This window comes from Hyla sarda, chromosome 6 (genome assembly GCF_029499605.1).
Source record: "Hyla sarda isolate aHylSar1 chromosome 6, aHylSar1.hap1, whole genome shotgun sequence".
Taxonomy (NCBI): Eukaryota; Metazoa; Chordata; class Amphibia; order Anura; family Hylidae; genus Hyla; species Hyla sarda.
The window spans coordinates 176180158-176324336 of record NC_079194.1 but is presented as its reverse complement, the minus strand read 5'-3'; the positions used below and the strand labels follow the sequence as shown (position 1 = coordinate 176324336).

Sequence of the window (144179 nt, the reverse complement as noted above, 5' to 3'; positions counted from 1 at the left end):
GCGTTATGGTTTCTGCAGGAGTGCTGAAGGTAAGTTAAAGGGGTTATCCACCATAAGGTGATTTTAGTACGTACCTGGCAGACAGTAATGGACATGCTTAGGAAGGATCTGCGCTTGTCTTTGGGCTAAATGGCTATGTTGTGAGATTACCATAATACTGTGACTAGCTTTTTGTGAAGTGGTATTTCCTTTTTTGTCCTACAAATCCTATAATTCAATTTTCCTCCTTCCCCACATCAGCCACCCCACCCATTCAAACATAAATGAGCTGCATCCATTTAAATCAGTGTGGTGTTCAATCAGGGTGCCTACAGCTGTTGCATTAGTTGCAGTTGATCTCTCTCCCACCAAGCGATCGCTCCACCCATTGAAGCAGACAGGCTCCCTGTCATCAGCTGACTAGTGAGTCAGGTCTTGGCCGCATTGCAACCTGGGAAAAATCTGAGACAACAGTCATTTTGTATGCTGATAAAAATAAATATTGGAGTGAAAATCACAGAAAAATTGGGAGAAAAACGTCACACACAGGTACAGACACTATATTATGAACTATACTACCTTTACAGCCCCTGTAGCATAGTCAGATAAAAAAAATCCTGGAATACCCCTTTAAGTTTTTTTTTTTTTTTATAGCATGTGCAAAGGGTAAAGGTGTACAGTGATCCCTTAACTTACAATGACCTCAACATACATGTTACGCCGAGCGCTCCGGGTCCCCGCTCCTCCCCGGAGCGCTCGCAACATCCTCGCATTTGCAGCGCCCCGGTCAGACCTGCTGACCGGGTGCGCTGCAATACCTCTCTCAGCCGGGATGCGATTCGCGATGCGGGAGGCGCCCGCTCGCGATGCGCATCCCGGCTCCCGTACCTGACTCGCTCTCCGTCGGTCTTGTCCCGGCGCGCGCGGCCCCGCTCCTTAGGGCGCGCGCGCGCCGGGTCTCTGCAATTTAAAGGGCCACTGCGCCACTGATTGGCGCAGCTGGCTTAATTAGTGTGTTCACCTGTGCACTCCCTATTTATACCTCACTTCCCCTGCACTCCCTCGCCGGATCTTGTTGCCATTGTGCCAGTGAAAGCGTTTCCTTGTGTGTTCCTAGCCTGTGTTCCAGACCTCCTGCCGTTGCCCCTGACTACGATCCTTGCTGCCTGCCCTGACCTTCTGCTACGTCCGACCTTGCTCTTGTCTACTCCCTTGTACCGCGCCTATCTTCAGCAGTCAGAGAGGTTGAGCCGTTGCTGGTGGATACGACCTGGTTGCTACCGCCGCTGCAAGACCATCCCGCTTTGCGGCGGGCTCTGGTGAATACCAGTAGCAACTTAGAACCGGTCCACCAGCACGGTCCACGCCAATCCCTCTCTGGCACAGAGGATCCACCTCCAGCCAGCCGAATCGTGACAGTAGATCCGGCCATGGATCCCGCTGAAGTCCCACTGCCAGTTGTCGCCGACCTCACCACGGTGGTCGCCCAGCAGTCGCAACAGATAGCGCAACAAGGCCACCAGCTGACTCAACTGACCGTGATGCTACAGCAGCTACTACCACAGCTTCAGCAATCATCTCCTCCGCCAGCTCCTGCACCTCCTCTGCAGCGAGTGGCCGCTTCCGGCCTACGATTATCCTTGCCGGATAAATTTGATGGGGACTCTAAGTTTTGCCGTGGCTTTCTTTCGCAATGTTCCCTGCACTTGGAGATGATGTCGGACCAGTTTCCTACTGAAAGGTCTAAGGTGGCTTTCGTAGTCAGCCTTCTGTCTGGGAAAGCTCTGTCATGGGCCACACCGCTCTGGGACCGCAATGACTCCGTCACTGCCTCTGTACACTCCTTCTTCACGGAGATTCGAAGTGTCTTTGAGGAACCTGCCCGAGCCTCTTCTGCTGAGACTGCCCTGCTGAACCTGGTCCAGGGTAATTCTTCTGTTGGCGAGTACGCCATCCAATTCCGTACTCTTGCCTCCGAATTATCCTGGAATAATGAGGCCCTCTGCGCGACCTTTAAAAAAGGCCTATCCAGCAACATTAAAGATGTGCTGGCCACACGAGAAATTCCTGCTAACCTGCATGAACTTATTCATCTGGCCACCCGCATTGACATGCGTTTTTCCGAAAGGCGTCAGGAGCTCCGCCAGGATATGGACTTTGTTCACATGAGGCGTTTTTTCTCCCCGGCTCCTCTCTCCTCTGGTCCTCTGCAATCCGTTCCTGTGCCTCCTGCCGTGGAGGCTATGCAAGTTGACCGGTCTCGCTTGACACCTCAAGAGAGGACACGACGCCGCATGGAGAATCTGTGCCTGTACTGTGCCGGTACCGAACACTTCTTGAAGGATTGTCCTATCCGTCCTCCCCGCCTGGAAAGACGTACACTGACTCCGCACAAAGGTGAGACAGTTCTTGATGTCAACTCTGCTTCTCCACGCCTTACTGTGCCTGTGCGGATATCTTCCTCTACCTTCTCCTTCTCTACTATGGCCTTCTTGGATTCCGGATCTGCAGGAAATTTTATTTTGGCCTCCCTCATCAACAGGTTCAACATCCCGGTGACCAGTCTCGCCAGACCCCTCTACATCAATTCTGTTAACAATGAAAGATTGGACTGTACCGTGCGTTACCGCACGGAACCTCTCCTAATGTGCATCGGACCTCATCACGAAAAAATTGAATTTTTGGTCCTCTCCAACTGCACTTCCGAAATTCTTCTTGGATTACCGTGGCTTCAACGCCATTCCCCAACCCTTGATTGGTCCACAGGAGAAATCAAGAACTGGGGTACTTCTTGTTTCAAGGACTGTCTTAAACCGGTTCCCAGTACTCCCTGCCGTGACCCTTTGGTTCCCCCTGTAACCGGTCTTCCTAAGGCTTATATGGACTATGCTGACGTGTTTTGCAAAAAGCAAGCTGAGACTTTACCTCCTCACAGGCCTTATGACTGTCCTATTGACCTCCTCCCGGGTACTACTCCACCCCAGGGCAGAATTTATCCTCTGTCTGCTCCAGAGACTCTTGCCATGTCAGAGTACATCCAGGAAAATTTAAAAAAGGGGTTTATCCGCAAATCCTCCTCTCCTGCCGGAGCTGGATTTTTTTTTGTGTCCAAAAAAGATGGCTCCCTACGTCCTTGCATTGATTACCGCGGACTTAATAAAATCACGGTAAAGAACCGCTACCCCCTACCTCTTATCTCGGAACTCTTTGATCGCCTACAAGGTGCCCACATCTTTACCAAACTGGACTTAAGAGGTGCTTATAATCTCATCCGCATCAGGGAGGGGGACGAATGGAAGACTGCATTTAACACCAGAGATGGACACTTTGAGTATCTGGTCATGCCCTTTGGCCTTTGCAACGCCCCTGCTGTCTTCCAAGACTTTGTTAATGAAATTTTTCGGGATCTCTTATATTCCTGTGTTGTGGTTTATCTGGACGATATTCTGATTTTTTCTGCCAACTTAGAAGAACACCGCCAGCATGTCCGCATGGTTCTTCAGAGACTTCGAGACAATCAACTTTATGCCAAAATGGAGAAATGTCTGTTTGAATGTCAATCTCTTCCTTTCCTAGGATACTTGGTCTCTGGCCAGGGACTACAAATGGACCCAGATAAACTCTCTGCCGTCTTAGATTGGCCACACCCCTCCGGACTCCGTGCTATCCAACGTTTTTTGGGGTTCGCCAATTATTACAGACAATTTATTCCACACTTTTCCACTATTGTGGCTCCTATCGTGGCTTTAACCAAGAAAAATGCCAATCCCAAGTCCTGGTCTCCCCAAGCGGAAGACGCATTTAAACATCTCAAGTCTGCCTTTTCTTCTGCTCCCGTGCTCTCCAGACCTGACCCATCTAAACCCTTCCTATTGGAGGTAGATGCCTCCTCAGTGGGAGCTGGAGCTGTCCTTCTACAAAAAAATTCTTCCGGGCATGCTGTTACTTGTGGTTTTTTTTCTAGGACCTTCTCTCCGGCGGAGAGAAACTACTTCATCGGGGATCGAGAACTACTGGCCATTAAATTGGCGCTTGAGGAATGGAGGCATCCGCTGGAGGGATCAAAACTTCCAGTTATCATATACACTGATCACAAGAATCTCTCCTATCTCCAGTCTGCCCAACGGCTGAACCCTTGCCAGGCCAGGTGGTCGTTGTTCTTTGCCCGTTTTAACTTTGAAATTCATTTTCGCCCTGCCGACAAGAACATTAGGGCCGATGCCCTCTCTCGTTCCTCGGATGCCTCGGAAGTAGAGCTCTCTCCGCAACACATCATTCCTCCGGACTGTCTGATCTCCACTTCTCCAGCCTCCATCAGGCAAACTCCTCCAGGGAAGACCTTCGTTTCTCCACGCCAGCGTCTCGGGATTCTCAAATGGGGACACTCCTCCCACCTCGCAGGCCATGCGGGCATCAAAAAATCCTTGCAACTCATCTCTCGTTTCTATTGGTGGCCGACTCTGGAGACGGATGTTGTTGATTTTGTGCGGGCCTGTACTGTCTGTGCCCGGGATAAGACTCCTTGCCAGAAGCCTGCTGGTCTCCTTCATCCTCTGCCTGTCCCCGAACAGCCTTGGTCACTGATTGGTATGGACTTTATTACAGACTTACCCCCATCCCGTGGCAACACAGTTGTTTGGGTGGTCGTTGATCGATTTTCCAAGATGGCACATTTTATTCCTCTTCCTGGTCTTCCTTCAGCGCCTCAGTTGGCAAAAAATTTTTTGTACACATTTTTCGTCTTCACGGTTTGCCCACGCAGATCGTCTCGGATAGAGGCGTCCAATTCGTGTCTAAATTCTGGAGGGCCCTCTGTAAACAGCTCAAGATTAAATTAAACTTCTCTTCTTCTTATCATCCCCAATCCAATGGGCAAGTAGAAAGAATTAACCAGGTCCTGGGTGACTATTTACGGCATTTTGTTTCCTCCCGCCAGGATGACTGGGCAGATCTTCTACCATGGGCCGAATTCTCATACAACTTCAGAGTCTCCGAATCTTCTGCTAAGTCCCCATTTTTCGTGGTGTACGGCCGTCACCCTCTTCCCCCCCTCCCTACTCCCTTGCCCTCTGGTTTGCCCGCTGTGGATGAAGTGACTCGTGATCTTTCCACCATATGGAAAAAGACCCAAAATTCTCTTTTACAGGCTTCATCCCGCATGAAAAGGTTTGCCGATAAGAAAAGAAGAACTCCCCCCATTTTTGCTCCCGGAGACAAGGTATGGCTCTCCGCTAAATATGTCCGCTTTCGTGTCCCCAGTTACAAACTGGGACCACGCTATCTTGGTCCTTTCAAAGTCTTGTGCCAGATTAACCCTGTCTCTTACAAACTCCTTCTTCCTCCTTCTCTTCGTATTCCCAATGCCTTCCATGTCTCTCTCCTTAAACCACTCATCATTAACCGCTTCTCTCCCAAACTTGTTTCTCCCACTCCTGTTTCCGGTTCTTCTGACGTCTTCTCCGTGAAGGAGATTCTGGCCTCCAAGACGGTCAGAGGGAAAAAAAATTTTGGTGGATTGGGAAGGCTGTGGTCCAGAAGAGAGATCCTGGGAACCTGAGGACAACATCCTAGACAAAAGTCTTATCCTCAGGTTCTCAGGCTCCAAGAAGAGGGGGAGACCCAAGGAGGGGGGGTACTGTTACGCCGAGCGCTCCGGGTCCCCGCTCCTCCCCGGAGCGCTCGCAACATCCTCGCATTTGCAGCGCCCCGGTCAGACCTGCTGACCGGGTGCGCTGCAATACCTCTCTCAGCCGGGATGCGATTCGCGATGCGGGAGGCGCCCGCTCGCGATGCGCATCCCGGCTCCCGTACCTGACTCGCTCTCCGTCGGTCTTGTCCCGGCGCGCGCGGCCCCGCTCCTTAGGGCGCGCGCGCGCCTGGTCTCTGCAATTTAAAGGGCCACTGCGCCACTGATTGGCGCAGCTGGCTTAATTAGTGTGTTCACCTGTGCACTCCCTATTTATACCTCACTTCCCCTGCACTCCCTCGCCGGATCTTGTTGCCATTGTGCCAGTGAAAGCGTTTCCTTGTGTGTTCCTAGCCTGTGTTCCAGACCTCCTGCCGTTGCCCCTGACTACGATCCTTGCTGCCTGCCCTGACCTTCTGCTACGTCTGACCTTGCTCTTGTCTACTCCCTTGTACCGCGCCTATCTTCAGCAGTCAGAGAGGTTGAGCCGTTGCTGGTGGATACGACCTGGTTGCTACCGCCGCTGCAAGACCATCCCGCTTTGCGGCGGGCTCTGGTGAATACCAGTAGCAACTTAGAACCGGTCCACCAGCACGGTCCACGCCAATCCCTCTCTGGCACAGAGGATCCACCTCCAGCCAGCCGAATCGTGACAATACAATAGTTTCAACATATAATGGTCTTTTCTGGACCTTTGTAACTTGAAACCAGACTCAACATCCAATGTTACAGACAGTCCAGATCTGAGAAACATGTCAATGGCTGAAAGAACCGACCAATTAGAATGGGCATTCACTGGTAAAACCCCTGTATTACTGAAGTGTATGCACTGACTGGCTGTCTAGTAGCGCCCCCTACAGTACAGGGAGGTATTACATGTTCTGTACTACTCTTAACCAATGCCACAGTTAGCTGCTCCTTTGGAAACCAAGTAAGGGCGGCTCCATTTTACCTTTTAGGACATTGCGTGTACTGTACAGGACCCTGAAGAAGCTTCTGTCCTCTACATAGACAGTGATTTACAGCTCCCAGCAGGTCTTTCTTACTTTTATATGTAAAGATTTGCTTTATCTGTATTAGTTAACTACTTATTTTTGTTTAATCCTCACTTTTTCTATTTTTCGATGACATTTTGGTGGCTTCAGAACCAATCACCAGGTCTCCATAGAGTTATGGCCTCAACATACAATGGTTTCAACATACAATGATTTCAAAACGAGGCTGAAGTTGGTTCCTTATTCGCCAGCTTCTTATTCGCTGAAGTTGGTTCCTTATTCGCCAGCTTCTTATTCACTGAAGTTGGTTCCTTATTCGCCAGCTTCTTATTCACTGAAGTTGGTTTCTTATTCGAGCATTTTCTTATAAATGACTATGACAAATAAACTTTTTCTTATCTAATTTCTCTGGCTGCATTCAGATCACGATTTCTCCATCCGACCTGAGTACACGATTTTTATAATTTAAAATCGTATGAAATCATATATAAAGTCGGATCCATTGACCTCCATTAAATAATGGGATCCATTACACACATCCGATTTCACACGATTTTTGTTCAGGTCTGAAATCGTGGTCAACCCCGATTTCAGAGCCGAACAAAAATCGTGTGAAATCGGATACTGATCAAATCGGATGTGTGTAATGGATACGATTATTTAATGGAGGTCAATGGATCAGACTTTATATACGATTTCATACGATGTTAAGTTATAAAAATCGTGTACTCAGGTCAGATGGAGAAATCGTGATGTGAACGCAGCCTCTGCAGTAAACCTGTTTTTTTTATTCAAAAATGTTGAATATTATTTGGGAACAATCGAATTCAGAAAAAAAATCTAGATTGTTTGTGTTTTTTAGGGAAAAAAAATTGTAAAACAAAAAGTAAAAAATGGATGAAAAAATATTTTGCATAAGTAACTGATGATTTTAAGGGGTTAAACGCCATTGGGCCACTAACCTAGGGGTGGAAATATAAAGAGTAAAGGCTTCCACATAATACCCAATTGTATCCAGCCTGACCCAAACTGTGGGTAAATAATGATTGGGCCTCTAGTATATATACAGAAAATAGTGAGTTCACTAAAACCACTTCCTGTAATAACAAATAATTAACTTTATTGAATCAATTCTCATAAAAACATAAAAACCGTCATCAATATCTGGACAATTAAAATTAGCAGGTAAAGTCCGAGCGAAGCGGAGGAATCATACCGCCATATCCCTGCTGAGAGCGTCCTATACTGTATGCCCAGCCAGACCATATACTAGGAATCATACCGCCATATACCTGCTGAGAGCGTCCTATACTGTATGCCCAGCCAGACCATATACTAGGAATTATACTGCCATATCCCTGCTGGGAGGGTAATTTACTGTATGCCCAGCCAGACCATATACTAGGAATCATACCGCTATATCCCTGCTGAGAGTGTCATATATTGCATGCCCAGCCAGACCATATACTAGGAATCATACCGCTATATCCCTGCTGAGAGCGTCATATACTGTATGTCCAGCCAGACCATATACTAGGAATCATACCGCCATATCCCTGCTGAGAACGTCATATACTGTATGCCCAGACAGACCATATACTAGGAATCATACCGCCATATCCCTGCTGAGAGCGTCATATACTGCATGCCCAGCCAGACAACATACTAGGTATCATACTGCCATATCCCTGCTGAGAGCATCATATACTGTATGTCCAGACCATATACTAGGAGTCATACCGCCATATCCCTGCTGAGAGTGTAATATACTGTATGTCCAGCGAGACCATATACTAGGAATCATACCGCTATATCCCTGCTGAGAGCATCATATACTGCATGGCCAGCCAGACCATATACTAGGAGTCATACCGCCATATCCCTGCTGAGAGTGTAATATACTGTATGTCCAGCCAGACCATATACTAGGAATCATACTGCCATATCCCTGCTGAGAGCGTCATATACTGTATGCCCAGCCAGAACATATACTAAGAATCATACCGCCATATCCCTGCTGAGAGTGTCATATACTGTATGCCCAGCCAGAACATATACTAAGAATCATACCGCCATATCCCCGCTGAGAGCGTCATATACTGTATGCCCAGCCAGACCATATACTAGGAATCATACCGCAATATCCCTGCTGAGAGTGTCATATACTGTATGTCTAGCCAGACCATATACTAGGAATCATACCGCCATATCCCTGCTGAGAGCATCTTATACTGTATGCCCAGCCAGACCATATACTAGGAATCATACCGCCATATCCCTGCTGAGCATGTCATGCACTGTATGTCTAGCCAGACCATATACTAGGATTCATACCACCATATCCCTGCTGAGAGCGTCATATATTGTATGCCCAGCCAGACCATATACTAGGAATCATACCGCCATATCCCTGCTAAGAGCGTCATATACTGTACGCCCAGCCAGACCAGAATCATACCTCCATATCCCTGCTGGGAGCGTCATATACTGTATGCCTAGCCAGACTACATACTAGGAATCATACCGCCATATCCCTGCTGAGAGCGTCATATACTGTATGTCCAGCCAGACCATATACTAGGAATCATACTGCCATATCCCTGCTGAGAGGGTCATATACTGTATGTCCAGCCAGACCATATACTAGGAATCATACCGCCATATGTCTGGTGATAGCGTCATATACTGTATGCTCAGTCATACCATACACTAGGAATCATACCGCCATATCCCTGCTGAGCGCGTCATATACTGTATGTCCAGCCAGACCATATACTAGGAATCATATCGCCATATGTTTGCTGATAGCGTCATATACTGTATGCTCAGCCAAACCATACACTAGGAATCATACCGCCATATCCCTGCTGAGATTGTCATATACTGTATGCCCAGACCATACACTAGGAATCATACCGCCATATCCCTGCTGAGATTGTCATATACTGTATGTCCAGCCAGACCGTATACTAGGAATCATACCGCCATATCCCTGCTGAGAGCATCATATACTGTATGTCCAGCCAGACCATATACTAGGAATCATACCGCCATATGTCCGCTGAGAGCTTCATATACTGTATGCCCAGCCAGACCATATACTAGGAATCATACCGCCATATCCCTGCTGAGAGTGTCATATACTGTATGTCCAGCCAGACCATATACTAGGAATCATACCTCCATATCCCTGCTGAGAGCATCATGTACTGTATGTCCAGCCAGACCATATGCTAGGAATCATACCGCCATATCCCTGCTGAAAGCATCATATTCTGTATGTCCAGCCAGACCATATACTAGGAATCATACCGCCATATCCCTGTTGAGAGCATCATATACTGTATGTCCAGCCAGACCATATACTAGGAATCATACCACCATATCCCTGCTGAGAGCGTCATATACTGTATGCCCAGCCAGACCATATACTAGGAATCATACCGCCATATGTCTGCTGAGAACATCTTATACTGTATGCCCAGCCAGACCATTTACTAGGAATCATACCGCCATATCCCTGCTGAGAGCATCATATACTGTATGTCCAGCCAGACCATATACTAGGAATCATACCACCATATCCCTGCTGAGAGCGTCATATACTGTATGCCCAGCCAGACCATATACTAGGAATCATACCGCCATATGTCTGCTGAGAACATCTTATACTGTATGCCCAGCCAGACCATATACTAGGAATCATACCGCCATATCTCTGCTGAGAGCGTCATATACTGTATGCCCAGACAATATACTAGGAATCATACCGCCATATCCCTGCTGAGAGCATGATATACTGTATGTCCAACCAGACCATATACTAGGAATCATACCGCCAAATCCCTGCTGAGGGCGTCATATACTGTATGCCCAGCCAGACCATATACTAGGAATCATACCGCCATATCTCTGCTGAGAGCGTCATATACTGTATGCCCAGCCAGACCATATACTGGGAATCATACCACCATGTCCCTGCTGAGAGCATCATATACTGTATGTCCAGCCAGACCATATACTGGGAATCATACCGCCATATCCCTGCTGAGAGCATCATATACTGTATGTCCAGCCAGACCATATACTGGGAATCATACCACCATGTCCCTGCTGAGAGCGTCATATACTGTATGTCCAGCCAGACCATATACTAGGAATCATACCGCCATATCCCTGCTGAAAGCATCATATTCTGTATGTCCAGCCAGACCATATACTAGGAATCATACCGCCATATCCCTGCTGAGAGCATCTTATACTGTATGCCCAGCCAGACCATATACTAGGAATCATACCGCCATATCCCTGCTGAGAGCATCATATACTGTATGTCCAGCCAGACCATATACTAGGAATCATACCACCATATCCCTGCTGAGAGCGTCATATACTGTATGCCCAGCCAGACCATATACTAGGAATCATACCGCCATATGTCTGCTGAGAACATCTTATACTGTATGCCCAGCCAGACCATATACTAGGAATCATACCGCCATATCTCTGCTGAGAGCGTCATATACTGTATGCCCAGACAATATACTAGGAATCATACCGCCATATCCCTGCTGAGAGCATGATATACTGTATGTCCAACCAGACCATATACTAGGAATCATACCGCCAAATCCCTGCTGAGGGCGTCATATACTGTATGCCCAGCCAGACCATATACTAGGAATCATACCGCCATATCTCTGCTGAGAGCGTCATATACTGTATGCCCAGCCAGACCATATACTGGGAATCATACCACCATGTCCCTGCTGAGAGCATCATATACTGTATGTCCAGCCAGACCATATACTGGGAATCATACCGCCATATCCCTGCTGAGAGCATCATATACTGTATGTCCAGCCAGACCATATACTAGGAATCATACCGCCATATCCCTGCTGAGAGCGTCATATACTGTATGCCCAACCAGACCATATACTAGGAATCCTACCGCCATATGTCTGCTGAGAACATCTTATACTGTATGCCCAGCCAGACCATATACTAGGAATCATACCGCCATATCTCTGCTGAGAGCGTCATATACTGTATGCCCAGACAATATACTAGGAATCATACCGCCATATCTCTGCTGAGAGCATGATATACTGTATGTCCAACCAGACCATATACTAGGAATCATACCGCCAAATCCCTGCTGAGAGCGTCATATACTGTATGCCCAGCCAGACCATATACTAGGAATCATACCGCCATATCTCTGCTGAGAGCGTCATATACTGTATGCCCAGCCAGACCATATACTGGGAATCATACCACCATGTCCCTGCTGAGAGCATCATATACTGTATGTCCAGCCAGACCATATACTGGGAATCATACCGCTATATCCCTGCTGAGAGCATCATATACTGTATGTCCAGCCAGACCATATACTAGGAATCATACCGCCATATCCCTGCTGAGAGTGTCATATACTGTATGCCCAGCCAGACCATATACTAGGAATCATACCGCCATATGTCTGCTGAGAGCGTCATATACTGTATGCCCAGACAATATACTAGGAATCATACCGCCATATCCCTGCTGAGAGCATGATATACTGTATGTCCAACCAGACCATATACTAGGAATCATACTGCCAAATCCCTGCTGAGAGCGTCATATACTGTATGCCCAGCCAGACCATATACTAGGAATTATACCGCCATATCTCTGCTGAGAGCATAATATACTGTATGCCCAGCCAGACCATATACTAGGAATCATACCGCCATATGTCCGCTGAGAGCTTCATATACTGTATGCCCAGCCAGACCATATACTAGGAATCATACCGCCATATCCCTGCTGAGAGTGTCATATACTGTATGTCCAGCCAGACCATATACTAGGAATCATACCTCCATATCCCTGCTGAGAGCATCATGTACTGTATGTCCAGCCAGACCATATGCTAGGAATCATACCGCCATATCCCTGCTGAAAGCATCATATTCTGTATGTCCAGCCAGACCATATACTAGGAATCATACCGCCATATCCCTGCTGAGAGCATCTTATACTGTATGCCCAGCCAGACCATATACTAGGAATCATACCGCCATATCCCTGCTGAGAGCATCATATACTGTATGTCCAGCCAGACCATATACTAGGAATCATACCACCATATCCCTGCTGAGAGCGTCATATACTGTATGCCCAGCCAGACCATATACTAGGAATCATACCGCCATATGTCTGCTGAGAACATCTTATACTGTATGCCCAGCCAGACCATATACTAGGAATCATACCGCCATATGTCTGCTGAGAACATCTTATACTGTATGCCCAGCCAGACCATTTACTAGGAATCATACCGCCATATCCCTGCTGAGAGCATCATATACTGTATGTCCAGCCAGACCATATACTAGGAATCATACCACCATATCCCTGCTGAGAGCGTCATATACTGTATGCCCAGCCAGACCATATACTAGGAATCATACCGCCATATGTCTGCTGAGAACATCTTATACTGTATGCCCAGCCAGACCATATACTAGGAATCATACCGCCATATCTCTGCTGAGAGCGTCATATACTGTATGCCCAGACAATATACTAGGAATCATACCGCCATATCCCTGCTGAGAGCATGATATACTGTATGTCCAACCAGACCATATACTAGGAATCATACCGCCAAATCCCTGCTGAGGGCGTCATATACTGTATGCCCAGCCAGACCATATACTAGGAATCATACCGCCATATCTCTGCTGAGAGCGTCATATACTGTATGCCCAGCCAGACCATATACTGGGAATCATACCGCCATATCTCTGCTGAGAGCGTCATATACTGTATGCCCAGCCAGACCATATACTAGGAATCATACCACCATGTCCCTGCTGAGAGCATCATATACTGTATGTCCAGCCAGACCATATACTGGGAATCATACCGCCATATCCCTGCTGAGAGCATCATATACTGTATGTCCAGCCAGACCATATACTAGGAATCATACCGCCATATCCCTGCTGAGAGCGTCATATACTGTATGCCCAGCCAGACCATATACTAGGAATCCTACCGCCATATGTCTGCTGAGAACATCTTATACTGTATGCCCAGCCAGACCATATACTAGGAATCATACCGCCATATCTCTGCTGAGAGCGTCATATACTGTATGCCCAGACAATATACTAGGAATCATACCGCCATATCTCTGCTGAGAGCATGATATACTGTATGTCCAACCAGACCATATACTAGGAATCATACCGCCAAATCCCTGCTGAGAGCGTCATATACTGTATGCCCAGCCAGACCATATACTAGGAATCATACCGCCATATCTCTGCTGAGAGCGTCATATACTGTATGCCCAGCCAGACCATATACTGGGAATCATACCACCATGTCCCTGCTGAGAGCATCATATACTGTATGTCCAGCCAGACCATATACTGGGAATCATACCGCTATATCCCTGCTGAGAGCATCATATACTGTATGTCCAGCCAGACCATATACTAGGAATCATACCGCCATATCCCTGCTGAGAGTGTCATATACTGTATGCCCAGCCAGACCATATACTAGGAATCATACCGCCATATGTCTGCTGAGAGCGTCATATACTGTATGCCCAGACAATATACTAGGAATCATACCGCCATATCCCTGCTGAGAGCATGATATACTGTATGTCCAACCAGACCATATACTAGGAATCATACTGCCAAATCCCTGCTGAGAGCGTCATATACTGTATGCCCAGCCAGACCATATACTAGGAATCATACTGCCATATCTCTGCTGAGAGCGTCATATACTGTATGCCCAGCCAGACCATAAACTGGGAATCATACCACCATGTCCCTGCTGAGAGCTTCATATACTGTATGTCCAGCCAGACCATATACTGGGAATCATACCACCATGTCCCTGCTGAGAGCTTCATATACTGTATGTCCAGCCAGACCATAAACTGGGAATCATACCACCATGTCCCTGCTGAGAGCATCATATACTGTATGTCCAGCCAGACCATATACTGGGAATCATACCGCTATATCCCTGCTGAGAGCATCATATACTGTATGTCCAGCCAGACCATATACTAGGAATCATACCGCCATATCCCTGCTGAGAGTGTCATATACTGTATGCCCAGCCAGACCATATACTAGGAATCATACCGCCATATGTCTGCTGAGAGCGTCATATACTGTATGCCCAGACAATATACTAGGAATCATACCGCCATATCCCTGCTGAGAGCATGATATACTGTATGTCCAACCAGACAATATACTAGGAATCATACCGCCATATCTCTGCTGAGAGCGTCATATACTGTATGCCCAGCCAGACCATATACTAGGAATCATACCGCCATATCCCTGCTGAGAGTGTCATATACTGTATGCCCAGCCAGACCATATACTAGGAATCATACCGCCATATGTCTGCTGAGAACATCTTATACTGTATGCCCAGCCAGACCATATACTACTTAACATCCTTGGAGAGATAAGACTGTCAGAATGTTTGCGCACCATGTCTGTGTACAGTCCTTCTGCGCCTGCACATTGTTCCCCGGCCGCAACCCGGCTCCGTCCAGCAAAATATCTCGAGCCTGCGCACTGAGGACGGAATTTGGGCAGTGAGCAGCAGACGGGGCACTTTACAATGTCTTCCCTCTGACTGAACAAATGTTAAGTACAGTAGTATATGGTCTGGCTGGACATACAGTATATGACGCTCTCAGCAGGGATATGGCGGTATGATTCCTAGTATATGGTCTGGCTGGACATACAGTATATGACGCTCTCAGCAGGGATATGGCGGTATGATTCCTAGTATATGGTCTGGCTGGACATACAGTATATGACGCTCTCAGCAGGGATATGGCGGTATGATTCCTAGTGTATGGTCTGGCTGGACATACAGTATAAGATGCTCTCAGCAGGGATATGGCAGTATGATACCTAGTATATGGTCTGGCTGGACATACAGTATATGACGCTGTCAGCAGGGATATGGCGGTATGATTCCTAGTATATGGTCTGGCTGGGCATACAGTATAAGATGCTCTCAGCAGGGATATGGCGGTATGATTCCTAGTGTATGGTCTGGCTGGACATACAGTATAAGATGCTCTCAGCAGGGATATGGCAGTATGATACCTAGTATATGGTCTGGCTGGGCATACAGTATATGACGCTCTCAGCAGGGATATGGCGGTATGATTCCTAGTATATGGTCTGGCTGGACATACAGTATATGACTCTCTCAGCAGGGATATGGCGGTATGATTCCTAGTAAATGGTCTGGCTGAGCATACAGTACATGACGCTCTCAGCAGGGATATGGCGGTATGATTCCTGGTATATGGTCTGGCTGGACATACAGTATATGACGCTCTCAGCAGAGATATGGCGGTATGATTCCTAGTATATTGTCTGGACATACAGTATAAGATGCTCTCAGCAGGGATATGGCAGTATGATACCTAGTATATGGTCTGGCTGGGCATACAGTATATGACGCTCTCAGCAGGGATATGGCGGTATGATTCCTAGTATATGGTCTGGCTGGACATACAGTATATGACTCTCTCAGCAGGGATATGGCGGTATGATTCCTAGTAAATGGTCTGGCTGAGCATACAGTATATGACGCTCTCAGCAGGGATATGGCGGTATGATTCCTAGTATATGGTCTGGCTGGACATACAGTATATGACGCTCTCAGCAGGGATATGGCGGTATGATTCCTAGTATATGGTCTGGCTGGACATACAGTATATGACGCTCTCAGCAGGGATATGGCGGTATGATTCCTAGTATATGGTCTGGCTGGACATACAGTATATGACGCTCTCAGCAGGGATATGGCGGTATGATTCCTAGTATATGGTCTGGCTGGACATACAGTATATGACGCTCTCAGCAGAGATATGGCGGTATGATTCCTAGTATATTGTCTGGACATACAGTATAAGATGCTCTCAGCAGGGATATGGCAGTATGATACCTAGTATATGGTCTGGCTGGGCATACAGTATATGACGCTCTCAGCAGGGATATGGCGGTATGATTCCTAGTATATGGTCTGGCTGGACATACAGTATATGACTCTCTCAGCAGGGATATGGCGGTATGATTCCTAGTAAATGGTCTGGCTGAGCATACAGTATATGACGCTCTCAGCAGGGATATGGCGGTATGATTCCTAGTATATGGTCTGGCTGGACATACAGTATATGACGCTCTCAGCAGGGATATGGCGGTATGATTCCTAGTATATGGTCTGGCTGGACATACAGTATATGACTCTCTCAGCAGGGATATGGCGGTATGATTCCTAGTAAATGGTCTGGCTGAGCATACAGTATATGACGCTCTCAGCAGGGATATGGCGGTATGATTCCTAGTATATGGTCTGGCTGGACATACAGTATATGACGCTCTCAGCAGGGATATGGCGGTATGATTCCTAGTGTATGGTCTGGCTGGACATACAGTATAAGATGCTCTCAGCAGGGATATGGCAGTATGATACCTAGTATATGGTCTGGCTGGGCATACAGTATATGACGCTCTCAGCAGGGATATGGCGGTATGATTCCTAGTATATGGTCTGGCTGGACATACAGTATATGACTCTCTCAGCAGGGATATGGCGGTATGATTCCTAGTAAATGGTCTGGCTGAGCATACAGTATATGACGCTCTCAGCAGGGATATGGCGGTATGATTCCTAGTATATGGTCTGGCTGGACATACAGTATATGACGCTCTCAGCAGGGATATGGCGGTATGATTCCTAGTGTATGGTCTGGCTGGACATACAGTATAAGATGCTCTCAGCAGGGATATGGCAGTATGATACCTAGTATATGGTCTGGCTGGGCATACAGTATATGACGCTCTCAGCAGGGATATGGCGGTATGATTCCTAGTATATGGTCTGGCTGGACATACAGTATATGACTCTCTCAGCAGGGATATGGCGGTATGATTCCTAGTAAATGGTCTGGCTGAGCATACAGTATATGACGCTCTCAGCAGGGATATGGCGGTATGATTCCTAGTATATGGTCTGGCTGGACATACAGTATATGACGCTCTCAGCAGAGATATGGCGGTATGATTCCTAGTATATTGTCTGGACATACAGTATAAGATGCTCTCAGCAGGGATATGGCAGTATGATACCTAGTATATAATCTGGCTGGGCATACAGTATATGACGCTCTCAGCAGGGATATGGCGGTATGATTCCTAGTATATGGTCTGGCTGGACATACAGTATATGACTCTCTCAGCAGGGATATGGCGGTATGATTCCTAGTAAATGGTCTGGCTGAGCATACAGTATATGACGCTCTCAGCAGGGATATGGCGGTATGATTCCTAGTATATGGTCTGGCTGGACATACAGTATAAGATGCTCCCAGCAGGGATATGGCAGTATGATACCTAGTATATGGTCTGGCTGGGCATACAGTATATGACGCTCTCAGCAGGGATATGGCGGTATGATTCCTAGTATATGGTCTGGCTGGACATACAGTATATGACTCTCTCAGCAGGGATATGGCGGTATGATTCCTAGTAAATGGTCTGGCTGAGCATACAGTATATGACGCTCTCAGCAGGGATATGGCGGTATGATTCCTAGTATATGGTCTGGCTGGGCATACAGTATATGACGCTCTCAGCAGGGATATGGCGGTATGATTCCTAGTATATGGTCTGGCTGAGCATACAGTATATGACGCTCTCAGCAGGGATATGGCGGTATGATTCCTAGTATATGGTCTGGCTGGACATACAGTATATGACGCTCTCAGCAGAGATATGGCCGTATGATTCCTAGTATATGGTCTGGCTGGGCATACAGTATAAGATGCTCTCAGCAGGGATATGGCGGTATGATTCCTAGTATATGGTCTGGCTGGGCATACAGTATATTATGCTCTCAGCAGAGATATGGCGGTATGATTCCTCCGCTGCGCTTGGACTTTACCTGCAAATTTTAATTGTCCAGATATTGAGGACGGTTTTTATGAGAATTGATTCAATAAAGTTAATTATTTGTTATTACAGGAAGTGGTTTCCTGTAAACTCACTATTTTCTGTACATATACTAGAGGCCTAATGGTGTTTAACCCCTTAAAGTCATCAGTTACTTATTCGTAATACACATAAGCAACTGGCAAGGTTGGCACCTATTTTCCTACCAATCCACTGTTTGAGCCAGGCTGGATACAGTTGGGTATTATGGAGGGGCCCATACTCTTTAAATTTCCACCCCTAGGTTAGTGGCCCAATAGCGTTTAACCCCTTAAAATCATTGGTTACTTATTCAAAATGCTGAAAATGTACTTAACTGGCAAGGATTTTTGGGCCAGTCTGGAAGTAATTGGGTATTATAGAGGAGTCCTTTTTCTTTATATTTCCACCCCTTGGTTAGAGGCCCAATTGTTTTAACCCCTTAAATTCCTCAGTTACTTATTCAAAATGTAGAAAATGTATATAGTTGGCAAGGTTGGCACCTGCTTTCTTGCCAATCCACTGTTTGGGCCAGGCTGGATACAGTTGTATATTATGGAGGGGCCTTAACTCTTTATTTTTCAACCCTCGGGTCAGTGGCCTAACAGCGTTTAACCCCTTGAAATCACCAGATACTTATTCAAAATGCAGAAAATGTATATAGTTGGCAAGGTTGGCACCTGTTTTCTTGCCAATCCACAGTTTGGGCCAGGCTAGATACGGTTGGATATTATGGAGGGGCCCTTACCCTTTATATTCAAACCCTTAGGTCAGTGGCCCAACAGTGATTAACCCCTTGAAATCACCACTTACTCATTCAAAATGCAGAAAATGTATATAGTTGGCAAGGTTGGCACCTGTTTTAATGCCAATCCACTGTTTGGGCCAGGCTGGATACGGTTGGGTATTATGGAGGGGTCCTTACCCTTTATATTTCAATACAAGTCAGTGGTCCAACCGCATTTAACCCCTTGAAATCAGCAGTTACTTATTGAAAACACATATTTTTTCATCCATTTTTTACTATAGTTTTTTTCAGCAAAAACACAATCTAGATTTTTTTTTTCTGAATTCGATTGTTCCCAAATAATACTTAACATTTTTTGTATATAAAAAAAACTGGTTTACTGTAGAGAAATAAAATGAGAAAAGGATTATTTGTCATAGTCATCTATGAGAAAATGCTCGAATAAGAAACCAAATTCAGTGAATCAGAAGCTGCCGAATAAAAAACCAACTTCAGCCTCGTAACAGTGCAGGCATTTAGGATGCCCAGCGTCTTATAATCGGCAATCATTTCCGGTATGCTGCTTGTCAATGCCAAGTGTTTCCGGCTGATGGCGTCCGTTGCTATGGAGACATAGCAGTATGGAGACCGCGCGTTTAGAAGCTCCTAGGAGGTAAAGGCGGATTCCGGAGGTCACGTCTTATCCTCCGCTCATCTGAGAGGTCGGGTGAGATAACGGGGGAGCTCCGGGCACAAGGAGTGTAGACTGGGGGAGGGGTACGAGACTACATATATACACAGGAGGGAAAGTGCTCAAATAGAGGGGATAGAAAGAGCTACACAGGGACGAGTATATAGAGAGATACACAGGGACGAGTATATATAGAGATACACAGGAGGGTGTACAGAGCCACATAAATGTATAGGCAGGAGTGGTGCATTATATATATATATATATATATATATATATATATATATATATATATATATATATATATATATATATATATACAGGAGGGAAAGTGCTCCAATAGAGGGGATACAAAGAGCTACACAGGGACGAGTATATAGAGATACACAGGGACGAGTATATAGAGAGATACACAGGGATATATAGAGATACACAGGAGGGTGTACAGAGGCACATAAATGTATAGGCAGGAGTGGTGCATCATATATATATATATATATATATATATATATATATATATATATACACATACAGGAGGGAAAGTGCTCCAATAGAGGGGATACAAAGAGCTACACAGGGACGAGTATATAGAGATACACAGGGACGAGTATATAGAGAGATACACAGGGATATATAGAGATACACAGGAGGGTGTACAGAGCCACATAAATGTATAGGCAGGAGTGGTGCATTATATATACGATATATATATATATATATATATATATATATATATATATATATATATGAGAGAGAGGTATACAGGAGGGAAAGTGCTCCAATAGAGGGGATACAAAGAGCTACACAGGGACGAGTATATAGAGGTACACAGGGACGAGTATATAGAGGTACACAGGGACGAGTATATAGAGGTACACAGGGATATATAGAGGTACACAGGGATATATAGAGATACACAGGAGGGTGTATAGAGGCACATAATGTATAGGCTGGGGGAGTGCAATATATATATATATATATATTTATATTTATATATATATATAGATAGGGGATATGGGATTTATATAGGGGTACACAGGAGGGAGTATATAGAGACACACAGTATGAAGAGTCTATAGAGGTCCACAAATATACAGTGATCCCTCAAGTTACAATATTAATTGGTTCTATTAATTGGTTCCAGGATGACCATTGTATGTTGAAACCATAGTATGTTGAGACAAGAGATGAGCGAACTTACAGTAAAATCGATTCGTCACGAACTTCTCGGCTCGGCAGTTGATGACTTTTCCTGCATAAATTAGTTCAGCTTTCCGGTGCTCTGGTGGGCTGGAAAAGGTGGATACATTCCTAGGAGACTCTTTCCTAGGACTGTATCCACCTTTTCCAGCCCACCGGAAAGCTGAACTAATTTATGCAGGAAAAGTCAGCAACCGCCGAGCCGAGAAGTTCGTGACGAATCGAATTTACTGTAAGTTCGCTCATCTCTAGTTGAGACCATAACTCTATGGATACCTGGTAATTGGTTCTGAAGCCACCAAAATGTCATCCAAAAATAGGAAAAAGTGAGGATTAAAGATAAATAAGTAGATAACTAATACAGATAAAGAAAATCCTTACATATAAAAGTAAGAAAGAAAGAGCTGCTGGGAGCTGTAAATTACTGTCTATTTCAGTGTTTCCCAACTAGGGTGCCTTCAGCTGTTGCAAAACTACAACTCCCAGTATGCCCGGACAGCCAAAGGCTGCTGGGAGTTGTAGTTTTGCAACAGCTGGAGACAACCTCTTTGGGAAACACTGGTGTATGTAGAGGACAGAAGCTTCTTCAGGGTCCTGTACAGAACACGCAATGTCCTAAAAAAAAAATAAAATAAAAAAAAAAAAGGAAAATGGAGCCGCCCTCACCTGATGCCCAAAGGAGAAGCTAATCCTGGCACAGGTAAAGAGTACAGGACATGTAATACCTCCCTGTACTGTAGGGGGCGCTACCAGACACCAGTCAGTGCATACACTTTAGGAATACAGGGGTTTTACCAGTGAAATATCCATTCTGATTGGTCGGTTCTTCCAGCCATTGACACGTTTCGCAGATTCCATAGCATTGTATGTTGAGTCTGGTTTCAAGTTACAATGGTCCAGAAAAGAGACTATTGTATGTTGAGGCCATTGTAAGTTGAGGGATCACTGTGTGTGTGTGTGTGTGTGTATATATATATATATATATATATATATATATATATATATATATATATATATAATACGGTATATTACACATTGGGAGTAGCAACATGGGAGGGTTACATAGCAGTAGTAGGAGGGAGCATATAGAGATACACAGGGGGGATGTATATAGAGGTGCATGGGTGAAGTTTATGTTTTCCTCACTGAGTTTCACCATTATATTATTGTAGGAGGATCTAATTGAAAAGCATTGCCATAGAACGCATAACCAGGTGCGGACATCCCAGCGTCTCCACAATGGCGATCTATGAAGTTTACTCTCACCCGCTACTTGTTAGATACAGAACCAGTATCTGCTCCAAAGCCACGCTCTTCCTCTTAGTGGTGCTGGTATTGACCTATATTCCTCCACTGTTAGTTGCATATCGCAGCCAAGGTGAGACCCTTTCTCTCTTTTTTTCACATTCCAAATATTTTGGCACCAAAAATATTTAGAATCCATTTTCCATTTATTGCAGGATTCTGGTTGAAACAAAGCACTTATGAAGAACAGCCCAATGTTAAGTTCCGCTATGAGGCGTTACTCATTGCCCTTAATAGTAACAGTGGGGGTTATGTTGCTTGGAGCACATTTCAAGCATTTAACAGCTTAGTGGGGGACAGGCTTCGGATACCCAAAGTGTCGGTACGTAGCAATGTTCTGTATACTGATAATACTTGTTTTCCATAGTCTAAATGTTTTTGCTGCTCTTGTGGCCCTTGTATACCGAGGGGAGGAATCTAATGGTGACCATTCTGACAAACTCTTCTTTTGCACCTCTCCCAGACTGGGGTACATGATACTTAGACATTTTATAGCCAGATTTTTTTTATTTTTTATTTTATTTCTCTAGTGTATCTAAAATAGGCAAAACAGTATGAGATTTTTAGTCAAAACTGTTTGCAAGGTCACTATTTTTTTTATGCTTTGGAGAAATAAAAATTGACTGCAAAGATTGACATATCATATTCTTCATCTTTTTAGTGACCACTAATATGCCTTTATACAGCGGCTTGGTGGTCAGGAAATATACAGTGGACTCCATATGCAGCAGGTGCTGGCTGTATATTACAATCTGCACTTTCCAGCAGGTTATCCCTCTAGATGCCATGGGCAGTAGGGACCACAGCATACAGACAGTTATTTGACTGTTTGGGTTCTGATAGACAACCCTGGAGTGTAATTGCAGGATATCAGGGTTGGTTTCCATTGCTGCCATGTTAAATCTACTGTCAAAGCCTGCGACAGACACTTGAAGATCGCCAATTTGACATTTCGCTGAAGCAGTACAAGCAGTTGTAAGATTGCTTATAAAAGTTCCTTAGGCTGGGTTCACTGTGGAATTTCTGTGTAGAATTCCGCTCAGGAATTCTGCTTAGAAATTCTGATGCAGCAGCCTTTCATTGGTTTTCAGTGTCATTCTGCTGCACCGAGCACACAGCTGAATTTGAAATTGCAGACAGTTTTTTCTTTAGATCCGCTTAAAAATATATTGCTGTCAATAGTGACGAATGGTCCTAGCGTCGACACTGCCAATTTGCGAAAGAAAAAAAAGTAATAAAAAAAACATTAGAGTCCCATCTACCCCAAAATAGAACTGATAAAAACTACATATTACAGCGCTAAAAATAAATAAGCCTTCACACAGCCTGGTAGATGGAAAAATGAAAAAGATATATGGGTCAGAATATGGTCATGCAAAGTATTTCTATTTTTAAGGTTTTTAAAGTAGTACAAAAAAAAAATACACAAATTGGGTATTGCTGTAATTATAGTTATTCACAGAATAAAGATAATATGTTGGTTTTACCACACAGTAAATTACTTAAAAACTGAACATAATTTTTCCCTCAATTTCACCCCACAAATATATATTTTTTCAGTGTTGTAGTACATTTTATGGTAAAATCAAGGGTGTCATTACAAGGTATAAAAAACAAAAACAAACAAGCCCTCATATCACTCTTAGGTGAGGAGTTAAAAATGAAAATGTATTGGTCACTAAGGGGTTATCTCTAGCATGGAGACGCAAAACTAGTGTGAGAAGTTGTTTTGGAGAATGGCAAGGTGTTATAAAGGTAGCTGGCAGTCATGTTCCCACACTGGTTTTTAGTCCATCAGAAAAGTTTCACAAAATAATGTGACATTTTTACGTACATCTTGTAGGTACGAGAAGAAGATCAAAACCAAGATGGAAAGATGGATCAGTTGAACTTCAATTTGGAGCTTCCTATTTTAGCTGTGGAGAATGTGTATGGTGTGCAGCTTATTCTAACCTTCTCCTACCAGCTCTATGTAAGTCTAGAAAACATGTGCTGAACATCCAGGGTATATAAAAATATAAGAAACCATTTATAGAAAAGAAATTAATTACACAATGGAAGCAATACATATAGTAAAATAGAAATGATTTCCTAATGCTATGCTCACTATTGCAACCAGATATATAGCTCCCATTAAAGGGGTCCAAAGGATAGGGGATAAGGTGCCTGATCGCAGGGGGCCCGCCGCTATGGACATGAATGGAGGGAGCGTGGCATGGCGTGACATCACATCTCCAGTTCTGGAAACACAGAGACTGGAGCTGCAGCCCCGCATAGAATGCGGATGCTGCACGGAGATCGCAGGTGGTGGAAGCGGCAGGCCCCCCCATGATCAGACATCTTATCCATATCCTTTGGATAGGTGATAAGATGTCTTTGGCCGGAATACCTCTTTAGGGTATGTTCACACCTACAGGATCCTGCGCAGATTTGATGCACAGGATTTGTAACTGCAGATTTGAAGCTGTGCTCAGTCCTTTAGTTTACATTGAAATCTGCAGCAGAAAATCCTGTGCATCAAATGTGCATATGTGTGAACGTACCCTTAAGATATACTTGACTCTGTGGTTACAGAGTAGAAATGTTAAATGAAGTCTGACCCGACAGGCATTTGTTACTCTCTTTCCATCTCCTTACTCTTCTACTAAAGGGTTGTCTAGGAAACAAAGGTTGTAAGGCTATTTACAAAGTTGGTTTATTTGTTTGTTTTTTAGACTCACCAAAGCAGCAAAAATACTTGCAAATGTTAGTACACTCTTTAAGGATAGATGTACAAAAGGGGCGCGATTACTCACACCATATATCTATCTATCCGTCCTTGGATTTTTATGTGCTTGTTGTAGGCAGGGAGCCTGATACTTCCTGTTACAGCACTGTCAATCATTTTTCTTTGCATAGAAGCTTTTAGATGATAATTTCAGCCGAATATTACATGTTATACATTTTGTATGTGCAGCGGATGTCAACATTTGTCATGCAGAGCATGGCATTTATTCAGTATACCTCTGCTGTTCCGGGAGCCAAGCTTTATATCAATGGAGACCTGAGGCTTCAGCAGAGACAACCTCTAAGACACCAGGGTCTGGAAACCACCTACAATGTAAGAAGTCCATAACATTATAACTGTTTAGGATATAAACATATTAAGGTATCTGTGCTGTTAACAGGTTCTGTCTAGCATTCTGCAGAATTTACATTTAGGCCATGTTCACATGGCATAAAATGTGCAGAATGTACACATTAAAAACACGTACGGACATTCCACCCTTTTGAATAATCCGGCGGGTGCCAGGATTGTTCAGAGATGTACCCTCTCATAAATGGCAATGCATTTCCAAGTGAAATCCACACAAAGAAGTCTATTCTTTTTGTGAACACCAGAATCAGGATTTTGTGCAGCAGAAATTTCACCATGTGCACAGTGCAGCAGAATTCCATTGAAATCAATGGGACTCTGCTGCAGCAGAATGTCCGTACAGAATATTCCGGCAGAATTCACAGCGAACATTCAGTCGTGTGAACATACCCTTACAGGTGCAATAAAAATCTAGTTGTCTACATTTAACTAGTGCATAACATTTTTGGTTGCTGGATTATTATAATTCTGGATCTTTAGTAGAAAATGTAATAGCCCAGTATTGTCTTGCTTATGCAAATACATTTATGCAGCACACGTCTTTATTCTTGTGCAGATGTCTACTGTTTTGGATTCCGGATCAGGAATATGTAAATACACATTCATAGGACAGGAGGAGGCCAGATGTGGGACAGGAATAATTATGTTTTTTTCCTTTCATGGCAGATATCTGTAATCAATGGAACAAGCCCATTCGCAAGTTCTTATGATCTGACAAACATAATATCAGCTTATCAGGAGAGAAACGGTTAGTGGAAAATATCAAAGTTGGTTCCACAGTAAATTCATTGTATCTTTAATAGCAGAGGATCATAAATCATCAAATCTGTCCTGTCATGTAATTGACACATTGGTACATGTCTCCTGGTAAGATGCAGATCTCTGCAACAGTACCAAGCTATGCACATCTGTGGTCATCACATGACCAGGACAGATTTTTTTTTTTTTAAAGTATTTATTTAAATTTGCATTGTAACTGTACATACACCACCAACAAGGTGGAATAATAAACATGACCAACAACAGACTCCATTAGCCTCAAGAATTAGCTGTCAGGTGCAGACAGGGAATCAACCCTACAAAAGCTAGCGGCAGCAGGGCACATCTGAGACCAACGAGAGGAGGCCCAATAAAGACAAACACACATCCCGGCAACCCCAGCCCCTCCCAGCCCCATCCCCCAGAGGACATCAGTACACCAATAAAACTTACTGGGCAACACTAGCTGGAGGGTCGACCGACACATCCAGCAGAAGCCAAGGGGTCCATACAAATTTCTTAGGGCACTTGCGACTCACATATAGGGCTTGATACAACGGGACATATTTGTTGACCATATTTAGCCAACGGAACAGTGGGGGAGGAAAAGTATCCTTCCAGGACATCACTACCACATTACTAGTGCAGAATAGTAGGAAGCAAATCAGCAAATGTCTGTGTGAGCTAGAGACCACGTCATTAATAACTCACAGCAAGCAAACCACCGGAGTAAACAAAAACGGAAAGTCCAGATTATCAGCAAGAAATTTCATTACCTCCCTCCAGAAGACAGCGACAATAGGAAACTCCCACAGCGCATGCAGAAAAGTACCAACTTCCACTGAGCATCGAAAACATAAATCAGATTGAGATACACCAATGCGTTTAAGCTTAGCAGGGGTATAATATAACCTCAGAATGTATCTTGATTGTATCAGTATATTTCGACTACTGACCACCGTAGCGTAGTAAGAAAACTCAACCTCTTTCCATTGACTGTCAGACAAATCAGGGATATCTGCCACCCAGTTATGAAAGGCCTGTAAGAAAGGGTTAGGTCCCAGCGTCTGGAGGAGCGAGTAAGGGGTTTAGAAAGGTCCGTAATGCCATGGAGAAGCTCCACCTCAGAAAACACGGGTAAACGCCAGGGAGCCAAACTGCGCCTGAACCGTATGTCGGAGCTGAGGATGCCTAAAGAAGGCATGTCCAGGGATGCCATAACGTTCCTTCATATTTGAAAAGGACAAGAAAGCTTGGTCCTCCCCAAACAGGTGAAACACAAATTTGACTCCATGAGGTCCCCAAAAACCAGCCTCCTGTAACCCATGTTGGTGAGGTAAATGTACATTCCCCCACAAGGGTGCCCTAGGAGAAACCAGCGGTTGTGGAAATTTGCTTGACACCACGGACCACACTTTAGCAATAGTCAGAAGAACGAGCGTGATACCTGTAGAGCGTATTTGTGAGAGCTTCATAGGATACCATGAGCGTACCAGTCAGAGCCGTTGACGAGTTCGTCAGATCCAGATTGATCCACCACGCTGCATAGACTAGTTGGGAGGCAAGAAAATAATTATACAGATCAGGAGCCACCAGGCCACCATGCCTTTTAGGGGCCTGGAGAAAAGCCCGACCGAGTCTGGGAGACTTCCCCTGCCAGTAAAAGGATCCCAGAGCACCACACAAAGTATTAAAATATTTCCTGGGGGAATCACAGGCGCCAAGTGAAAGAGGTAGAGGAATTTAGGAAGGTATATCATTTTAAAAATATTGATCCTACCCGCTAAGGAGAAAAGAATTGTGGACCAGGTGTTCAACCGCTCCACGGGGAGCACGAGTGGATCTAAGTTCAACAACATATAATCTAGTAGGGACCTAGTCACCTCCACCCCCAAATATCTGAAACTGGAAACCATTTGTACCCTGGCCGGAGGATGGGAAGGAAGGGGAACTCCAGACGAGAGAGCCATCAATGAGGACTTGGCCCAGTTAACCCGCAAGTCTGATATGATACTAAACCGGTAGAGTAATAAGGCGAGAGAGAGCCCTCAGCATCCACCAAGTAAACCAGAGTGTCATCCGCATAAAGGGAAACCTCTACAATAGATCCCCTGGGGATACCACAACTATCAGGAGAGAATATTCAGCATGGGCAACCCCCCGAGCATCCGAAACTGCCTCCGCCTGTAACCACCCAGGATGCATGCGCCAGATACATGAAGAAGGGTAGGGGCCTAGATGAAGGACTACCAATTTAGCTGAGTGGTCTGAGATCCCCCTAGTGGTGTAGGAAACGTCTCTTACCGCCTGTGGAAGGTCCTCAGAAGCCAGAGCGAGGTCAATGCGAGAGAACGACCTATGGGCCGCTGAGTAAAAGGAGAAGGAAGACATATTCGGGTATTTCCACCTCCAGAGGTCGGTCAGGTGCCAGTTGTCAAAGGAGGAAGAGCCAGGGTCCGCAACAGTGCGATCAAGAGCTGGATCAGGAACCACATTGAAATCTCCTATGAAAAGAACAGGAGGGAAAAGCCAACAATTTATTAGTGATAGTTCAAACACAGAAACATGAAAAGGAGGGGGGACAGAGACCAAGACAAAGGAGAAAGAACCCAGAGAACAATGTAGAATCACAAACCTCCCAAAGTGGTCACATGCAGCCTGGGAAACCGCTAATGGCAGGGACTTAGTTATTAGGACAGAAACGCCCTAGCATAATTAGAATAAGAGGCATGATAACCCCGCGCTATCCAGGCCCTCTTCAGGGCTAGGACCTTCTGACCCTTTTAAACTTAAAGTTAGGCACCCGAACATTCCAGCTAATCACCTTCAGGGTACCCATCAGAAAAAAAAACATAAGCTAGAAACAGGAGAGACTCAAGGAGGGTTAGGACAGAGAAGGGCAGAGCACCGGGACCATACATACCGCACACAACCGACAACAAAACAGACAGGGCACAGACATACAACAAATACACAAAAAACATCATGGCATAACCAAAACCTCCCCAAGAAAACCCTGTCTAACACTAAATGGGACATAGCAACCTTCTATACCCTAACACAGTGCAGACCTAGACCCAAAACTACAACCAGTACGGAGCATCAAAAAAACGCCAAATTAGACTAAACCACCAAGACAAATACGTCCTCCCGCCAACCCATCATAGACTAAAAATGGCCAGCAACTAAATAACTACCCCATGATACCTAAGGGATACAGGAACCTAAGGAGGCCCTAAAAAGAAACTACCTCAGGGCACTGTGGGGCGTGTCTGGCCATGCTGCTAAGAAGCCATCTCTCTGAGCTCCGTCCCTGACCGTACTGTCCGTGGGGAAATCAGCACTCAAATGGGTGCCAAAAAGAACAAGAAAGTGCTCAAACCTGTGGGAACCCCTGCTGCCTCAGGGGTTCCCATCTTCAGTTACTTTGCCCCGCCAGCATTGGAGTTACAAGCGCTGCCTCCTGCTCTGGCCCCTGCACCGCCGGACTCGACCGCGGACCTCCCAGCATCCCTGACACGACCACCAGCACCTGCATGGGGTGCGTCCTTACCACACCGGCCACCTCAGGAGACACCACTGCTGGACCTGGCTTCCCCTGTGTGTTCGGCTCCGGTCCTCCCGTGCTGGCAGGCCGCATCCTTGCATATGCGAACCGCGAACGTGCTGGATGTGGACTCCGTCCCCACCTTATCCTCCTGCTTGGGCGCCATCACGCGAGTGAGCGCACACTGGGACTGTAGGGCACCTGAATCCTGCTGCCAGGCCCTTTACTGCCACTCCTGCAGGTCCCCTACTGCCCTGGGACATAGAGGACTGCCACATCACCACTCCAGCCACACACAAACTCTATAGCCTCCCTGCAGGGATCCCCCTCCTCTTTACCCCCATGGAGGACTCAGGGGGTTCGGGCCCTGACCCCCTGGACTCATCTGCTCCACATCTGCTACCTAGGGCCAGGACGGACCCAAGCCCCCCTCTGGACCCGGAACTGCCCCCCAAACTTCCCTGCCCTATGGGGGTGCGGCCTCACCAGCTCCATTGTGGGGGTCCTCCAGTTTGTCTTCCTGGCCTCTGACGGGTGGAGAGGGAGCGCCCGCACCTACACAACTCCCAGCCTCCATTTCTGCTAGGGGACTGGGCTCTGCCTCAGACCAGAGCTGATCTTCCACCTGTACATCAGCACTCTGCCCTCCCGACATTGCCTGCCTTGACTGCCCATCATATCCTGAGAGATCATCCGGAGCTGCAGGCTCTTCTCAATCTACTGCCTTAAAAACAGGACCTTTCCTCTCTAGCATCGGACCTGAAGCAGGCTTGGCGCTCTGATCTTCAAGTGGACCAGTGAGGACCCCCATTGAAATGGATAAGGCACATAGAGCTTTGCAGCCGCAAAGTGCCGAACCCCTTAAGCCACGTGATGTGATATGTCGCCTGCACTACTACACTGTCGAAGTCCATTCTACAAAAAGCCCGACAGATACAGGACCTGGTGTTTGATGGGACCCGCCTACTGCTTTTTACTGATCTATCTCGTCACACCCTGAGGCAACGGGCTGCCCTGAAACCACTTCTGACCATCCTGCAAAGCTGGAATATACCCTATAGATGGGGCTTCCCATCTGGACGACAAACTGGTGACACTTCGGTGTCCTGTGGACCTGCCCTTGTTCTTACAAACGCTGAACCTGCCCCCTATTGACTTGCCGCAATGGACTGAGCTCCTACAGAATCCCTACTTGCCATTTCAATCTGACCCACAGCCTGGGATAATCTCCTTCCTGAATCCTGACACTCCATGCCCGCAGAGATCCCAGAGGCGACCCCGAAGCTCCTATCACTACAGACGCGGCTCTCAATCCTCCCCGTGATCAACTGTTCCCAATATTGCTGTGTCTTCAGAGCCGATGCCCAGTCTCATCTCTTCATGTTATGATGCTCTGCTGTGCCTCACCATACCTTGATAACGGTACCGTTGAGTATATTTTTCTTAAGTACCCCTAGTTTTTTTTTATTTTTATGTAGCACTCTTATTCTATTCCCCTTTTTCCTCCTGTCAAAACTTGTAATTAAAGCGGTCATACGGATTGCTTCAACCTGTTGTTACTCTCTCGCCTTCTTTTTGCCTTGGCCCACGTTATCCGTATCCCTCTTTTTCTTGCTCCTACGCCCCACATAGGTAGTTTGGTAGCGATCCCCCGCTACTGTATTGTGCCTTTTGGCTATTCTCTGAGTTTTCTGTTGTGCGCCTTGTTTTTATTTTTTTGTTCGCTGTTGTACTGTTTCCCTTCTTCGGTCCCTGTCCTAACCCCTTCTTTCCTTCTTTTGTCCCTCTCCTAGTGCTTTGGTCACTTCTTTTGTGTTCCCTCCCCCTCCTCTCCCTGATCCTTGTCTAGGTACCTGGCCTTTTCCTCCCTTTTCCTCTTTTTATTTCCATACCCCACCCCGACTCCTTATTCCTTTCCCGATTCCTCCTTTTTGTGCCTGCTCCTTACTCTCCCTGTGCTCCTTCCCTTAGTGGCTGGACGGGAACCTAATTTGTACGCCCCTTTGCCAGGACCAGCTGTCGGGTTTCCGTAACCGGTATTACCCGATGTGGTTCCACAGTAGTTCCCCCTCCCAGAAAATCAGAGGAGTGGCGATTTTCTTTCATAAGTCCCTAGCAGTGCAAATACTAGACTCCCGCATTGATCAGGATGCCCGTTATGTGTTTGTGAAATGTACCATACAGGGTCGTGAATATACTGTGGCTTGTATTTACGCACCGAACCATGGACAACACACTTTCTTGGCGAGGACACTGGAGGACCTTAACACCTTCTCCCAGGGTACGTTGATTGTATGTGGTGACCTTATTGTTCCCCTCAACCCTACCACTGACACCTCCTCTAGTACACTCTCCTTTGCAGCATTGAATGGCATAAAAAGAGCCTTGCATATCCATCAGCTGTGTGATGCTTGGCGTCTCCTCCATCCCACTGATCGTGACTATACTTTTTTCTCGCACGCCAGGGCAGTGTACTCCAGACTCTATTATATCCTTGTCTCTCATGACCTCCTCCCCTCCCTGGATTCCTGCAACATCGGCCCGATGCTCCACTTGGACCACGCTCCGGTCTACTGTGTGCTCCAGCTTCCAGCTCTCCCCCAGAGGGAGATCTCCTGCCATCTCAACGAGTCACTCTTGTTGGACCCCCTCTGTTTGGCAGACCATAAGCAAGCGGTGGCGGGTTTTTGCGCTCACACATGCCTCCGACTCCACGATGCCCCAGACCCAATGGGAAGCACTTAAATGTGTTCTATGTGGGATTCTCATACAGCATGGAGCCAGACTCAAGAGAGAGGCCTCGATGTAACTCTCGTCCCTGTTAGCTCAGTTGCATTTCCTTGAGCTACGACATAAGACTACGCTCGCTGAGGACGACCTGTGGGACCTCCTCAGAGTGCGTAAGGACATCCAGGTCCTTATTGACAAGAAACCTAACCGCTTTCGCCAGATCTGTTCCGCCTCCCACTATGAGTGGGGTAATAAGGCAGGTCGGATGTTGGCACGGGCCTTAAGAGATAGACGTGCCGCCCTCTTTGTCCCCTTGGTTAAAAGCGCCTCCGGTCGCATGGAACACCATACTGCTGATATCCTTAACGCCTTTCACTCTTGCTACTCGGGTCTTTATGACCTTAAGGGTAAAGGGGAAGTCCCTCTCCCCAAGATATCCTCTTCTATCTACAATGGGCTGCCCTACCCCGCTTAATGCCCTCCGCCCTTGATGATCTGGAGCGCCCATTTACACCGGAGGAGTTAGAACTAGCTATCTCTTCATCCCCTTCTGGTAAATCCCTTGGCCCCGATGGCTACACCAGACCATTTTATAAAACGCTTCAGGTAGATTTATCCCCTTTTATTTTGGAAGCTTTTAATGCCATCTCCCCTTCCTTCCCGACTCATTCCTGACAGCCTTCCTCATGAGGATCCCAAAAGAGGGCAAGGACCCTAACCTTTGCCAAAGTTATCGTCCCATCTCCCTGCTGAATGTGGATGCTAAGCTATACGCAAAGTTGATCGCAGTGCGTCTGGCCCCTCTCTTGGAGTCCCTGATTCATCTCGATCAAGTGGGCTTTGTCCCCCCATCGGGAGGCCCGGGATAACACCCTAAAAACGTTCTCACTTATCCATCATGCTCAGGAGACCAAATTCCCTTGTATGGTCTTATCTCTTGATGCCGAAAAGGCTTTTGATTGGGTGAGTTGGGACTTCATGAGTGGTGCACTGGAGCATTGGGGCCTGGGCCCCATTACCCTCAGCTGAATCCTTGCCTTATATAGCCGACCCACCGCTAAAATACGCATTCTGTTCACTATCCGCCCCTCTGTCTATTCGTAATGGAAATAGACAGGGGTGCCCCCTCTCCCCCCCGGTCTATGTCCTAGTATGGAGCACTTGTTGCAGGCTATCCGCCTTAATGACAATATCAAAGGTATCCCAGTGTGGGGCCTCCACTTTAAGTGCTCTGCTTTTGCAGATGACCTTCTCCTCTATATCTCCTCCCCTGAGTCCTCGCTCCCTGCACTCCTTTCGGCCATTGCAGAGTTTGGAGCGGTGTGCAATTTATAAGATCAATTTTTCTAAATGTGTGGTGATGAATGTCTCTCTGGCCCTTAGGCTTCATGGGTTATTTCCCTTTTCTTGGCACCCTTCCTTGTTCCGCTATCTGGGGGTCCTCATCCCTAAATATCTCTCCCGCATAGTAGACTTGAATCTCACCCCGTTACTGACCTGGTTCAAAGGTGATCTGGCCAAATGGGACCGTAAGGACTTTTCGTGGATAGGACGTATCAACATACTTAAGATAAGCTTGTTTCCTCGCCTGCTATATCTGTTTCAGACCTTGCCAGTGATGCTTTCTAAGGCCTTCTTTCGACCTCTCACTGCACTGTTTACTAAATATGTGTGGTCAGATGGCCTCCACAGGCTCTCCAAGGACACTTTGGCTCAGCCTAAAACGGATGGTGGTTTAGCCTTCCTTGACCCGTACACTTACTGCTTGGCCGCTACAGCGGCCCGTATCCTAGACGGTTTTCACTCTGCCCCCATTAAGCTCCGGGTCCGCTTGGAAACTGAACTTTCTCCCTTCCCTCTCACCTCCCTACCCTGGATCCGCCCACCGTACTGGACGGCCAGTTCTAAAATCCCCCTCCCATTTATCTCTAGGGCTGTGTTGCATTCCTGCCTTTCTCATCTCACAAAGGCAGGTTTACTTCATCCGTTAGGCCCCCTGACCCCACTTACTGGAAACCCAGACTTCCTCCCGAGTTCTTCCCCGAGCGACTTCCTCACTATCCCGCCGTCGGGTCCCCTGCCCATAACTAAGGTTCTCCATTCCTCATCCTTGAAAGATCTCTCCGACATAGTGGGCGAACCTTCCCCCTCCGCCCTGTGTGTGCTCCAATATCATCAGCTTCGACATTTCTATGACACGTGGCGGGTTTCGGGTGAATTGCATAGAGAGATCCTACCCTTTGAACATCTTTGCTTGAGCACTACCAGACCCACACATACAATATCCCTACTCTATGCTATGCTCCGCAACAGGGACTCCCGCGCATTGCTACTTTATCAAAGGGGTTGGGTTAGAGCTCTGCTACACCCCCAGCACTGAGGAGTGGGCGACCTCATTCGTGCTGTGCCACAAGGCATCCAGAGCAGTAGCTCTACAAGAAATAAACTACAAAATACTCTAGATGGTACAGGGTCCCAGCCCTGCTTCATCGCTACTACCCATCAGTGCCTGCTCTCTGCTGGAGGTGTGGCCAGGATGTGGGCTCCCTGTCTCATCTGTGGTTAGCTTGTCCCCGGTTGGCTGGCTTCTGGCACACTGTACGGGCCCTGATTAGCAATATCACAGGCACCCAGGTTGAGAACACCCCTCAAGCCCTCCTCCTCTCCATGTTACCTGGCTCCTCCGACTTTCACAGGAAAAGCCTTGTTGGAGTATTCCTGGCAGCTGCTAGACGTGTCATACCCAGATGCTGGAAATCAACGTGTCTCCCCCCCCCCCCCCCCCTACTGCTTCTGATTGGCTTAGGGAAGTCCTTTATCTCCAGGGATTAGAGGGATTAGAGGAGTGCCTAGCTGACCTCCATGGTACTTCAGAGCAGTATATCAAGCGCTGGCATCTCTGGATGGACTTTGCTGCCTCCCCTCATTTCCTACAGTTTGGGCTCTCTACCTCCTCTTCCCTCGTGATCCCTCCTACATCCTCTGGCATCTAGTTCTCTGGTCTCTGGACCTTCTCCCTCTCTCCCCCCCTCTTCCTGACCCCTCGTCTACCCCTTTGTACCCTTTTTACTTTGTTACTTCTCTATATGTTTATGATGTTTGGCTCATCTAGAATTGTACTGTATTGCTCACCTATGTACCACCTCATATTGAGCCCTGTTGTGATATCTGTTCTTATTGACTTACGTTTTCAATAAACTCTTTTTGGAAGAAAAAAAAAATCCCTAATCTCTATCTAAAGACAATTATGGGGAACAGTCTTTAGCAATGAAGGTCAGGAAGGTTCAATCCGGAGGCCGGACAGGAGGGGCCGCATCCACCCAGTGAAGAGCTTTTGGTTGGAGAAGTGAAGAACTTGGCCGATGTGCCATCCACTACTCTCAGGCGAGCCGGATACAACATGGAGTAGCGGTAACCCTTGGCACATAGCTTCGCCCAGACCTCCGTGAACTGCACCCGCTGCTTGCGAAGCTCCACAGAAAAGTCTGGATAAAAGGACGCTCTGCTGCCATCACACATGACTTCTCCCTTAATACGTTCAGCCCAGAGAATAGCATCTCTGTCCTTGAAGTGGAGAAGTTTGGCAAGGAATGGGGCATCAGGAGGAGGAGGCTGAGCCGGAACGTGATGAGCTTGTTCAACCAAAAATTAGGGAGAGAAAGTATCCAAGGGAAGGATCTCCTTCAAATAATAACTTTTTGGTTGCGCCGTACATTTTATAGTAAAATGAAAGGTGTTATTACAAACATTAGCATGTTTAGTGAAAGCACATGGGAACACTGAAAAAAAAAAAAATCCTTCAACACTATTGCACTATGCGTGTATGAACTGCAGTCACACAGCCAAAAAATGCTTGATTGCCAATAAATCTGGCAAATAGGCAGGCCAGGGAAGTGTTGCAATTTGGCAGAGACATTCCTAGAAAACTCATGCTGTGTGTGGAGAAGCGTTATTCTGCTAAATATCAGTTGGAAGCCCTGCAATTAGAGGGAACTCATGTGGCTGCAGGATGTCCTGCATACATTGCTGAGCTGTTATTATACCTCATATCACTACTAGGTGTGACCAACTATCATATGTGATGGCTCCCCAGATCATCACACTAGCAGTTTGGGCAGTGTGTCTCTTCACAGCAAATACATTATTGAGGTGCTCTCCACCAGGCCTCCATCCAGAATTTGGATTAGTTGCAAAAGACAATACAGTTTCAGTCTGTAGCAGTCAAGATTGTTGTTCATGACACCACTAAAAATGAAGACGTCTGGTTGTAAATGGCAGGAAACGTAATGGGCTCCATGACACCAAATTTTCTTCTGCTAAGCGCCTGGAATAGTCCGGCAGAGAGCAAGAGGGGTGTGTGATTAAGGTGCCTTCTTCATTGTCTGATCAAACAATCCTCTCTACTGTGGTCTGACTGGGATGTCCAGAGTCTGTTTGCGGTGTATGTGTGTGTTTGCGCGCGCATGTGTGCCCTCGCGTAACTACTGCTCCCAACGTCTTTTAACAACTTGGTCAGAACAGCCCAGATTGCAAGCAGTTAATTAAACCAACCATCCTGCTTCTCTTAGTTAAATCACGCACCTCCTCTCAAAGTCTGTCAACTGTCTGAGGCTACTTTTTGGCAGTGTAGCTTTTAGTACAGAGAGCCTTTTTTAGGGCAGCAGTAGAAGCACTTTTGTGGCAAGACCCAGTGTCTAATCAGACCACACCTGTAATATTTTACATATCAACTTGTGACGTAACTGCATGCTGAGTTTTGCAGCAAACCAACTTTTCTCTCTGGGTGCATTATTTATTATATATATAATATAATATTATATAATATATTATATAATCTAATTATATAATATAATATATAATATAATATAAAGTTTTGTGAGTGTATTTGTTCCTTTTTTTTTTTTTTTCGCCAAAACAAGACGCAAAACAGACACAAAAAAGTATAATGGAAAGATATACTCCTTTTTGGAATTTTGGTGTTTTGGACTTTTGGTTTTGGCTTAAAATACTGACCAAATACTATGTAAAAACTCTGCCTTTAAAGGGATACTCCGCTGCTCCAACATTCGGTACATCTCGTTCCTAACACTCAGAGGGGGTGTACTGGGTCGTGACGTCACGGCCACACCACCCCGTGATGTGATGCCATGCCCCCTCAATGAAAAGGCTATGGAAGGGGGTGTGATGGCCGCCACACCCCCACCCTTAAGCTTGCATTGAGGGGGCGTGGTGTGATATTACGAGGGGCGTGGCAGTGACATCACAACCCTTGCCGCCCCCACCCAGCGTTCAAAATGAACACAGAGAGCGTCGCAGAGATCGGGATTTGGAGAGGGGATAAGATGTCTAGGGGCAGAGTAACCCTTTAAAGGGGCTGCTAATAGCTGGCATGCAACGAATGCCATAGATGTGATGGATCAATGCAGGATGTATGTCCTGCATTGATATGTAAAAATCATCAAGACATACAAGTCCCCTGGGGGGACTAATAAAGTGTAAAAAAAAAAAAAAAAAAAAAAACAACAAAAAACACAGTCAGTAAAGGTTGTACACATACACACACACGCTCCTATCTTTTCCCTTTTTTCACAAAAAAAACTAACTGTAAACTAAACAAAAATAAACATATTTGGCATTGTTGCATGTAGAATTATCAGAACTATTGAAATATAATATTATTAATCCTGCACAGTGAATATGAAGTAAACTGGAAAAAAAAGCTAGATTTGATCACATCACATCCTAGAAATAAATGGTGTAAAAAGCGATCAAAAAGCCCCTGTAAACAAACATGACAAACATTAAAAACTACAGATCATGATGCAAAAAATGACGCTTCATACATCCCAATATACAGAAAAATGAAAAAATGTTAAAGGGGTAAAAATAGGACAATTTTAACCCCTTAACAACCAAGGACTTAATTGTATGTCCTGGTGCGGAGGTACTTCGCGCACCAGGACGTACATGTAAGTCCTGTATATGACAGCAAGCATCGAAGGGGTGCTCGCGTCATGGACTGCAGGTCCCTGCTGCTATCAGCAGCCAGGGACCCACCAGTAATGGCGGACATCAACAATCGCGCTGATGTCCGCCATTAACCCCTCAGATGCCGTGATCAATACAGATGACGGCATCTGCGGCAATGCGCGTGTTGAAATGGTTGATCAGATCGGCTAGTGCCGTGGGGATCGATCATCTGAAATGGCGGATGGAGGTCCCCTCAGCTGCCTCTGTCTCCTGGGGTCTTCTGCTCTGGTTTGAGATCGAGCAGCAGACTAGAGCAGAAGATCGACGATAATACTGATCAGTCCTATGCCCTATGCATAGCACTGTTCAGTATATGCTATCTAATGATTGCTATAAATAGAGACATAAACATTTTAAAAATAAAAAATATTTTTAAAAAAGTAAAAAAAACTTAAAAATCCGCTCCCCCAATAAAAATGTAAATTGTTCCTTTTTCCCATTTTACCTCCAAAAAGCATAAAAAATTAATAAAAATAATAAAATGAATAAACATATTTGGTATTGCCGCATGCGTAAATGTCCGAACTATCACAATATAATGTTCCTGTATGGTGAACAGCGTAAACGTAAAAAAAAAAAAAAAAGTACAAAATTCACATTTTATTCCCCCAAAAAATATATACGCTAATGTGGTATCAATAAAAAGTATGGAGGAAAAAATTAGCCCTCATACAGCCGTGTATACAGAAAAAAAAGTTATAGGTGGTAAAAATAGGGCGATTTTTAAACATACTGATTTTGTAAAAAAAAGTTTGATATTTTTTAAAAGCAGTACAATCATAGAAAAGTATGTAAAGATGGGTATCCTTTTTAATTGTGTTGACCCACAAAAAAATAAAGTGTACAGTGTGAAAACGAAACCCTCCAAAACTTGCAAAATTGTGGTTTTCATTTAAATTTCCTCACGAAAAAATTTATTTTTTGGGTTTGCCGTACATTTTATGGTAAAATAAGAGGTGTCATTACAAAGCACAATTGGTCACGCAAAAAAGAAGCCCTCATATGGGTCTGTGGATGGAAATATAAAAGAGTTATGAAAATGTAAAAATAAAATTGGCCTGGTCCTTAAGAGGTTAAGCATACTTATTTTCTTACAAAAGTTAAGTTTTTAAAAGAAGTAAAATAAAACAAAATATATAGAAGTTGGGTATCCTTATAATTGTATGGACCCACATAATAAAAATAACATGTAATTTTTGCTGTTAATCAAATATAAATGTGTGTGTGTGTGTGTGTGTGTATATATGTATGTATGTGTATATATATATATATATATATATATATATATATATATATATATATATATATATTATAATAATAACATTTTAATTTTTTTTCAATTTCACCCCCCACATTTTTTGGGGTCTCGCCATAGATTTTGTGGTAAAATGAGTTATGTAATTACAAAGTACAATTGTTATTTGTGTTTCCTGTTTTTTTATTTTTTTATATATTTTTTTGCCCTCTTCTTTCTTCCCAGTCATCAGTTTAGAGATATTAGTATAAGACTTGACATGACGTGTATTTTTTTCAACTGTACTAACTATGTAACTGGGACTGTCTTATACTGTCACATTTGTTTGTGTTATTGCAGTGACTACATTCTTGAGCAATCCCAACCCAATATGGCTCGTGGGAAGAGGCACTTCTGATCCATTTGTGATAAATGCTGTTATCCGTTACCCTGTGGAGACTATTTCATATCCTTTTTTCTTGGAGCCTTCTAATTTTATCAAAGAAAAGTTAAACAAAATAAATAAAAAAAAAAAATAAAAGTAATTTGTTAGTTATGAAATCTAAAGGTTGAACCAAAATGAAAAATATTATTTTTTTTTAAGAAAGATAATGGAGACTGTATGTTTTGCAAAGTTCAGCAAAAAGTTATTATCATAAGGGCCTTTCTTTAGAAATTATTATTGTGTGCCATGTTCTGAGTTCAATTTATCCTTCTGAATATATTTGTATTGAACAAGGAACAAAATGTTGACCTTTAAAGAATAAGTAAAACGGGCAAAACAGATTATTATGGTAAGGATCACAATAAAATATTTACCAAGCAGGAAGGCTCCTTTTGTCAGAGAACCCTCTTTACTTGCATAGTATAGCTGCAGCACAGCCCTTTGTACGTCTGAAAAAGTGTATGCACTTTCTATATATATGTGTTCTTATCTTAGCAGTTGCACTCCATTTCAGTTTTACTTAAACTGGAATTGGCTGTGACTCTATTAAAGGGACCTTATCACTAATTTCATGCTGTCCGAACTAATTTCAACTGACAGGCTCCCTTTTCACTACTATATGATTTACTCTGACTGGCCAGTGTACCACTCTGATGACTCCAAGCCCCAGTTCCAGGTAAAGTTACAACTACGACAACTCTACAACAGCTTAGCCGTTCAGAGTGAATCATAGACCTTTGTGATAAGGAAGAGTGTTAATGCTTAAATGCTGCCTGTGGTTTGAAGCATAAAACTAGTAAGAAGTTCTCTGTAAATACTGACAAAATGCTGTAGACAGCTATGCATGGTGTAGCTACTGCTATACTAAAACTGCAACCCAGTCTCTTCCTACAGGCGTTTACCTAGGCCTTAAAAGCGTACCTGTACTTTCAATAGAATTCTAAAAACCTGCAGGATTACATTAACCCATCAGAATGGTGCCAAGGTGATTGCCAGCAGTACTCACCTGGACTTCCTTTCTTTTGCTTCTCTGGTCAATCACAGCACCAACCAGCAAGCCCTTCCCCTCTTTGCTATGCCATAGTTAGTAATAGTAAGAGGGCACTTGTCTTAATAGGCTGGCACTATGTTGGGAGATGATTTACAGTACTGTAGTATAGATGGCATGTAAGGGGAGAAGAGAGACATTCAGTGCCACACTGGACATTTTATAAAAGTTTCCTTTCACGGACAAATGATATATAGATATATACACACAACCAGGCATGGAACAGAGAGTTCAATGGCTATGTTACATGTCTAGATTCTTTGGTAAATATTTTTCAGTATATGGAAAGTTTTAGGGATTTCCACTGAGCTTTGTGTGAAGTTACTTGATACCATTCATTTTTGGTCGCTGTTATGGAGCCTAAAACTGTTTCTCTGCTATTTATCTATTTTAGTATGTCGTCTACATGAATAATATAGCTAACTGGTAGCAAGATAATCCATTGACCGATGCCTGCAACACATGCCTACCTGTTCTGGCTTGAAATTATGACCAGAATAATCTAAAATTAGTTGCTAGGGACTGTGTGACAACCATATTGAAAGTGTTTGTAGCAACCAGAAATGAGGGGTGGAGAAGTGTATGTGGTGCACTTCTTCTTTTAAGGAGTTCTCTGACATTGCGCTCATAGGGTTGCAGAAAATTCTCTGATATGTCAAAAGTTTTGATCAGTCGGACTCTAAGTGCAGAGACCTGTACCAATGGCTAGATACATTTGGGTTAAGTGCAAAACAGCTGTGTGCTCTTGTATGAGACACGCTTCATTATAGTCTGAGGAGCCAGTCACCTGCAACGTGACAATTGGGCAACAAGCTAGGGAGTGAAGCGCACTGCTGTGTTCTTCATCGGCTTTGTCTAGCACTCCTGGGGGTCTCAGAACTGAGACCCTCACCGATCAAACCTGTTGCTTGTTTTTAAAGGGGTACTCTGCCCCTAGACATCTTATCCCCTATCCAAAGAATAGGGGATAAGATGTCTGATCGTGGGGGTCCCGCCTTGGGGGAGCGTCGGGTGCAGCGTGAGAGGCTCGTGATGTCACGGCCATACCCCCTCAATGTAAATTTATGGGAGGGGGCATGACGCCCATCTCACCCCTTCCCATAGACTTACATTGAGGGGGCATGGCCGTGACGTTACGAGCCTCCGCCCCGCATCGCCAGTCATCTGGCACGGAGCGAAGTTCGGGTGCCGTAGTTCGCTGCAATTACCCCAGCAGCGGATATTGAAGGGTGTTAATTTTTTTTTTAAATATGAAGGCCTATGCAACATAAAATAGCTCCTGTCAAAACTGCCTCCCCCACCAATGACCCACCAATGACTAGTGAGCACCTCACTGTTTGAGAAATAGTGGTCTGAAACATCTACTATAATGAAGTGGCAATGCTTACGCAGAGAGTGGTAAAATACGGTATACTAGTGAAGGTCACAAGGTGTAGCCATAGAATGAGGTCAGTGGACCTTCAACTATCAGTTTGCATCTCCGGCGTTTGTTCACCAAATGTTTCATGAAACAAATGCTAATGTTTTGTTTTATTTCCTGCTGATTTCCTTGCTCTTTTCATCCCATTCCCACTCATTTCCTGCAGTTTATCATTTTTTGTGTTTTGTCCTTAATAGTAAGCAGCACATATCAGCCAGGCTTCTGGGAGATGATCAAATACGCCTGGATCCAGTATGTTAGCGTCCTGCTCATCTTCCTGTGGGTCTTTGAGAGAGTGAAAATCTTTGTCTTTCAGAACCAAGTATTCACTACAGTACCAGCGTCCCAATACTCTTCATTCAAACAGCACCAGAGCTGATGTCAGTTGGTGGCAGTTTTGGTAAATCCCTTGAGAATTTAGACATTTTCTCCACTTGTAATTGTGCACCTTGGATTTTTTTTCACTGTAATTTCACTGTAATTATTTTTTGTTTGTAATTTTTACTTTTTATTTTTAAACATTGTATTTTATTAATTGAGACTACCGTGACACATTGGGCCTCATATATTAACCTTTTAAAGGGGTACTCCCCTGGAAAACATTTTTTTTACAAGAAACTGGTACCAGAAAGTTAAAGGGGTATTCCAGGAAAAAAACTTTTTAATATATATCAACTGGCTCCAGAAAGATAAACAGATTTGTAAATTACTTCTATTAAAAAATCTTAATCCTTTCAGTACTTATGAGCTTCTGAAGTTAAGGTTGTTCTTTTCTGTCTAAGTGCTCTCTGATGACACCTGTCAGAAGCTCATAAGTACTGAAAGGATTAAAAAATTTTAATAGAAGTAATTTACAAATCTGTTTAACTTTCTGGAGCCAGTTGATATATATATATATATATATATATACATAAAACGTTTTTTCCTGGAATACCCCTTTAAACAGGTTTGTAAATTACTTCTATTTGTGAATTTCCTTTTCTGTCTGACCACAGTGCTCTCTGCTGACATCTCTGTTCATTTTAGGAACTTTCCAGAGTAGGAGCAAATCCCCATAGCAAACCTATCCTGCTCCAGACAGCTCCTAAAATGGACAGAGGTGTCAGCAGAGAGCACTGTGGTCAGACAGAAAAGGAAATTCAAAAAGAAAATAACTTCCTGTGGAGCAAATAGAAGCTGATAAGTACTAGAAGGATTAAGATTTTTAAATGGAAGACATTTACAAATCTGTTTTAACTTTCTGGCACCAGTTGATAAAAAAAAAAAAAAAAATTCCAGGGGAGTACCCCTTTAATGACGTTGGGTTGTTTTGCATTTAGTTTTTTCCTCATCACCCCTTAAAATCCATACCGCTAATTTTTTCACCCCTCCTACAGACCCATACAAGGGCTTGTTTTGTGCAGGACCAAGTGTACTTTGTAGTGACATCATTCATCTTATCAAACAATATGGTGGGGCTAGCCATTTTAAAACCTTTTAGGGGTTTATTTGCACTTTACAGTTAAAGTAACATGTTATCTTTATTCTGTTGGTCCATACAATCACTATGATACCCAATTTATATAGGTTTTGTTTTATTTTACTACTTCAACTACTTCAAAAAATGTTTAAAACTTTTTGTTAGATTTAAACTTTTATATGAGGGAGCGGGATTTATTTATTTTTACAGTTTTTAGTCCCCACAGGGGACTACTATGTGCAATCTTCCAATTGAATACACTGTTTAATGCTATGCTTTGGCATAGCATTCATTTGTGTTATCGGTGCTCCACTAATACAGGCTGCCATGGCTTCAGCATAGTGGAGGGTAAATGACCTCTAGCTGTCATTCTAGCTGTTCGGTACCCTGCAATTACCCTGCAAAAGACCTAATCAGCCTCCCCCCCCCCCCCCCCCCCCAATCCACCAGTCCCAGTAATTTTACCTTTTACGTCATTCTTGGCAGCTGATTGCAGCCTTCTTTCACCATCTATGAAGCAATTACAACTTCGTAGAATGTAAGAGCATAAATTTATGTTCTATTCTGTTAATGCATTCCTGCCCATGACATTATTATACAGTACACCCTTGGGCGGGAAGAGTTTAAGGTGTTGCCATATTTAAATTACTAAATCTATATGTTCTTTCCTCTGCTTGTCAGTCAGAGGAGACATTAGAAAGAGCATCTCTAACTTTGGTGAACCTGGCATATGTGCAGTTTTAATGGGTTTCATTCCTAAGTAGTGTTGCTGCAGGCAATGAGATCATTTTCCGAGCAGTTTTCTAAGTGATAACATCTCCTCACAGACATCTGAGCATTGAGGCCTTCCAAAATCCGATATTTGCCGATGGCCATGTTTAAATAAAGAAGTGAAGTAGCGAACTGGTGACTATCCAAGAAATTATTCCTCAAACCTGCTGATTATTTGGCTGCAACATAATAAGCCACGTATAACAATGAGCATACACCTACATGGCTGTATAATAGTGAGCATACACCTACGTGGCCATATAATAGTGACCATACATCTACATGCCCAAATAATACTGAGCATACACCTACATGGCCATATAATAATGAGCATACACCTACGTGGCCGTATAATAGTGAGCATAAACCTACATGGCCATATAATAGTGAGCATACACCTACATGGCCGTATAATAGTGAGCATACACCTACATGGCCACATAATAGTGAGCATACACCTACGTGGCCATATAATATTGAGCATACACCTACATGGCCATATAATAATGAGCATACACCTACGTGGCCATATAATAGTGAGCATACACCTATATGGCCACATAATAGTGAGCATACACCTACATGGCCGTATAATAGTGAGCATACACTTACATGGCCGTATAATAGTGAGCATACACCTACATGGCTGTATAATAGTGAGCATACACATACAAGGCCGTATAATAGTGAGCATACACATACATGGCCATATAATAGTGAGCATACACATACATGGCCATATAATAGTGAGCATACACCTACATGACCATATAATAGTGAGCATACACATACATGGCCATATAATAGTGAGCATACACCTACATGGCCATACAATAATGAGCACACACCTACATGGCCATATAATAGTGAGCATACACCTACATGGCCATACAATAATGAGCACACACCTACATGACCATATAATAGTGAGCATACACATACAAGACAGGCTTATTGATGTCTGGATTTCCGCGTCTTTTTTCCATTAACCGGATCTGTGCAGTGACCATGACTGCTTTCAGCATTGTATTCTACATTCTTAAGAAACTGAGGGAATGGAAAGCCCAATGTCTTGCAACAAGTTCTTGCCAGGTAACCTTTATTGGAGATGACCTGTCAATGTTAAAGTGTGAAGGGGAGATAATAAGGGGAGATTTTAGTGTTTAATACATGGCAGAAGGTTCATACATATCTAGGTATATGTATCCAGTATGATTAGTCCTTGATCCTGGAGATGGTTAGCACTGCATGACTATGAAGATGACTAATAAGAGCTATATTACACAGTCTGACTCCGGTCCAATATGAGCGCTGATCTCCTCTTGGATTGGAGCTTGGTGATTACATTGCTCAGTTATTAGGCAGTCAGGGATGCACGAACAGTTGCTGGATAGTTCATGGGGGCTCTTTACTTCTATCATTCATCGTCCACACTTCTCCTATTACACAGAGTGATTTGCGGCTGATAAACAAAATATTTTTTTTTGTAAACCATGTGATCAGTCAACAAACTAGTGAACTTTGCTTGTTCGAAAGCTGATTACTTCACCTATTATAGATAGTGATTATTGCCTTGTGTGACTGAGCCCTAACACTGGTTGGAGGGGTGCTACTAAGTCTCTGGACTCTCGATTTGGCAGCAACACCTCAACAGCTGTTGTTTTAACCTTCATGGTGCACTTATATAAAGCATATGTGAAATATCTGTATACCCCATAGTGTATTCCTGTAATGCTTTAACTGCAACTTTTATAGATCCTGTTTTTGTTTTTCCAAATTGGAAGTATTTTTGGTGATAATTTAATTTATTATTAATCATGACTGACTGTAAGGAAATATTTTGTACCATTTTTATATCCATTCAATAAAAAAATCTTCAAAAAATGTGTTGTCTTTTGTGAAGGATTTTGACTGTTAGAAAGTTATTTACTTTTTTTAAAGTTATAGCAACTGTATATGTGAATACATCTTGGACACTGTGAAAAGATGTTTGGTGTAAGGCAGGGGTGTCAAACTCAAATTCATCGGGGGCCGCATCAGCAGTTTGGTCACCCTCAAAGGGCCGGTTGTATCTGTAGGACTCCTCCCCCCCCCCCCACATACCGTATATGCCGGCGTATAAGACGACTGGGTGTATAAGACTACCCCCAACTTTTACAGTTAAAATGTAGAGTTTGGGATATACTCGCCATATAAGACTACCCCTCCTACCGCAATGTACAGTACCTTGTAGTTCCCCCCACATTAGGTAGGCAGCATGTTCCCCCCACATTAGGTTGGCAGTATAGTTCCCCCACATTAGGTTGGCAGTATAGTTCCTCCCACATTAGGTAGGCAGCATGTTCCCCCACATTAGGTTGGCAGTATAGTTCCCCCCCACATTAGGTAGGCAGTATAGTTCCCCCCACATTAGGTAGGCAGTGTAGTTCCCTCCCCCACATTAGGTAGGCAGCATGTTCCCCCACATTAGGTTGGCAGTATAGTTCCCCCCCACATTAGGTAGGCAGCATGTTACCCCACATTAGTTGGCAGCATGTTCCCCCACATTAGGTTGGCAGTATAGTCCCCCCCCCCCCCCACATTAGGTAGGCAGTATAGTTCCCCCACATTAGGTAGGCAGTATAGTTTCCCCACATTAGGTAGGCAGTATAGTTCCCCCCACATTAGTTGGCAGCATGTTCCCCCACATTAGGTTGGCAGTATAGTTCCCCCACATTAGGTTGGCAGTATAGTTCCCCCCCACATTAGGTAGGCAGCATGTTCCCCCACATTCGTTGGCAGCATGTTCCCCCACATTGGTTGGCAGCATATTCCCCCACATTAGGTTGGCAGTATAGTTCCCCCCACATTAGGTAGGCAGCATGTTCCCCCACATTAGTTGGCAGTGTAGTTCCCCCCACATTAGGTTTGCAGTATAGTTCCCCCCACATTAGGTAGGCAGTATAGTTCCTCCCACATTAGGTGTGCAGTATAGTTCCCCCCACATTAGGTAGGCAGCATGTTCCCCCACATTAGGTTGGCAGTATAGTTCCCCCCCCACATTAGGTAGGCAGTATAATTCCCCCCCCCCCCCACATTAGGTAGGCAGTATAGTTCCCCCCCCCCCCACATTAGGTAGGCAGTATAGTTCCCCCCACATTAGTTGGCAGTATAGTTCCCCCCCACATTAGGTAGGCAGTATAGTTCCCCCCCACATTAGGTAGGCAGTATAGTTCCCCCCACATTAGGTAGGCAGCATGTTCCCCCACATTAGTTGGCAGCATGTTCCCCCACATTAGGTTGGCAGTATAGTTCCCCCCCACATTAGGTAGGCAGCATGTTACCCCACATTAGTTGACAGCATGTTCCCCCACATTAGGTTGGCAGTATAGTTCCCCCCCACATTAGGTAGGCAGTATAGTTCCCCCACATTAGGTTGGCAGTATAGTTCCCCCCCACATTAGGTAGGCAGTATAGTTCCCCCACATTAGGTAGGCAGTGTAGTTCCCCCCCCCCCACATTAGGTAGGCAGCATGTTCCCCCACATTAGGTTGGCAGTATAGTTCCCCCCCACATTAGTTGGCAGCATGTTCCCCCACATTAGGTTGGCAGTATAGTTCCCCCCCCCACATTAGGTAGGCAGTATAGTTACCCCACATTAGGTAGGCAGTATAGTTCCCCCACATTAGGTAGGCAGTATAGTTCCCCCCACATTAGTTGGCAGCATGTTCCCCCACATTAGGTTGGCAGTATAGTTTCCCCCACATTAGGTAGGCAGCATGTTCCCCCACATTAGTTGGCAGTATAGTTCCCCCCACATTAGGTTGGCAGTATAGTTCCCCCCACATTAGGTAGGCAGTATAGTTCCCCCCACATTAGGTAGGCAGTATAGTTCCCCCCACATTAGGTAGGCAGCATGTTCCCCCACATTAGGTAGGCAGCATGTTCCCCCACATTAGGTTGGCAGTATTGTTCCCCCCCACATTAGGTAGGCAGTATAGTTCCCCCCCCCACATTAGGTAGGCAGTATAGTCCCCCCCCACATTAGGTAGGCAGTATAGTTCCCCCCACATTAGGTAGGCAGTGTAGTTCCCCCACATTAGGTAGGCAGCATGTTCCCCCACATTAGTTGGCAGCATGTTCCCCCACATTAGGTTGGCAGTATAGTTCCCCCCCACATTAGGTAGGCAGCATGTTACCCCACATTAGTTGGCAGCATGTTCCCCCACATTAGGTTGGCAGTATAGTTCCCCCCCCCCCACATTAGGTAGGCAGTATAGTTCCCCCACATTAGGTAGGCAGTATAGTTCCCCCCACATTAGGTAGGCAGTATAGTTCCCCCCCACATTAGGTAGGCAGCATGTTCCCCCACATTCGTTGGCAGCATGTTCCCCCACATTGGTTGGCAGCATATTCCCCCACATTAGGTTGGCAGTATAGTTTCCCCCACATTAGGCAGGCAGCATGTTCCCTCACACTAGTTGGCAGCATGTTCCCCCACATTAGGTTGGCAGTATAGTTTCCCCCACATTAGGTAGGCAGCATGTTCCCTCACACTAGTTGGCAGCATGTTCCCCCACATTAGTTGGCAGTGTAGTTCCCCCCACATTAGGTTGGCAGTATAGTTCCCCCCACATTAGGTAGGCAGTATAGTTCCTCCCACATTAGGTGTGCAGTATAGTTCCCCCCACATTAGGTAGGCAGCATGTTCCCCCACATTAGGTTGGCAGTATAGTTCCCCCCCACATTAGGTTGGCAGTATAGTTCCCCCCCACATTAGGTAGGCAGTATAGTTCCCCTCACATTAGGTAGGCAGCATGTTCCCCCACATTAGTTGGCAGTATAGTTCCCCCCACATTAGGTTGGCAGTATAGTTTCCCCCACATTAGGCAGGCAGCATGTTCCCTCACACTAGTTGGCAGCATGTTCCCCCACATTAGGTTGGCAGTATAGTTTCCCCCACATTAGGTAGGCAGCATGTTCCCTCACACTAGTTGGCAGCATGTTCCCCCACATTAGGTTGGCAGTATAGTTCCCCCCACATTAGGTAGGCAGTATAGTTCCTCCCACATTAGGTGTGCAGTATAGTTCCCCCCACATTAGGTAGGCAGCATGTTCCCTCACATTAGGTTGGCAGTATAGTTCCCCCCCACATTAGGTTGGCAGTATAGTTCCCCCCCACATTAGGTAGGCAGTATAGTTCCCCTCACATTAGGTAGGCAGCATGTTCCCCCACATTAGTTGGCAGTATAGTTCCCCCCACATTAGGTAGGCAGTGTAGTTCCCCCCACATTAGGTTGGCAGTGTAGTTCCCCCCCCCCACATTAGGTAGGCAGCATGTTCCCCCACATTAGTTGGCAGCATGTTCCCCCACAGGTTGGCAGTATAGTTCCCCCCACATTAGGTAGGCAGCATGTTCCCCCCACATTAGGTAGGCAGCATGTTCCCCCACATTAGTAGGCAGCATGTTCCCCCACATTAGGTTGGCAGTATAGTTCCCCCCACATTAGGTAGGCAGTATAGTTCCCCCACATTAGATAGGCAGTATAGTTCCCCCCCACATTAGGTAGGCAGCATGTTCCCCCACACTAGTTGGCAGTATAGTTCCCCCCACATTAGTTGGCAGTATAGTTCCCCCCCCCACATTAGGTAGGCAGTATAGTTCCCCCCACATTAGTTGGCAGCATGTTCCCCCACATTAGGTTGGCAGTATAGTTCCCCCCCCCCACATTAGTTGGCAGCATGTTCCCCCACATTAGTTGGCAGCATGTTCCCCCACATTAGGTTGGCAGTATAGTTCCCCCCACATTCGGTAGGCAGCATGTTCCCCCACATTAGTTGCCAGCATGTTCCCCCACATTAGGTTGGCAGTATAGTTCCCCCCCCCCCCCCCCACATTAGGTAGGCAGTATAGTTCCCCCCACATTAGGTAGGCAGTATAGTTTCCCCCCACATTAGGTAGGCAGCATGTTCCCCCACATTACTTGGCAGTATAGTTCCCCCCAACATTAGGTAGGCAGTATAGTTCCCCACACATTAGGTAGGCAGCATGTTCCCCCACATTAGTAGGCAGCATGTTCCCCCACATTAGGTTGGCAGTATAGTTCCCCCGACATTAGGTAGGCAGCATGTTCCCCCCCATTAGTTGACAGCATGTTTCCCCAAATTAGTTGGCAGTATATTTCCCCCCTGACTGTAAGGAAATAGTTTGTACCATTTTTATATCCATTTAATAAAAAAATCTTCAAAAAATGTGTTCTCTTTTGTGAAGGATTTTGACTGTTAGAAAGTTATTTACTTTTTTATTTTTATAAGTTATAGCAACTGTATATGTGAATACGTCTTGGACACTGTGAAAAAGATGTTTGGTGTAAGGCAGGGGTGTCAAACTCAAATTCATCGGGGGCCGCATCAGCAGTTTGGTCACCCTCAAAGGGCCGGTTGTATCTGTAGGACCCCTCCCCCCCCCCCCCACATACCGTATATGCCGGCGTATAAGACGACTGGGTGTATAAGACTACCCCCAACTTTTACAGTTAAAATGTAGAGTTTGGGATATACTCGCCATATAAGACTACCCCTCCTACAGCAATGTACAGTACCTTGTAGTTCCCCCCACATTATGTAGGCAGCATGTTCCCCCACATTAGTTGGCAGCATGTTCCCCCACATTAGATTGGCAGTATAGTTCCCCCCACATTAGGTTGGCGGTATAGTTCCCCCCACATTAGGTAGGCAGCATATTCCCCCACATTAGGTTGGCAGTATAGTTTCCCCCACATTAGGTAGGCAGCATGTTCCCCCACACTAGTTGGCAGCATGTTCTCCCCACATTAGTTGGCAGTGTAGTTCCCCCCACATTAGGTTGGCAGTATAGTTCCCCCCACATTAGGTAGGCAGTATAGTTCCTCCCACATTGGGTAGGCAGTATAGTTCCCCCCCCACATTAGGTGGGCAGTATAGTTCCCCTCACATTAGGTAGGCAGCATGTTCCCCCACATTAGTTGGCAGTATAGTTCCCCCCACATTAGGTTGGCAGTATAGTTCCCCCCCCCCACATTAGGTAGGCAGTATAGTTCCCCCCACATTAGGTTGGCAGTATAGTTCCCCCCACATTAGGTAGGCAGCATGTTCCCCCACATTACTTGGCAGTATAGTTCCCCCCAACATATAGTTCCCCCCAACATTAGGTTGGCAGTATAGTTCCCCCCACATTAGGTAGGCAGCATGCTCCCCCACATTAGTTGCCACCATGTTCCCCCACATTAGGTTGGCAGTATAGTTCCCCCCCCCACACACACATTAGGTAGGCAGTATAGTTCCCCCCACATTAGGTAGGCAGTATAGTTCCCCCCACATTAGGTTGGCAGTATAGTTCCCCCCACATTAGGTAGGCAGCATGTTCCCCCACATTACTTGGCAGTATAGTTCCCCCCAACATATAGTTCCCCCCAACATTAGGTAGGCAGTATAGTTCCCCACACATTAGGTAGGCAGCATGTTCCCCCACATTAGTAGGCAGCATGTTCCCCCACATTAGGTTGGCAGTATAGTTCCCCTGACATTAGGTAGGCAGCATGTTCCCCCCCATTAGTTTACAGCATGTTCCCCCACATTAGTTGGCAGTATAGTTCCCCCCCCCCCACATTAGGTAGGCAGCATATTCCCCCAAATTAGTTGGCAGCATGTTCCCCCACATTAGGTTGGCAGTATAGTTCCCCCACATTAGGTAGGCAGCATGCTCCCCCACATTAGTTGGCAGCATGTTCCCCCACATTAGTTGGCAGTATAGTTCCCCCCACATTAGGTTGGCAGTATAGTTTCCCCCACATTAGGTAGGCAGTATAGTTCCCCCCACATTAGGTAGGCAGTATAGTTCCCCCCACATTAGGTAGGCAGCATGTTCCCCCACATTAGGTTGGCAGTATAGTCACCCCCACATTAGGTAGGCAGCATATTCCCCCACATTAGTTGCCAGCATGTTCCCCACATTAGTTGGCAGTATAGTTCTCCCCACATTAGGTTGGCAGCACCCCCCCCCCTCCCTCCCTCCCCACAGACATACAGCCTCCAGCCATATACAGTGTATGGCTGGAGGCTGTATGTCTGTGTGCTGCCCCCACTGTGATCCGGTCACCGCTCCTCCGGCCCGGGGTCACATCTACTGCTATGGCCTATGGACCATAGTAGTAGGTGCCAGGACCGGTCGAGCGGTGACCGGAACGCTGAAGAAGATAACGCGCCGCCAGTCACTTACCAGGGCCTGCGCGCGTCCTCCTGCGATGATCCTGCCCTCCTCCTGTTCCTCCCGCGTCTCTATGGTTGTACGCACGGGACGTCACTGACGTCCCGTGCGTAGAACCATAGAGGCGGAGGACCGAAGGAGGATCGCCGCGCATGCGCTGAAGAGGCGGCTTTCTTTTTTTTTTTTTTTTTTACCGAGATTAAAGGTGTCGGCCCGCGGTCCGGGTGTTTGACACCCCTGTGTAAGGGTTCACTCACAAAAAAAATTGAGAAAATATTTCCAGCTCCCCAGAAAAAAATAGGATAAAATGCAGAATGTATTTATAACATGATTAAAATGGTAATAATTCAAAAGGGGAATTAAAAGCTAGGCAGAAATGCTGACACGTTTCAAACCGACCCGATCCCTAGTCATGGCATAACACTACCACATACTAAATGTCTGTTACGTTATGCCTCCGGCCGTACACGCTGGCCGTGAGCACGAGGTCACGTTACCTGCTGTTGCCGGCGGGGCTGGGACTCTCATTGCGGGACGTGCCTGCATGCGAGCCCCAGTCCGTCGCTCACCTGGTGCTTCTCCTGCCTCTGCCTCTCTGCTCCAGCACGTGTGCCCCCATCCCCTAGGGTGCATGCGCCGGAGCTTTAAGAATTAAAGGGCCAGTGCGCTCAATAGTGCAATTCATCTGTGGCTCATTGATAAATTCCTCCACCCTCCTCACTTCCCTGCCGGATCTTTGTTGCCTTGTCCCTGAGAGAAAGCATTCCTGAGAGTTGCCTTGCCGTGTATCTGATCCTTTGCTCTGTGACTTTACCTTGCTCCTCTGCTGTCTGCCTATTGACCTCCTGCTGCGTTCTGACTACGCTACTGTGCCGCCTGCCTGAACCTTCTGCTATCCTAACTACGAGCTACCTTATCACTCCTGTGCCTCGCATCTCCTCAGCCGCCTGTGTGGTCGAGTCTTGCCAGGGGTAGCAACCTGGGTGCCGCCTGCCGCAGTAAGTCCATTCCACTTTGCGGTGGGCTCTGGTGAAAACCAGCGGCACCTTAGACTCCGCTCCCTAGTACAGTCTGAGTCATCTGCCACACAGGTCCAGCGGATCCTGTCTACTGAAACGTGAGTGTTACAATGTTGTTATTTATCAAATGGCCATATTAGGATATGCCTACACCTGACGTGCTTCCTGGGAAGGGTTAACTTCTTGTTAGCTATGCTCAACCTGCAGGTATTTTGTGGCCTAATTCATAAATTCGAGGACTTTTCAATGGCATGATGCAAACAGATATATTGTGACAGTGCCAGCATTAGTTTTATTGAAATCCTAGTTGCTAGTGTTTTGAGAGATTTTTTTAGAAAGCGGAGGGAACTCTTGTGACATGTTAGACATGGGAGGGGCGGCAGAAGATTAGATATTTGACCCACTCAGTAAATACCTAAACTGCTAGCCCTGGTGTGTTCACTGTATAAACACACTGAACTTATAATAACTTACTGTTAGTTGTAGGTTTCTATAAAAGTCATTGGTTTCCGTCTGGTGTGGAATTTACTGTGCCGCTTCCTTTTTTTTTTAGATGTCAGACTACATCTTTAAAGAGGCACTGTCATTATAAAGAACCTTTTATATTTTATAGACCTAATGATAAAATAACTTTTTTAAATATATTGTTATGAAAAAAAGTAAATTTTAGCAAAAATTTTTATAAAAAAATTGCCGTCACTAGGGTCGTTTATCTTTCTCCAGACAGGCGGGTTTGTATTTTACAACATACTGAATACCGACCGGAAAGCACACCAGTATCCAGTATAGAAGATCACAACTGCACTGGCTGCTGTGTATGCGCGGGCAAAACCTGGCTGCGAGCGGGCGCAGGGAGTGCGCTCACACATGGTCAGTGCAGTGATATCCTGTCAGTGAAGACAGCGTTGCAGACTGTCAGAACGCCGGGTTAAAAGCCTTCCCACCCACGGCCCCCTACAGCAAATATCAGGCTGCCGTTCCCCTGTCTCCCTTTTCTGCTGCTCAGGCAGGGTCACACGGAACAGATCTGCAGCGTATTTTATGTCTGCGAGTACACTGCGCATGCACGCGGCCACTTGCAGATCGCTGTGTGCCTGCTAGTAGTGGCGGATTGCTGCTAGAAGCAGGCACAGCTGAAGGCAACATTGTAGGGTCCATCATCGGGGGATCCATAGCATAAAATACGCTGCGGATCTGTTCCGTGTGACCCTACCCTTAAAGGGGTTATCCAGGATAAGAAAAACAGCTGGTTTCTTAAAAAGAAAAAAAAATTCACCACACCTGTGAGGTGTGTGTGTGTGTGTGTGTGGTATTGCAGCTCAGTTCCAGGTGACAGGTGTGGTGCTGCTTTTGGAAGAAATTAGCATTGTTTTTCTGTTGTCCCACCTCATCAATTGGATTTTTCCATCCATCTTCGACCTCCTTGCAGATGCCGGAGGTAGTTAAGAAAGCTGAAAGCAGCCATAGCAAGGAAGTTACACAATTTGTGTAACTCCCATGGACTTAAATGCTGGCTACTCAATTTACGTAATTTCGCGAGTTACATAAACAGCGTGGCTCGCGGGGCCACACTAATTTTGCAACTCCTATTAAAGTCAATGGGAATTCAGCAAATTGCGTAACTTCTCCACTTAGGCTGCTTTAGGCTTTTAGCTGAAAAAGAGGAAAGAGAGTTTGCAGGAATCTATGACCTGTAAACTACATTTCCTCTTGGGGAAGTCCAGCCATAAGCAATATCTGATGGGTACAGGTGATGTCTTCTCAGTGTTGTCTGACTGCATTACTGTGCGTCAGGTGATGTCCTGATTGTGGGCGGGGCTTCCTCTCAGGGCCTCAGAATTTTCCAGATGCAATATCTTATGCTTCTAGATTGTATACAAAACAAAAAATTTAATAATTCCTAAAGGACATAGTCCATTTTGGCCTTGAGGACACAGGAAACTTTAATTTTTGCATTTTAGTTTTTTTCTCCTTGCCGCCTAAGAGACATAACTCTTTTGTTGTTCTATCCACAGAGCCATATGAGGGCTTGTTTTTTGCACAACCAACTGTGTTTTGTAATGACAGCTTTTATTTTACCATGCAAGGTGCGGTGTAGCCCAAAAAAATATTACTTAAGGTGAGAAATTGAAATTTTTTTTTTTTTTAATTAGCAATTTTTGTTTTGTTTTACGCAGTATACTTTACAGTAAAACTACCATGTTATCTTTAATCTGTGCATCAATACGATTAAAATGATACCCCTCTTTACACACTTTTCTATTACTGTACAAATTTTTTAAGCAAAATAAGAATGTTTAAAATTGCTGTATTCTGACCACCTATAACTTTCTTATTTTTCCATATACAGGGGTGTATGTGGGCTCATGTTTTGCGCCATGATCTGTAGTTTTTATCAATATCACTTTTGAATATATGTGACTTTTTGATACTTTGTATTCCTTTTATTCTGGCATGTGAGGTGACTGAAAATCAGCAATTATGGACTTTTATTTATTTATTTACTTTTTTAGTTTCATGTTCACCTTACAGGACTATTAACATTATATTTTAATAGAAAGGACATTTGCACACTATGATAACAGATATCTTATTTTATCTTTTTACATTTTTGGGGAGCTAAAATGGCTAAAATTCACATTTATTAAAACTTTATTTAACTCCTGCGCCAGTTACCAGGAGGCCAGGACGTACACTAGAAACAAGTTTACAATATGATTATTGTGATTAGCATTCTGTTACACATATGATGCCATATAGCAGCCATATCTATTGCAGCAGACATTTGCAGGTCCTTCCATAAATATACTTCTGTTCACTGGGGAACATTTATCAATATCAACAATCGTAGTGTATTCTTATTCTTGGAACACAGTACTCTCTGCTGACATCTCTGTCTATTTTAGGAACTGACCAGAGCAGCATATGTTTGCTATGGGGATTTTCTCCTACTCTGGACAGTTCTTAAAATGGACAGAGATGTCAGCTGAGAGCACTGTGGTCAAGATGTCAGCAGAGAGCTCTGTGTTCCAAAAAGAAAATTATTTCTTCTGTAGTATTGAGCAGCTAATAAGTACTGGAAGGATTAAGGTTTTTTTTAATAAAAGTAATTTACAAATCTGTTTAACTTTCTGGTACCAGTTGATTTAAAAAAAAAAAAAAAGTTTTCCACTAGAGTACCCCTTTAACCCCTTAACAACAATGGACGTAAATGTACGTCATGGTGATGTGGTACTTAACGCACCATGACGTACATTTACGCACCGCCATGCCCGGCAGGTCCCAGCCAGGGACCCGCCGGTAATGGCGGACATCCGCAATCGCGCAGATGTCCGCCATTAACTCCTCAGATGCCGTGATCAATACAGATCACGGCATCTGCGGCAGCGATCCGATCATCCAGCATGGCGGCCGGAAGTCCCCTCACCTGGCTCAGGCCATCTCCCGGGGTCTTCTGCTCTGGTCTGAGATCGAGCAGACCAGAGCAGAAGATGACCGATAATACTGAGCAGTGCTGTGTCCTACACATAGCACTGAACAGTATTAGCAATCAACTTTTAATGGGGACATAAAAAGTGTAAAAGAAAAAAAAAAAAGGAAAATAATGTAAAATAAATACCGTATTTATCGGCGTATAACACGCACTTTTTAGGCTAAAATTTTTAGCCTAAAGTCTACCTGCGTGGGACGCACACCGGAGGCCTGAAGAAGCGCAGACCCGACCCCGGCAACAGGTAATTATGCAACCGGGGATGGGGGGAGGCAACGGGGCAGCGGCGCCGGCAATGGGTGCCGCTGCCCCTTCTCTCCCCCTGGCTATCGGCGCCGCTGCCCCATTGGCAATGGGGCAGCGGCGCCGCTTCTCTCCCCCTGGCTATCGGCGCCGGCAATGGGGCGGCGGCACCGATAGTCAGGGGGAGAGAACGGGCAGCGGCGCCGATAGCCAGCGGGAGAGAAGCGGCAGCAGCAGGGCTCTAGACCCCAGGAAAGGCAGGGGGAGAGAAGCGGGCAGCGACGGCCTCTCTCCCGCTGCCTTTCCTGGGGGTGTATCGGGGTATACGCATGCACACACACGCACTCTCATTTTACCATGGATATTTGGGTAAAAAACTTTTTTTACCCAAATATCCTTGGTAAAATGAGGGTGCGTGTTATAGGCCGGTGCGTGGTATAACCCGATAAATACGGTAAGTAAAAAAAATGTGAAAAATCCCCTCCCCCAATAAAAAAAGTAAAACGTCCATATTTCCCATTTTACCCCCAAAAAAGCGTAAAAAACATAATTAATACACATATTTGGTATCACCACATGCGTAAAAGTTTGATCTATTAAAATATATTGTTAATTATCCCCTACAGTGAACGGCGTAAACGTAAAAAAATTTACAAAAGTCAAAAATTGCTGCTTTTTTGTCACATTTTATTAAAAAAAAAAATTAATAAAAAGTAAAACCTAACCAAAAGTGGTACTGATAAAAACTACTGATCATGGCGCAAAAAATGAGCCCTCATACCGCCCCATTTACGGAAAAATTAGAAAGTTATACCTGGTCAAAATAGGGCAATTTCAAACATACTAATTTTGTTAAAATGGTTTGAGATTTTTTTTAAGCGGTAAAATTATAGAAAAGCATATAACATTGGAATCATTTTAATCGTATTGACCTACAGAATAAAGAAAACATGTCATTTTAACCGGAAAGTGTACAGCGTGAAAACAAAACCTTCCAAAATTTGCGGTTTTCTTTTCAATTTTCCAACATAAATAATATTTGTTTGGTTGCGCCTTACATTTTATGGTAAAATAAGTGATGTCATTACAAAGTACAATTGGTGACGCAAAACACAAGCCCTCATATGGGTCTGTGGATGGAAATATGATTTTTAGAAGGCGAGGATGAAAAAACGAAAATGCAAAAATAAAATTGGTCTGGTCCTTAAGGCAAAAATGGGCCTGGTCCTTAAGGGGTTAATGGTGGGCATTAGCGTGACTGATAATGTCCGCCATTACCTGCAAGTCCCCAACTGCTAGTAGCAAGCCGAGACCTGCCGCGCATGAAGTGATTGCAGCTCCTGCGGTCGCTTCATGTACAGGAAGTAAATGTACATTCTGCTGCCTTAAGTACCAGGGCACCAGGACATACATTTTATGTCCATTCTCCTTCAAGGGGTTCTCCGGAGGGAAAAAAATAACATTTTCAAATCAACTAGTGCTAGAAAGTTATTTAGATTTGTAAATTACTTCTATGTAAAAATCTTAATCCTTCCAGTACTTATCAGTTGCTGTATGCTAGAAGAGGAAGTTGTGTAGTTCTTTCCAGTCTTACCACAGTGCTCTCTGCTGCCACCTCTGTCCATGTTAGGGCAGGAGAGGTATCCTGTGGGGGATTTGCTCCTGCTTTGGGCAGTTCCTGGCAGGGACAGAATGTTCCTAAATAATATTACCAAAGAAAATGCCCACACTGGGAAAGCATTATGAAAACTGTCTATAGGAAGAACTGCCTTTGTTGTCCATAGTGGCCACTCACTGCAGAGTTTCCAGTTTTCAAGAACATAATAAGAAGAAAAAGCCACACTGTCACAGATTGCTATGGCTAACAAAGACAGTTTGCATATATCTACCTCATACTTTTGATAATTACTGTCAGATGTGAGTCAGTAGGGAAATAGGAAATGCTGTACCACATACACGTCTTTATTTATTTTTTTGGTGTTTATTTTTTTTTTATTTTTTTTACCCTTTAGAAGCATTTCTAGGCTCAGTGGCAGTTTTTCTAAAAAAAAAACAGTGTGATCTGGGTATGACATTTTCTTCAAGAGTTTCTCCTCCCATAGACTTCTATAGTTGGACATGGTCAGACACAATACTCAGGTAGGCTGTGTCATTTAACAATGCTCAACTAGGTGCCGAGTAAATACCCCCCCCCCCCTCCCCCCAATTACACTACCACCACCACCACACCATCAGCCTGAACCGTTGATACAAGGCAGGATGAATCCATGCTTTCATGTTGTCCATGGCAAATTCTAAGTCTGAATGTTGCTGCTGAAATCGGGACTCGTTAAAACATGTAGCCCATATATCTGTTAAAATAAATGTTTGTTATTTCATAATCCTACATAGTTACCTAATTTATAGGCAAAAAAAAAAAAAACATGAGACTGATGTCAACTGCCCCATAATTCTTTCTTGATGACAATCAGAGAAAGTCCCTGGGTCAACGCTCTAGCCCCATAAATCTAGTATACATATCTTGTAATGTTATATTTTTCAAGAAAAACATCCAGGCCTCCCTTGAACTTCATATGCGCATTCTCCGAACCCCTCTTAATTGGAAAAATAAAATATGATTTTTTCAAATTCAAAACATAGGATGTATATATTTAAGTATATGTTCATACATAGGTGCACAAAATGAACAAAACGATGAAGAACAAAGAACAAAACCATGAAAACACGATTTTCACACAAAAACATAATGAATATTTATTGCAAATCAGTGTGACTTCTGCTGTTGTCTTTCAGAGACCAGTTCAGAAAGGAGCAGCTTTACCTTGGCAAGTGCCACTCTCATGTCATTTTCGCAACAATGGCAGTGTTCCCCCACAATAGGCAGGCAGTGTTCCCCCACATTAGGCAGTCAATGTTTCCCCACATTAGGCAGACAGTGTTCCCCACATTAGGCAGACAGAGTTCCCCCTCATTAGGCAGGCAGTGTTCCCCCACATTATGTAGGCCAGTGGTCTTCAACCTGCGGACCTCCAGATGTTGAAAAACTACAACTCCAAGCATGCCTGGACAGCCGTTGGCTGTCCGGGCATGCTGGGAGTTGTAGTTTTACAACATCTTGGGGGTCCACAGGTTTAAGACCACTGATGTAGGCAGTGTTCCCCCACAGACATACAGCCTCCAGCCATATACAGTGTATGGCTGGAGGCTGCATGCCTGTGTACTGCCCACTTCAGCGCTTCGACCACTGCTCCGACTATAGCAGTAGGTCTCGGGACCGGTGGTCGGAGCACCGAACATGACGTGCTGCTGTGGTCACTTACCAAGCTGACCAGTGCACGTCTTCCTCCTTCTCTATCCTCCGGTCATCGGCGCCTTCGTTTCCATGGACGCATGCACGGGACGTCAGTGCTGTCCCGGCGACCCTGCGTTTTTAAACTTAACGCGGGGCCGCAGGGAGTTAATAGTGAAGGGGGGGAATTGCCCCATCGCTACAGGACGGCAAACACTGGCTCTGCTCGGGGCCCCGGGCCCGCTAGGGGCCCCAAGCAATTGCTTGGTTTGCCTGTCCTGTTGCGACCTCCCCTGCCAAACCCCCGGGACTGACTCACCGAACCCCTGGGGTTTGAACCCAGGTTAAGAACCACTGCTCTAGACGAAAAGGATGCCTCTTAGTTTTTCATATGCAATATTTCGTTTTTCTTTCTTCAAGTAAGACAAACAGTCAAGTAGTACAAAAGATACAAAAATGAATTCACTCGTAGTGCAAAGCTAGTAGAGCTCACAGTCTATTCCCTCTATTCAGGTTTACATTCACTCACATTGGAGCATCCCGTAGTTGAGGTTTCTTCCTCTCACGAAGGAGACAGCAACTGAGCAATACCAATCCCTGAACACAGATGACGTTTCTGAGGTGCTTCCATCACCACATTACATAGAACATCTAGTCTCAGAAGACCTCATTTCTGAAACAAGAGATGGCATATTAAAACCAATATACAAATATTGAATACATTCTTTAAAAACTGCAAAGTCCTATATAATGTAATCTACCACAAAATAACAAGATGGTAACCTATTTCTCACAAGAATACACTAAAGTTACACACCTCATTGAGTCCTTCTGGACTCAATGAGTTCAATATTTCTATCCAATAGACTTCCCTCTGCAGAAGTCTTCTCTTAACCCTTTCTTCTGTTACTCCCCAAACCTCCTCAATCAACGTCCAACGTAATTCTCTCACCTGGTGGCCATATTCAGCAAAATGTTTGGCTACTCCTATTTCCTAGTATTTATCCAAAGTTACCACTTTTTCTATTTTTGAAACAGATTTAGCAAGCAAATCCCAGATTGGCGCAATGGTGTTCAACTTTCACATCGTCTGTCCTACATGGATCCTTCCACAGAGAAATTTAAGTAAATAAATGACTTGTTTGGTGTTACAACTAAACCATCATAAACTGGGAATTTAGTTCCCCGCAATGGATGAGAAATAAAATCACTTTATATGATACTATGGAACAGTACCTTTTCTTTTAGATTTCAAAAAACTCTGTTTGGACACTTTTTTTCTTCTGTGTATCAGCTCTTACTAGATGATTAGCTAAAGACGTTCCTTTCCAGTTGCTCATTCAAACAACTTTCCATACTTACGATCTGTACAGCAATGGAGTATCCAGCTCACCAATCTGTCTCGTGTGCACGGATGCGTGGGGACCACACGCACAAGAAAACTGAACAAGGAATATCCAGCACCACGGTATCGGATGTAGCTCTTTATTGTAGAATCATCGACAGGAACATTTAAACACAGAAGGCACGGACCAAGGAGTGACTCGTTTCAGCAGACGTAGCCGCCTTAGTCGTACTACACAATCCCATGAATCCATCCCCCCTATATAGGGGGAGGGCTCCACTCACCGCCAGGTGCAACACCTGTGCCGGTAAGGGTGGAACACTCCCACAACACAGATGGGGATTACACTATACAATATATTATATATTGTATAGTATAGTGTACAATGTGGCATTGCAGGTTTTTATTAATGTGAATCCTCATGGACATTAACACATCTATGCCACAAGGACTCTATATCCAATTGCACTAATGTTGAATAAAATGTTTTCATTTATTTCAATCCATTAAAAATTTCATATAGAGGGCAGAATAGAAACACATCCAGACAGAAATTTGCAGGTACAGCATAGGAGTTTCCCCCAACACACCGACACGTTTCTGGTATAAAAACCTTTCGTCATGGCATATCTAAAGGTTTTATACCTGAAATGCGTTGGTGTGTTGGGGGAAACTCCTATGCTGTACCTGCAAATTTCTGTCTGATGTTTCTGTTCTGCCTCCTGTATGGAATTTTAAATGGATTGAAATAAACAAAGATATTTTATACAGTGCTGGTGAAACTATTTCTTCTTCCCTGCTTTGCTCTGAGGATTGCCGTGTACTTTGTACTCAGGTAAGCTAAAACCATTCACCGATTCTCCCTATTGCACTAATGTTTTATTGCACTTATGTCGTTTGCAGTACTGACAACTGCATTATTATTGTTATTGTTGTTTACTGTATATTTCTTAGGTGAAATGTTCAATCCTGCCTTTGAGGAAGCTAAATTTGTTATATTACATTAATATTATTTTTATAGAACCTGTTTATAACAATTCAATATCCGGTTCCTGAGCAAAATTCCTAATTTATCACTAGTGCTTAAGCACAAACCATATATTTAAATATATCAAGTTTTTGCAATGAAGAAATCTTCTATATCCATCCTGTTCATGCTAATCTTTTGTCTTTCAGCCACTTCCACCCTCCAGTGCAACGCTGAGGACGGCTTTCCTCAAGAGGGAGAATTTGAGGTATTCCAGGTCACCTGTTGCTACCCTGAACACTTTTTGGGTGACTGTGGTCACAAAGGTTACTGCTCTATCTAAAGTCTGTCTCTTAAAGGCTAAAGCCTATTCCCCTGAAGTGTCTTAGTTTATAAATGTATTATTCTGTGTCACAATTACAACATATTGCATGAGACATAAATAGAGTGTAAGGAGTTAACAATTCCTACTCAAAAATCCTGTCCCCACCCCAATCCCAGGGATCCTAAAAGCACATGTTTAGTCTAGTTCTGGCCTAACCAGATAGGTGACGGGACTTGCATGCAGCTTCACTCACCTTTATAGGCTTCTCTCACTTATGTAGTATAGAGGTACTACAAGAGGTAGCATTCAGGAGCAGGGCCAGACTGACCTACCGGGATTATGGGAAAAAACACTAGCATACCAGGTCCTGACACGATTATCAGGAAAATGTATGAAAGGCTGCAGAGTGGCGTAGCTAAAATAAGCTATAAGCTACCAGCCCGGGAACATACAAGCTAGATTAAAATACACACTATACATTCTGTTCACTGTTTATCACAAAAGTGGAATTTTTTTTTTTTTTGCCACATTTCACCTTCACAGTGAGAATCCTTGTTCAGTTAGCTTAAGTAATTAGGACATAAAGCTAGTGCAACAGAGAGCCACCTATATCTGTCTACATCTGCATCAGACAGTCTTAAGTTCAAGTGCGGAAGCACAAAATCAAACTGCTGTCAATAAGCATAGCCTACTACTTAAAGGGGCAGTAATTACAATCTCCTCCTCCTGAAATTAAAGTTGCACTCTATGTACCAATTCAAGCAACATTCCATGTATGACAGCCCAGTCACCACTGTTGTTACCCCTCTGTCCCTCTCATGATTAAATTCTCGTGCAGGTTTAGAAGCTGTGCTATCCCTATTACTATAAGGTGCATTTTCAAGCTTCATTTTCTGCAAGGAGGACATCAGGACCTGGTGAAAAAAATCTTATTTTACCCTATAAAATGTGTTGTCAGCAGTTATCAGCTCCAGAAAAAGTGCAGTTTGCTTTTATACCCTAAAAACTATCCAACGGTGTCTGCAGCTGTTAGTAGCAAATATAGGTGACATTCCTTTTAAGATGTTATCATATGGCATTACAATTTCATCATTTATAAGGTAGAAACTATTGATTTTCAGTTTTGTTATAGTGTCCATAGGCATTAAAATAGATTTCGATCACTGATCCTAAATATTTCCATCTTTACCACTATAGGATATGCCTCGTTTCCCTTTCTTCTGCTGTCAGGGGGATAAAGGATTTGACTGTTTGCATTATTGCTTGTCAACTGTTTTTCACTTTCCTTACTGAAGTATTATATGCATTTTGCATGGTGTGTGTGTGTGTGGGGGGGGGGGGGGGGTCATTTTTGGCTAAATGACAGCAATGTGCTGTGTATTGCAGGCTTCAGTAGCCTAGAGCTTCTTCAGGTTTCTAGGAAAATCCTGCCACTCAGCTTCTTAAGCCTCCTCCACTTAATGTTAAGTTGCTAACAACAGGTTGGGAATTCCAAGGTTAACTAAAGGTTCTTTAATAAGAACAAATATCTTTTATTTTAATCTTTTAGTTTTAATCTTTTAATCTTTTTATTGAAAATACATTAAGAACATAGTACAAAAGGGAGACACTCAGGTCCCACTGATATAAAAAATTGAATAACAAAACCCTAAAACAGGCCAGAAATAAATTTTAATCTAATTAATAAATCTTAATTAGGAGCATTGATCTGAAGAAGGGGGTGCTGTCCCCCGAAATGCGTTATCTTGTTTATACTTGATCACCTGCCTAATAAATTGATCCAGTGTTGTTTTACACTATATTCTCCCGCTTGATCATTTCACTTTTACTCTGGACGTCTCCTTCACTGGCCCTCAGCAGCTTCTACCTTGAAAGTTTTTTTTCCCATGTTTCCTTGCTACATTCTCATCCGGACGGGCTACGCCTCTCCTGCAACCTGGGCCAAGCAGCTGTTTCCAGTCACTAACCCCGCTGTGGGTTGACATGCAAGTACTGTACTCGCTTCTGGTGAGTACCCACTACCTACGGGCTCCACAGGCCCACATACGCCTTGTTTGTTTCTAGTCCATCTACTCTTATGGTATCACACAAGGCGCCTCTTGCCGGTCTTCCGTTTTTTCTCCTTCCTAGCTTTTAGGTACTTAAACCTTCATAGTGCAGATATGTTTAAGGGAAAGTACTATCTCAGTCACTGTGGGGATATCAGGAGATTTCTAACATCTTACCAATGCTAAGCACGTGAAAAACAATAATAAGGTAAATTCATTGTGCGACAAAATTGAAGAAAAAATTTCATTTTGTAACTTTTGGGGGCTTCCGTTTCTACGCAGTGCATTTTTCGGAAACAAAATCATAACTGCATGCAAGAAAATATATACGTTAAAAAATTCTCATCTTCTAACCCTTATAACTTTTTTATTTTTCCACGTACGGGCCGGTATGAGGACTAATTTTTTGCGCCGTGTTCTGAAGGTTTTATCGGTACCATATTTGTATTGATCGGACTATTTGATCGCCTTTTATTCATTTTTTTATGATATAAAAAGTGACCAAAAATAAGCTATTTTGGACTTTGGAATTTTTTTGCGCGTACGCCATTGACCGTGCGACTTAATTAACGATATATTTTTATAATTCGGACATTTCCGCACGCAGCGATACCACATATGTTTATTTTTATTTTTGTGGGAAAAGGGGGGTGATTCAAACTTTTATTAGGGAAGGGGTTCAATGACCTTAGTTAACTTTTTTTTTCACTTTTTTTTTGCAGTGCTATAGCTCCCATAGATCCACACACTGATCTCTTATGCTGATCCCTGCAAAGCCATAGCTTTGCGTGGATCAGCGAGATAGGGGCTCGATTGCTCAAGCCTGTAGCAAAGGCTTGGAGCAATCAAACCCAGAGCGGACGTGGCGGAGACAGGTAAATGGGACCTCCGCTCGCGTCCTAGCTGATCGGGACATCGCGATTTTATCGCGATGTCCCGATCAGCCCGATTGAGCTCCCGGGAATCGTTTACATTCACACGCGGCGGTCAACTTTGATCGCCGCGTCTGAAGGGTTAATAGGGCGAGGCACAACAATCGGTGCCGCGCGCTGTTAGCCCAGGGTGCCGGCTATGAATAGCAGCCGGGAACGTCCCGATGTGATGCGGGGTCACGGTGTGACCCCGTTTTAAACACCGGGACCGGGTGTACAGGTACTTAAGAGGTTAAGTGGATATACAGTGGGGCAAAAAAGTATTTAGTCAGCCACCAATTGTGCAAGTTCTCCCACTTAAAAAGATGAGAGAGGCCTGTAATTTGCATCATAGGTATACCTCAACTATGAAAGACATGAGAAAAAAAAATCCATAAAATCACATTGCTTGATTTTTTAAAGAATTAATTTGCAAATTATGGTGGAAAATAAGTATTTGGTCAATAACAAAAGTCAAGCTCAATACTTTGTTATATACCCTTTGTTGGGAATGAGAGAGGTCAAATGTTTTCTGTAAGTCTTCACAAGGTTTTTACACACTGTTGCTGATATTTTTGGTCCATTCCTCCATGCAGATCTCCTCTAGAGCAGTGATGTTTTGGGGCTGTCACTGGGCAACACGAACTTCCCTCCAAAGGTTTTCTATGGAGTTGAGATCTGGATACAAATATGGAAGAAAGCAAGGAGTCAGCACACCATGTGTTGTAATCAAGTCCGTCTTGGAGTCTGTTTTCCAGAAAGCATGGAGATAAGAATGGGCCAGGTCCCAAGCAATGGATCTAAGCAGAAAAAAATTGTGAAATCCAGCTTCCTAAAACTTTAATGTTTTATTTAATCCATTAAAATTTAACAAAAATTGCAAGTTAAAAGCCAAATGAAACGCAGATGCGTTTCGGTTTAAAGAAAAACCTTATTCATAGCGATGTTCAACATGAACATCAATATAAATAAGAAAGTACACGCAACTCACCACGTTGTTGTAACTTCGTGTTTATTGCTGGGACAGGCAGGCAAAGCGGCTCCACGCCACACCGGGATGCCGAACACCGGCATCCCGGTGTGGCGTGGAGCCGCTTTGCCTGCATGTCCCAGCAATAAACACGAAGTTACAACAACGTGGTGAGTTGCCTGTACTTTCTTCTCTAACATATGGATTCGTACATATCTTGACACTACTATAGTACATGAGCACCACCACATGAAGATACACTGCTAGCTAGATTGCAGACATAGACCATCCAAGGGAGAGCTAACAGAGGGAGAGCAGTGCCAGCACTTCACTTTCTGTTTTGAAGCCTTGTGATCAATATAAATAAGGTTTTTCTTTAAACCGAAATGCGTCGGCGTTTCATTTGGCTTTTAACTTGCACTTTTTTTGTTCAATTTTAATGGATTAAATAAAACTTTGAAGTTTTAGGAAGCTGGATTTCAAAATTTTTTTCTGTTGAGATCTGGAGACTGGCTAGGCCACCCCAGGACCTTGAAATGCTTTTTACAAAGCCACTCCTTTGTTGCCCAGGCAGTGTGTTTGGGATCATTGTCATACTGAAAGACCCAGCCACATTTCATCTTCAATGCCCTGCTGATGGAAGGAGGTTTTCACTCAAAATTTCACGATACATGGCCCCATTCATTCTTTCCTTTACACAAATCAGTCGTCCTGGTCCCTTTGCAGAAAAACAGCCCCAAAGCACGATGTTTCCACCCCCATGCTTCACAGTAGGTATGGTGTTCTTTGGATGCAACTCAGCATTCTTTCTCCTCCAAACACAATGAGTTGAGTTTTTACTAAAAAGTTCTACTTTGGTTTCATCTGACATTCTCCAAATCCTCTTTTGGATCATCCAAATGCTCTCTAGCAAACTTCAGACGGGCCCAGACATGAACTGGCTTAAGCAGGGGGACACGTCTGGCACTGAATGATTTGAGCCCCTGGTGGCATAGTGTGCTACTAATGGTAGCATTTGTTACTTTGGTCTTAGCTCTCTACAGGTCATTCACTAGGTCCCCCCAGTGTGGTTCTGGGATTTTTGCTCACCGTTCTTGGGATCATTTTGACACCACAGGGTGAGATCTTGCGTGGAGCCCCAGATCGAGGGAGATTATCAGTGGTCTTGAATGTGGTCTTGATTTCTTCATACTAAGCTGCTTGCCTATTGCAGATTCAGTCTTTCCAGCCTGGTGCAGGTCTACAATTTTGTTTCTGGTGTCCTTCGACATCTCTTTGGTCTTGGCCATAGTGGAGTTTGGAGTGTGACCGTTTGGGGCTGTGGACAGGTGTCTTTTATACTGATAACAAGGTGCCATTAATACAGGTAATGAGTGGAGGACAGAGGAGACTCTTAAAGAAGAAGTTACAGTTACATCTCATCATTTGTGTTGTGTTGAATAGGAGAGATTGCAGATTGCAGATGCCTAAAGACCGACACTGGAAACCTGATGGGTAAATTGCAGAATACATACAGTATGGGAGTAGGTACATTTTGGAAACAACAATATGCCCCAGCAAGGAGATACAGAGTTATGAGAATGCTGTGATATCATCACATAATTGGTGGATAATAGCGTCCAAGTTCGAAGTGAGAAGATGAGAAAGTGAAGAGGTCAGCTGAATACCTGTAATGCCGCTGGTTGGTAACCACCAGTGTACTAGGTGTCCTGGTCCTTCCTAGCGTCTGGTGACATCCTCTGTGCCATGTTTCTTCTGTGCACCCTGGACTCCCTCCTCTGGACTCTCTCCTGCTGCTACAGCCATTACTGCAGTTTCTACTCTGCCCTCTAGTGGCTGTGCCCGAACACTGGCTGAGACTTATATGGCCAGTGTGCACTCTCTATTGAATCCCCCTCCAATCCATGCCAGGCACCACCCTTTTTGTGGTGCCTGTGCAATATTGTAGTTTTCCACAGCTAAGGTCCCAGTCTGTTGTGTACCAGTGTTCTGTTATCCTGTCTATGTCAGTCTATGCCTAATTCCTCTGCTCCTGCCTGCTGTCCTAGCTTCTACTGTGGTAACTGAGGGTGGTGTGTATGATGTACTGATGAGGTGTTGTGACTGAGATTAGAGTTTGTGGTGCCAGGAATGTTAACCACCACACTACCAAGGATAAGCGGTTGCCTGTGCCAGACGCCCATCAATAAACACATCAAATGCCAGGATAGGGAAACCCCTTTTACTTCACTTCAGGAACTTGCAGTATAAACAGGAACAGTTTACTTTTGTGCAATATTGACTGAAGGATGCTTTTGGGAAACACAGTTGCTTCTAGGCACTATGGGTATTGCTGCTTAACTTACATAGTGTAGATTGGTCTAAGCTTTAATTGGACAGACTGACTGAATGGCTGGGACTGAACTTTAGTAACTTGAATGAAACTCTGGAGCTAACAATCACTGAATCTGCACTTCATTTGTGTAATCCTGTGTTAGGGGTTACCTCCATGGTGTACATGTATGGACCAGAGTTGCCTGAGGCTTTTACTCTCATTATCATCTTCTTTTGCTAATGGGGCCTGTCGGCTCCCTGGCTTTTCTCCCCACAACAGACTGGATGGACGACCTGGTCAGTGGGATCCTGTGAACGGTGATGTCGCTCAGGAACAGATTGTGGCAGCAACTGGGTCTCTTAGGTCTGTTCTCATGTGATGAGGCACAGGCCAGGTCCACAGCAGAGGTCTGGAGTTGAACTCTCCTTAACTCATTCTCTGAACTGACTCTATTCTGACTGACTAGCTCCTCCCTGTCTAGACCCTGTCTATGAGCCCTGATTGGCTGAAGCAGTCATTTGATGCCTTAAGCACCCTATTGCACAGACAGTTGTAACTCTTGAAGAGACAATAAGGCATACAAGAGAATTTAACAACGGATATCACAGTGCAATAAATTATAAATCACAATACATATAAACCTGAGCAGATGTGTTCTGCACCGGGGCACCGCACTACCATCTAGCTGCGCCTGAGCTATACAGCTCATTCTGGCTCTGCTGATATCATCATAATTCCAGCATCAGCACCAGGGCGTTCTGGCTAGGCAGGCCAGCAGCCACTTACCAGGACCACTCTAGTGGCCCAGTGGGTTCACATCCATTGTGGTGTTCCAATACCTAAATATGGGATACAATTGTCTACCCATATAAACGGGTAAGCCGCTGATATCGTTGATTTAACAGAAGCATCAAGGAAATTGGCCAAAACCATAGATTTGGCGCTGTTAAGCTTATAATAATTAGCTTCACTGAATGAATGTTAGCTGGGAGCGATATATGAGATAGGTAGGTGGGGGTGATCTACCTTTCTACGGATGTATTTACCTATCTGCCTTTATACCTGTCCTTGGGGGGACTTCTTAAAGGGGTACATCTTAAGATGTCTGAACGTGGGATCGGCAGCAGCGGCGTCTGGAACACAGAAGCTTGGAGCTTCCTCATTTCTGACATCATGCCACACCCCCTCCATTCATGTCTATGGGAGGAGACATCAATAGAGGGGGTGTGGCGGCTGTAGTCGCCAGTCATCTGGCATGGAGCGTAGTTCGCTCCATGCACAGATGACTGGGCTGCCATGCCAGAGATTGCGGGGGTCCCCAGTGGCTGGACCCCAGCGATCAAACATCTTATCTCCTATCTTTTGGATAGGGAATAAGATGTTTTTTGCCGGAGTACCCCTTTGATAAGGGAACTAACTGCTGGGTGACATACTACCTGCAGGGACCTACTGTTCTACCCACTTTTACTTTGTAGGGGTAAGGGTGCACTTAAAAGGGGCACGAGGTACGCCTCTGATTGTACCACATAGAAAGAGCTTGAGTATGTGAGAAACAACATCAAACAAAAAACGGGGAAAAAGCAAAGACAAAAGGTCTGTGCAGAACACATACGAAAGGAAAGAGCAAGAAAAAAAAGTCAGTCACATGGAGTGTGCCCAGAGGGGGATATATTTGAAGATAAGCAACATACATATGTGGTGTCCCACTACAGGTACATAATCCTCTATTACCTGTAGGCCCTGTCAAGTTGAGTCCCTCAGTGACCTGGGGGCTCCCCTGCAGGGACTCATTGTGTTATCTTGCTAGTTTATTAAATGTGGTGTATGTTAGCTTAAGACCATAGATAGGATTCTAATGTATAGATAGTATATAGGACCTTTAGAGGACTCTAAGGACCTGTTTGAGTAAGCCTTATCCCATGTTATGTTATGTTATAGTGTTATATGATTTGTTGCAATATGTAATCCCAGAGAGCACCAGGTTTAACCTATGACCCACAGCTTGACCAATGGACTATAGTCCAGCCCCCTCACTATATAAGGGGCAGCCATCTTTAATTCAGTCTTTTAGCTTTACCACCTGCTGCTTAGAACATGTCTTTGCTGAAGCAGCTACCAGAGGCCTTAGAGACCAGTGTTCAGCATCTGGAGTTCCACAAAGCTACAACTCTCCAGTAAATCAAGTCTATGTCTGCTGTCACTGAAGTTAGTCAAGTCCTGCACAAAGTCAAGTCCATTCTAATAACAGTCAAGTCTAAAGTACAAGTTAAAGTCAAGTTAATTACAAGTATTGGTCCAGCAAGCTACGATGTCCTCTGGGTACTGGTCACATCTCTGGGACAATCTGGCTTTAGCTGTGAAGAGAATTACACCTGTCTTCAATTAAGTAAAGCCTCCGTTTACCTGCAACTGGTTGTGGACTCTTTATTCACTACTAGCCCGTGGGATAGCGGAGAATCCGGGCGTGTGGTGTTCCGGAACCCGAAAACCACACTGGCGTCACAAACACATAGGGGTTAATACCATCCGACCCCGGGGTTAATAACATCTGAATCCACCACTCACTGCAATACCCGTGGCCCTGCCACTACATATATCATATACTATACTGGCATTAGGGGTAGGCAACATATGAAAACATCATAGAAACTTCGTAAAGTCACTGTTTTTAGCTGCAACCAAACAGCAGACCATAATGACTCCACAGGGGATACCCATAGACGATTACAATAAACCTATGATCAGTTCAGACTTGCACTTCTTGTAGATAATACAGTGATCCCTCAACTTACAATGGCCTCAACACACAATGGTTTCAACATACAATGGTGTTTTCTGGACTATTGTAACTTGAAACCAAACTCAACATACAATGTTACAGACAGTCCAGATCTGAGAAACATGTCAATGGCTGGAAGAACTGACCAATCAGAATGGACATGTCACTGGTAAAACACCTGTATTACTGAAGCGTATGCACTGACTGGCTGTCTAGTTGCACCTCCCTACAGTACAAGGAGGTATTACATGTTCTGTAAATAATAATCTTGTAAATAATCTTCCAGTGGGAAAATTTGTAAGGCATGCATCCTCTAACAATTAAGGTTTCCTAAACACCTGTACAGACATAGAACATAGACTCGCGAAGAGAGGTTACTCTAGAAATATTCTTAACAGAGCTGAAAGCATGGTAATCTCTAGATCAAGAGACAGTTATCTACAACATCATGAAAAAAACACAAATTAAAACACTGCATAAGAAAACTACTTTTTTCTACAGCTTACATTACAGAGTTCACAAAAATAAAAAAGATAATTCTAAAACATCTACCAATACTCTATGAAAATGAAACAATGACCAAAATATTACAAGGAGTAAAATGTGTAGCAAAGAGAGGGAGAACTCTATCCAATAGATTAGGTCCAAGCGATTATCTAACACTATGTAAGAATAACAATCGTACATGGCTTCATATGCAAGGTCATTTTAAATGCTCTCAAAATAGATGCAATCTGTGTCCATACATGCGCAAATCAAATATGTTCAAATCGGCCACTATACAAAGCAGATACCGCATTAACTTATTCCTCAATTGTAATTCTTGTAATATATTCAGTTATATGCACAGCCTGTAACATGCAATATATTGGATGCACAACAAGAAAATTAAAAAGCTGTATTTATGAACACCTGCATACTTCTATTAATGCAAGAGGAAAGTCAGGCCTATCGAGACATATCATAGAAGTGCATCAAGGTGATACTTCAGGTTTATCTATTATGGGAATTGAAGGGAGGGGGAGATTGGCATCACAAAGTTGTGATGAGAGAGGCATTTTTGATTCTAAGATTACAGTCACGTTCTCCACTTGGTTTAAATTTTCGTCAAGATTTGTTTTTTTTATTTATTTATTTACATAGCGCCTACAGATTCCGCAGCGCTTACAATTATGGGGTACAAACAAAGACAAGTATCAGACATAAAATTACACAATAACTATTCAAACAAGGTGTGGGGATATATTGAGGATATGTTGGGGATATATTGAGGATATGTTGGGGATATATTGAGGATATGTTGGGGATATATTGAGGATATGTTGGGGATATATTGAGGATATGTTGGGGATATGTTGAGGATATGTTGGGGATATATTGAGGATATGTTGGGGATATGTTGGGGATATGTTGAGGATATGTTGGGGATATGTTGGGGATATGTTGAGGATATGTTGGGGATATGTTGAGAATATGTTGAGGATATGTTGAGGATATGTTGAGGATATGTTGAGGATATGTTGGGGATATGTTGGGGATATGTTGGGGATATGTTGGGGGTATGTTGGGGATATGTTGAGGATATGTTGGGGATATGTTGGGGATATGTTGGGGATATGTTGGGGATATGTTGAGGATATGTTGGGGATATGTTGGGGATATTTTGGGGATATGTTGGGGATATGTTGGGGATATGTTGAGGATATGTTGAGGCCAATTAAAGAATGTTATAGGCCTGTCTGAAGAGATGTGTTTTCAGGCCACGTTTGAAACTATGGATGTTGTTGTTGAGTCTGAGGGACTGAGGGATAGCATTCCAGAGAACCGGTGCAGCACGAGTGAAGTCTCGGAGACGGGAGTGAGAAGTTCGGATTATAGAAGATGTTAGTGTGAGATCATTAGCAGATCAGAGAGAACGTGTAGGATGGTAGACGGAGATGAGAGAGGAGATGTAGGGAGGTGCAGCATTGTGGAGAGCTTTGTGTGTGAGACTGAGGATTTTGTACTGTATTCTGGACTGAATTGGTAACCAGTGTAGTGACTGGCACAGGGAGGAGGCGTCGGTGTAGCGGCTGGAGAGGAAGATGAGTCTGGCTGCGGCATTAAGGATGGACTGGAGAGGAGAGAGTTTGGAGAAAGGAAGGCCTATTAGTAAAGAGTTACAGTAGTCGAGGCGGGAGTGAATCAAAGCAATAATGAGAGTTTTAGCAGTTTCAGTAGTGATGTTTTATTATGTTTACTAATACACCTATTTGTTATACATATATTTTGTTTCCATCCGATCTATATAACAAGTCATTTAATAAGAACAAACTCATTGTATTATCACACATCATGTGAATTAGTGTTTGTTTTCGGTTTCATCATGCATACTGTGTTATCATCATTTTTTGCATTGAAGAGTTTTCACATTTGTATTTTTTGCATCTTTTACATGTTTTGTATCGCAATGTTATGCAATACAAATGTCCAATAACAACCATTTTCATGGCCACTATGTAGATACGGAGGTTCCGAGTCATGTGACGGACATTCATCAAGATATGCGAATAATACAATTTTCCTTAAGATTAAGGTTATGAATCATCAGCTGGACATATATATATATATATATATATATATATATATATATATAAATATATATATGACAGATAAGAACAACACATCCAAAGAAGATAAAATTAGTTGGTGCACACCATCATCTGGGTCTTGGTTAGGGATCCCAATGTAGCAAATATCCACAGGAAAAGACGGCAGCACACAAAAAAATATATTTCAAATCCACGAAATAAACCACACGTGGATTTGACATTTTTTTGTGTGCTGGCGTCTTTTCCTGTGGATATATATATATATATATATATATATATATATAATCGGTAACTAATATCTATATTTACATAACACGTTCACCTGAATAATTATGTCAGTGGAACACCTTCGGAACCTCCGTCATCAGTGGGCGTTTCCATATCCAGGCATGTTCATTCCATGCTGGTTCAGAATATAAATAGGATGTACTTGACATACAAGGGTGTGCCATGACTAAGAACCATATGGTTCGAAACACATCAGCATTTCTGCTATGCTTTTAATCACCTATTTTGGATTTCATTTCATTTTTAATTATGATTAATTCATTTTTGGACTTTTAATCAAATTTTTTTGGGAGCTGGATTTTGCACTTTTCTATTTGAGGACACGTTCTGTACTCCTCTTTACCTGTGACAGAGTTAGCTGCTCCTTTGGACACCAGGTGAGGGCGGCTCCATTTAACTTTTTTAGGACATTGCGTGTACTGTACAGGACATAGACAGTGATTTACAGCTCCCAGCAGATCTTTCTTACTTTTATATGTAAGGATTTGCTTTATCTGTATTAGTTATCTACTTATTTTTCTTTAATCCTCACTTTTTCCTATTTTTTGGATGACATTTTGGGGCTTCAGAACCAATTACCAGGTTTCCATAGAGTTATGGTCTCAACATACAAGGGTTTTAACATACAATGGTCTCCCTGGAACCAATTAATAATGTAACTTGAGGGACCACTGTAGTGGTCTCTCCATGGCTAGCTTGCAAGGACGCTGCTGAGCTGAAGGAGCCTCACACTATTGTTCAGTAGCCAGCTGCCAGTCTCGACACAGGTGAAGAAGTTGCATTGTGGGTGACAATCACTTTCACCCCATTTTTTCTTATTTGTACTTTCCTCTTCTTCTGAACCCCCTTAGTTTGCCCCTCTGTCCCCTTTCCAGTACATCCTCTCACAGTGTCTCTCAGCCTATTTCTTCATATTTCTGTCCTTTTTCTATATATTTTCTCTGCTTTCCTCATTTTTCCTTTGAGTCCCCTGCTCCTATACTCCCTGGGGGACATGTATCAAAGATTTTACCCCTGTTTTGTGTGTATTTTTTTGCGCAAAATTTTGCGCAAGCCCTTTTTTTGCGCAATTTTTTTGCGCACGTTTTGGCAGAGCATGTCCTCCAGATGTGGCTGAATCAGGGTACCTTGGAGTGACATCTATAGTACGCATGGATTTATTAACTGCGTCCTTTTTTTTTACACCCAAAATTTTGCCGCAAGAGCAGTTTTTTGCGCAAATATAAGCCATCTTGGACATAACGTAGCAAGATGCTCTAAATCATCGATTCTATTTTCCAAAGAGTGGATTGAGGAGATTACTATAGTTACCCGCAATTTATGAAGCTCATTGCACTTGATTGATAAATTTAGTGCTTCTGCGCATAATTTAGAATTCGGGAAAAGGGGTAAACTGCTTCTACAATAGACAAATAATGATACATGTCCCCCCCTGTACCTATCACAATTTTCTCCTTGCTTTATACCACTGTTTCCCAACCAGGGTGCCTCCAGCTGTTGCAAAACTACAACTCCCGGCATGCCCGGACAGCCAACGGCTGTCCGGGCTTGCTGGGAGTTGTAGTTTTGCAACAGCTGGAGGCACCCTGGTTGGGAAACACTGCTTTATAAATATATCTTCACTATATTAACCCTTTGCCCTTGAGCAGTAGCTGTCATTAGCTGCAGAACATTCCACAGCTCCAGGTGACAGAGATAGCTAAGACCTGTCATTCATGCCCTCCCTTTCTCCTGCCCAGGACCACTGTTAGGGGGCGGACACTGGCACTCCCCCACCCAGCACAGAATACCCACAGCCACGTCTGAATGAGGCTCATTGTCCTGTGAGGAGAAGAGGAGGAGAGGTGAGTGTATGTGGGGGTAGGGTTGCAAGCTTGGTAAGAGGGGGCACTATCACGACACCGTGATGCAACACTTCTCAGCATGTCAGTGCAATCCTGACATATAGATCTACATGCTCCAGCTACAGGTACTGCCTGTCTTTGAATGCAGACATGCTTATGTGTTTATAATATTACTATTGGAAATAGTTTCTTTTAATATTACATAAAAAAAATATATATATATATTTGCACCATCCAAGGCTTGTGAGTAGTTGCAGGAAGAAAACCCGTGTAGGTAGTGCAGTGCATTGCTGATGTTTTTTGATTTATATTTGTTGTTTATTGTATTAATATCTTTTGCCTATTTGTTATTTTCATCAAAGGCTGTTAGAGCATGCTGGGTGTTGTAGTTCCGCAACAGCTAGAGTACCGAGTGGCAGTGATCCAGTAATAGAGTCCCTAATACTGCAATGAGCATTGCCCGGTTTTGTAAGTTCGAATTTGTGGAGTCGTTTTCCTAAGGGCTTCTGTGTGTAACTCTCCCCTCTCCCTTTGTGTACAGTTGTTGGGCTCACACCTGTGTGTAAAGTCTTAATGTGACTGTTTCTACGCAGGAGTTGAGTGGAGTAGGGATGATACCTTTATTGGCTAACTGAGAAGATGTAGATTGCAAACTATCGAGACCACTTAGGGCTCTTCATCAGGCGTGTAGCATGAACGTTGCAATACTAGACACTAATTATTGACTAGAGTGGCGCTGTTACTAGACAAAAAAAAACTAAACCTTGTTGTAATCTTGGACAACTAGATATTCAGCACCAGTGAGTCAGGCCCTAAGGACCTGTGGAGTGACAACCACATTCCTTAGGGTGGGTTCACACTGTGTTTTGGTCTCTGTTTCACTATGCCTGTACGATTAAAATTTGTCTACTACACTATTGTATACAATGAAAGAACAAATATATATCATATGTATTTTAAATAAGGTATCAATTTATCATTTTACAATCTATGTCAATGGAAACGGTTTCTGCTGTATTATCATTAGTGTATATAAAACGTATGTTATACAGAAACAAAAACAGTGTGAACCCGGCTTTATCCAGAAATGTGCAGTTATTACTCCCTTTAATACACATTCCATATAAAGTAGACCTGTCAGGAGAGAGTGTCAGTGATCACAAAATACACAATGTTGACCTTTCAATGTTCATTCTGACTGGGATTGCTCTTTAACTGAAGTATCTGTCACATGGTGATATTTTACATATAAATGGGTTGTATTGATAAACAGCGTTTTTATGAAAAAGGTAATAAAGCTCATTCCATGTTGGCCAGACGCCTATGTGACAGAGTGGTCGTCCAGTCTCCCTCAGCTCTGAAAGGCTCTTCTGGGGTTCTTCATTATCATCTGGCTGATGTTTCTCGTCTTTTATTTGACTATTACTCTGGTCTATATTCTCTTCCTTCTCAGCTTCCGTCTGACCCGGTGCAGCTGATCTAGATGCTTATCTCTCACGATGTGGTTTACCGACTTTGTAAAGATCGTGAGGTTGTTAATACTCCCATTACTAGTGAGGAGCTCCTGGAGGTCGCTCGCCCGGTCCGGATGGATTTACCTGTTTGTATTATAAAACCTATTCTTCTATCCTCGTGCCTAAACTTGTTCCTCTTTTTAATTATTTTATGGACAGTGAAGAGATCCAGCAGTCCTTTTTACACTCTTTGATTACCTTTCTGCCTAAACCTTGTAAAGATCCTCACAATTGCTCTGGTTATAGACCAATTGCTCTTCTTAATTCCGACCTGAAGCTATTTTGTAAGGTCTTAGCTGTCCGTCTTTGCTCCTTCCTTCCCTCCCTTATCCCTAAGGATCAGGTTCAGTTTGTACCTTGCCGTCAGGGAGGTCATAACACTAGAAGAGTAGTGGGTCTTGTTGATTCGATCAATCGGTGGTCTGAGCAAGCGTTGATTCTTAGTTTGGATCCAGAAAAGGCCTTTGATAGGCTGGGATGGCCATTTCTTTTTGCCACTCTCCAAAAGTTTGGTATCACTGGTAATTTTCTTTCTGCATTGCGGGGTCTTTACTCCTCTCCTACTACCTCTCTTAAACTTCCTCATGCCCCCTCTCCTACCTTTCCTTTATTTAATGGTGCCCAGGGTTGTCTGTTTTCCCCTGATTTTCGCATTGTGTATTGAGCCTCTTACTGCCATGATCCAGGGAGATCTGGTTATTACGGGCATCTCCTATTTGCCTATTTGCTGATGATGTTTTGCTTACCCTCTCACGTCCTTTGCTTTCACTTCCTAGTCTTTATAGGGTTCTTCACGCTTATGGTGTAGTTTTTGGCTGGAAGGTTAATCTTTCCAAAACTGAGGCACTTCCCTTGAACCTTCCTCTGTCCTTAGCTACTCTTGTGTGTGCTAATTACTCTTTTAAGTGGTCCTCCTCTGCAGTTAAGTATCTGGGAGTTCACATCACTTCGCGCTATTCTTTGCTCTATATTACTAATTTCCATCCCCTTTTCCGTTAACAAGGGGGCTCTTATGGAGAAGTGGCAGTCTCAGTATATATCATTTTTCAGACATATTGCGGCGGTTAAAATGATGATTCTTCCTAAGCTGCTGTATTTTTTTGAGACGCTGATGATTTGTGTGCCCGTCTGCCTTTAGTTCTTTTCAGTCAGCCATTTTTCGGTTTATCTGGGATGGTAAGAGGCATTGTCTTCCGTTATTGGCTATGATGGCTAGTAGATCATGGGGGGTTTAGCGGTTCCTGATGTGACGAAATACTACTGGGCAGCTCACTTGCGTCATCTCGCTGGATGGAGCTGGAGAAGCTGTGGTTAGCCCCGATACACCCCAATGCCCTTCTCTGGTGTGTCCCATTGCCTACTCTCTCTCTGTCTCCCTTGTTGGGTCCCATGTCTTTCTTCTATGTGTGGGGTTATTGCTCTGGGAAGTTTAAACTGTTTTCTTCCCCTTCTCCTATGAGGTCCTTTCTCTATCATCCTGATTTTCCTCCTGGCTTGTCCTCTGTTATGGTGCGGGAATGGGGTTCCCGGGGCCTCTTCTGTTGGGCAGATGTAGTTAACCCTCTATCACGCTCACTTCTGTCCTTTGATCAGCTGGTCTCTTGCTGGGAATTCCCCCCCCCCTCTGAAAGGTTTCACTATTTGCAATTATTACATTTTATGTCCTCCACACTTGGTTCCATGGTGGTTTTTCAACCTACTAGCTTTGATCGATTATGCCGTGGTGGACCTCAGTGAGGGGACTTCTCTCTGATATCTACTCTCTTCTTCTTCATCCTCCAGATAGTGACCCTCCCTCGCACTGCTATATGGGTCGTTGGGAAGCTGTCTTAAACACTCCTATTTCCCTTCCTCAATGGCGTGTCATCTAGGAGCGGGCATTCAAGGCCTCTATTTGTACTGCATACAAGGAAACCCAATACAAAATGCTTATGGGGTGGAATCATACCCCGAAGTTGCTAAATAAACTGAACCTTGATATTCCCCCCTCAGTGCTGGGGCAGTGGGGTTGGACTGGGATCAGTTTTCCACATTTTCTGGTCCTGCCCGCTTAGGATACGTTCACACTGGTGGATTACCTGCGGAATTTCCGCAGCGATTTTGCAATTATTGACTTCAATTGGTCAGCAAAAAATCCACAATAGAGGCAGATTTGCAGATTTTCCTTTGGACCCATTGAAGTCACTGATAGCAAAATCCGCTGCAGATTTTCCACAGTAAATACGCTGCGGAAATTCTGTAGGTAATCCGCCCGTGTGAACATACCCTTATAGTGGACTACTGGAAAATGGTTCAAGGTTTACTGATTGATGTCTTGGGTGTTTCTGTTCCCTTGGACCCCCTTATTTATCTTTTACACTTATCCTATCGTGCCCTGTCCAAGAAACCCTTTAAACTCTTCATGCATATTGCTCTGGCTGCTAAGACCCTTATTACCAAATGTTGGAAGAGGCCTCTCCCTCCTTCTGAGACTGATTTATTGGCACGTATACGTGAGATCCGTTCTCTGGAATCTCTCACGGCCTCTTCAAACAATTCTGTCCCCTTGTTTCACTCTGTCTGGGAACCATAGGACCATTTCTCTGACCGGCAGCTTCCTTGATCACCTCTGCTTCTCTTTTCTTTTCCTTCTTCCCTTTTTTTTCCCCTTCCACTCTCGGTTTTGTGGGATGTCTTTTTGTTGGTTGTTTTTTTGTTCCTCCCCCCCCCTTTCCTTTTGTTTGTGGCCCCTCGGGCTAGTGTTTCTATGTTCAATATCTGGTTGCAGAACTCCTGCTAATGCTTTTGAGAAATCTGGCATTAAGGCCTTATAGCGACCACTTGTGAGGGGACATTGTACTGCTATGTTATTCATGCTGGCCTGGTATGGCTTCTTTTGTGCTCATTTATATGCCGCTTTACCTCTTGTATTTGTGTCCTTGTATTTTATATGCCTTTATTTTGTGCTTATTTTGTAAAATGTAAAACCTTTAATAAAAACTACAGTTGAAAAAATAAAGGGTTGTATAGTTAAAATTCAAACGAACAAACAAACATACAGTGGCGGTCCTTTGTTCAGGATCCTCATCTCTTAGCCAGTATGGGAAGTTTTTACGAAGAGTTTCTCGCTCTGAAGGACCTGTCTTGTCTTGGAAAACCCATTGTTGTGAATAGGGACAGTGGGGGAGAGTTATCAAAACCTGTGCAAAGGTTGACCAGTTGCCCATAGTAACCAATCAGATTGCTTTATTTTTTTTCTTTTTCAGAGGGCTTTTAAAAAAATGAAAGAAGCAAGCTGATTGGTTGCTATGGGTAACTGGTCAACTTTTCCTCTGCACAGGTTTTAATAAATCTCCCCCAGTGTGTAATTCTTCAGTTTGCTTTTACTGCAAGAAAACTGAACACTTAGTTGGGGATTTTTGTTAGTTGGGCATGACAATTTGCGCAATATTTATTTTCATTTGTGTTGTTTTTCTGGTGGGGTTTCTGTTTCTAACTTAAGAAATTGCGCACACAACATAATAAATTGTGTGGATTCTTAAAAGATGCAATGGGGATAAATACACAAATACATCAATGCCACCTAGGGAGTGGAGTATACTTGTTCAAAAATAATTTTTACACATATGCTAAATGCAATCTACTAGTCAGTGCAAAAATACAAAACTGTTGAAGTGAGTGCTACCTGCAGAAAATAGCTGGAAAATCACTCAAAACATGCCCCAAAAATGAGCAAAATCAATGATAACTGCCCTATGTCAAGTTTCCCTACAGATTCCAGATGATCCCTGGTTCTTCCAGCAGGGTAACCCTTAGTGAGCAGCTTATTATCAAGGTACTTTTTTTTTTTTAACAAGCAGGTTTATAAAATATAAAACCCCTTAAACAACATTGAAGACATAATGTATGCCCTGTGAACTGTAACTCCCTGGGCATGTACAAGTGATGTCATAGAGGTGTAAGGCACTTAAAGTGTACCTGTCATCAACAAAAACGTTTTATATAATGTAGATAATACCATTATATGTATATTTGTAATATACATAGGTTAAAAATTGTGTATATTTTTGGGTGAAAAAAATGCTGTCCCTGCAGCTATTGTCTGGGTGTCTCTATGAGGAGTCCAAAACCAGGAAGTAAGTGGGGGGCAGGACAAACAGGGCTCTGTGCAGACTCCTGGCTTATCAATCATCCTGACGTATGAGCCAGGAGCATGTTACAGAGCCTCAGTGCACACTGTCCTGCTTTTTCTTGGTGCACAGAGCCCTGCTTATCCACCCTCACTTCCTGTATTTGGACTCCTCATAGAGACACACAGGCAATAGCTGTAGGGACAAAAATATACACATTTTTTAACCAATGTATATTACAAATATACTTACAATGGTATTATCTACATTATATAAAAAGTTTTTGTTGATGACAGGTACACTTTAATAGGTGTCTGAAGTTTACATTGTATATATAGAGTTCAGGAATGTAAACTGTCAATCCAGGGACATTCTCCTGCTGTCAGCAGCCAGGGACCCGCCGGTAATGGCGGACATCAGAGCGATCCACCATTAACCCCTCAGATGCTGTGATCAATACAGATCACGGCATCTGCGGCAGTGCGGCACTTAAAATGGATGATCGGATCGCCCACAGCCACAGGGATCTGATCATCCAGCATGGTGGCCGAAGGTCTCCTCACCTGCCTCTGACCATCTCCAGGGGTCTTCTGCTCTGGTCTGAGATCGAGCAGACCAGAGCAGAAGATCACCGATAACACTGATCAGTGCTATGCCCTATGCATAGCACTAAACAGTATTAGCAATCAACTGATTGCTATAAATAGTCCCCTATGGGGACATAAAAAAAGAAAAAAAAAATGTGAAAAATCCCCTCCCCCAATAAAAATGTAAATCGTCCCTTTTTTGCCCCAAAAAGCGTAAAAAAAATGTATAAACATATATGGTATTGACACGTGCGTAAATGTCCGAACTATCAAAATATAATGTTAATTATACCGTATGGTGAATGACGTAAACATAAAGAAAAAAAATTGCTGCTTTTTATCACATTTTATTCCCCCAAAAATTTATAAAAAGTGATTGAAAAGTAAAATGTAAGCAAAAGTGGTAGCAATAAAAACTACAGATCACAGTGCATAAAATGAGCCCTCAAACCGCCCTGTATATGGAAAAATTAGAAAGTTAAAGGTGGTCAAAAAAGGGCAATTTTAAACATACTAATTTTGTAAAATAGTTTGAGGTTATTTTTAAAGCGGTACAATTATAGAAAAGCATGTAACATGGATATCATTTTAATCGTATTTACCCACAAAATAAAGAAAACATGTAAATTATACCATAAAGTGTACAGCGTGAAAACAAAACCTTCCAAAATTTCATAAATTGCGGTTTTCTTTTAAATTTCCCCACATAAATATTGTTCTTTTTTGTTGCGCCGTACATTTTATGGTAAAATTAGTGATGTCATTACAATGTAAGATTGATGACACAAAAAACAAGCCCTCATATGGGTCTGTGAATGGAATTTAAAAAGAGTTATGATTTTTAGAAGGTAAGGAAGAAAAAACAGAAATGCAAAAATAAAATTGGCCTGGTTCTTCAGGTCAAAATAGGCCTGGTCCTTGAAGGGTTAAAGCGTAAGTCCAAATGTTTTTTTTCTTTACTATTGTGTAGCCCTGTGCATGATAATAATTTGTGTAAGTGAAATGTCTTACAAATTGTTGTAAATACCTTATCAGAGTGGCCATTTACCTCGCCCCCAGCAAATGTTAAAATGCGACTTGAGCCGGAGCCTCTCGCTCAGGCGATTAGGTAACCATACAAGCGCAGGACCCAGAGCCATATAAATAAGGTATTTACAATGCAAGTGCTTAAAACATGTTATTTAGAATACTATCATGCTCAGGGCTGTATTATAGTAAAATAAAACAACTTCTGTCTTCTGCTTTAAGCTGGCCATACACATTAGATCAGTGCTCTCCAAACTGGGTGCCACAACACATTAGTGTGTCGGCGGCAAGCCCTACGTGTTTCGCAGCAGGGCTGCCATCAGAAATTTTGGTGCCCCTTACACAGCTCAAGGCCTGCCAGACTCCCCACCTATGCCTCTCCCAGGGCCTGCCCGCTATCTCCCAATCATCAATAAAAAAATAATTTTAACCACAGGACAAGAAAAACATGAGCCCTTTAGTTCAATACATATTACCATCATACTGTTACTAACCAAATCCTGTATACTGAAACCAATATTACCAATAATACTAGTATACAAGGAGGAATATTATCACTATACATATTACCATCATACTGTTACTGGCCATATCCTGTATACGGAGACCAATATTACCTGCAAGGAGGGATTACATACAGACGTCTTCTCTGATCGTAGTCGTTCACTTTCCTTTTTCTTCTCCTTCCGGCCCAGACCGTCATGAGGATTTCTTCCTTTCACAACTCGTCTCCACAGAACCTGCCAGACAAACATTTTAGGCTCCGCACTTTTCCTGCACCTATAACGCTCCATACAGTAATAATAGAGTGGCTAGGTTACTCCAGAAAGTAGACAGGTCTCTTCACATACTTTCCCTCATTACACAGGTGCTCAGAGTAGATAGGTAACACCTGTAGGTAGGTCCCTGTGTAGATAGCGGCCCCCTGTAGATAGTTTCTCCCTGTATGCAGTAGCATCCCCCTATAAGTAGGGGTTACTCCTCCCCATATACAGTAGTAGCCCCCCCCCCTTTAGATAGGTGTTAGCAGCAGCACCCTTTAGGTAATAGTAGTGGCAGCCCCTTTTAGGTAGTAATAGAAGCAGTCCCCTTAGGTAGTAACAACCAGCTGCACCCCCTTAGGTAGTAATAGCAGTAGCCCCCTTAGGTGGTAATCAGCAGTCCCCTCAGGTAGTAATCACTAGCCCCCTTAGCTAGTAATAGCCAGCAGCACCCCCTTAGGTAGTAATAGCAGTAGCCCCCTTAGGTATTAATAGTAGTAGCCCCCTTAGGTAGTAATCAGTAGCCCCCTTAGGTATTATTAGTAGTAGGCCCCTTAGGTTGTTATCAGTAGCCACCTTAGGTAGAAATCAGTAGCCCCCTTAGGTTGTTATCAGTTGCCCCCTTAGGTAGTTAACAGTAGCCCCCTTAGGTAGAAATCAGTAGCCCCCTTAGGTTGTTATCAGTAGCCCCCTTAGGTTATCAGTAGCCCCCTTAGGTAGTTATCAGTCCCTTAGGCAGAAATCAGTAGCCCCCTTAGGTTGTTATCAGTAGCCCCCTTAGGTTATCAGTAGCCCCCTTAGGTAGTTATCAGTCCCTTAGGCAGAAATCAGTAGCCCCCTTAGGTTGTTATCAGTAGCCCCCTTAGGTTATCAGTAGCCCCCTTAGGTAGTTATCAGTAGCCCCCTTAGGTAGAAATCAGTATCCCCCTTAGCTAACAATAGAAAAAAATATATTTACCTGCCTCCCGCACGGTCCATGGCCTCTTCTCTTCTTTCTTCTTCTCTGGTCTGTGCTCCGGTGCATGATGATGACGTCATTCATGCGCCTGACCGCAGAGGCGCTGTGGTAACTGCGGACCCCTTATGGGAGTACCGAGTACCGGCTGTACCCCCTAATGGGTGACCCTGTTTCGCAGGACAATCCCATTACGCAGCAGTAATTACTAATAGATTGCCGGAGGCAATCCAATAAAGGCCCTGGGGGTCCCAACCAAAAATACTATATACAGGACTTTAATGTGAGGGTCAAAAATTATAATGGTGAAAAAAGAGAAGGAAAAATCACACATTTAAAAACACTATGTGCTCCTAACTGATGTAATTAGGCTTATTGGGCTCAACCAGCTCCATCATTGTTTGTAGTTAGTAGGAGATAAAATTGTGTTTTAGCATCTCAGAACTACTGATTGTCAGGGCACATAGCAGTTAAAACCATAACACTGCCCCCCTCAACGTTTCGCCACCAATGTGGCTTTGTCAAAGCCACATTGACAAAGCCACATTGGTGGTGAAACTTTGAGGGGGGGCAGTGTTATAGTTTTAACTGCTATGTGCCCTGACAATCAGTAGTTCTGAGATGCTAAAACACAATTGTATCTCCTACAAACTACAAACAATGATGGAGCTGGTTGAGCCCAATAAGCCTAATTACATCAGTTAGGAGCACATAGTGTTTTTAAATGTGTGATTTTTCCTTCTCTTTTTTTCACCATTATAATTTTTGACCCTCACATTAAAGTCCTGTATATAGTATTTTTGGTTGGGACCCCCAGGGCCTTTATTGGATTGCCTCCGGCAATCTATTAGTAATTATTGTGCATTTTTCCCTCCAACCAACAGTCTCGTTTATTTTTGGATTATCATTACGCAGCAGTAGCACCACCACGATCACTGTTCTTAAGTGGCTATGGCCCACGCTGCCTGGTTATGAACTGGCAGCCATCGCCGTGGTGACTTATAATCAATGAGCAATGGTGGCAGTTCCTGAACTTGGTGGCTGATGAGTGACCCCCCGACGTTGCACCAAGAAGCGGAGCATCAGGACGCCACTCATCAGAAGTAACACAACGCAGTAGAAGAATAGAAGAGACTTCAGAAGAGAAGGAATTAGGGAAAGTAATTTCAAAGAGCCTCCAAGTGAGTCAACAGTGCAGCCAGGCCGTAGGGAAAGCAAAATGCTGTCTGGGTCCCTGAAGAGGTATCCGCTCTCCCTGCATTCACTTGTATCGGTGTCTTAAAAACTAAATAACCTAGGAGGGAAAATAATTGATTCACAAAACCTTGTTGTTTTTTTTTACATGGTACAAAAACTTCTTCAAGGGGTACTCCGGTGAAAAGCTAATTTTTTTTTAATCAACTGGTGCCAAAAATTTTAACAGATTTGTAAATTACTTTTATTTAAAAATCTTAATGTTTCCAGTACTTGTAAGCTGCTGTATATTCCAGAGGAAGTTGTGTAGTTCTTTTCTGCCTGACCACAGTGCTCTCTGCTGACGCCACTATCCATGTCAGGAACTGTCCAGAGAAGGAGCAAATCCCCATAACAAACCTATCCTGCTCTACACAGTTCCTGACATGGACAGAGGTGTCAGCAGAGAGCACTGTGGTCAGACTGAAAATAACTACTCAACTTCCTCTGAAGTATCCATCAGCTGATACGTACTGGAAGGGTTAAGATTTTTAAATAGAAATTATTTAGAAATCTGCTTAACTTTCTGCCACCAGTTGATTAAATAAAAATGTTTTCCACTGGAGTACCCCTTTAAACCACTTTAACCAATTTCTCATTACTGAAACTGATGAATATCCACTAATTCAGATGAAGCATAGGTGTCATCTATATAGGCTGGGTATATTTTTTATTATATAGATAATGTGCCGGGATTATTTAAGTTAGTCTGACAGTGATGTCCTGACTCCTATTTCTCCCCTAAGCTTTATACTGCATCACTGCTGTTGTATATAAGCACCAGATCAAACTCAAGCATAGCTGTGGGTTGAAAACAGATTTTCCATAAATTCCATAAGATTATCTGGTACTTGCACATATACACATGGGCTTCACATTAGAAGAGGGTTATCTTCTTCGCAGAGCATGTCCACCTAATAAAATGTAAGCAATTTTATAAATAGGGCCTTATAATAAATCCTCTATTGATTTGTTAATGTATTAATGCCAGAATGGAGATTTGAGATGAGATGTGAGAAGGAGAGTCACAGTAAAGTAAGTGTCCAAAACAAAGCGATATGTCTAAATGATCATAAGCTCTTTTGTATGTAGTTGGCGATGGCGATCATGGTACAAGGGGCTTCATCTGATTTTTAGCTATAATAAAGTTCCCTCTATTGGAAAGTCAGGAGAAACCTCCAGTGCTGTCATTTTATTTGCCAATATTAGTAATGTTCACAAAGGCATACTTCAGTAAAATCTCCCTTAGCGGACACCTCCCAACATTAGACAGTTTTTAATTCCCCTGCAGAGTCCCATAAGATGTATTTGCACTCTCCAAATAGGGGACATTCCCAATAGCGTACTGTCGGACACACCTTATAGGGGACAAAACACTCCCAATAGGGGAGAATAGAAGACAAAACACTCCCAATAGGGGAAAATACACTCAATAGGGGATAACCAAGCTTATGTGCAGGCCCTACATTGCACAGGGCTGCCATCAGGGGGTACAGCTGGCACCCACTGCACCCCCTGCAGCAGCCTCAGCTCAGAAGCAGAAGACCACTGTTCAAACATTGGTCTCGTGCCTCTTCATGTCCGCCGGTCATATCATTCGAGCACCACCCTCCCCCCCTGATCTCCCCCCCCCCGTGCCATTTTATTCCCCTTGTGCCAAATCACCCCCCCCCCCCTTTATTACCTTCTGTGCCATATACTTTCTCCTTGATCCCCCTGTGCTATTTCATTGCCCCTTTATTACCCCCTCCCCCCCCGGCACAGATAAGATCAAGGGAAAATTATGTGGCACAGGGGGTAAGTGGGGATGATTTGGCACATGACACAGGGTATAAAGGGGGATAAAATGCACAAGGGGTTGAGAAGGGATGATTCTATACTGTAATATTGCTTTTTATGTGTGTGTGTTTTTTTTTTTGTTTTGTTTTTTTTTAAGGTAATTTTAGTATTCAGTCATTTAGAAAGATTTTTAAGCCTTTTCCCCCAATAGGGGACATCTTTCAATAGGGGACACTTTTTTATTCCTCATGAGTGTTCCCTATTGTGAGATTCTACTTTATGAAATGCTAACTGCAGATCCCTGGCTTGGTTAGTAGGCAGGTGCTGTCATCATGTGGTAGTTCTGGAGAATTACAGCTACATTATTCAAAAGCATGTCAAGAATTTAGGAAATAAGTGTCAAATAGCTATGTGGAGACAGTAGGTAGCAGTGATCCATGAAGACTCTGGGATCACACGTACAGACATCTGTTTGTTCATTCTGTAGCTTAACATGTCCTCATGTATTGGCACATGTGCTATAAATACCTGATGCTCGATATGCAGAAAAAATTGGAAACACAAAAGGGAAGCGCAACAATGTGCCGTAAAAGTTTTCAGATATAACAAAGACAAAGAGGTGAAAAAAACTTGCTCACCTTCTGGTGTTGTGCAGTGGGCACAACACCATATCGCGCTTGTATCCCGTTGCAAAGGGAATAGTGAAATCAGGGGGTGCAGCTCACACCGTGGCGTCCTGGGATTCCTGGACGTCTGGAGAATGCAAGAGGTGAAGATCCCCGGGGCTCCGGTTCACGTAAAAAAAGGTGTGTTCGAGCGCTCACTCCTGTAGAATAGCTTGGCTGGGATCGTGGCAGTAAGAAGTAGCCGGACACGGTTAAAGATATAATAACCGGATTTTATTTGTATAGATCACAGATAACGCGTTTCGAGGGGTGGGACCCCCTCTTCATCAGATCAATGATGTGGCAGATGTGGGAGGCCACTAATTTATGCAAAAAAAGCCCGCGAAATTTAACAGCAATTACCGGGTACATATTAAAATACAAATATGCATCTGTGCAATACAATTTCCACAGTGTTGAAGATGTCTCAAATCCAAAGCAAAACATAAATTTAAATTAAAATTTAACACATATTACAATTAACATGAATGGTGCTTGGATGGCAGATCAAATAAGGTATTACTGCTATTAGCCTGGCCTTCCGTTCGGGGAGCTGAGCAAGTAGAAAAATCAAAGCGCCGCTCTCCATGTTGCGGCGTCATCTCAAAGATAGAGGCACAACTGGACCCTGGTCTTCCCCTGTATGGGAGACCCCTCATCCAGGTGCTCGGGAGGAAATGTCCCAAATTACAAAAAAGTTTATAGTAGAAGCGCATATCCTGCGCTGGACCGATTTAACAAACACAGGCATCGGCATTGCAATAGAGCATATTCTATGCCGTAGTGTATATTGATGACATTGATACATACATTTATGTATATATATATATATACATATACACATGCGCAGTTGTACACACATCCTCCCATGTATTCTTCTTTGGTTGATTGCTGGGCTGGTGGGGGTCATCTTTATTGGTAAGAGGGCAGGATGACACATTCAGTGAATGAGCTCTGTAGCCTCATTCAGCCCATGGGGTTGGAGCGATTCCAGTCTGTAAATCCAATACATCTCTTTCTTTCCCAGAGCTTCCAGGCGATTGGTAACATGTGCTGGGATGTAGTCAATGGGCAGGATGGATGAAATTCCTGTGGCCCCATTGTGTTTGGTCGTGACGTGTCGTGACAAACCTTGAAACATAAATCCCTTTTTTATATTGCATCTGTGCTGGTTGAGTCTTTGGTGTAATTTCTGAGTGGTTCGACCCACGTACTGTTTCCCACAGCAACAGTTGATAAGGTAGATGACGAACTGGGATTGGCATGTCAGATGGAATGGTAGCTCAAAGGTTTCCCCTGTATGATGGCTTCTAAAATCAGTGTTCCGGTCCGCTATGATGTTGCAGCAGAGACATCTCTTCTTGCCGCATTTGAACACACCTTTTTTGAGAGTGGTCTCAGCGGTGATGCGTTTAGCTGGCCTCTGTCTTTTCAAACGGCTTGGAGCCAGCATATTCCTGAGGGAAGGAGCTCTTCTAAATGTTAGTAGGGGTTGGGTAGGTAAAATTTCTTTTAGGTAGGGATCATTCTTGAGGAGACTCCAATGTTTTTGTAGGATTTTCCTTATGTTGTAATGGCCCGTGGAGTACGTTGTCACAAAACTGCTGTTCTTTTTACCCCAGTTGTGTTGTTGTTTCGTGTGTCTTTTGAATTTTTCTTTTTGGTTTGTCTCCTCTTGATCACACGAGGCCTCTTGGACTGAGGGTGATGACCCTGAAGCTATAGTGGCTGATGGCAGCGGTAAGGAGGGTAGACATGATTCCTGGGTGAGTGCAAGCGCTTTTAAAAAAGCATTCTCTACCAGAGTTTTAGGGTATCCTTTCACAGAAAATCTGTTCTTCAGAATTTTGGATTGATCAATGTAGGTACTGGTGTTGGTACAATTTTTCCGAACTCGGCGGAATTCAAAAGAAAAATTCAAAAGACACACGAAACAACAACACAACTGGGGTAAAAAGAACAGCAGTTTTGTGACAACGTACTCCACGGGCCATTACAACATAAGGAAAATCCTACAAAAACATTGGAGTCTCCTCAAGAATGATCCCTACCTAAAAGAAATTTTACCTACCCAACCCCTACTAACATTTAGAAGAGCTCCTTCCCTCAGGAATATGCTGGCTCCAAGCCGTTTGAAAAGACAGAGGCCAGCTAAACGCATCACCGCTGAGACCACTCTCAAAAAAGGTGTGTTCAAATGCGGCAAGAAGAGATGTCTCTGCTGCAACATCATAGCGGACCGGAACACTGATTTTAGAAGCCATCATACAGGGGAAACCTTTGAGCTACCATTCCATCTGACATGCCAATCCCAGTTCGTCATCTACCTTATCAACTGTTGCTGTGGGAAACAGTACGTGGGTCGAACCACTCAGAAATTACACCAAAGACTCAACCAGCACAGATGCAATATAAAAAAGGGATTTATGTTTCAAGGTTTGTCACGACACGTCACGACCAAACACAATGGGGCCACAGGAATTTCATCCATCCTGCCCATTGACTACATCCCAGCACATGTTACCAATCGCCTGGAAGCTCTGGGAAAGAAAGAGATGTATTGGATTTACAGACTGGAATCGCTCCAACCCCATGGGCTGAATGAGGCTACAGAGCTCATTCACTGAATGTGTCATCCTGCCCTCTTACCAATAAAGATGACCCCCACCAGCCCAGCAATCAACCAAAGAAGAATACATGGGAGGATGTGTGTACAACTGCGCATGTGTATATGTATATATATATATATACATAAATGTATGTATCAATGTCATCAATATACACTACGGCATAGAATATGCTCTATTGCAATGCCGATGCCTGTGTTTGTTAAATCGGTCCAGCGCAGGATATGCGCTTCTACTATAAACTTTTTTGTAATTTGGGACATTTCCTCCCGAGCACCTGGATGAGGGGTCTCCCATACAGGGGAAGACCAGGGTCCAGTTGTGCCTCTATCTTTGAGATGACGCCGCAACATGGAGAGCGGCGCTTTGATTTTTCTACTTGCTCAGCTCCCCGAACGGAAGGCCAGGCTAATAGCAGTAATACCTTATTTGATCTGCCATCCAAGCACCATTCATGTTAATTGTAATATGTGTTAAATTTTAATTTAAATTTATGTTTTGCTTTGGATTTGAGACATCTTCAACACTGTGGAAATTGTATTGCACAGATGCATATTTGTATTTTAATATGTACCCGGTAATTGCTGTTAAATTTCGCGGGCTTTTTTTGCATAAATTAGTGGCCTCCCACATCTGCCACATCATTGATCTGATGAAGAGGGGGTCCCACCCCTCGAAACGCGTTATCTGTGATCTATACAAATAAAATCCGGTTATTATATCTTTAACCGTGTCCGGCTACTTCTTACTGCCACGATCCCAGCCAAGCTATTCTACAGGAGTGAGCGCTCGAACACACCTTTTTTTACGTGAACCGGAGCCCCGGGGATCTTCACCTCTTGCATAAATACCTGACCTAGATAGAAATATTTTACACCAATTCAGGACTGGTTTAATAGATTGTCTGAGGATGACAGATTAACATGTCTGATATTAGCACTTGTTCCCTAATTAGAGGCTTTATATGCATAAAAAATTTAAAATATTTTCAGTTGCATTTAATATTTTTCACTGTTATTTAGTCCTCAACTATATAAGTGCATCTTGCACTTTAAAAGGAAAATATCATCATAACGACCTATTGTTTAAATCAAATTTTATGTTTTTTAAAGAATTTTTGGTGTTTTTCTTTTTTTTTTTTCCACATTTTTATTTCAATAACTCGGAAATCTTGCAGTTTTAATTTTTACCACTAGGCCTAAAACTAAGCTGCGGCTTTCTGCCCTGTGATCATAAGATGGAAAGTGATCTGTACAGGATTAAAATAAAAGGTGACACCAGTAGATAGAGAAGACCCCATTCACTATAGCTGAACTTCAAAGCATAGGGTCCCCCTCCTTGTGGATTAATCTTTGCAAAGATCACAGAGAATGTTCAGTAATGTTTCTAATTCATGTAAAAGTGAGAGATACTGCCTGTTGTTGTCTTGCTGTAAAGCATATCACTAAATGCTGTTAAAAACAACTCACTCAAGATGGCAGCCCCCATAATAATGTACATAATAATATAATTTAAAAAAATTACAACGTACAAAAAAAATTTGAAACAGAGAAGAAAAGAACTTGTTTCAGTATCTGGTATAAATTAGGGAAAAAACTAATGTAGGTGACACATTCCCTTTAAACATGTCTAACAAGATGCCAAGCTTTGGATATAGATAATACAAAGTAAAATATATTGATTTGCTGCTTATATTGACCTTGTGATGAACGGATTGCCATAAGTCCTGTTACTGCCAGCTGGGCCTGACCATACATTTATTGTGGAAATGTGACATATCCACCGTACAAATGAATAGGTAGCCATGCAACACTTGCATGAGCTGGGTCCACTTGAGTGAATGCTGCTATTTTTGAGTAATGAGGTCTCTTTAGAGGTTACTATGACAGATTACCTTACAGAGGTAACCAGAGGTATTGGCTGGTAGTGCGGGGGACGCTGATCAATATGCTGCCTACCATGCCCGGATCCGCCCCGCCGTTCGCCCATTATCTTCATTATTCTTGATATGCAAATGAACTTCTAACTGGCACGGGCAGGGTTACAAGGCTCCATCTTGCACTGTGATGTCAGCGCCACTCTTCCGCAGCACCGCCCGGCTTATGAATAGTCGTGCCCTCCCTCTCCTCCCCACTCTGTACAGGACTCCACTGCGCTGAGACCGCTTCCGGGTGTACACAGTAAGCAGAACATACGCAGTGGAGTCCTGTACAGAGCGGAGAGGAAGGGCATGACTATTCATAAGCCTGCGGCGCTGCGAACGAGCGGCGCTGACGTCACAGTGCCAGATGGAGCCTTGTAACCCTGCCCGTGCCAGTTAGAAGATCATTTGCATATCAAGAATAATGAAGATAACGGGCGAACAGCTGGACGGATCCGGGCATGGTAGGCAGCATATTGATCAGCGTCCCCCGCACTACCAGCCAGTACCTCTGGTCAGTGCGGGGGCAGTTTATTGACCGTATTCCTTTAAATATACATATTATAATGATATGTAATATCTAAAGAAAATTTGGGCTCTAAAGCTAGGTTCAGACTACAGAATCTACGGGCAGAAAATTTCCGCCCGGAGATTCTGAGTGCGGCCAGCGCTGACTGAATCAGTCGGTGCTAGGACCGCGCGGACTTTGCAGTCTCCAATAGACTGCAATGTGTTCCGCGTGGATTTCTACCTGAAGAAAGAGCAACCCCTTTCTTCAGGCGAAAATTTCCAAGCGGATTTTCCGTTCACAAATTCACACTGAACCTAGCCTGAATCTCAGAAACTATGGCTGCAGGAAGAGAATATGATTTCAGTTTTTTTTCCTATTCAAAGCATATTGTGTGTATGTATGTATCTTGCCCTTAGAACAATCTTTATGAACTAGATATATAACAAACACCCCTCCTCCAGCCATGGTACATAAGCTAGTTAGTGTTCCAGGCAAACATAAAATAATCTCTCGATATTTGCTATTGGCACCAAACTTTTTGGGTTATTTTCTGTTGATGTTTAAGAAAGCACTCAAGAAAGTCACCTTGTTCCTGCATTGTTACTAGTGTTGAGCGGCATAGGCCATATTCGAATTCGCGAATATTCGCGAATATATGGACGAATATTCGTCATATATTCGCGAATATTCGCTTATTCGTTATATTCTCGTTTTATTTTCGCATATGCGAATATTCGCGTATGCGAAAATTAACATATGTGAATATTGGCATATACAAAATTAACACGCGCGTAAATTCGCATATGCGAAAATTAGCATATGCTACTTTTCGCATATGCGAAGTTTCGTATATGCGAATTTTCGCACGTCAGTCTCACACAGTAGTATTACAGCCTTCTTTACACCACACAAGCTGGAAGCAGAGAGGGATGATCACTGTGATGTGTACTGTGAAGAAAAAAAAAAAAAACGAATATTCGTAATTACGAATATATAGCGCTATATTCGCGAAATTCGCGAATTCGCGAATATGCGATATTCGCGAATAATATTCGAATTGCGAATATTCGCGAGCAACACTAATTGTTACACTGTGTTATCCTTTTCAACACCAATGCATATCACTTATTAAATATAAAGCTTACTTGGTCAAATAATGTTACAAATTCAGTCCTATTCATTCAGTCCTGATAGTGGATGCCCAATGGTGAGTACATAAAGGGTCCTCTTAAGGTTACAGATGTTCCTTTTCTTTGGGCCAAGGTTGCCAAGGTGGAGCAGCCACCAAGACTGGCACCCTGCAGACTAGTTATGTAAAATATTTCACTATTAATGGTAAATAATACATATTTTTTTTCTCTTTTTACAGTGTTTCCTAACCAGGACACTATGGTCAAGATAAGGATTAATGGCTCAGTGGTGATAGGACTTCTTGTGGTTCAAACTATATTTCTGCTTGTATTGTACTCAAGACAGAGCATTCACTTCTCAGATACAGATGGCAAGGAGAAAGTTCACCTTCTTATTCTTTCTTCCTGGAGGTCAGGGTCTTCTTTTGTTGGCCAAATCTTCAGTCAGCACCCAGATGTCTTCTACATGATGGAGCCTGCATGGCATGTGTGGGTGACCATGTTTCGGAACAGTGCCAAGGTTCTCCACATGGCAGTAAGGGATCTTGTAAGATCAGCATTCTTGTGCGACATGTCTGTTTTCGATGCCTATATGCCTAAAGAGAGGAACGTTTCTTCCCTGTTCCAGTGGCCTGTCAGTAGAGCCTTATGTACAGTCCCAGCCTGCAAGTTCTTTCCCCGTGATGAAATAACTAATGAGATGTCCTGTAAAACTCTATGTGGTAAATATCCGTTTCACAACATTGAACAGGCCTGCACCACCTACAGTCATGTGGTTATTAAAGAGGTTCGCTTCTTTGACTTGAAAGTGTTGTATCCCCTTCTTAATGACCCTTCCCTAAACCTAAAGATACTTCATTTGGTTCGGGATCCTAGAGCAGTGGCAAAATCCCGGGAGCAGTCAAGAAAAGCATTAACAAGAGACAATGGAATTGTCCTTAACACTAATGGGACAAAAGTAGATGACGGCAAGTTTCAGGTGATCCAGGAGGTCTGTCGAAGCCACATGCAGATATATGAAACGGCAGCACATAAAGCTCCCAACTTCCTTAAGAACCGATACATGCTAGTGAGGTATGAGGATGTGGTTCAAGACCCCTTGCGAGAGATCTCTGAGATGTATAAATTTGCTGAACTTAAACTTACAAACAAACTTGAAAAGTGGATCTACAATATCACACATGGCCAAAGTCCTGGAAATCAGAAAGAAGCCTTTTCGATCACATCTCGCAATGCAGCCAACGTTTCTCAGGCTTGGAGGAATGTTCTCCCCTTCGAGAAAGTGAAAAAAATACAAGATGTATGTAAAGGAGCTATGAACATGTTAGGGTACCAACTTGTAAACTCTAACGAGGAGCAGAAAGACTTAAACATGGAAGTTGTGTTGCCAAGGAGACAGTATCAGTTCAGTTGGTCATAGTTTCAAGGCATCAAGTGACTTTTGCACTTTTATTATTTAGGTTTTTTTTCTTTAATATTTATTAGTTTTGACTTTATGAACTGTGAAACATTTTTTTAATGATTTCTTATTTGGAGTGGATAAAATAAATAAATAAATATAGAATTAAAGAATATTTACAGTGAAGTCAGAGATGGAATTAGTTTTATATTTTTGTAATGCGCAGGGTAAATGTATATACAATACAGTATGTCTTAAAATAAAACAAATCTCTGGGTAGTTAACAGATTTTTATGTTCTCTTGCCAGTATATTAGGTACACCTTCCTAGTGCCAGGTTGGAACACCTTTTGCCTTCATTATTTGCTGATACTTTCTACAAGGTGCTGGTAACATTGTTGAGATTTTGGATTTGATGACCTCTCGCAGTTGCTGCACATTTGTCGGCTGCACATCCATGATGTGACTCTCCTGTTCCACCACATCCCAAAGGTGATCTAATGAATTGAGATCAGGTTACAGTGGAGGCCATTGGAGTACAGTGAACTTATTGTCATGTTCAGGAAACCAGTTTGAGATGATTTGGGATTTTGGACATGGTGCAATATCCTGCTGGAAGTAGCCATCAGAAGATAGGTACTCTGTGGTCATAAAGGGATGGACATGGTCAGCAACAATACTCAGCTAGGCTGTCACATTTAAATGACTTTGAATACAGAAAACACAACTAGAGTTAATAATTCCAAAATATTACCAATTTTATTCCAATATAAACCTACAATTATAGTAAAATATTATAGGCAGAAATATCCATAAAATTGCGGAGACATATGGCACAGCTCATATATATGCAATATACTTGTTATGCAAAAAAATGCACAATGCTACTTAGTATACAATTATTGCCACCACTCCATATGCAGTTTATCACCAGGGACCAATATGGGTTCACCTGTACTATTGAACTGCCTATGAGAGGATTAACACCAAATTATAAAAATATCATATTTCTACAAAACAATAGTTTAGATCATCATTATTGTCTTACCCATGTGGGACTGTGTCTGTTTGCCTCCGCTACCCCAACAGCTGTTTCGGCTCCTTCCTCAGGGGGCACACTATTTGTTTGTCCTCACCCTCCTTATATATACTGTTTAGCTTGCACGTTACTTCCATTATTCGGGCGCACATCACGCGAGACATCACGCCGGAGTCTGCTAGCATCATCATGCCTCTGCGCATGCTCCAGCAGTATCTCTGCCAGACAGTTGTAGTGCACTACTAGTCGCCGCGGGATCCAGCGCTCCCACTGTACATTGCCGTTGTGCGCACAATTGTGATCAGCAAACACACTGATATAGGGACCCATCTCAGGTATACTCAAACTTGGCCATGTATCATCATATCCCTAAAATAACTATGAACTAATTAAAGTGACAGTGCTATAAAGTGCATAGTGTGGATTATGTGCTATAATGATTACATAACTGTGGCATCTGAAAAAAACGCATCATTATTTCATACTAAATTATCTTATTTTATGATTATTATTACCTAATTATAATATCAGTTTATTGCATTTGTGGCTCCCACCACTACAATTATCATTATCATTCTTTCCATTTATAACTAAATGATGTGTCCCTCAGATTTCGCATTACATTAATATACACATAACATAATTAACTTAACACCATTATTCACATACCATCATAATCATTGTGCTAAAAAAATATATTTATTATACATATTATTAAAATATATTTATTATACATATTATCAATTGTGATATTTCAAAATCTCTGTATCATATAAAATAAAGTGCCAGTGTGCCAAACTAGTGTAAACATACAATTCGTGTATAACACGCAATTCTCATAACATTTCCCTTATTATACATCACAATACCCCCCTAAATGCTATAGTTTATCCAAATATATTAATAATCCCCCATATTAGGTTATCAATTTCACATTATATATTCATCTTCCAGAGCTTGTTCTGATTGTCCATTCCATCGACTGCGCAGGCAACAGCATACAGTGAAGATATATATATTCCTACTATAATAAATAAATAAAAAGACAAGCAATATTAAAATCAAGGCAGACTAAGAACCCAAAGTATCTCTTTACAAAAATTAGACAAAACTAAGTTGCTCATTAAGGCCAATTGGGGCCATTGTACCTAATGTAACTATCCATTGTGCTTCTTTACGAGCCAGAATCTTCTTCATATCTCCTCCCCTGATACCACAGTGAACTACTTCAATCCCTCTAACACCAAATGACCTAGGATCTGATTTATGCATCAATTTAAAATGTCTTGGTATTGTTTTTAGTGACTCAATGTCTGGTACTTCTTTGGCAGCTAGAATGTCCCTAACATCTTCCCTCACACGAATTTTCAATTCTCTCCAAGTTAATCCTACATAGATTTTGTTGCATTCACACGTTGCATAGTATATTACATTTACACTATTACATGAAACATACTGTCGAATTTTAAATATGTTGAGGGATCCGTGCAATGTAAATTATAGGACAGTGGTCTACAACCTGCGGACCTCCAGTTGTTGCAAAACTACAACACCCAGCATGCCCGGACAGCCAACGGCTGTCCGGGCATGCTGGGAGTTGTAGTTTTGCAACATCTGGAGGTCCTCAGGTTTAAGACCACTGGTATTGGAGGTTATACTCGCGTGTCCCCGCTGCTCCGGACCGTCACCGCTGCCCTGGATGTCGCCCTCCATCGCTGTGGCCGCGTCCCCGGGGTGTCCCCGATGCTCCAGCAAGGCCTCGGCTTCCCCGGCATCCTCGCTCTCACGTCGCCGCCATCACGTCGCTACGCACGCCGCACCTATTGGATGACGGGACGGCGTGCGCAGCGACGTGATGACGACGATGGAGAGTGCCAACGATGCAGGGGATCCCGAAGAGAACGTGCCGGAGCCCCGAGGACAGGTAAGTGATCGTCAGCGGACCACACGGGCCACCGTAAACTGCTATCCGGTGGCAGCTGAAGAAGTCTGCGCTGCCGGATAGCCGTTTTGCGATGGCCCCGACATACAAAAGCATCGTATGTTGATGCTGCCTTCAACATGCGATGGCCTCTGAGAGGCCATTGTATGTTGGAATGATCGTATGTCTGGGCCATCGTAGGTCGGGGGGGGGGGGTCACTGTTGTCTTTTTGCATCCGCTGAGCTAAATATGTCTGTACATATTATATTCTGACAGGCTATACAATCACCACATGGGTAACACCCCACTCTTGGTTTACTATTGCAAAAGTAATTTTTTGTTTTAGCTACGTAATGACTATGTACAAATTATTTTGCTCTTCTTGCAGTCATGGGCACATTGTCTGAAATCAAAGAGTTCAACACTGGATCAGTTTTCAACACTCCCCAATGTTTATTAATTACTGCTCTCATAGTTTCCCATTGGCAATTAAATGTTGAAATAAATCTAGTCACCAAACGACATCAACTAAGTGAGAAAAAACTATACAGTTGTCCTTTCATCCAAAAACGCCAAACACTATAGACCAGAGTATGAATAGTAATAAGCAGCAAATCTAAAATACACATATTGAGAGGTAAGACGGGAGTACAGGAAGGTAGCGAGGTAGGAGACTATGTAGAGGATACACTTACAAGCACATATTGCACATAATACAGGATGCTACTCTGACATGCATACAAGGTTAGGTATGAGAGTGATAGTATCACAATATAAAACTAAGCATGGCAAAGAAAATAGCATGTAAACAAACAGACAAGGATAGATATTACCCAGCATATGATAATGCACCCTGCCTGAGCACCTCACCTCAGCCCCAAACGCGTTTTCGCACCTGCTTCTTCACCAGGATGAGCTGAACTGGCATATAGTAGGGAATTCGTGGACATAGATTTACTGTACACATCAGTCACCAGGGAACCATCTAATGATCTCTCGATCTGAACATCAAGAAATCAATAATATCAGGACCAAACTTATGATATTCATATCATTGTTGTTTAACTGGGACATTAACGATTCTAGCTGAGACACCAACTCCTGCCACAAAAACAAAACATCATCAATATAGTGCATCCAGCACTGCATATGTTCGACCCCGTGTGCCCCACTGCATTGAATTTCCCCACTCTCCCAGTACCCTAGGAAGAGGCTGACATACGATGGGGCACAGGTGGCCCCCATGGCAGTGCCTCACTTCTGTAGTGCCTCGCCCTGACACCCTGGTACTTAAGGACCAAGGGCGTACCTGTATGCCCCTGGGAATTTCGGTCCAGGTGGGGACTGGACCGGGGTGACTACTGATATCGATCAGCAGGCACCCCGCACAAATGCCCAGGGGGGTCATCAGACCCCCCATGTGGGTGATCACCGCAAATCGCAGGTGAATTCACACCAGCGATCTGTGGCGATTCCGGGTCATACGGGTCTCCGGTGACCTGGTGACCTGGAAAATAAGGGGGATCGAGGTTGTTCAAGACACTCAAGATCCCCCTGAAGGTATAGGAGTGAGGTGGCAGGGGTACCACCATTCCTATCCCTGCTATTGGTCGTTAAGAAGCGACGACCAATAGCAGATCGGGGGCGGGGGGGTTAACTTTCGGTTCCCCTGTTGTGCCCACCCACAGTAGGCTGGGCAGAATGGGGAAACCGATGGGGACCGGCACCGAAGTCCACTTACCCATCGGCAGCGGCAGAGGCGACGATCGGTGACGGTGATCGGCGGCAGCAGAGGACAGCGATGCGGCTCCCTGGATCCTACGGAAGCCGGTGAGTTGCCTAGCAACATCTGTAGGGCTACAGTTTGGAGATCACTGTGCAGTGGTCTTTAAACTGTGGCCCTCTAGATCTTGCAAAACTACAACTCCTAGCATGCCCACATAGCAGTTTGTTGCCTGGGCATGCTGGGATTTGTAGTTTTGCAACATCTGGAGGGCCACAGTTAAGAGGACACTGCACAGTGTTCTCCAAACTGTAGCCCTCCAGATGTTGCAAAACTGCAAATCCCAGCATGCCCAAACACCAAACAGCTGTCTCAACATGCTGGGAGTTGTAGTTGCGTACCTCCAGCTGTTGCATAGCTACATCTCCCAGCATGCCCTTCGGCGATCAGTGCATGCTGGGAGTTGTAGTTTGCAACAGCTGGAGGCACACTGGTTGGAAAATACTGAGTTAGGTAACAGAACCTAACTGAAGGTTTTCCAACTAGTGTGCCTCCAGCTGTTGCAAAAGTACAACTACCAGCATGCACGTCTGTCAGTACATGCTGGGAGTTTTGAAACAGCTGGAGGTTTGCCCCCTCACGTGAATGTACAGGGTACAGTCACACAGGCGGGTTTACAGTAAGTTTCCTGCTTGAAGTTTGAGCTGCGACAAATTTTTCGCTGCAGCGCAAACTCCTAGCAGGAAACTCACCGTAAACCCCCACCAGTGCGAATGTACCCTAAAAACACTGCATTACAATAACACATAATAAAGGGTAAAACACTAAATATACACTCCTTTATACTGTCCCCCCCAATAAAAATAAAAAACGTATCGTACGGCAGTGTTTCCAAAACGGAGCCTCCAGCTGTTGCAAAACAACAACTCCCAGCATTTCTGGACAGCCACTGACTGGCCGGACATGCTGGGAGATTAGCAACAGCTGCAGGCACCCTGTTTGGGAATCACTGGCGTAGAATACCCCTATGTCCACCCCTATGCAATCCCTAATTTAGTCCTCAAATGCGCATGGCGCTCTCTCATTTCAGAGCCCTGTCGTATTTCAAAGAAACAGTTTAGGGTCACATATGGTGTATTTCCATACTCGGGAGAAATTGCACTACAAATTTTGGGGGTATTTTTCTCCTTTTATATTTTTTTACACTAACATGCTGGTGTTGCTCTATACGTTTTATTTTCACAAGACGTAAAAGGAAAAAAAGACCCCAAAAATTTGTAACGCAATTTCTCCTGAGTACGGAAATACCCCATATGTGGACGTAAAATGCTCTGCGGTGCACAACAAGGTTCAGGAGAGCACAATCTGTACATTTGAGGCCTAAATTGGTGATTTGCACAGGGGTGGCTGATTTTACAGCGGTTCTGACATAAACGCAAAAACATACCCACAAGTGACCCCATTTTGAAAACTACACCCTCACGGAACGTAACAAGGGGTATAGTGAGCCTAAACACCCCACAGGTGTTTGATGAATTTTCATTAAAGTTGGATGGGAAAATGAAGAAAAAATGTTTTCACTAAAATGCTGGTGCTACCCAAAATTTTTCATTTTCACAAGGGAAAATAGGAAAAAAAAAGCCCCCCAAAATTTGTAACCCCATTTCTTCTGAGTAAGAACATACCCCATATGTGGATGTAAAGTGCTCTGCTGGCGAACTACAATGCTCAGATGAGAAGGAGCGCCATTGGGCTTTTGAAGAGTAAATTTGTCCGGAATTGAAGGCCACGTGTGTTTATAAAGCCCCCATAGTGCCAGAACAATTAACCCCTCCCCCATGTAACCTCATTTTGGAAACTACATCCCTCATGGAATGTAATAAGGGGTGCAGTGAGCATTTATGCCCCACAGGTGTCTGACAGATTTTTGTAACAGTGGCCCGTGAAAATGAAAAATTTAATTTTTCATTTGCACAGCCCACTGTTCCAAAGATCTGTCAAACGCCAGTGGGGTGTAAATGCTCACTGCACCCCTTATTAAATTCTTTGAGGGGTGTAGTTTCCAAAATGGGGTCACATGTGGGGGGTCCACTGTTCTGGCACCACAGGGGGCTTTGAAAACGCACATGGCCCCTGACTTCCATTCCAAACAAATTCTCTTTCCAAAAGCTCAATGGCGCTACTCCTCTTCTGAGCATTGTTGTGCGCCCGCAGAGCACTTAACGTCCACAGATGGGGTATTTCCATACTCAGAAGAGATGGGGTTACTAATTTTGGGGGGCATTTTCTCTTATTACCCCTTGTAAAAATGTAAAATTTGGGGGAAAACTAGCATTTTAGTGAAAAAAAATATACATCATTTACACATCCAAATTTAACGAAAAGTCGTCAAACACCTGTGGGGTGTTAAAGCTCACTGTACCGCTTGTTACCTACCTTGAGGGGTGTAGTTTCCAAAATAGTATGCCATGTGTTTTTGCTGTTCTGGCACCATAGGGGCTTCTTAAATGTGACATGCCCCCCAAAAACCATTTCAGAAAAACTCACTCTCCAAAATCCCAGTGTCGCTCCTTCCCTTCTTAGCCCCTCTAGTGTACCCACAGAGCACTTGACATACACATATGATGTATTTCTTTACTCGAGAGAAATTGTGTTACACATTTTAGGAAGATTTATCTCCTTTTAGGCTAGGTTTCCACTTTTTTTTTTACAAACACGCCAATAAAAACGCCCATTCTGCCGCATGGCGTTTTTTTTGTGAAAAAACGCTGCGGTCAGATGTTAGCTGCAAGTCAATAGTAAACTGAAAAATGCCAAATTCACTTGGCGTTTTTCAGTTTGGCGTTTTTTAAATCCTTTTGGCGTTTTTGGGCTCCTTGGCAGTTTTTAAAAAACGACCTCTTGTCGAGACTTTGGCATTTTTTGGGGAAAATCTTGGCGTTTTTCTCCCATAGAAGTCTTTTTTGTAGCCGACAATAATAAAAATGTAGTTTGTGCGTGTTTTTAACTTTTTTTTTTATACATTTCTTAGGTAGTACTACTACTACTCACAGCATGGAACACACTGTTCCATGATGGGAGTAGTATTACCTGTGCAAGTTAACAGATCGCCCCTTTGCGATCCTCCTGTATAATGTATAGATGTGGCCGCTCTTCTATGGTCCCCTGCACTGGCGTATATATACACCTATTTAATATTTCCCGCAGAAAGCTGTGATTGGCCATATGGTTCCAGGCAATCACAACTCTGTGGGATATATGAATATGTGTATATATACGTCAGTGCAGGGGACCATAGAGGAGCGGCCGCCCGCATCTATACATTATACAGGAGGATCACAGCGGGTGTCAGGAGTTACACTTGCTGCGATCTGTCTATTAATGCAGGTACTACAACTCCCAGCATGAAGAAGTGTGCGCTCCATGTTGGGAGTAGAAGTACCTGCAGTAGAGGACAGATCACAGCGGATGTCACTTCTCCTGACACTCGCTGCGATCGTCCTGAAGTGACTGTGGGGACTCACCGCTACAGTGCCGGGAGAACAGCTGATCCAGAGCAGTAAAATATACATCGTATGCCTACTGCCCAGCAAGAACTTACAGTGAGCCTGCAATGTGTATACAGTATACACATTGCTGGCTCACTTAACCCCTTGCTGAGCTGTGCGCAAGCCCGGCAAGGAAAGAGTTAACTTACACTGTTGGACAGTGTAGGTTAATCCTTTGGGTGGTATACAGTATAAACAGCTATTATCTACTATCTATAGATAGCTGTATATAGTCTATACAGAAGATGAAGAAGTCTCCTTACCTCCCTCCAGTCTCCGTGGGTCTGTATAGCTCCGCCCCTAGTGATGACATAATTAGGGGCGGAGCTACAGACGGGATCCAAGCTGGTAAGGTTATAAGGCTCTGTTAACATTGTCTGTTTTGTATAATGTGTCTGGGCATGCTGGGAGTTGTAGTTTTGTACCAATTGGAGGCTCCCTGTTTGGGAAGACATTGCATTATGGGCGCTCTCTCCTGCGGAGAGCGCAAAAAATGTCCGAACCCATTTTTTTGTGTTTTTCTTTCTTCTCCTTTCAGATCCATGTATGCAGAGGATTACGGCGGATTCGATGGATTACAACGGATGAACTGGATTTTTTTTTATTTTAATAAAATGGTTAATGAGGGCTGTGGGGGAGTGTTTTTTAAAATAAAAAAAAATTTCAACGTGTTGTGTTTTTTCTTTTTTTGGTTATTGAATTTTCAGGCTTAGTAGTGGAAGCCGGTCTTATTGACTGAATCCGTTACTAAGCCAGGGCTTAGCGTTAGCCCCAAAAACAGCTAGCGCTAACCCCCAATTATTGCCCGGTACCCACCACCACATAGGTGCCGGGAAGAGCTGGTACTAACAGGCACGGAGCGTCAAAAATGGCGCTCCTGGGCCTAGGCGGTAACAGGCTGGCGTTATTTAGGCTGGGAAGGGCCAGTATCAATGGTCCTCGTCCACCCTGGTAACATCAGGCTGTTGCTGTTTGGTTGGTATTGTGCTGAGAATGAAAATACGGGGAACCCTATGTGTTTTTTAAAATTTATTTATTTAACAAAAAAATGCATAGGGTTCCCTGTATTTTCATTCTCCGCACAATACCAACCAAACAAAGCCAACCTGTTACCGCCTAGGCCCAGGAGCACCATTTTTGACACTCCATGCCTGTTGGTACCGGCTCTTCCCGGCACCCCTGTGGCTGTGGGTACCGGGGCAATAATTGGGGGTTAGCGCTAGCTGTTTTTGGGGCTAACGCTAAGCCCTGGCTTAGTAATGGATTCCCTCAATAAGACCGGCTTCCACTATTAAGCCTGAAAATTCAATAAAAAAAAAAAACACAACACATTGGAAACATTTTTATTTTAAAAAAAAAGTCCCCCACAGCCCTCGTTAACCATTTTATTAAAATAAAAAAAAATGTTCATCTGCCGTAATCCATCGACTCCGCCGTAATCCTCTGCATACACGGATCTGAAACGAGAAGAGAAAAAAAAACACAAAATATTGTCGCTGTCTGCTGGGTAGAGCGCCCATATTGCAATGTCTTCCCAAACAGGGAACCTCCTATTGTTGCAAAACTACAACTCCCAGCATGCCCAGACAGCCTTTGGCTGTCTGGGCATGCTGGGAGTTGTAGTTTAGTAACAGCTGGAGTCTCCATATCTGGGAATACACTGCCAGAAGGGTCTGTTCACATTATACAAAACGGACAATGTGAACAGAGCCTCACAGAGCCTTACTAGCCTGACTCCCGTCCGTAGCCCCGCCCCTAACAATGTCGTTACTAGGGGGCGGAGCTACACTGACCCAACGGGGACAGGAAGCGAATAAGGTAAGTGGACCTCCTGTTCTGTATACACTATATACAGCTATCTATAGCTAGTTGTATATACTGTATACCGCCCTAAGGGGCTATAGGAGCAGGGAGTCCTGTCAATCTGGTGACAGGATTCCCAGCTCCTGTACAGTATTCACAGGTACACTATGCCCCCCCTGTATACTATGTGGCCGAGGAGGTGATGCTGTACATCACTCCTCATCTCCTTACACTCTGTGGACCGGGCGCTCAGCATCTGACCCACAGAGTGGTACCTGAAGGCAGTGAGAAAACTGCCACAGGGGACAAATTTGGCTGTTTCCACACACCAGGAAAAACGCCAGAAAAAACGCCAGAAAAACTGCCAAAACGCAGGAAAAACCTGTGGCAGTTTTTCTGGTGTTTTTGCGGGCGTTTTTTTAGGTGTACAAAAATAAAACCAAGTGGAAACCAAGCCTCAACCCTTGTATAAATTCAAAAACTGGGTCTACAAGAACATGCCAGTGTAAAAAATGAAGATCTTTTTAATTTTCTCCTTCAATTTGCTGCTATTCCTGTGAAACACCTAAAGGGTTAACAAACCTTTTGAATGTCATTTTGAATACTCTGAGGGTTGCAGTTTTTATTATGGGGTCATTTATGGGGTATTTCTAATAAGAAGGCCCTTCAAATCCACTTCAAACTGAACTGGTCCCTGAAAAATTTCGATTTTGAAAATTTTGTGAAAAATTTGAAAATTGCTGCTGAACTTTGAAGCCCTCTGATGTCTTCCAAAAGTAAAAACATTTCAACTTTATGATACAAACATAAATTAGACATATTGTATATGTGAATCAATATATAAATAATTAGGGATGCCCATTTTCCTTATAAGCAGAGAGCTTAAAAGTAAAAAAAATTCAACATTTTAAATTTTTTCAGCAAATTTGGGAATTTTTCACCAAGAAATGATGCAAGTACCGACAAAATTTTACCACTAACATAAAGTACAATATGTCCCGAAAAAACTACTCGGAATCAGAATGAAAAGTAAAAGCATCCCAGAGTTATTAATGCTTAAAGTGACAGTGGCCAGATGTGCAAAAAATGTCCAGGTCCTACAGTGAAAATTGGCTGGGTCCTTAAAGGAGTAGTCCAGTGGTGATTCAGTGGTGAGCAACTTATCCCCTATCCTAAGGATAGATGATAAGTTGCAGATCGCGGGGGGTCCGACCCCTGGGGCCCCCCGCGATCTCCTGTACGGAGCCCCGACAGCCCGCGGGAAGGGGGCGTGTCGACCTCCGCACGAGGCGGCGGCCGACACGCCCCCTCAATACAACTCTATGGCAGAGCCGAAGTGCTGCCTTCGGCAATCTCCGGCTCTGCCATAGAGATGTATTGAGGGGGCGTGTCGGCCGCCGCCTCGTGCGGGGTTCGACACCCGCTATCTCGGCGGAGAGCCGGGGCCCCGTACAGAGAGATCGCAGGGGGCCCCAGCGGTCGGACCCCCCCGATCTCAAACTTATCCCCTATCCTTAGGATAGGGGATACGTTTTTCACCACTGGACTACCCCTTTAACCCCTTAAGGACCAGAGCATTTTTTGCACATCTGACCACTGTCACTTCAAGCATTAATAACTCTGGGATGCTTTTACTTTTCATTCTGATTCCGAGATTGTTTTTTCGTGACATATTCTACTTTATGTTAGTGGTCGATACTTGAATCATTTCTTGGTGAAAAATTCCACAATTTGATGAAAAAATTTAAAATTTTGCATTTTTCTAACTTTGAAGCTTTCTGGTTGTGAGGGAAATAGACATACCAAATAAATTATATTTTGATTCAAAAATACAATATATCTACTTTATGTTGGCATCATAAAGTTGACCTGTTTTTACTTTTGGAAGACATCAGAGGGCTTCAAAGTTCAGCAGCAATTTTACATTTTTTTCACAAAATTTTCAAAATTGGAATTTTTCAGGGACCAGTTCAAATTTGAAGTGGATTTGAAGGGCCTTCATATTAGAAATAACCCACAAATGACCCCATTATAAAAACTCCCCCCCCCCCCAAAGTATTCAAAATGACATTCAGTAAGTGTGTTAACCCTTTAGGTGTTTCACAGGAATAGCAGCAAAGTGAAGGAGAAAATTCTAAATCTTCATTTTGTACACTCGCATGTTCTTGTAGACCCAGTTTTTGAATTTTTACACAGAGTAAAAGGAGAGAAATCTTCCTGAAAATTTTAACCCAATTTCTCTCGAGTGAGGAAATACCTCATGTGTGTATGTCAAGTGTTCTGCGGGCGCAGTAGAGGGCTCAGAAAGGAAGGAGCGACAATGGGATTTTGGAGAGTGAGTTTTTCTGAAACTGCATACTTTTTTTGGAAACTACACCCCTCAAGGAACGTAACAAGGGGTACAGTGAACCTTAAAGGGGTATTCCAGGCCAAAACTTTTTTTTATATATCAACTGGCTCCGGAAAGTTAAACAGATTTGTAAATTACTTCTATAAAAAAATAGTTATTAGCTTCTGAAGTTGAGTTGTTGTTTTCTGTCTAACTGCTCTCTGATGACTCACGTCCCGGGACGTGACATCATCATTGAGCAGTTAGACAGAAAACTTCAGAAGCTAATAACTATTGGAAGGATTAAGATTTTTTAATAGAAGTAATTTACAAATCTGTTTAACTTTTCGGAGCCAGTTGATAGATATAAAAAAAGGTTTTGCCTGGAATACCCCTTTAACACCCCACAGGTGTTTGACGACTTTTCATTAAAGTTGGATGTGTAAATGAATTTTTTTTAACAAAAATGCTGGTTTTCGCCCAAATTTTAGGGGTAATAGGAGAAAATGCCCCCGCCCCCCCCAAAATTTGGAACCCCATCTCTTCTGAGTATGGAAATACCCCATGTGTGGGTGTCAAGTGCACTGCAGGCGAACTACAATGCTCAGAAGAGAAGGAGTCACATTTGACTTTTGGATAGAAAATTTTGCTGAAATGGTTTTTGGGGGGCATGTCCCATTTAGGAAGCCCCTATGGTGCCAGGACAGCAAAAAAAAAAAAAAAAACACATGGCATACTATTTTGGAAACTACACCCCTCAAGGAACGTAACAAGGGGTACAGTGAGCCTTAACACCCCACAGGTGTTTGACGACTTTTTGTTCAATTTGGATGTGTAAATGATTTTTTTTTTTTCACTAAAATGCTGGTTATTTTTAACCAAAGCTTAAATTATCCAAGTTTGGTATCATTGGAAGTTTATTTTTCACATTTTGCCCTATATATTATTTTTTTTTTTTTTTACTTCGTTGTACATTATATAATAAAATAAAGTGTGCCAATAAAAAGGACAACCAGTCCCACACAAAAAAAAAGCCCTAATACAACTTTGTTTTTGCTGGTTTAACATCATTATAACAAACTTCTGACACATCATAGTGGCATTTCAGGACTTTATATAAATGGGATTCCAAGTGTTGGCACCCCCACTGATCACTAGAATGAGGGTGCCAACGTATGTAGCTGCATGTGCTGTGCCACTTTATCTTTACTTTGCTCAGCTAAGGCAAGTGGCATATAAATACAATGGAAGTCAATGGGACTTCTGGTATACATAATTGCTGGAAGTGCCATAGACTTCAATTGTAAATCTGTATACCACTTTTTACAGCTGTGCAGAGTGGAGATAAAGAGGCACTGTGTGTGTAGCTGCATGCTTCTGCCTCTTTATTCTAGTGATCAGTGGGGATTTTAGCACTTGGACCTTCACCGAAAAAAATTAGAACATGTCTTTGTGACCTTAAAACCCCATCACTGTGACATTGATAATCCATCACTGTGACATTAAAACCCCATCACTGTGACATTGATAACCCATCACTGTGACATGTCAGAAGTTTGTTACAATGATAGTTACACTTTAAAATGCAGTGTCTCTCTCTTCTGCCGGATCGGGGCATTGAGAGATGTTCCTGCACAGTGCCCACAGCACCTGGCTGGCACCATACACATCCTAAGACGTGCTTGATACCTGTGCAGGCAGTTACTCAGAACTGTGGTGCACAGTGTGCAGCAGCATCTCTCCATGCACAATGTAAGATGAGGCAGGAGAGGTGCTGCACAACCCCTTTATTACCTCAATAAATTAAGAAATAGAATGTAATATACCACATGAATAATGGGTTGTTGTTATAGGAGCCCACAGCAAAAAATCTTTCAGCAACAGCTCCTTTTGTGATTGAATTTCTGCAGCAAGGCTCGATCCTAGACACTGCAGGCAGCTGCCAGTACACTTCTCCTGCCTCTGACCCTCAAGCAGCTTCACAGGGCCCTGTTTTCACCCCCCCCCCCTCCTTATGGCAGCCATGTCAGGGGCCCTCCCTGTTTCACTGGGCACACGGGGCTATGAGCAGGAGCTCCGTGAGCTACAATGACAATCTGGCCCTGCCTGTGTGTCTGCTTGAGCGGCACAGCCTGGGAGAGGTGGGGAGGGAGCCAGATGAGAAGTGTGTACAATAAAACACTGACTCCACACTTACAGAACCCCATGTCACTCAAGTCTCCTATGCTTCTTCCTCCATGCTGTTGGCTGCCACAAGGAGCTGGTGAGTTCAGTACTAGCTCGAACTCCTGCTTCATGGTCTGAGGAAATTGGGTGGCGGCAGGTCATGTGATCTCTATGTTGACATCCCGGCTCAGTGGTATGCAGCTAGGGAGAGAGATATTATGGCGCCAGCTGGGATGTTATAGCACCACTGTGCGCTCTAGGTGGGTGCCTACCTTGCCTATAGGTGGCAGCTGACCCTGACTGTTAGCAGAGGGTGAGGCTGAGACACTAAGACTGCTGCAGGATTTTGCGGGATTTGCGGGACCCGCAGGGATAACGCCTGACCGCCCGCCTCCATAGGACCCCATTGATCTGCGTGCTCTGCGCTCGATTGATAAAGCCTGGTCCTGACAGGTTTTATCATTCTCAGCGCAGCAGCCAGCCCAGGAAGAGAGGCCAGCCCTCTGGCTACCTCAGCAGTGGATCACCCCCTGCGATCTCACTGCGGGGGGGGGGGGTTATGTGCGATTCAACCCACTGGACCACCAGGGATGGTTTAAATGTCCCTTTAGATGCCACTGTCAACTTTGACAGTGGCAATCTAAAGGATTAATAGCTGGCCGCATGTAAGCTATTAACTCCGGCCCTCAGCTACAGGAATCAGCTAGGGGCCGGCCGGTATGACTCGGGCTCGAGTCAGGGTCCCGCATCAAACACTGCTTGCCGTCTCAGGATGAGCCGACTCGTCCTTAGACGGCAACCGGTTAATAAGTGACATATACGAGAAGATGTTTACCAATTGGGAGAGAATCTATGGGTTAGTTTTCTGCAGAAATGGCAGAACAGATTTATTGTTCTATAAGCCTTTCCTGAATCGAAAGAGGCTGAAAGAAAATTCAGTATGTGATGGATAGATGCTCGAAAGGGATCCATAGATCGTTGAGAGCACCAATGAACCCAAAATCTCAAGGCCGATCTGTAAGCTTTACAGGTGCATGGGGCCCAGAGTTCTGAGAGGATTTCTCTAGCTGATTGTGAAAGTTCACAATCAAATGATGATGACCCATGATCAACCAAGCGATGAGGGATAGCGATCCCGATTGGATTAGAGGGTGAGGATTCCCTGATGGAGAACAGGAAATACAGGTAGGATTCTCTGGGTGTCCATCGATAAACTGAGAACTGGGGGAAACCAAGTCTGAGATGGACACCGTGGAGGGATCAAGACCATTGTTGTTGATCATTGTGTCACAACCTGAGATAGGACTCTCTGTATCATTGTAAATGGGGGAAAAGGGTAAAGAACTTCTTGAGGCCATATTTGTAGAAAAGCATCTACTCCTGGGGCATCTAGATCGGGGCGCCAATTGAAGAACAGTGGAAGTTGCCTGTTCAAACGAGATGCGAATACATCCAGATAAAGGAGACCCCATGTAGAATTGAGAAAGAAATAAACGGAAGAATTCAGTTTCTAATCACTTGAATCTGTGAGTAAACGAGAGTTCCAATCTGCGATTGACTTGCCTAATCCAGGAAGGTATTCTGCTTTTATGCAATATGCAATATTTTTTTCCAGACAGAAATGCCAGAAATCTTTCGCGATCTTTGACAATATTTTGGACGTTGTGTCACCCAAGCGGTTGATGTATTGAACCACTGAGATATTGGCCATATACAACAATGCGATCTGTTCCTCACAACAATTTTTAAAGCAAAGGAACCTGCTAATAGTTCCTGACAATTCATATGAAGACAGGCCTCTTTCTTTGACCACTTCCCTCCTGTGGTAATTGGACCGCAATGAGCTCCCCAGCCTAAAAGACTGGCAATGGATTCTATGATGAGGTCCGGTGTGCAATGAAAATTGGTCTTGCCATTCCAGGCGTGGATGTGATGGAGCCACCATAGAAGTTCCTCTTTGGCTTCAGAAGAGAGAATTATCATATTTGAATAGTCTAGACCTTGTCTCAAATGTTGGATTTTGAGACGCTGTAGACCCCGATTGTGTAATGGGGCCGGAAATATAGTCTGAATTGGTGCTGATAGGAGGCCTATTATTTGTGCAATAGTCTGTAAGGATATCATTTGTTTGTTTAAAATTGATCGGATTTCTTTCCAAATAGTTTGTAATTGTTTGAGAGGGGGACTCAGAATAGTTTTTTGGGTATCTATCATGATTCCTAAAAATTCCACTTCCCTTGACGGGGTCAATATTGATTTTTTGTAGTTGATAGAAAACCCAAGAGAAATGAGTAAAGATATTGTCCATTGTCCAGAGTTGATGAAGTATGAGTGTGTGGGATTGAGCCATGATGAGAATGTCATGTAAATATATGATTAGACGTACCACTACGGTGCTTAACACCACGGGGCTGATGATAGGCCGAAAGGCAAGTAAATTGCCACTTCTGATCCTTCCATAGGAATTGGAGAAATTGTTGATGAGAGGGATTAATTGGGACGGTAAGATATGGCATCTTTTAGATCCACCATCACCATCCAATCTCCTTGGATTAAAAGGTCTCTGAGTAGATGCATGCCTTCCATCTTGAAATGTTGGTATTGAATAAAATTGTTCAGAAGGCATAGGTTGATGACCGGTACGTGACCTCCATCCTTTTTCTTTACTAGAAAGATGTTGCTGATGAATAGTGTTGCTCACGAATATTCGCAATTCGAATATTATTCGCGAATATCGCATATTCGCGAATTCGCGAATTTCGCGAATATAGCGCTATATATTCGTAATTACGAATATTCGTTTATTTATTTATTTTATTTTATTTTTTTTTCACAGTACACATCACAGTGATCATCCCTCTCTGCTTCCAGCTTGTGTGGTGTAAAGAAGGCTGTAATACTACTGTGTGAGACTGGCGTGCGAAAATTCGCATATGCTAATTTTCGCACATGCGCATTTTCGCGTACGCTAATTTTGTATATGCTAATATTCACATATGTTAATTTTCGCATACGCGAATATTCGCATATGTGAAAATAAAACGAGAATATAACGAATATGCGAATATTCGCGAATATATGACGAATATTCGTCCATATATTCGCGAATATTCGCGAATTCGAATATGGCCTATGCCGCTCAACACTACTGATGAAATCCGGTGTATGATTCGGGATTAGACTGATGGCTCTTTTGGAAAAAAGGTCTTTGATTTCCAGGTCTATGATATTTTGGTCCATGGATGAGAACTGAATCAGATGTGGGATATTTGGATTTAGTGAAAGCAGCTTTGGCAGGGATTACAGCCTCCAGTATTCTTCAGCCCCTTAAGGACGCAGGGCGTATGCATATGCCCCCGTTTCCGAGTCCGGGGCATATGGATACGCCCTGCGTTCTTCCGGCCCCTGCTGGTCGCCGGGCAGGGACCGCACCGGGATGCCTGCTGATATCGTTCAGCAGGCATCCCGGCATATCGCCCAGGGAGGTCCTGAGGCCCCCCCATATAGGCGATCGCCACAAATCGCGCGTCAATGCAGACGTGCGATTTGCGGTTATTCCGGGTCAATCGGGTCTTTAATGACCCGGTGACCCGGAAAAAAAGGGTGAATGGGGCTGAATTGACCAAGACAGCCCCATTCACCCTTACTCAGCAGGAGTGAGGTGGCACGGGTGCCGCCTTGCGATCACGTGATTGATCGGTCGGAAGGACCGATCAATCACGGACCTGCTGGGGACGGCAATTGGAGAGGAGATCGGCGCTGGCGACGGTCTCCTGCCTTGCCCTGGTCCGACGGGGTTCCCTCAGGATCGGTGGTGGTGTCAGGATCGGCTGCAGCAGTGGCGGCATCCCGGGGCAGGATACAGCAGGAGGTAAGGCCTCTTCACTTCCTGCTGTTGCTTAGCAACAACTCTCGGCATGCAAAGCCAAAGGGCATGCTGGGAGTTGTAGTTTTGCAACAGCTGGAGTTCCAACTATAACTCCCAGCATGCCATTTGATAGTCTGTGCATGCTGGGGGTTGTAGTTATGCAACAGCTGGAGGCACTTTTTTCCTATGAAAAAGTGTGCATCCAGTTGTTCATAACTGCAACTCCCAGCATGCACAGACTACCAAAGGGTATGCTGGGAGTTGTAGCAGAGTGCCTCCAGCTGTTAGAAAACTACAACTCTCAGCATGCCCTTCGGCTGTCAATGTATGCTGATTGTTGCAGTTTTGCAACAGCTGGAGACACATTGGTGGTGAAACAGAGTTGGTTACCTAACTAAGTGTTTTGCAACCAGTGTGCCTCCAGCTGTTGCAAAAATACAACTCCAACCATGCACTGAGAGACTGTACATGCTGGGAGTTCTAGTTTTGCAACAGCTGGAGGCACACTGGTTGCGAAACATGGTGTTAAGTAACAAACTCTCAGTGTTTCGCAACCAATGTGCCTCCAGCTGTTGCAAAACTACAACTCCCAGCATGTATGTTCTGTCGGTGCATATTTAGAGTTGTAGTGTTGCAACAGCTGGAGGTTTGCTCCCCCCCCCCCATTTGAATGTACAGGGTACATTCACATGGGTAGGTTTACAGTGAATTCTGCTGCAAGTTTGAGATGTGGCAAATTTTCCGCCGCAGCTCAAACTCCAAGCAAAGAAACTCACTGTAAACCTCCACTCGTGTGAATGTATCCTAAAAACACTACACTACACAAAATAAAAAGTAAAACACTACATACCCCTACACAGTCCCCCCCCCCCCCAATAATAAAAAAAAAATTATCTTGTACGGCACTGTTTCCAAAACGGAGCCTCCAGCTGTTGAAAAGAAACAACTCACAGTATTGCCGGACAGCCACTGACTGTCAAGGCATGCTGGGAGTTTTGCATCAGGTGGAGACACCCTGTGTGGGAAACACTGCCGTAGGGTATTTTTGTGGCGGATTCAAAGCCCCAATGTAGTCCTCAAATGCGCATGCCGCTCTCTCACTTCGGAGCCCTGTCGTATTTCAAGGAAACAGTTTAGGGCCACATATGGGGTATCTCCGTACTCGGGAGAAATTGCGTTGCAAATTTTGGGGGGCTTTTTCTCCTTTTACCCCTTATGAAAAGGTAAAGTTGGGGTCTACACCGGCATGTTAGTGTAAAAAAAAAAAATATTTACACTAACATGCTGGTGTTGCCCCATACTTTTAATTTTCACAAGCGGTAAAATGGAAAAAAAAAATTATAATTTGTAACGCAATTACGGAAATACCCCATATGTGGGCGTAAAGTGCTCTGTGGGTGCACAACAAGGCTCCGAAGTGAGAGCGCACTATGTACATTTGAGGTCTAAATTGGTGATTTTATTTTTCATTTGCACAGCCCACTGTTCCAAAGATCTGTCAAACGCCAGTGGGGGGAAAATGCTCACTGCACCCCTTATTAAATTCTTTGAGGGGTGTAGTTTCCAAAATGGGGTCACATGTGGGGGGTCCACTGTTCTGGCACCACGGGGGGCTTTCTAAACACACATGGCCTCCCACTTCTATTCCAACCAAATTCTCTCACCAAACGCTCAATGGCGCTCCTCCTCTTCTGAGCATTGTAGTTCGCCCGCAGAGCACTTTACATCCACATATGGAGTATTTCCATACTCAGAAGAAATGGGGTTACAAATTTTGGGAGGCTTGTTCTCCAATTACCCCTTGTGAAAATGAAAAATTTGGGGTAACACAAGCATTTTAGTGAAAAAAATCTAATTTTTCATTTTCACGTCCAACTTTGTCAAGCACCTGTGGGGTGTTAAGGCTCACTGTATGCCTTATTACGTTCCTTGAAGGGTGCAGTTTCCAAAATAGAATGCCATGTGTTTATTTTTTTGCTGTTCTGGCACCATAGGAGCTTCCTAAATGTGACATGCCCCCCAAAAACAATTTCAGCAAAATTTGCTTTCCAAAAGCCAAATGTGACTTCTTCCCTTCCGAGCATTGTAGTGCGCCAGCAGAACACTTGACGTCCACACATGGGGTATTTCTATATTCAGAAGAGATGGGGTTACAAATTTTGGGGGGCATTTTCTCCTATAACCCCTTGTAAAAATGTAAAATTTGGGGGAAAACCAGTATTTTAGTGAAAAAAACTAATTCATTTACACATCCGACTTTAACGAAAAGTCGTCAAACACCTGTGGACTGTTAAGGCTCAGCGGACCCCCTGTTTCCAAAATAGTATACCATGTTGGGGTTTTTCTGCTGTTCTGGCACCATAGGGGCTTCCTAAATGTGACATGCCCCCCAAAAACCATTTCAGAAAAACTCACTCTCCAAAATCCCATTCTCTTCCCTCCCTTCCCTTCCCTTCTGAGCCCTCTACTGCGCCCGCCGAAAACTTGACATACACATATGAGGTATTTGCTTACTCAAGAGAAATTGGGTTACAAATTTAGGGGACTTTTTCTCTTTTTACCCCTTGTAAAGTTTCAAAAATTGGGTCTACAAGAACATGCGAGTGTAAAAAATAAAAATTTTGAATTTTCTCCTTTACCTTGCTGCTATTCCTGTGAAACACCTAAAGGGTTAACACACTTATTGAATGTCATTTTGAATACTTTGGGGGGTGCAGTTTTTATGATGGGGTCATTTATGGGGTATATCTAATAAGAAGACCCCTCAAATCCACTTCAAAACTGAACTGGTCCCTGAAAAATTCAGATTTTGAAAATTTTGTGGAAAATTGCTGCTGAACTTTGAAGCCCTCTGATGTCTTCCAAAAGTAAAAACATGGCAGCTTTATGATGCAGAAATAAAGTAGACATATTGTATATGTGAATCAATATATCATTTATTTGAAATATCCATTTTCCTTACAAGCAGAGAGTTAGAAAAATGCTACATTTTCAAAATGTTCATGAAATTTTGGTATTTTTCACCAAGAAAGGATGCAAGTAACGATGAAAATTTACCACTATAATAAAGTAGTGTATGTCAAGAAAAAACTATTTCGGAATCAGAATAATCAGCAAAAGCATCCCAGAGTTATTAATGCATAAAGTGACAGTGGTCAGAATTGCAAAAAAGGGCTCAGTCCTTAAGGGGTTAGATATGATGCCACATGGTTTGCACACCTTGATTTGCAGTTTTCTGTCATACTTCTCTGCTAATCCTCTCAATTTCTGTTAGGTGGGATGGGGACTGTCGATGGACAACCTTTTTAGGTCTTTTCAATCAGATTCAAGTCAGGGCTCTGGTTGGGCAACTGTTGTCTCTAAGCCAATCCTGTGTTTTCTTGGTTTTGTGCTTAGGGCAGGGCTTCATAAATTAGGTGCCTTGACACACTAGTGTGTCAGTGACAGTCCCTAGGTGTGTTGCCGGACGGTCACCCTTACTGATTTAACCTGTTCAGGACGTAGGGCGTATGCATACGCCCTGCATTCAGAGTATTTAAGGACGTAGGGCGTATGGATATGCCCATAGGAATTCCGGTCCCCGCTGCTAGCCGGTTGGGGACTGGACCGGGATGCCTGCTGAAATCATTCAGCAGGCATCCTGGCTCATCGCCGAGGGGGGTCCTGAGACAGTGGGTGATGAAGTGGGCAATGAAATGACAAAGAGGGTAGGATCAAGGGAAGAACTGATGTGGCATGGGTGGATGCTAGGGGGGAGGAATAAAGTAGCATTGGGGAATCGAGGGGGGGCAAGGGGGGATTAAAATGGCATGGGGGGATGCAGGGGGGAACAAATGGCATGGGGGAGGTGTGATAATGGAGGGGATGAAATGGCACAGGGGGGATCAAGGGGAAATGTACTGACTCAGGGGGGAGTAGCAGCCACATTTCTAATGCTGATACTGGAATCACATTGTGCGTGGTAGGGTGCGCAATGTGATAGGTGCAATTGTCAGTAAGGCGAGGGATGTGTCATCGAACTATGCACATCTAAGAAGTGTATCACCAATATGAAAAGATTGGAAAGCTCTGGTTTAGGGTCATTGGGGGAGATTTATCAAAACCTGTGTAAATAAATAGTTGTGGAGTTTCCCATGACATCCAGACTGCTTCTTTCATATTTTTTTTTAAAAGGCCTCTGAAACATGAAGCAAGCAATCGCATTGGTTGCTATGGGCAACTGCTACACCCTTTCTCTACACAGATTTTGATAAATGTCCCCCATTGTCTTGTTGGAAGGTGAACCTTCAGCCCAGTCTGAGGTCCAAAGTAGTCTGGATCAGGTTTTAAATAAAGGAATTCTGTCATCAGTGTCACTGCACTATCCTGTTGGTATAGGCAAGTAGTACGGGTGACACTGATGATAACCATACTTACCTGTCCCAGATCCGTGGTCCCATTCTCCCGCTATCTTCCTCAGTTCCTTCAGTTCCGGTGGCTGGCTTGGGACACAGGGGGAGCTTCCTGCCGTCACTGCTGCTGCTTCTATGCTGGGCCCCACTGAGAGCTGGCTTGGGGAAACAGCAGCGGTGACATCAGGAAGCTCTGCCCATGCCCCAAGCCTGCAGCCCGAATGAGGAAGATAACAGGAGAATGGGACCAAGGACAGGGGACAGGTAAAAAACGTAGTGGAAGGGTCTAAAAAACAGGCGAGGCAAACAGACAAAAGTACGCTTAATCTCGGGCAATGGGCACTGAAGATTCGGCAGGCAAGAGGGGGAGGAGCTGCCTTAAATAACATAAGGGAAGGACCAGGCACCAATCAGCGGTGCGCTGGCCCTTTAACCCCTTAAGGACGCAGGACGTAAATGTACGTCCTGGTGAGGTGGTACTTAACGCACCAGGACGTACATTTACGTCCTAAGCATAACCGCGGGCATCGGAGCGATGCCCGTGTCATGCGCGGCTAATCCCGGCTGCTGATCACAGCCAGGGACCCGCCGGCAATGGCCGACGCCCGCGATCTCGCGGGCGTCCGCCATTAACCCCTCAGGTGCCGGGATCAATACAGATCCCGGCATCTGCGGCAGTTCGCGATTTAAATGAACGATCGGATCGCCCGCAGAGCTGCTGCGGGGATCCGATCATTCATAACGCCGCACGGAGGTCCCCTCTCCTTCCTCCGTGCGGCTCCCGGCGTCTCCTGCTCTGGTCTGTGATCGAGCAGACCAGAGCAGGAGATGACCGATAATACTGATCTGTTCTATGTCCTATACATAGAACAGATCAGTTTTAGCAATCATGGTATTGCTATGAATAGTCCCCTATGGGGACTATTCAAGTGTAAAAAAAATTTTTAAAAAATGTAAAAGTAAAAGTAAAAAAAAAGTGAAAAATCCCCTCCCCCAATAAAAAACTAAAACGTCCGTTTTTTCCTATTTTACCCCCAAAAAGCGTAAAAAACATTTTTTATAGACATATTTGGTATCGCCGCGTGCGTAAATGTCCGAACTATTAAAATAAAATGTTAATGATCCCGTACGGGGAACTGTGTGAACGAAAAAAAAAAAAAAAGTCCAAAATTCCTACTTTTTTAATACATTTTATTAAAATAAAAATTATAAAAAATTTATTAAAAGTTTTTTATATGCAAATGTGGTATCAAAAAAAATTACAGATCATGGCGCAAAAAATGAGCCCCCATACCGCCACTTATACGGAAAAATAAAAAAGTTAGAGGTCATCAAAATAAAGGGATTATAAACGTACTGTCACGATGCCGGCTGGCAGGTAGTGGATCCTCTGTGCCAGAGAGGGATTGGCGTGGACCGTGCTAGTGGACCGGTTCTAAGCCACTACTGGTTTTCACCAGAGCCCGCCGCAAAGCGGGATGGTCTTGCTGCGGCGGTAGTGACCAGGTCGTATCCACTAGCAACGGCTCACCTCTCTGGCTGCTGAAGATAGGCGCGGTACAAGGGAGTAGGCAGAAGCAAGGTCGGACGTAGCAGAAGGTCGGGGCAGGCAGCAAGGATCGTAGTCAGGGGCAACGGCAGAAGGTCTGGAACACAGGCTAGGAACACACAAGGAACGCTTTCACTGGCACAATGGCAACAAGATCCGGCAAGGGAGTGCAGGGGAAGTGAGGTGAAATAGGGAAGTGCACAGGTGAACACACTAATTGGAACCACTGCGCCAATCAGCGGCGCAGTGGCCCTTTAAATCGCAGAGACCCGGCGCGCGCGCGCCCTAGGGAGCGGGGCCGCGCGCGCCGGGACAGAACAGACGGAGAGCGAGTCAGGTACGGGAGCCGGGGTGCGCATCGCGAGCGGGCGCTACCCGCATCGCGAATCGCATCCCGGCTGGCAGCGGAATCGCAGCGCCCCGGGTCAGAGGATGTGACCGGAGCGCTGCAGCGGGGAGAGTGAAGCGAGCGCTCCGGGGAGGAGCGGGGACCCGGAGCGCTCGGCGTAACAGTACCCCCCCCCTTGGGTCTCCCCCTCTTCTTAGAGCCTGAGAACCTGAGGAGCAGACTTTTGTCTAGGATGTTGTCCTCAGGTTCCCAGGATCTCTCTTCAGGACCACAACCCTCCCAGTCCACTAAAAAAAAAGTTTTCCCTCTGACCTTTTTGGAAGCTAAGATCTCTTTGACAGAGAAGATGTCCGAGGAGCCGGAAACAGGAGTGGGAGGAACAGATTTGGGAGAAAAACGGTTGAGGATGAGTGGTTTGAGAAGAGAGACGTGAAAGGCATTAGGGATACAAAGAGAAGGAGGAAGAAGAAGTTTATAAGAGACAGGATTAATTTGACACAAAATTTTGAAAGGACCAAGATAGCGTGGTCCCAACTTGTAGCTAGGGACACGGAAGCGGACATATTTAGCGGAGAGCCATACCTTGTCTCCAGGGGAAAAAACGGGAGGAGCTCTTCTTTTCTTATCCGCGAACTTCTTCATGCGTGATGAAGCCTGTAAGAGAGAATTTTGGGTCTCTCTCCATATGATGGAAAGGTCACGAGAAATTTCATCCACAGCGGGCAGACCAGAGGGCAAGGGAGTAGGGAGGGGGGGAAGAGGGTGACGGCCGTACACCACGAAAAATGGGGATTTGGAGGAAGATTCAGAGACCCTGAAGTTATACGAGAATTCGGCCCATGGGAGGAGATCTGCCCAGTCATCCTGGCGGGAGGAAACAAAATGTCGCAAATAATCACCCAAGATCTGGTTAATTCTTTCTACTTGTCCATTGGACTGGGGATGATATGCAGAAGAAAAATTTAATTTAATCTTGAGTTGTTTACAGAGAGCCCTCCAGAATTTAGACACGAATTGGACGCCTCTATCCGAGACAATCTGCGTAGGCAACCCGTGAAGACGAAAAATGTGTACAAAAAATTGTTTAGCCAACTGAGGCGCAGAAGGAAGACCAGGAAGAGGGATGAAATGTGCCATTTTGGAGAATCGATCAACGACCACCCAAATAACAGTGTTGCCACGGGAAGGGGGTAAATCAGTAATAAAATCCATACCAATCAGAGACCAAGGCTGTTCGGGGACAGGCAGAGGATGAAGAAAACCAGCGGGCTTCTGGCGAGGAGTCTTATCCCGGGCACAGATAGTGCAGGCTCGCACAAAGTCCACAACATCCGTCTCCAGAGTCGGCCACCAATAGAAGCGGGAGATGAGTTGCACAGATTTCTTGATGCCCGCATGACCTGCGAGATGGGAGGAGTGACCCCATTTGAGGATTCCGAGGCGTTGGCGTGGAGAAACAAAGGTCTTTCCTGGAGGAGTCTGCCTGATGGAGGCAGGAGAAGTGGAGATCAGGCAGTCAGGTGGAATGATGTGTTGCGGAGAGAGTTCAACTTCTGAGGCATCCGAGGAACGAGAGAGAGCATCGGCCCTAATGTTCTTATCGGCAGGACGAAAGTGAATCTCAAAATTAAATCGGGCAAAGAACAGAGACCACCGGGCCTGGCGAGGATTCAGCCGTTGGGCAGACTGGAGGTAGGAGAGGTTCTTGTGGTCGGTGTAGATAATAACAGGAAAACTTGATCCCTCCAGCAGATGCCTCCATTCCTCAAGTGCTAATTTAATGGCTAGAAGCTCTCGATCCCCGATGGAGTAGTTCCTCTCCGCTGGAGAGAAGGTCCTAGAGAAAAAACCACAAGTGACAGCATGCCCGGAAGAATTTTTTTGTAGAAGAACAGCTCCAGCTCCCACTGAGGAGGCATCAACCTCCAATAGGAAGGGTTTGGAAGGGTCAGGTCTGGAGAGGACGGGAGCCGAAGAAAAGGCAGACTTGAGTCGTTTAAAGGCGTCTTCTGCTTGAGGAGGCCAGGACTTGGGATCAGCATTTTTTTTGGTTAAAGCCACGATAGGAGCCACAATGGTAGAAAAATGTGGAATAAATTGCCTGTAATAATTGGCGAACCCCAAAAAGCGTTGGATAGCACGGAGTCCGGAGGGGCGTGGCCAATCTAAGACGGCAGAGAGTTTGTCTGGATCCATCCGTAGTCCCTGGCCAGAGACCAAATATCCTAGAAAAGGAAGAGATTGGCATTCAAACAGACATTTCTCAATTTTGGCATAGAGTTGATTGTCACGAAGTCTCTGAAGAACCATACGGACATGCTGGCGGTGTTCTTCTAGATTGGCAGAAAAAATTAGGATATCGTCCAGATATACAACAACACAGGAGTATAACAGATCACGAAAAATTTCATTGACAAAGTCTTGGAAGACGGCAGGGGCGTTGCACAGGCCAAAGGGCATGACCAGATACTCAAAGTGTCCATCTCTGGTGTTAAATGCCGTTTTCCACTCATCCCCCTCTCTGATGCGGATGAGGTTATAGGCGCCTCTTAAGTCCAATTTAGTAAAGATGTGGGCACCTTGGAGGCGATCAAAGAGTTCAGAGATGAGGGGTAAGGGATAGCGGTTCTTAACCGTGATTTTATTAAGACCGCGGTAGTCAATGCAAGGACGTAGGGAGCCATCTTTTTTGGACACAAAGAAAAATCCGGCTCCGGCAGGAGAGGAGGATTTACGGATAAAGCCCTTTTTTAGATTCTCCTGGACGTATTCAGACATGGCAAGAGTCTCTGGGGCAGAGAGAGGATAAATTCTGCCCCGGGGTGGAGTAGTGCCCGGGAGGAGGTCGATAGGACAATCATAAGGCCTGTGAGGAGGTAGAGTCTCAGCTTGTTTTTTGCAGAAAACATCCGCGAAGTCCATATAGGCCTTAGGGAGACCGGTTACTGGAGGAACCACAGAGTTACGGCAAGGGTTACTGGGAACCGGTTTTAGACAGTTCTTGGAACAAGAGGACCCCCAACTCTTGATCTCCCCAGTGGACCAATCCAGGGTTGGGGAATGAAGTTGAAGCCAGGGAAGTCCAAGGAGAATTTCCGAGGTGCAATTGGGAAGGACCAAAAGTTCAATCCTCTCGTGATGAGATCCGATGCTCATAAGAAGGGGCTCCGTGCGGAAACGTATGGTACAGTCCAATCTTTCATTATTTACACAATTGATGTAGAGGGGTCTGGCGAGACTGGTCACCGGGATGTTGAACCTGTTGACGAGAGAGGCCAAAATAAAATTTCCTGCAGATCCAGAGTCCAAGAAGGCCACAGTAGAGAAGGAGAAGGCAGAGGCAGACATCCGCACAGGCACAGTAAGACGTGGAGAAGCAGAGTAGACATCAAGGACTGTCTCACCCTTGTGCGGAGTCAGCGTACGTCTTTCCAGGCGGGGAGGACGGATAGGACAATCCCTCAGGAAGTGTTCGGTACTAGCACAGTACAGGCAGAGGTTCTCCATACGGCGTCGTGTCCTCTCTTGAGGTGTCAGGCGAGACCGGTCGACCTGCATAGCCTCCACGGCGGGAGGCACAGGAACAGATTGCAGGGGACCAGAGGAGAGAGGAGCCGAGGAGAAGAAACGCCTCGTGCGAACAGAGTCCATATCTTGGCGGAGTTCCTGACGCCTTTCGGAAAAACGCATGTCAATGCGAGTGGCTAGGTGAATAAGTTCATGTAGATTAGCAGGAATTTCTCGTGCGGCCAGAACATCTTTAATGTTGCTGGATAGGCCTTTTTTGAAGGTCGCGCAGAGGGCCTCATTATTCCAGGACAATTCTGAAGCAAGAGTACGGAATTGTACGGCATACTCGCCAACGGAAGAATTACCCTGGACCAGGTTCAACAGGGCAGTCTCAGCAGAAGAGGCTCGGGCAGGTTCCTCAAAGACACTTCGGATTTCCGAGAAGAAGGAGTGTACAGAGGCAGTGACGGGGTCATTGCGGTCCCAGAGCGGTGTGGCCCATGACAGGGCTTTTCCGGACAGAAGGCTGACTACGAAAGCCACCTTAGACCTTTCAGTGGGAAACAGGTCCGACATCATCTCCAGATGCAGGGAACATTGGGAAAGAAAGCCACGGCAAAACTTAGAGTCCCCATCAAATTTATCCGGCAAGGATAGGCGTAGCCCAGGAGCGGCCACTCGCTGCGGAGGAGGTGCAGGAGCTGGCGGAGGAGATGACTGCTGAAGCTGTGGTAGTAACTGTTGTAGCATAACGGTCAGTTGAGACAGCTGTTGGCCTTGTTGCGCTATCTGTTGTGACTGCTGGGCGACCACCGAGGTGAGGTCAGCGACAACTGGCAGAGGAACTTCAGCGGGATCCATGGCCGGATCTACTGTCACGATGCCGGCTGGCAGGTAGTGGATCCTCTGTGCCAGAGAGGGATTGGCGTGGACCGTGCTAGTGGACCGGTTCTAAGCCACTACTGGTTTTCACCAGAGCCCGCCGCAAAGCGGGATGGTCTTGCTGCGGCGGTAGTGACCAGGTCGTATCCACTAGCAACGGCTCACCTCTCTGGCTGCTGAAGATAGGCGCGGTACAAGGGAGTAGGCAGAAGCAAGGTCGGACGTAGCAGAAGGTCGGGGCAGGCAGCAAGGATCGTAGTCAGGGGCAACGGCAGAAGGTCTGGAACACAGGCTAGGAACACACAAGGAACGCTTTCACTGGCACAATGGCAACAAGATCCGGCAAGGGAGTGCAGGGGAAGTGAGGTGAAATAGGGAAGTGCACAGGTGAACACACTAATTGGAACCACTGCGCCAATCAGCGGCGCAGTGGCCCTTTAAATCGCAGAGACCCGGCGCGCGCGCGCCCTAGGGAGCGGGGCCGCGCGCGCCGGGACAGAACAGACGGAGAGCGAGTCAGGTACGGGAGCCGGGGTGCGCATCGCGAGCGGGCGCTACCCGCATCGCGAATCGCATCCCGGCTGGCAGCGGAATCGCAGCGCCCCGGGTCAGAGGATGTGACCGGAGCGCTGCAGCGGGGAGAGTGAAGCGAGCGCTCCGGGGAGGAGCGGGGACCCGGAGCGCTCGGCGTAACACGTACTAATTTGGTTAAAAAGTTTGTGATTTTTTTTAAGCGCAACAATAATATAAAAGTATATAATAATGGGTATCATTTTAATCGTATTGACCCTCAGAATAAAGAACACATGTCATTTTTACCATAAATTGTACGGCGTGAAAACAAAACCTTCCAAAATTAGCAAAATTGCGTTTTTCTTTTTAATTTCCCCACAAAAATAGTGTTTTTTGGTTGCGCCATACATTTTATGATATAATGAGTGATTTCATTACAAATGACAACTGGTCGCGCAAAAAACAAGCCCTCATACTAGTCTGTGGATGAAAATATAAAAGAGTTATGATTTTTAGAAGGCGAGGAGGAAAAAATGAAAACGTAAAAATTAAATTGTCTGAGTCCTTAAGGCCAAAATGGGCTGAGTCCTTAAGGGGTTAAATCTAGAGAAGTTGCCATGCACCCTAGGAGGTGGGGGGCACGCACGCTGGGAACCAGAGAGCCGGGCAGAAACAGGTAAGGAGCGGTCCGCAATTCCGGAGTGCTCACCGTGACAGGGGGTCATTTACTAATGTGAATCTCGACTGTTTTCTTGGGTTTTGTGCCCAAGAATGTGTGACCAAAAAACCTGACCAACTCTCTAGTTTACTTTTATGGGTGGTGTCCACAACAATTCCAAAAAATCCACACAAATTTACTAATGTTACATCATAAAATGTGGAGAATTTGAGCTCTGGAAATCCTGACAGATCAGAGCAGTTCTAAAAAAAAAAAAAAGCAAAATGTAGGGAAAAATTGGCCCCAAAAAAATGCCAAATAAATGTTCTATATGATCCTAGGGAGAGAGTCTGGCAGCAGTTTAGGAGCCTGCATGTGTTTGGGGGGCATGGGGGTCAGGAGCCAGCTGCCAGCTAAGGTATGTGTATGGCTAGTGTAAATGTAACAATTAAAGTCTGGCTGGCTAACAGGCAAGCACCTACAATCATCTCCAACACTGTTTGAAGGGTACTCCAGAAGAAAAAAAAGGTTTTTAAATCCGTGGGAGCCAGAAAGTTAAACAGATTTGTAAATTACTTCTATTTAAAAATTAATCTTTCAGTACTTATCAGCTGCTGTATACTACAGAGGAAGCTGTGTAGTTATTTTCTGTCTGACCACAGTGCTCTTTGCTGACACCTCTGTCCATGCCAGGAACTGTTTGGAGAAGGATAGATTTACTATGGGGATTGGCTTATGCTCTGGACAATTCCTTACAGGGACAGAGATGTTAGCAGAGAGCACTGTGGTCAGACTGGAAAGAACTATACAACATCCTCTGGAGCATACAGCAGCTAATAAGTACTGGAAGGATTAAGATTTTTAAATAGAAGTAATTTGCAAATCTTTATAACATTTGGCACCAGAAGATTTAAAAACCTCCCCCCCCCCCTCCGGAGTACCCCTTTAATCAGTCTGCTGCATAGTAAATGGAGATAACACTGAGTGCTTCTGAAGTACATAACTCAGGCTCTTTGAAATTATCCTGAATGTCGTCTTATTTTTGTCTTCCATCTCAGACTACCAGTGAGTGGAATCAGATAGTCAATTTGCTTAGAAATAGAGGTTTGAAAGCTGCCTTTTATCTGTTCAGGATAAAATGGCTCACGTTTCTGTGGAAACGTTTTTTTTCCCCTCGGCACGATACAAAGTGATAGATTTCATATCACCTCTCGCTGTACTTCTCATTTTATCTTACTTTATGTTGCACTGTCTTGAACAGGCTTTGAAAGGAAGACTATCATCTAAAGAATGAGATGGTTTATTGAATTCTGCTGCGCACACATATACAAACACGTATACACATGTACAGGGCTGGTGCAAGGATTTTTGCCACCCTAGGCGAAAGATAATATTGCCTCCCCCTTGACCCCCTCCATTGTGATACGCCCCACCTTACTACTGGGGTGACACACTGTAACAACCTCCCTCCCCATGTAACCTCTTTACTCTTAGGGTGACAAACTGTAACAAACCCACTCCTCATGTAATCTCCTTACTACTGGGGTGACACACTGTAACATACCTCCTCCTCATATGATCTCCTTACTATTGGGGTGACACACTGTGCCAAACCCCCTCCTCATGTAATCTCCTTACTACTGGGGTGACACACTGCAACAAACCTCCTCCTCATGTAATCACCTTACTACTGTGGTGACACAGTGTAACGAACCTCCTCCTCATGTAATCTCCTTACTACTGGGGTGACACACTGTACCAAACCCCCTCCTCATGTAATCTCCTTACTACTGGGGTGACACACTGCAACAAACCTCCTCCTCATGTAATCACCTTACTACTGGGGTGACACACTGTAACAAACCTCCTACTCATGTAATCTCCTTACTACTGGGGTGACACACTGTAACAACCTCCCTCCCCATGTAACCTCTTTACTCTTAGGATGACACACTGTAACAAACCCACTCCTCATGTAATCTCCTTACTACTGGGGTGACACACTGTAACATACCTCCTCCTCATATGATCTCCTTACTATTGGGGTGACACACTGTACCAAACCCCCTCCTCATGTAATCTCCTTACTACTGGGGTGACACACTGCAACAAACCTCCTCCTCATGTAATCACCTTACTACTGGGGTGACACACTGTAACAAACCTCCTCCTCATGTAATCTCCTTACTACTGGGGTGACACACTGTAACATACCTCCTCCTCATGTAATCTCCTTACTACTGGGGTGACACACTGTACCAAACCCCCTCCTCATGTAATCTCCTTATTACTGGGGTGACACACTGTAACAAACCTCCTCCTCATGTAATCACCGTACTACTGGGGTGACACACTGTAACAAACCTCCTCCTCATGTTATCTCCTTACTACTGAAGTGACACACTGTAACAAACCCCCTCCTCATGTAATCTCCATACTACTGGGGTGACACACTCTAACAAACCCCCTCCTCATGTAATTTCCATACTATTGAGGTGAAACACTGGGGGTGGGGGGTGTTGGAGAGACGGATGTGATGAGACGCAAGCACTGTCAGGATTCTGGACTGATCCCAGAGAGGAGCGCTGCATGCCGGCCCTGAACACGGGAAAATATCCTTTGTCGGTTCAGCCACGGGAAAATAGCTCTAGATTAAACATTTAATGAACTGTGGTACTTCTTATGTTACCGTATATACTCGAGTATAAGCCGACCCGAGTATAAGCCGAGACCCCTAATTTCAACCCAAAATCCCAGGAAAAAAAAAAAAAAAAAAAAAAAAAAAAAAAAAAAAAAAGTTATTGACTCGAGTATAAGCCTAGGGTGGGAAATACATCATCCCCCCCTGTCATCATCCAGACCCGTCATTAACATCCTCATCATCATCACCGCCTGTCATCATCCAGACCCTCATCATCATCACCTGTCATCATCCCCTTGTCATCATCCCACCCCCCCCTTCATCATCCCCTTGTCATCATCCCCACCCCCATCATCATCCCCTTGTAATCATCCCACACACCCCCTTCATCATCCCCTTGTCATCATCCCCACCCCCCTTCATCATCCCACACCCCCCCTTCATCATCCTCTTCTCATCATCCGCCCTCAGTGGTCTTCAACCTGCGGACCTCCAGAGGTTTCAAAACTACAACTCCCAGCAAGCCCGGGCAGCCATCGGCTGTCCGGGCTTGCTGGGAGTTGTAGTTTTGAAACCTTCGGAGGTCCACAGGTTGAAGACCACTGCGGCCTTCGACATCATCCAGCCCCCTCTCACCCCCTTTAGTTCTGTACAGTACTCGCCTCCGCTCGGCGCTGGTCCGGTGCTGCAGGACTGTCCGGTGAGGAGGTCGTCCAGTGGGATAGTGGTTCCGGGCTGCTATCTTCACTGGGGAGGCCTCTTCTAAGCGCTTCGGGCCCAGAATAGAGGCGTTGCCTTGACGATGACGCAGAAGTACGTTGGCAATGAACGTACCTCTGCGTCGTTGTCAAGGCAACGTGACTATTCTGGGGCCGGGCCCGAAGCGCTTAGAAGAGGCCTCCCCGGTGAAGATAGCAGCCCGGAACCACTATCCCACCGGACGACCTCCTCTCCGGACAGTCCTGCAGCACCGGACCAGTGCCGAGCGGAGGCGAGTACTGTACAGAACTAAAGGAGGTGAGAGGGGGCTGTATGATGTCGAAGGCCGCAGTGGTCTTCAACCTGCTGACCTCCGGAGGTTTCAAAACTACAACTCCCAGCAAGCCCGGGTAGCCATCGGCTGTCCGGGCTTGCTGGGAGTTGTAGTTTTGAAACCTCCGGAGGTCAGCAGGTTGAAGACCACTGCGGGTGGAGAGTTCACTCGAGTATAAGCCGAGGGGGGTGTTTTCAGCACGAAAAATCGTGCTGACAAACTCGGCTTATACTCGAGTATATACGGTAGTTATTTACTTGAATTCATCTGTCAGTTGCAGTATGTGGGTCGTACCACTATGAGCCTGAGGACGAGGGTGAATAACCATCATGTTAATGTAAAGCGGAGCTATGACTTAAAGGAGTAGTCCAGTGGTGAACAACTTATCCCCTATCCTAAGATGTATTTTTTTTTTACAGGTATTAAGACAGGACAAAATGTCACTCATTTGCACAGGATGGCATGGGGGTACTAGCCTTCTCATTCCTAAATACTAGTAATAAAAGACATGGACAAATGTATTTTAGAACATTACGGCCACTGTCCTTTAATAGGGGGGAACTAAAGTTCCAATACATAAATTATTAGTACCCGGCCTTGGCCAGTCTTCCTACCTAAACCTTGTGGGAGAGGAAAAGCTCTTGTCCTCATATCCCGGCCTCATATCCGAACCCTATATCCTGTTCTGATATATTTTGTCCTCAAATATTCTGTCCTGAAATATCAAATGTCTCATATCTCGTCCTTATACATCTGTCCTCATATCACAACCTCTTTTCGTGTCCCCCACACTAACTGTTCTTTGCATCTGCCTGTCAGGCAATCTCTGCAGCCTGAGAGTACGATGCATCTTATACAGCGAATACAAACACCTATCGTGACGGTCCCTGCGGCCATCAACGACCGGGAACCGCGGCTAATACAGGACATCACCGATCGCGGTGATGCCCTGTATTAACCCTTCAGACGCAGCGATCAAAGCTGACCGCCGCGTCTGAAGGGAAAGTGACATTAACCCGGCTGCTCAGTCGGGCTGTTCGGGACCACCACGGTGAAATTGCGGCATCCCGAACAGCTTACATGACACCGGGAGGGACCTTACCTGCCTCCTCGGTGTCTACTCCGTGCCGAGATCCCCTGCATGGCCGGCACTCTCCTTCGTCATCATCTTGTCGTCGCGCACGCCGTCCCGTCATCCAATAGGAGCGGCATGCGTAGCGACGTGATGACGGCGACGGAGAGCGTGGATCCCGGGGAAGAAGACGTCCGGAGCATCGGGGACACCACGGGAACGCGGTGACAGCAATGGGGCGACATCCAGGGCAGCGGTGACGGGTCTGGAGTGGCGGGGACACGTGAGTATTACCTCCATGCTGGAAGTTGTAGTTTTGCAACATCGGGAGGTCCGCAGGTTGAAGATCACTGTTGGGTTCAGAATCTTTTTTTTCTAGATTTTGCACCTTTAAAATTGGGTGCGTCTTATATGCCGGTGTGTCCTATAGGGCGACAAATACGGTACATACATTAAGTTATAAAAATATATTTAGATTGTATGAAAACCTGTGAAACTGTAATAAAGGGTAGGGGGGGGGGGGGGGTCACTCTCTTCAGCACTTCAGACTGACTGAGCCTGGACCACAACATTTCAATTCTATTTGAATCTTCCCGCCATTGGAGTCAATGGCCAACCAGAATGCAGCACTATTCTGCCCAGAGACTTATGAATACCTGAGGAAGACTCTGGAAACATGTAAAACCAAGCACAGCCACAAAAGGGTGCGGACCAAACCAAATAAGAAAATCATGGCATATTATTTATACGAGAGGAAAAGGGAGTCCCTCAATTTAATAATAATAACATTTGGGAAAAGTAGGTGTATCCCATGTGTCCTCTCACAATGGGCCCTAGAACAATTGTTACAGGATAGAGGAGGACAGAAGGAGCTGTAGTGGATGGGCAGTGAGTACAGCGGGTGGAGGAAAGTCACCCTGTGTGACAGAAAACAGAAAACTAAATATGTATAAATTTGTACATGAACATATCTCCATCTATATGATTTACTTATTTACATGGAGTCTGCATGAGGCCCTTATATATGTGTGTCATAAAGAGACTATGAAGAAATGGTCGTGTATAAGCAATAGGAAACACATAACACATGAAAGTGCAGCGAACAAGTTACATGAGCTGACAAATGTGTAATTACATCAAAGAGACAGGGGGTGGCGCTAGTGCTCTTTAGGTGAAATAGCTTTAATTGCAACTGAGACATTTTTCTTCATTCCTTAAGGTGGGTGATGATATTCTATCTCATTTATCTATCTGTCTGTCTCTATCTTCAGTCAATATAGTTGATGCCCCTGAACATGGACTTAATTATAGTACAACAGCCGGGGGCGAGGTCAAGGTGAAGTCCGATGGATTTATTGCCCCACAGACATATTAAAGTGTACCTATCATTATAACAAACCACTGAAGTGTCATAGAGACATGTCAGTAATTTGCATTGGTGGGGTCGGGGTACTGGGACTCCCCAACGATTGTTAGAATGGATTCCTGTGACAAATATAACTGGTGTTGCTACTTCATTGACCTTTTAATCTATATTGTAAATGTGTCTTTCCCTTCTTCACATATAATATTATAGAAAGCAAACTCTATCATTGATCACAATACTACAGTACAATGACCTTTCTTTCCGTGATCAGGGTCAATATCAGAACATTCCCTCATATCTTCCTATCTGACACACTCATCTATCTTTTGTCAACATGTTTGTGTATTAACATGGAAGCAAATAAATCCTAATTATAACCGAGAGGGAAACAATGTAGAAAAGATCTATAAGTTATTTCCCGGGTATGAAAAATCAATAGACCCCCATGAAAGCACAAGGGGGAAATTGTAAATCAATGGTCTGAAGGGTAAGTGATGTCTGACGGCGTAAACTCTACTTTTCAATGTAGCAGGCAAATAACAGGAGCTGTACAGGGGGAAAAGCTACTTATTGACCCTCGTATTAAGGCATAACTGTACTTTTAAAAGATTTGCGTGGCTTTGTTAGATTATCCCTTAGGGTACGTTCACACTGCAGAATCTCCGCTCGCAGAATTCCGCGAGCGGAGATTCCGTCTGGCGGCTGCCGCCAAAGATACTTAGGCAGTAGGAACACGTAACACTGCACCATCACCATTGACGGCTATGCAGTGCTCGCGGAATTCCACACAAAGAATGAACATGTTCATTATCTGTGCGGAACAATTTCAGCGGGGGTTTAAATTCCTCAGTGTGAACGGGTCTTACGGAAGACCCATTCACACTGATGGTAGTGTTCACTACGTGGAATTCCCCTTGCGGAATTCATCAGTGTGAACATACCCTTAAGAGTGGTGACAAGGTGATTTAGTGCTTGCACAGCTGTTACTGGTGTTCTGAGGGTCCCCTCCATCGCATACAGCTATTTCATATACTCTCTATTTCAGGGACTGGATCAAGGCTATGTTGTTTGCCAGCAGTGCTCACACGCAGAGTCGATTCCCCCTTCTACACATGCAAGTCTATGAGTCTTTTGTTACATCTCTTAATCATGTTACTCTCGAGCTGCAGAGACTGCCCAGGAGTTTTAAACATCCTACTGCTGGACCAACATCATGGTAAAGTATGAAAGTATGATTTAACTGTCTGGCAGGGAGGGTGCAGAGAATAGGGGAGGGAGAGGAAGAACAATCAGCCTATCACTACTGAGGCTTCAGGATGCTGGGAAAACTGGGTGGCACACATTATGCCTGCCACTTAGCTTTCCCAGTATCCTAAGGAGCTCCAATATGGCTGCTTTACCAGACAGATATTATTTTCAGGAAACTGGGAAAGCTGGGTGGCAAGCAGTACACAGTGCAGGGCTCACAGTGCTCCCACATATTTTCTAGTCCCCTGAATAGATTATCTGCTTTGTGAACAGCCATATTGAAGACACGAAGAGAAGCAGCTGCTGTATTTACTGAAAAAGCATTGATTTAATTATTCACTAGTTGAGTATCTGGCTTTGCCTGGTCTTCCTACCTAAACCTTGTGGGAGAGGCAAAGCAACAGTCTCCCATAAGTTATAGGTGGGAGACCAGGCAACATAGCATTTTGTAAATAAAGCCTACGGCTGTCCAGGCATGCTGGGAGTTAAAGTTTTGCAACATCTGGAGGACCACCGTTTGAGACCATTGATCTAAAGTTTGGAACGCACCAAAAGCTAATGAGGTGTCCCAGCACCAATGGCTGTACTGTGGCTTCGGATTGCTTTGGGCAGCTTTGCTATATTTTTCTAAAAAATTATATTGTTGTTATCTATATATACAGTACAGACCAAAAGTTTGGACACACCTTCTCATTCATATGTCATATTCTAGGTTCTTCAAATTAGCCACCTCTTGGCATTCTCTTGTTGAGCTTCAAGCGGTAGTCACCTGAAATGGTTTTCACTTCACAGGTGTGCTGGTGTGAAGGAGGACTGTGTGGGGGTGCTTTGCTGGTGACACTGTTGGGGATTTATTCAAAATTGAAGGCATACTGAACCAGCATGGCTACCACAGCATCTTGCAGCGGCTGCTATTCCATCCGGTTTGCGTTTAGTTGGACCATCATTTATTTTTCAACAGAACAATGACCCCAAACACCTCCAGGCTGTGTAATTGCTATTTGACAAAGAAGGAGAGTGATGGGGTGCTGCGCCAGATGACCTGGCCTCCACAGTCACAGTGACCTGAAACCAACCGAGATGGTTTGGGGTGAGCTGGACCACAGAGTGAAGGCAAAAGGGCCAACAAGTGCTAAGCATCTCTGGGAACTCCTTCAAGACTGTTGGAAGACCATTTCAGGTGACTACCTCTTGAAGCTCATCAAGAGAATGCCAAGAGTGTGCAAAGCAGTTATCAAAGCAAAAGGTTGCTAGAGCCTAGAATATGACATATTTTCAGTTGTTTCACACTTTTTTTTGTTATGTATATAATTCCACATGTGTTAATTCATAGTTCTGATGCCTTCAGTGTGAATCTACAATTTTCATAGAAAACTCTGAATGAGAAGGTGTTTCCAAACTTTTGGTCTGTACTATATGTTATTCATGTGTTCCTGTACCCTTAAGAGAGATCAAGGAACCCCATGTGATCCTGCCTGCCAATGGGAACCCCTAAATTCTCACCCATAAAGTGTAGTGGGGGAGGAGATGCCCTAGTTCACAGAACAGTGTAAGCTGAGCAACAGTAAGTTTCAGGTGTGCTGTGTGTCGTGTGCTCTGAGGGATGGACTAGCTCAAATCTACTTCATCTGGTCATTCTACAAGGATCACCTATATGGTGGAAGTTCATGCGCCGGCGGAGAAGGCTACAATACCTTGACAGAACCCTACCTACCAGGATTCATCTACCTGTCTTACAAGTCAGTATTAATCCGTTTGGTGAAAGCACCACAAGTCCCAGCAAGGCAACAGGGCTCCCAAGGGGTTACGCTGCATCCTCTCACCAAAAGCCAACTGTCTGTGTAGTAAAGTAAAGACAGTTATCCGTAACCTGACGTCGGTGTATTCAATTACTTCCCGTGTCTGGCCCAGGTGAATCTGTCTCCAACCTCAGACCGTGTATAGGATAACGGTGCCCTGGCATCATGAAGTGATCAGGTATTTCTCCTAACACCCTTTGTGGCACCACACTAAGTTATCTCTGTTCCTTCATTATAGCTGCCTTCAGTTGCTAGTAAAAAGGATACTCAATCAGGTTGAGGTCAGATAACTGACATTAAAGAATATTCCATTTCAAGTGGGTTATTGTCCATTATACCATGAAGTGATGTTCTATCAGTTTGGCAGCATTTCACTGAACCTGATTAGGAATCACCCAGTTATAGCTATGCATACTAACATCATCAATAACCACCAGTGACCCAGTTCCATTAAATATATAACCCTACATGCTCATAAAATAGCACCTCCACCGTATTTGACATATGTAGTATGCTTTAGATCTCTTGAGCCTTTCCTTTTCAATATTGTTCTCTTTCTAAAAGGCTGATACAAGTTGAAGGAGTACTCTGGGATAGGGTGAAGTATATATGTCACTCTGCGGCTCAGTGAATTGGTGGCCAAGGCATGACATCACTGCCGCCAGTGATTCCCTAAGCTACAAGGGTGACATACTGACCACAGAGAACCAGGAAGGGAGCACAATGGGGACCGCAGAAGGACTACGGAGGTATCAAGTAAGCGGCAGGAGGTAAGTAGATGTTTATGTATTTATAAAATGGGCAGAATAGAAATGTTGCTGGACCATCCCCCCCCATCCCAGTGAATCCCTTTAAAGGGGTACTCTGGTGGAAAACCATTTTTTTCATATCAATTGGCTCCAGAAAGTTATACAGATTTGTAAAATACTTCTATTAAAGAATCTTAATCCTTCCAGTACTTATCATCTGCTGTATACTACAGAGGAAGTTGAGTTGTTATTTTCTGTCTGACCACAGTGCTCTCTGCTGACACCTCTGTCCACATCAGGAACTGTCCAGAGCAGGAGAGGTTTGCTCTGGGGTTTGCTTGTACTCTGGACAGTTTCTGACATGGACAGAGATGTCAGCAGAGAGCACTGTGGTCAGACAGAAAATAAATATACAACTTCCTCTGGAGCATACAGCAGCTGATAAGTACTGGAAGGATTAAGATTTTTAAATAGAAGTAATTTAAAAATCTGTTTAACTTTTTGGCAGCAGTTGATTTGATTTTTTTTTTTATTCCACTGGAGTGCCCCTTTAAACTTGGTTTATTTATCCAAAATATATTGCACCTTTTTTTTTTTTAGATGTTTTGTCTGACATTTCTATTCTCCAGTTTGCACCTTGAGTGGATGCTGTACATACATTCTGAAATAGGGCTCTTAATGGTAATATTTGATAATGATATGCCTATCTTGTTGAGAATGTTCTTGACTTATCTAGACTTTGTGAAGAGGGTTTTCTTACTCAGCCAATGCCTGTCTGGGCATGCCGGGAGTTGTAGTTTTGGAAGATCTGGAGGATCACAGTTTGGAGACCACTACCCAGTGGTCTCCAAACAGTGGTTCTCCAGATGTTGCAAAACTACAACTCCCAGCATGCCCGGCTGCAAACAGCTGTCTGGGCATGCTAGTAGTTGTAGTTGTGTGCCTCCAGCTGTTGCAAAACTACATCTCCCAGCATGCCCAGACAGCCAATTGCTGTCTGGGCATGCTAGGATTTGTAGTTTTGCAACATCTGGAGGGCCACAGTTTGGAGATCAGTGTGCAGTAGTCTCTAAACTGTAGCCCTCCAGATGTTGCAAAACTGCAAATCCCAGCATGCCCAAACAGCTGTCTCGGCATGCTGGGAGTTGTAGTTGCGTACCTCCAGCTGTTGCATAACTAAATCTCCCAGCATGCCCTTCAGCAATCAGTACATGCTGGGAGTTGTAGATTTGCAACAGCTGGAGGCACCCTGGTTGGAAAATACTGAATTAGGTAACAGAAACTGAAGGTTTTCCAACCAGTGTGCCTCCAACTGTTGCAAAAGTAGTTTTGAAACAGCAGGAGGTTTGCCCCCCCCCATGTGAATGTACAGGGTACATTCACACGGGCAGGTTTACAGTAAGTTTCCTGCTTCAAGTTTGAGCTGCGGCAAATTTTCTGCCGTGGCGCAAACTCCTAGCGGGAAACTCACTGTAAACCCGTCAGTGCGAATGTACCCTAAAAACACTACACTACACTAACACATAATAAAGGGTAAAACACAGCATATACACCTCTTACACTGTCCCCCCAATGAAAATAAAAAACATATCGTACGGCAGTGTTTCCAAAACAGAGTCTCCAGCTGTTGCAAAACAACAACTCCCAGCATTTCTGGACAGCCACTGACTGTGCAGGCATGCTGGGAGTTTAGCAACAGCTTGAGGCACCCTGTTTGGGAATCACTGGCATAGAATGCCCCTATGTCCACCCACCCCTATGCAATCCCTAATTTAGTGCTCAAATGCGCATGGTACTCTCTCACTTCGGAGCCCTGTCGTATTTCAAGGAAACAGTTTAGGGACACATATGGGGTATTTCCGTACTCGGGAGAAATTGCACTACAAAATGTGGGGGGCTTTTGCTCCTTTTACCCCTTATGAAAAGGAAAACTTGGGGGCTACAACAGCTTGTTAGTGTAAAAAAATAAAACATTTTACACTAACATAATGGTGTTGCCCCATACTTTTTATTTTCACAAGCGTTAAAAGGAAAAAAAGACCCCCAAAATTTGTAACGCAATTTCTCCTGAGTAGGGAAATACCCCATATGGTGGGTGTAAAATGCTCTGCGGGCGCACAACATGGCTCAGGAGTGAGAGCGCACTATGTAGATTTGAGGCCAAAATTGGTGATTTGCACAGGGGTGGCTGATTTTACAGAGGTTCTGACATAAACGCAAAAAAATAAATACCCACATGTGACCCCATTTTGGAAACTACACCCCTCACGGAACGTAACAAGGGGTATAGTGAGCTTTAACACCCCACAGGTGTTTTACGAATTTACGTTAAAATTTGATGGAAAAATGAAGAAAAAAACTTTTTTTTCACAAAAATGCTGGTGTTACCCTAAATTTTTCATTTTCACAAGGGAAAATAGGAAAAAAGCCCCCCAAAATTTGTAACCCCATTTCTTCTGAGTAAGAACATACCCCATATGTGGATGTAAAGTGCTCTGCGGGCGAACTACAATGCTCAGAAGAGAAGGAGCGCCATTGGGATTTTGGAGAGAAAATTTGTCCGGAATTCAAGGCCACGTGTGTTTACAAAGCCCCCATAGTGCCAGAACAATGGACCCCCCCACTTGTGACCCCATCTTGGAAACTACACCCCTCATGGAATGTAATAAGGGGTGCAGTGAGCTTTTACGCCCCACAGGTGTCTGACAGATTTTTGGAACAGTGGTCCGTGAAAAGGAAAAAATAAATTTTTCATTTGCACAGCCCACTGTTCCAAGGATCTGTCAAAAGCCAGTGGGGTGTAAATGCTCACTGCACCCCTTATTAAATTCTGTGGGGGGTGTATTTTCCAAAATGGGGTCACATGTGGCGGGGTCCACTTTTCTGGCACCACGGGGGGCTGTGTAAATGCACAAGGCCCCCGACTTCTATTCCAACCAAATTTTCTCTCCATAAGCTCAATGGCGCTCCTTCTCTTCTGAGCATTGTAATGCGCCAGAAGAGCACTTTTAGTCCACACATGGGGTATTTCCATACTCAGAAGAAATGGGGTTACAAATTTGGGGGGGGGGGGCATTTTCTCCTATTACCCCTTGTAGAAATGTAAAATTTGGGGAAAAAACAGCATTTTAGTGAGAAAAAAAAATAAATTCATGTACACGTCCAACTTTAACAAAAAGTCGTCAAACACCTGTGGGGTGTTAAGGCTCACTGGACCCCTTGTTATGTTCCCTGAGGGGTGTAGTTTCCAAAATAGTATGCCATGTGGGGGTTTTCTTGCTGTTCTGGCACCATAGGGGCTTCCTAAATGTGACATGCCCCCCAAAAACCATTTCAGAAGAATCCTATTGTCGCTCCTTCCCTTCTGAGCCCTCTAGTGCACCCACAGAACACTTGACATACACATATGAGGTATTTCCTTACTCGAGAGAAATTGGGTTACAAATTTTAGCAAGATTTTTCTCCTTTTACCCCTTGTAAAAATTCAAAAACTGGGTCTACAAGAACATGCGAGTGGAAAAAAGGAAGATTTTGAATTTTTTCCTTCACTTTGCTGCTATTCCTGTGAAACACCTAAAGGGTTAACACACTTACTGAATGTCATTTTGAATACTTTGATGGGTGCAATTTTTATAATGGGGTCATTTGTGGGGTATTTCTAATATGAAGACCCCTCAAATCCACTTCAAAACAGAATTAGTCCCTTAAAAATTCCGATTTTGAAAATTTTGTGAAAAATTGGAAAATTGCTGCTATACTTTGAAGCCCTCTGATGTCTTCCAAAAGTAACAACATGTCAACTTAATGATGCAAACACAAAGTAGACATATTGTATATGTGAATCAATATATCATTTATTTGGGATTTCCATTTTCCTTATAAGCAGAGAGTTTTAAAGTAAAAAAAAATGCAAAATTTTTCATGACATTTTGGAATTTTTCGCCAAGAAATGATGCAAGTATCGACGAAATTTTACCACTAACATAAAGTAGAATATGTCACGAAAAAACAATCTCGGAATCAGAGTGAAAGATAAAAGCATCCCAGAGTTATTAATGTTTAAAGTGACAGTGGTCAGATTTGCAAAAAAGGCCTACGTCCTTAAGGTTAAAATGAGCTGTATCCTTAAGGGGTTAAAATTGTCACCTTCTGACCCCTATAACTTTTATATTTTGCCATGTACAGAGCAGTATGAGGGCTCATTTTCTGTGCTGTGATCTGAACCATTTTTGTTTTGATTGGACTTTTTGAACGCTTTTTATAAAAAATTTTATGGCATAAAAAGTGACCAAAAATACGCTATTTTGCACTTTGAAATTTTTTAGCGAGTACGCCATTGACCGTGCAGTTTAATTAATGATATATTTTTATAGTTCGGACATTTACGCATGCGGGGATACCACATATGTTTATTTTTTTATTTACAGTTTTTTTTTTAAACAGGAAAAGGGGGTTGATTCTAACTTTTATTAGGGAAGGAGTTAAATTATATTTATTAACTTTTTTTTTTGCAATATTATTGCCCCCATAGGGCCAGTGAAGACACAGGGCTATTAGCCACCCGACCGGCTATGACCCGGGGTCACGGCTTGATCCCGCGTTATAGAAAAGGAGTGGGCTAACTTTTATAACATTAATTAAACTGTGTGGTCCATGGCATATATGTAAAAAAATACCACAGTGCAGAACTTCATATTTTTTGACCACTTTGTATACCCTAAAAAAATTATAAAAAGATATCTAAAAGTCCCATTAAAACAAAAATGATACTGATAAAAACTACAGATCATGGCGCAAAAAAAAAATTTGCCCTCGCATATCCTCATATACAGAAAAATAAACAAGTTATAGGGGTCGGAAGAGGACATTTTTTAAACATGTTAATGTTCGCACAAAAAGGTATAATTTTGTAAAAGAAGTGAAACAAAATAAAACCTTTATAATTTGGGTATCATTTTAATCATATGGACCTACAGAATAAAGATATAAAGAATAAAGAGTTTTTCCAGCAAGATGGTGCACCACCACATTATGGGTGTCAGGTTCGAGCATTCCTAGATGAACAGTTTCCTGGAAAGTGGATTGGTCATCGTGGGCCAGTTGAATGGCCCCCAAGGTCTCTCAATCTGACCCCCTTAGATTTTTATCTTTGGGGTCATCTGAAGGCAATTGTCTATGCTGTGAAGATACGAGATGTGCAGCACTTGAAACTACGAATACTGGAAGCCTGTGCTAGCATTTCTCCTGCGGTGTTTCTATCAGTGTGTGAAGAGTAGGAGAAGAGGGTTGCATTGACAATCCAAGACAATGGGCAGCACATTGAACACATTTTATGAGTGGTCAGAAACTTGTAAATAACTCATGAAAGAATAAAGTTATGTTAAAACCAAGTACATCATTGTTTTTCTTGTGAAATTCCCAATAAATTTCATGTGTCACATGACCCTCTTCCTATTGAAAAAACAAAAGTTGGATTCAAAATGGCCGACTTCAAAATGGCCACCATGGTCACGACCCATCTTGAAAAGTTTCCCCCCTCACATATACTAATGTGCCACAAACAGGAAGTTAATATCACCAACCATTCCCATTTTATTAAGGTGTATTCATATAAATGGCCCACCCTGTATATCTGAGCTGTTGCTCCGATCCATTGTAGGACCTACGTATGGTGCCACTCTAAAACATAAAAAGGTGTGTCACATTATATTTTAATAAGAGGAATAATAAAGGTTACGTTCCAGTTACATATTGGGGAGTCTCTAGTTTAGGGCGGTTCCTGAGGGACTAGTCGCTAAAACAGTGCTGTGTTGTAAGTTTGCTCTGAGATCCCTAGGGGAGTTGTTTTTGGTACTTTAGGATACTTCGCATCAGGTACAAGTTCAATAGCACAGTCATAATCTCGGTGTGGGGGCAAAGCAGAGGAGGCCTCCTCAGAAAGAACGTCATAAAAATCAGAAATAA

At 44.1% G+C, this 144179-nt stretch overlaps 2 protein-coding genes and 2 long non-coding RNA genes across 9 annotated transcripts; 2 read left to right on the top strand and 2 right to left on the bottom strand.

Moving 5' to 3' along the window:
* Positions 1-19989: 19989 nt before the first annotated feature.
* TMEM231 (transmembrane protein 231) lies at positions 19990-43585 on the top strand. 3 transcript variants are annotated; one of them, XM_056525842.1, is made up of 8 exons: positions 19990-20092; positions 22483-22688; positions 22771-22937; positions 24459-24587; positions 25572-25715; positions 26418-26499; positions 40412-40522; positions 43177-43585. In XM_056525842.1, the coding sequence occupies exons 2-8, from the start codon at positions 22550-22552 to the stop codon at positions 43341-43343; spliced, it is 939 nt and encodes a 312-aa protein (XP_056381817.1). In that variant the 5' UTR covers positions 19990-20092; positions 22483-22549; the 3' UTR covers positions 43344-43585. The 3 variants fall into 3 exon arrangements, with proteins under 3 accessions (XP_056381817.1, XP_056381814.1, XP_056381816.1); XM_056525839.1 differs by having other exon boundaries at positions 19993-20141; positions 43177-43580; XM_056525841.1 differs by having other exon boundaries at positions 20015-20146.
* A 969-nt stretch (positions 43586-44554) lies between these two features.
* Positions 44555-47073, bottom strand: LOC130276452 (uncharacterized). The gene is made up of 2 exons (XR_008845124.1): positions 46043-47073; positions 44555-46012 (listed from the first exon to the last, which is right to left on the bottom strand). It is a non-coding gene; the product is annotated as an uncharacterized LOC130276452 (long non-coding RNA).
* Positions 47074-72432: 25359 nt separating this feature from the next.
* LOC130276449 (carbohydrate sulfotransferase 5-like) lies at positions 72433-98680 on the top strand. 4 transcript variants are annotated; one of them, XM_056525835.1, is made up of 2 exons: positions 72433-72513; positions 96899-98680. In XM_056525835.1, coding segments are annotated over exons 1-2 (1182 nt in total). In that variant the 5' UTR covers positions 72433-72512; the 3' UTR covers positions 98080-98680. The 4 variants fall into 4 exon arrangements, with proteins under 4 accessions (XP_056381810.1, XP_056381813.1, XP_056381812.1 ...); XM_056525838.1 differs by lacking the exon at positions 72433-72513 and adding an exon at positions 77805-77841; XM_056525837.1 differs by lacking the exon at positions 72433-72513 and adding an exon at positions 77883-77966.
* Positions 97811-112731, bottom strand: LOC130276451 (uncharacterized). Its single transcript, XR_008845123.1, has 4 exons — positions 112619-112731; positions 101889-102019; positions 99106-100120; positions 97811-97931 (listed from the first exon to the last, which is right to left on the bottom strand). It is a non-coding gene; the product is annotated as an uncharacterized LOC130276451 (long non-coding RNA).
* Positions 112732-144179: the final 31448 nt, after the last annotated feature.

Coding starts and splice junctions, on each gene's coding strand:
- TMEM231 (XM_056525842.1), top strand. CDS start 22,550: ATGGCGATCTATGAAGTTTACTCTCACCCGCTACTTGTTAGATACAGA. Junction 22,689..22,770: donor AGTTGCATATCGCAGCCAAG/GTGAGACCCTTT, acceptor CATTTATTGCAG/GATTCTGGTTGAAACAAAGC. Junction 40,523..43,176: donor TGTGGAGACTATTTCATATC/CTTTTTTCTTGG, acceptor GCAGCACATATC/AGCCAGGCTTCTGGGAGATG.